The sequence below is a fragment of the Lissotriton vulgaris genome, chromosome 7, assembly GCF_964263255.1.
Source record: "Lissotriton vulgaris chromosome 7, aLisVul1.2, whole genome shotgun sequence".
In the NCBI taxonomy this organism is placed as follows: Eukaryota; Metazoa; Chordata; class Amphibia; order Caudata; family Salamandridae; genus Lissotriton; species Lissotriton vulgaris.
The window spans coordinates 886107939-886252117 of record NC_141695.1 but is presented as its reverse complement, the minus strand read 5'-3'; the positions used below and the strand labels follow the sequence as shown (position 1 = coordinate 886252117).

Here is a 144179-nt window from a genome sequence, read left to right as displayed (position 1 = left end):
AGAGAAAGCCCTGCCCCTAGTCCCTGGAGGTTTTACAAGCTCATTTCAAAGAGCTCGGTCGCCCCCCCCCCTCCCCTACCCAGGGAGTGGGGGTGGCCGAGCACTTTTCCAGGGAGGAAATGAGCTTGTAAAACCTCCAGGGAATAGGGGCAGGGCTTTCTTTTTGGCAAAAATATTTCCCCGTAGAAGAATACAATAATTAAATAAGAGTGCTGTTGCACAAATGTGATGGCATTTCCCTATCCTCAGCTGTACCATTTGAATGATAGTGCATGCAGATATTGAAGTGCAAGTGGGTACTCCTCAAGGTTTCAAGGCGTGCACCAGAAAACCTGTGACTATCGCAGATTTTCAGTTGTAACCTTGGAAAGATTGATGAATTCTAGATTCTGGTTCAGCACAGAAGTGTGAAACAGAAGAAATACTACACTGGAGAGCGTTACTGAAGAAGCTTGGTTTGTGTATATCTCCCTACGTATAGGAACAGAGGGCCTCACTCACAAACTCATCTGTGCGCGCATTCTTTCTGAGTGAACAAATGGCCTGATTTGTAAGTACACATTAGTGTTTGGCATTCTCAAAACATGGATTTGAACTTGTAAAGATTTACTCATGCATCCTTTTCTGTGTCAGTAAATCCTCTCCAAGAGGTGGTGAATTGATGCTTCAGTGCATGAATGCACTAATAAGTTTGCGAAGACCCCAAACAAATTCTCAGACGCTTGTGGGCATTCACAAACATTTCCATAAACCATGCTTGGATATTTACCCCTGCCAAAGGAAGGGGCACATCCTGCTGGGTTTTGAAGTGGGTAGGAACACTCCTAAATTAGAGTAAGGAAAGATACTTTTCCATGGGGGGTAAATATTTTTTGCGTGAAACAAAAAAAGATACATTTTGCTTGAAACAAAAAAAAGAACACTTTTACACATGTATAAATGCTTCTGCATAATTGTACATTTCAGTACATAAAATTGTCGCAGCCTCTTATGGATGGTCCTAGACCAGTTTGAAAATTACTAAAAGTTGTTTACTTACTTCAATCACACGAGGAGACCTATGGGGGTAGTATATTCTAGCGAGGCTGGATTTGAGGTGGGTATGTAGACTAGGTACGCAGCAGTATCTCTGGTTACTATGGCATCCAGTCCATTCGTTTCAAACTGTTGTCATGTGTGACATTTTCTGTCAGGGTACTAGTTACCACTAGTGCAGGAGGTGCAGTACCACTGAGTAAAAGAGGTGTGAACGATCCCTGGCACCTCAGTTACGGCTGTCATTTACTGGGTGGGAGAGCCATCTCCCTTCCTTGCTTGCAGCCCTTGGTTTGAGGGTTATGCCACTGACTTATGTAAATGTGTTTCAGTTGAAAGGATGCTGTGTCCACTGAAAACAACCCAGACTCTTATGTCTTTGCGCCAGGCACACATCCTAGACCTCTGAGCGGATGACTTGTCCTCAGGATACACGTGCGATGCCCCTTCACCCACCGCCGCTCCATCCTAGATAAGCATTTACTGTTGACGTGTCTCTGTCGTGCCCTTTTTCCTGCAGGGCAAACACGTCCTTTCCCACAGCCCTGGGAACCTCAGAGTCACAAAAACAAGTCCTTATCTGACATCCTATTTTGGGATTTGGTGTTTATGCGATCAAGCAATCCTGCATCAAGTGCTGGCATCTGCACAACTCTGGCTTCCTTCCTAGCCAGCCAGTGATGGCCAGGCAGGGTATCGCCTCACTATGCCGCATGACAACAATACGCATCCACTACGTCGACCTTAGAGCTGTAGCGTATGGTAAGTTAGGAGCAGTAAATATATACTATATGGTGATGTAGTGACAAGCAATGTAGTGGATGCATTTTTTGGTAGGCCGATTTATTGAACTCGATCTTGTGACTTACAAATAAGCAGCGCAAGTAGGATCTGCTGAGGGATTACTTGGTAAACATCCCTTATAATGAATGCGTTCCAACACAGGCCATTACCCAACATGTTTTACTCCGCAAAATCTTTTACAACGCAGGGCTTTACACTGGAAACCATTACAACGCATTCCCCCCTAAGCAACGCCCCGGTGGAGTTAGAATAGTAAATTGCGTTGTAATGGGGAATGCATTGTAATGGATTGCGTTGTAAAACCCTGCGTTGTAAAAGATTTTGCGGAGTAAAAAATGCGTGGCAATGGCACGTGCTGTAAATGCGTGTGGAGTAAAGTGTCCAATTTGGATCACTGAAGCAGGACCACCAATCTCGTCCGATGCATCATGCCTGGCGTCTCAGATCGCATTGTATTGCACTGGTTCTTTTATAGCATGTTATCGTCATTCATTTGGCTTTATATTGCTTTGCATTCCTTGTCTCAGTTAGGTAGAGGCAGCACAAGTCTTCGTAAATGATTATGATGTCTAGTATGGTTGAAGGTAGGCGTGCCTGCCACAAAGCCACATCTGATTTGGTGCAAGTAGGACTTGCATGCTTAACACCTTGGCTGCTAGAGGTTTTCCCCTCCTGTGCTGCATATGCATGATCCCCATTGTTCATGACGACCTCAGCTAGTCATAAGCACACGACCAGTGTACTGCATGGCGAGCTGAGCTCGTCATGAGCAGCGAAGGGGTTCATTTACTTGTTGAGTTGGCTCAAGCACTTTAGTGCAACCCAGAACTTGTGTGCATGATTAGTAGAGTGAATGAAGCTACTCCGACGAATGGACAGACTCAGACAGAACGCCAGAACTACCGTGGAGGCAGAGTGCTCCTTTCCGGGAGCCCCGTGAGCCGCAAGTCGGACTCCTTAACGCGGCAGGACCCCTCAAAGAGCCGCGAGTAACTTTAAGGCGGTAAAACATCCGCCAGGCACTTGAGACGCGGCGGAGAACCGCGAGCTGCCCCACAGTGCGGCGGTGAGCCGCAAAGTACCCTACAGAGCGGCGGGAGCCGCGAGTGGCACACAGAGAAAGGCAAGCACTTGTCTGCATCCTGGCCACTGCTAGTGACGGAATTGCTGCAGAGATAGGAGGAGCCCATTCTTCATGCCCGAGCAAGCCGAGTAAGTGGAGCCAAGCCTCTGTCTCAGTCCCCAGCCCCGCCTTGCCTCACAACGTGCTACGGACAGTTTGTGGGGCGTCCGCTTTGGCTGGCTGATTCAAGCAGCAGGACTCTTTGCACCATTGCACCGTGCTCAATTGTGTGACCCGTGACACTTGATTAAGCCGGCTTTGAGTCTGGTCGGAGTAAAGAGTCCAGGGGGCCGGAGCAAGGGGGTGAGTTGGAGTGAGGTGTACCTTTGGTGCGGTGCCTTGTCTGTCTGTCTGTCTGACTCGTGTCTGCAAAACCTTGCTGCTTCCTCGCCCCCCTTCCACACTGCCGCAACCCTGATCACGACCTCAACAGCGGACTCCCTTTGCCGCCTAAGATGTCAACAGCTCTTAATTGATGCGGAGGACAACATTTCCCACTTTTGTAGAAAGGAGCTTCTAAGTAATGATCTGTCGTGGGCTGCAAGTGTTAGAAGGCTTTTAATGAACTTTTATACTTTGCTTTCTTTACACTTTCCTACAACAAGTGGGGACTGGGTGTGGGTGTTAAGTGGGGTGGAGCAGGCGGAGTGGAGCAAGTGCCTCCTCCGGCCCCTAGCACCTCGAACACCGCAGGCAGTGTTTGAGCCCACGCTTCCCCCATAGAGACTTAGGAACAAGGGGGGCACTTGGGCATCAGGACAGCCCCACCCCCGGAGAAGGACGCATAGGACACTAAAGGATACTTGAGCAAGTGGAGTGGAGTAGAGCATAAGAGCAGAAGAGCAGAGAGCAGTGAGCAGAGTGCTCAGAGGAACTTGAGAGGCATCGGGGTCGGGGGCCACATCCCTCCAACCCTTCCCCCGCCGCCTCTACTTACACCACTCCTCTCCCGCTTTCTGACAACTGCTTCTCTAGCAATCTGACATCTGTCTTTTACTCCTTTACACTCCCCCACGTTGGTCAGGGATCGCAGACACTGTAATCTTTATCTCCAACTTAGACTTTGCATCTTCGGGCCTATCAACCAAGTTCAAAGACCAGGCACTCACCACACAGAACAACCATACAGACAAGGAATGCGGGACGGATCCAACCCCATCCCAACTACTGCCCTCATAAGTCTGCAAGACGCCAAAAAGCCAAGATGTTATATCTCCTTGGTAAAGACAGTACAAGACACGATCCAACCTTACAGGACAGGACCTCACAGGATGGGAAACAATTGGGAGAGGAACAAATAAACTCTCCCCTAGCTTCCAGGACAGCTTCCAGGACGGATACCAGGACCACAAATACAAATACAAATACAAATGTGAATTCAAGTATAACTCAAAACCTGAGTGAACATGTCAAAATCGACAATAGTAACAGAAACAGAAACAGTAATAGCATCAGCAGTTGCAGCAGTAACAGTCCTAAACGCAACAACAATATCAGAAATTATTTTCAACAATTGTCTAAACATGGCAATTCCACCACTTGTGGAAAAACAGTTGATACATTTTCCTACGCATCTAGGACGGACACCAATGGAACTACTGCCAACACACCACCATGTGCTGCTAAATACGAAATTTTGAATCAAAACCCTTTACTGACTGTTGCTATCTCTCCAAAAGTTTTCATTGTGAAGGACAGAGCACAAGCTGAAGAATACTCAACCGATCACAGCCTGTTTAGATTCAACTATTCAGGAATTAGCACATCGGTGCCCACAAACTTGGATAATGGTCTCATGGAAGCTCCACTCACCTCAGCTCCAGAGGAAAGTGGGACAAATAAGGAACTCCATTCTTTAATACGATTTACCACGGACATTAAGGATAATTGTTTACTTCTAAAATCTCAGTCAGACTCCCTGGCTTTCCCGCTTACGCCCATTAAACCGGGTGACGATGACGAGGGCCTTTCATCAAAAGAAAATCCTGACTCAGACTTGGAGCAAAGTTCAATAAACACAAACGAACCACGGCTGTTCGACTTGCATAAAACCAAAACAGAACCTAGTCTGGCACCACAAAGAATAGAAAACCATCTTGCATTGATTATTGAGGCTTTGATTTCAATGGGAAATGCAGCTATAATGCATGCGGATAAACTAGACATCCAAATAAACATACTGCAATCAGTAGCTAGCCTGATTTCCGGAGTGGATTTAAAATTGGAACATTTAAACTCCCTAATACGTAGAGCACAGGCGGACACAGAGGTAAAGGTAAAACCAAACAATTGCGGGTGCTCCCCAATACTGCAGTCCTTGGGAAAACTCCCAGAAATAATGAGCACACTAGTTATAGACCTTAAGTGTGAGGCGAATAGATGGTTGAGCAATACAACTCGCTCCTGTCCCCACTACTCAACTCAGAGTCTAAGTGCAAAGACCATATATAAAGAAAAAAATACTATAAAAGCTAGACATGCACCACTAAGGCTAATGGGAGATCAAACTATAAAATAATTATAAGCGATACTCAGTCCACTTCGGACCCACATCAATGGTTACAGGACAACCAGGATAGCCCAGAGAAAATACAGGAATCTTTTAGCAACGATCTCAAATGCCCATCGAGTACAAATACTTTGGCTTCAAATTCAAATTCACAGTCAAAACCACAACCTCGCCAAATAATCAATGACAGTCCTGGAAAACCTGATGACTCAAAACCACCTCCCTTAGTACTACAATCTTTATCAAGGAAAAACAAGAAAAAACTGAAAAAGTTAAATAAAACAAAAAAATGATAAAAGTAATTTAAAATGGACCATTAAGCATTGGTTTGCGCCAGTAAACCAGGACAGCAAAGATAATAGCAGTGAGAACCAGAAGGGTTGTGATCGTATACAAAAGCGAGTCACTGCAGATCAAAATAGAGACACACAAATAAATGGTATAGCCACCATCGAAATATTTCCTCAGAGCCTCTTATGCACCTCAAGCGTGAATTCGACTAAAATCACGACTGAAAGATCTCCTGCGCCCAGTAACCACTTGAGCAATCCACAGGGCCCTCAGATCAATGAGCCTCGCCAAGACATCACTAACAAACTTGACGCCACACAGACAATTGCCTATAATGACCCCCAAATTGAAAACACATTTAACGCCCAATGCGAGAGAAACATCGTCCAAGTAAGTCTCAAAGGCTGCCAACTTGCCCCGGACCGCACTATCACCTCTAGGACAGACTCGCATATTCGCATCGCAAACCCAAATTGGACCGGGGTGGGGATCGGTTCTTAGCAATAATTCCACACGGAACTTAGGTGAGCCTTTGGGAACTACTAAGGCACCTTCCCAACTCACTTAACCCCTGCCAGACCCTTGCCATAGACAGTGAAAACCCGAAAGTCTTGTTATATCCCGAATACACGTCGCAGGGGAGCTGGGACATCCTCAACAGAGGGAACCTTCTGGAGCTCTGCGAAAGCATTCTAGGTCTGGAGAATATCAAATCAACAGATATTGAGAGGGTGGCTTTTTCCGACCCAGGGCCGAGTGAACTAAACAAAACAACTGAGATAACCTTTTCCAACCAGATCATGGTGAATGCTTTGAAAGGATACAAAACACATCTGGACAACTGGGGTGTACCAATTAAGCCTCCTCTTACCATCAAATATCCAGAGATTTTTAAAAATAAAGGGCCAAACGACCAACAGGGAGATTAAGACCTGAAGGGACAGAAAAGCACAAACAGCAAACACCTAACTTCACCTGCCACCAGATCGATCTTAAACGGCTCTACAGGTGGCACACAAGCAATACAACGGAGCAGCAGCTCAATCCAAATCATCAAACATATAGATGGAGGTAACGGCTCCTGCTTAATTATGGAACATAGCAGAAAAGACTGGACCTGGCTCCCTCAGGCCTTAAATTCTAGCTCCTAATATTAATATAGGCTATTTGCCAGGTAATCCTCTGGTACCAACAAAGATCACCACCGGTCACATCCAGCACAACAGCTCCACTGCGAGTAATGGAACCATCAATATTATGTCTTGGAATGTTGCTGGGATACAAAAAGTTTTGCAAAGTCCAGGAGCAATCACATTCCTAGCAGGAGCAGATATAATCTGTGCACCGGAAACATGGGCTACTTCTTGAAAACCAATAGGGGACTATGCTGAATATTTCAAACCCCCAATAAAGGCCAATATGTTCGGGACACCGCCAGGGGGCATCTCAACATACGTCACGCATGCACTGAAAGTAAACTTTTCAGAAATACAGAATACATCAGACATGTTTTTGGCTGGTATTTTGAAAGGCCTGATTACGGCAGACGGCCCAAAATCAATACTCCTAATCAATGTCTATTACAACCGCCACGGGCCGGCCTCAAACGACAAACTCAACCAGCTATTAAATGAGATTGAAACACTATTACTACGGTATGCAGGCATGGACTCCATTATTCTGGGCGATCTTAACATGCATGACATAGGGCAAATGATTCCTGAAAATCACCATAATTGAAGCACCAGAAGATTCAATGCCCTAATGCGGGTTTATAAGCTGGCAACGACACACTGCTCAACTCCAAAAGATAACCCAACAGCATTGATACCACCCACTTACAACAACCAGACAACAATAGATTACATTCTACTAAGTGAGAGCCTACAAAAACACATGTCAAATTATGAAGTTCACCCCCGGATCGAAAGTGACCATGCTACTCTTGCCTTAGAGTTGTCCATTAGTGTGAAAACACAGTATACTCTTCGCTGTATTGGAGCCACAAAGGGAGAAGAGTTATATAGATTCCTTAGAAGAATCAAATGGGGACCGTTTCTGAGCCATAAGTTTGCCTCATGGAAACTAACATGGAAAGGCTGGCAGACTGGCCATAATGACAAGGGCAGAATAGGAGAATGGGGCTCACTCACATATGACTTATCCCAAAAAACTTCGAGGGAACGATAATCAAAGAACCCATGTCAACTCTGCTTATAAATTGGGATACCAACCAGCAATCAAGAAATGCTCAAGAGAACTCAACTCTAAAAGTAGAGCCTATCGAGCAACCAGATCAGTGACTGCAAAAAAAGATTTAAAACAAGCGTCAAAGAGTCATGCAACAGTGGTCTGGCAAGTAAAACGTGAACTTACAGAGGAAAAATGGCTGAAGATTTTTGAGTTGCTTGCCCCTAGTAAATCCCAAAAGATTTGGCAATATATAAATAAGGTAATCCATGGAACTTCCAACAGAGAGAACTCACTTGATGCAAGTACTTGGTCAGCCCACATAAAAACTCTCTACACAAACAATTCAAAGAAAAACCCAATTGAAATAACAACTTTTGGGGAACATCTAAATAAAACATCGATTGAATCCACGGACCCCCCAGCCGATGCTAAACTTCCTGAAACACAGGCAATATGAACAATTTTGAAACAAATACGCCACAATGGAGCCCCTGGACCAAATGGCCTGCCTGGCTCCCTTTTCAGAGAGGATATCAACTTTTGGACTGAGAATTTGGGACAGTTGTATGCGGAGTGTAGGCTCTTGGAGGACATCCCAGATTCCTGGAGGGGATCTCTACTACATCCAATCTATAAAAAAGGGCCAAGCACGGACCCCAAGAACTACCGCATGATTGCCTTATTGGACGTGGAGAGCAAGGCCTATGCACGCACTCTCCTGATGGAACTAGTGGATTGGGTCAGTAAGGAGAATCTGCTTCCTTTCTATCAGACCTGGTTTCGTCCGGGAGGCTCCACCATAGATAATATCATTGCCCTATAATATTTAGTACAACAAACAACGGCTCGGGACAATCAGCCGCTTTTTGCCTGCTTTATTGATTACACAGCAGCATTTGACGGGGTAGACCGAAACATCCTATGGAAGAAATTGGCCTTTTGGAATATCTGCCCAAAACTACTACAAGCCATCAGATCGCTGTATACGCAAACTTGGGTAAGAGTCATACTCTCGTGCGAAACAGCCAAAGAAAAAATCAGCACATAACACGGGTTAAAGCAGGGCTGTGTTCTTGCCCCGTTGATTTTTAATCTATACACAGCAGATCTGGGCAATGCACTGCACGGAGCAACTCTGGCGACTCCTAGGATTGGGGGAACCAGAATCCAGTTGATACAGTATGCAGGCGACTTGGTCCTCTTGGACCATGCCAAAGTTGGCCTTCAAAAAGGCCTAACAGCACTAGCAGAGTATAATGCCACAAAGAAGCTGGTAGCAAACCCAACGAAATCTGAGATAGTGATCTTTGACCGTCATCCGAAAAAGAAGTTAATGAAATGGAGTCTGGAACCATTAGCATTGTCCAGCATAAAATCATACAATTATCTCGGAGTATGGCTCAGCGAAACAGGCAGGCCACAGGCTCATCGACATAAGCTCCAGCAGAAAGGCAAGAAGGATACTTACGCCATCTGTAAACTTAGCGCCACCTTGGAAAGTCCAACGACCACGGATATCCAACGAGTCCTGAGGGCAAAATTACTACCTTCCCTCAACTACGCGATACAGGCGTTCCCAGGCAAATTGGTGCAAGACCTTGAAAAGATCAATTGTGCAGCCTACAAAAAACTATTTTGTCTTCTGTCGTGCACAAAGAACACTCTAATTCACTTGGAATGTAACCTTAACCGACAATCTTTGGAAGAACTCACAAGTCTGGCAAAATACTTTTACTTAACCACTGTGTCCCCAGAGAGCTCAAGGAAGTTTGTTATAAAGAAAATATTTAAAAATCAGGGCAACCCGCGGTCAACCGGTCTTGCCTCAGCCAAATACCTCTTGAACCTAGCTACAGAGAACTGGGACCCCAATATAATTTAGTATACAACTATTAAAACATCAATAAAAAAGCAAGTGAGATCATGCTCTCGAAAACTGGATATTGAAGCTTTGACAGCTAGAGGCTTCCACGAGACCCAAAGCTCTCTTCTCACACACCATATGGCCCCAAACCACACCTCACACAGCCGGTGTGGAGGCAAGTCCTACACAGGATTCTTGCAGCTAGACTGCACGTGCTTTCTTTAAAACACCTGTATCCTTCAGTGAAAGTAAGACCAGCGATTGCCATTACAAGCGTGAAACACTGGCCCACGTCTTACTATGCTGTCCCGCCCTCTTGTCAATCCGCCTAATCCCTCTTAGGCCCATTCTCCTCCAACTGGGCACACAGACTGCAAAGTAGGCAGTCCTTCAGCTATATTTGCTGGACACGGTGAAGCACAAGGCTAATTTTGCTAAGTTCATCTATCATGGCCGACAAGCTCTAATGGGTAGGTCAATCATGGCACAGCATGGAATTCATTCGGAGGAAGGCCCTATGCAGTCTGGCTCCCACTAAAAACTTGTCCGGTGCAGCCAAAGGAACAAAATTTACTGCATCTTAGAAAACAAAACACCAAATGATAGTTTTAGGATTAAGTCGTATATATACATTATCATTTTACTCAATTTTAATTATCCTTTTTATATTGATCGTTCCGTTTTTGTATTGGTTTTTATTAATCACACAAATAAAGTGCCATTGTCATTGTAGAGTGAATGATTGTACTATGGTCGATGTGAGCAGCATTGGTGTTGTGTTTGAAGACCAGACAATTGCTCTGAACTTGTCACTGCAACATGACACTGCTTATATGTAGGCTTGTTTCATGAGTGGTTGTGAGTAGAATATGGCAGCTTGTTTTTGGTTGAATGCCTACCATCTATTTCTTCTGTCCTGGCTTGTCCAAATTCCATGCATTTTAGCACTTGTCTAAACTGAAGCCAGCATGGTTGCTATATCCATTTTCCTGTCAGCTGAAGCATAAGTGCATGGCTTGCTTGTCTAAATACTGGAGTTTGTGTGGATGGTTAACTCATCTGCTTTGACGCCAGTCTAGTTCAAGTAGATTGCATTTTCCTGCCCCATACGAGTGAATGGAACCAAAACAACAGGTTAATGGAGTCCATGAATTAGAATGATAATTAATTAACATAGGATGCTGAGGGCCCGATGTAGGTACCAAATACCGGTCGGAAACGGCCGATTTCGGCCGTTTCCGACCGGTATTTGGCCTACTGAGATGTAGGGGACCTTTTTTTGTCCGATTCGGTATTTTACCGATTCGGTAAAATTACCGAATCGCAAAAATACCGAATCGGTAATTTTACCGATTTTTAAATTTGGGATGTAGGTGGGACTACTTTCTGTCCCACAGGCCCTTCAGATTCGGTATTTTAACACCCAATCCAATTGGGTGTTAAAATACCGAATCCAGGTGTGCATGCACATGTGTGCATGCACACCTATGCCATGTGACAGACAGACATGCCCTTAGGGCATGTCTGTGTGCCACATGGCTCACATGCCTGTTTTGGGGGTGCTAGAGGGTGTCAAAGTGACACCCCCTGCACCCTTGCACAAATCGGTAATTACCGAATCGGTAATTACCGATTCGGTAATACCCATTGATTCCTATGGGCTTCAAGGCCCATAGGAAGCAATGGGGGATACCGAATCGGTATTTACAGAATCGGTAAATACCGAATCTTACAGATTCAGTATTTACCGAATCTGAAATACCTACATCTCCCCCCCTCTAATTTACCACTTCATAAATACCGATTCGGTATGATTCGGTATTTATGAAGTGGTAAATGTAGATTTACCTACATCGGGCCCTAAATGTGCCATAAAAAGTGTAAAACATAACATTAAACTGACATGCATTTAAAATGTGCCAGTTCACAGTAGGCAGTCATTATTATTCATGTAGACCACAGAAAGGCCATGAAACAAGTTTTTCCAGCTGAAAGGGAACTTGATATTGTTGAAATGCACACAACATAATTTAGAAGCTTGACCCTTGAATGGCATGCTTAAAGATGTTGCGTTGTCATAACTGAAAAATCTTCTGGTTTAACAAAATGCATTATTTTATTAAGCAACATTTTTAATCTTGAATGTCTCGAACTTTCTACTTTCTTATGTTTAATGCAAAGCTTGAATAGAAAAAATGTGCTTTTAAACCATAAGGATTGATTCATAGAGAAAAATAATGCATTACCTAACAGTGATTTTGCCTTTTAATTAGTAGTTCATTGTTCTTGCAGTGAAACAAAGGTATATGTTTTTAAAGCCTATGGAAACTATGCCTGATGTTTCCAGAATCTCATCAAGCAAGACTGTCTGTAGCTAACCATATGATAAAAAGTTTAATCCACGTGTATTTCCGTTGGAACAGAAGAGCTGAAACAGCTTGCCGAAAAACTCTGTCTCATGATTGGCTAGTGGTGAAGAAAGCCTACTACAATGATTGCAATATGTTTTCTTGATTTCTATATTAGTGCATGTCCCTCGGTAGTTTCAGGAGAAATGCTTTTTCCTTGTCCCCTGGTCCTACTTATGATGGTTGTGGCTACTACTGCTGCTGTCCCCCTAGACTCTCTTTGTTACTTGATGTGATATTTTGCTATGGCACCCGTATGCTGACCTATTCAGATTTATCATGACTCAACGGAATCTTGTGAACTACTCTTTATGGGGAGTTCTGCTACTCAAATTTGACTTTGAAACTTTATGCTTCTTTGATTTCACTCTTTTCCATTGAATTAAAATTCTTCATGGGTTCTTACAATCTAAAACTCTGAACTTGATTTATAGAATAGGAAACTGAGGGCCAGATGTATGACCGTTATTAGCGGCCAGAAAACAGCCTGTGTGCGACCGTTAAAAAGGATTGTAGCATGTACCAAATCTATTTTGCAAGTCAGTAACCTGTTACCGACTCACAAAATAAATCTTGCGAGTCACTTTTAGGAAGGGGAATGCTACAGGCATCCATTCCTAATAGAGAGTTGCAGTGGAATGTAATATTGTTTTGAGACTGCTAATGCAGTCGTAAAACAATTGCATTTACCACCAATTTCAAATTGGTAGTAAGGCAGTTGCAAACAGGAAAGGGTCCCCAGGGGACACTTTCCCCTTTGTGATTGGCAGTAAAAATGTTTTTTAAGAGCAGGCAGTAGTTTCACAGACCACTGCCTGCTTTTAAAAAATAAAACTGAAATGTTTAATTTTTATTTTTTAATGCATCTCATTTTTAAAAAAAAACTACGTTATTCAAAAGCAGTCACCAACATGGTGGTCTGCTGACTCCAGCAGGCCGCCATTTCTGTGAATGCTGACCATTCCCAATGGTTTTCGACCTGCTTCATAAATATTAATGTGGCAGGTCCTTTGCAACCCATTTGGAAATCCCAAACAGTGTCGCAAAAAAATGCAAATTGCGAGTTGCAAACACTTAGGGGGTCATTAGGATTGCGGTTTTTCCGCATCCTCGGGGCCGGCGGAAGCCACAGCCGGCCCCGAGGATGCGGAAAAACTGCAGCGGACTGACCAAGGACCCACCGCCACATTAGGATGGCTGGTGGGTCCTGGTTTCCGTCCGCAGCTTATCTGCCGCGGCTGGCTTACAACCGCGGCGGAAAAGCTCTGATATGGTGACGGTGTCTCTCAGACACCGTCCGCCATATCAGGATGGGATTTTAAAAGTGCTTTTCCGCGGCGGGTTTTCCGCCGTGGAAAAGCATACGGATCTTCACCTAGGGGGCCCGTTGCGGGCCCCCTTGGTGAAGGGGGGGTGGGGGGTGCACATGGGGGGTACCTATGGTACCCCCCTGCATTTGCATGCAGAAAGCGGCAGGCACCGCGCGGTGCCTGCCTCTTTCTGCATGCAAATGCAATGCGTGCATTTTTAACATTGCCGCGGGTGCAGCTTGAAGCTGCACCCGCGGCAATGTTAAAAATAGAGGATGTGACCGCCAGGGTGGCGGTCACATCCTAATCGCACAGGAGGGGACTCCGCAGCCCATGCGGACGTCCCCTCCTCCTCAATGATCGCGGACGGACGCAAGTCCGTCCGCGATCATAATCGGCCCCTAAGTGTTGTATATCTTATTCCTTTTGGGAACACGCTCAGTGCAATCTTATTATTGGATGCTTTGTTCTAACCATTTATATTGAGTCTGTAAACTTACTAAATAAAGACTATAAATAAATATAGAACTTTACTAATCTTTCAATGAGAAATAACGTTTTGAAAATGACAATACTGCTGTCATCATTGACTGAACTTAAACTGTTAATGAATTTTATGCTGGAGATGTCTAACTTGCTCCTTGACTCCTAATACATATTTCCTAGGTCTATTACTGAGAAGGATTTAGCGTGCAATAGAGGACTTCAACTCTAAAGGATGACAGCATTTTGGGCCCAGTCCGCACTATCGGGGGTCTGGCAACAGAGTAGTGGTTTAAATGTTTGGAGCAAGGAGCTATAAATAATTTCTTAGTTAGAATAAAATACCTGACTCCTGGAATCCAATGCCTGGAGCTTGAGGAGCTGACAAGGTGCGTTTTTTGAAGGCTGTTGCTGTTTTGGATGCTTGAGTATTAATAGGGTGATATGACGTCTATTGTAATTTTGATTGTGTTATTTTTCAATGTGTTATTTGATTGAGAGTAGATGGTTTGATAAAAATAGATGATTAATGATTTATGTTTTATGTGAAGAAATTGAAGAATTCAGACTCGGGGTAGTCAAAGATCCTAGGATAATAAAAGATTGAGACAAATGTAGAAGACACTTGAATAATGTCTTGTTTGAAGAGATTTTGTGGTGTAGAGTGTGAGGTAACATCATCTACACAATTGAGAAAGAAATACTAATAATCTGTTGTGGTAGTCTAACATTGATAGAAGTTGACAGACCACTTGCAGCTTCCTCCGCCTCGCCTCACTGCCAGGAGCAGCAAAGAAAGGAAAAAATAAAATTCTGCGTTCTTAAGAAAATCATTATGCCTGTACACCCATAAAAAAAGACCACTGCGTTCCTCCTCAAAACGACTCCTAACTGTCTTACGGACAAAGAAATCACCATGGGGAGACAGATGTTTCTCAGTTGCCATGGCCAAATTGTGGAACACCTTGCCCCCTTACATCAAGGCCAGCCCCTCCTTTCTTACTTTTAGGAAGCTAGTAAAAACATGGCTCTTCAACCGGTAATTAATTACTCCATCAGCTTTGCTTTCTGTCTTTCAGCGCCGAGACACCTTCGGTATTTGCGCGCTATATAAATTGCACAAATAAATAAATAAATTAGTATTAACGGAATGTTATTATCATTTTATTTTGCCCTCCTGCTGTGAAAGTGCATGAGGGGGTGGAGCTACAGGGGAGGAGTGGTAGAACATTCCTGTGCACAATGACTGCTTGGTTGGCCCTCTCAGGCTGCCCAAACCAGTCATGCTCACTTCCCTGTTCTCCATTCAGGCTGCATTACAGCCTACATGGAGAACATGCCCACTCCTCCAGCCCCTGGATGAGCGCTGTGTCACGGCGCTCAGACCAATCACAAAGCTCCATTGGAGAACTGTGATTGGCTTTGGGGTGGGAGCCTGGCTGCTTGGCTCCTGTTTCAACCTGGAGTCGGACACAGGCGAGCAGGAGAGAAGATGCGGTACCTGGCGGCTGCAGCAAGGTATGTTTTATTTATTTATTTTTTAAAGCAGCTCGCGCCCCCCCCCCCCCCCCCCCCTGTGCACCTGCCCCCCCACCCGCAAGCCATGCCGGCTGCCCCTCCTGGACAGAACCTAATTGCGCAAACAGGGAAAGCTGCATTGATTAGGGTGATTTCATGCTGGTCAAGATCTCACTTGCAAATTAGGATTTTCTGTTTGAAAGGACTTACGAGTTTTGTGAGAGGATGTTACAGTTATGATATGAAAAGGTGAAGAGGCACCTCCTGACGGTAAGCCTGCACATTTTATGATGAGTGAGTTGGGATTAAACACCTGCTTATTGCTGTGTCAATGGTCTAAGATTACTGAGAAAGAGGGTCTATTGAGGTTTCCAAAATAATATGGAAATTTTTAAATAAGGATAATTGGCAAATTAAGGGAAAAATTATGTGAGATGAACTACCACCTAGACCTGTACAATTGATGCTTTAAACATGTGGGAAAAAGCAGCTAGAGAGAAAGAGAGAGACAAAGAGAGAAAACATGATCCACCGAGAACACACAGCCACCAAGTACATAATCCCTCTCTCACAAGAACTCTGTGACGCTCTGGTGAATCACTTACACAACAATATATCCACCATCTACAGGATCTCCAAGCTCCAACCCACTGACCTGCTCAGCCTCCTCACTCCAATGGAAGCCCTCCCAGACCATCATCTCACCACATGGGAACAGCTCACCACACCAGACACCACAGCCATTCATGAATCCATCCACTCTGGAGTACCCACCGTCCCCTGCCCCACCACCTATTCAACCTAGGAAGAAACAAGATCAACCACCAATTCCCCACTATCCTTAAAGCATCCATCGCCACAGCCACCTTCCCCGACACATGGAAACATGCAGAGGTCAAACCTCTCCTCCAGAAACCCTCCGTAGACCCGAGCAATCTACAGAGCTACCATCCCATCTAACTGCTCCCGTTCCCCGCCAAAGTCCTGAAGAAGGCCATCAACCGCCAGCTCACTGAACACCTGGAGAGAAACAATTTGCTAGATGCCACCCAATCTGGTTTCGGAGCCAACCACAGCAACAAGACTGCCCTGATTGCCACCACGATTGACATCTGTACCCTACTCAACAGAGCTGTCTTAATCCTTCTCGACCTCTGCGTACCCTTAAACACCGTTTCCCACTACACACTCATCAAGAGACTGCAGCAGATTGGAATCATGGCCGATGCACTCAAGTGGATTACTTCATTCCCCATGGGACACACAGAGACTCCGCCTCTCCCCTTCACCTCGGAACCCACGGGCACCATCTGTAACGTCCCTCAAGGCTCAAACCTAAGCCACACCCTCTTCAACACCTACATGACCACTCTAGGGGGCATCATCGGAACCCACTATATCAACATCATATCCTATGTCGAAGATACCCAGCTCATCCTCTCACTCTCAGCAGACCCCACCACCTAGACCAACTTCCACAACTTCATAAAGCATATTGCAGCCTGAATGAAGGACAGTTGTCTGAAGCTCAACATGGACAAGACCGAAGTGCTAATCGTTGGCAACCATTCCTCCCTCTGGAATGACACCTGGTGGCCCACTGTACTCAGACCCACACCAAAAGGCCACACATGCAACCTCAGCAAAATCCTGGTCAGCAAACTCACCATGAAATGACAGATCACTACAATCTCCTCTCCCTGCTTTCACACTCTCCGCATTCTCCGAACAATCTTCAAATGGCTCCCTACAAGCACAAGGAAACTAGTCACGCCATCTGGACTATGGCAACACACTGTACGCAGGAACTACCACCAGACTCTTGATAATACACCAGACAGTACAGAATGCAGTGGCCAGATTGATCCTCAACATGCCCAAATGGACCCACATCACCCAACACCTGAGGAACCTCCACTGGAAGTAATGCCACAATAAGCAGTTCAGTAGCAACTTCTCCTATGGGAACGAGAGCAGTATAATTTGAGAGACCACTTCAAGTGTAGCAGATTGCCCCACCTTAAGTTATTCAAAGGCAGATTGTTCCACCACCTATGGTAAATCCATTTCTTATACCTGTACAGATATAAGCACCACAAGTAGCAACTACACAGACAGTGCCTAGACTGGTTGCAAATGCTCTAGTGAATATTAATTTGACTCCAGAGACACAAGGAGTTGTAGGAGGGTTACCTGCAAGAGGATTTATCCCAACTTCTCAAAATGCACAGATTGTTGTGTGGAAACCACCTCTGACAGTTTAAGCACTAAGTGATTGGGGAAGAAGCGTCTTTAAACACCAATAACCCAAGGGGAAACAAACCTGTTTGAAGATGAAATTTTCCACCAAGGTTTGAGGAAGCTGTGGGAATTAAAAAGACCAAAGGCTCAATGCAAATGACTAGACCCTACCAGTGAAAGAGAGGTTAAATATCACAAGAGTAAAAATTCAGCTAGAGGAAATTATTAGAGAATGTTTGGAATTAGAATATTTGAGTAAATATCAAGAAAAATAAGTGATTTACTGTTGTAAAGAAATTACTAGATAAGCTGCAACTACACATGAGAAACCATCAGTATTAGCTCAGAAATATGATGTGGAAATTCCAAAGGCTCTTCTTACCAGAAGAGTTATAGGGTACATTTGGATGATGTTGTAATTGAAAACATGCATCCAGCAGGTATGCGGATGCACATTATCAAATTAATAAAATGCATTAATCACTGAAGTGATTGCGAAAAGTTAGAAAACAAATGGGCAAAGAAATATGAAAAATAAAGAAAGTCAGGATTAGGAAAGGACCATGAAGAGCCAGAAGAAGAGGTAGTTTCAGCTTATCCGCTTTAGGAAGTAGCAGGAGGAGTGTATGTATATGTGCCTGGGAGCAGAGGTGATCTTACAACATTTACAAATAGTTTTCCAAAATTGATAGGCAAACCTGTGCAATGGTACACATAAATTGAATGATTTGTGAAAATTCACAAGTGTTTTGGACTAACTTGGGTACATTATTAGAGATTCTGGTGCCACATCATTTGTGAGCTGAGTGTAAGAGTACAGTATAATGGGCACAAGTTGAGCCCATCAAGAGATAACTGCACCAGCTCCCATAGTTATGCAAAAATGTGAAACAGTGATTAGTTTCCTGAAAGGCAGAGTGCTTCCAACAGAATTCGAATGGTTGAAAATTAATTGAACCACACAGGAAACATTTCATGGGTATTATAAATGCTTGTTGCAGGTGTTTCAGCAGCACAGTGGATGAGAATCAATCAATCAATCAATCAAATCATTTGTATAGCGCGCTACTCACCCGGAGGGTCTCAAGGCGCTTGGGGCAGGGGGGTCCTCTACTGCTCGAACAGCCAGGTCTTGAGTTGCTTCCTGAAGGCGAGGTGGTCTTGGGTCAGGCGGCGGTGGATGGGGAGGGAGTTCCACGTCTTGGCAGCCAGGTAGGAGAAGGACCTTCCTCCCGTTGTGGCTCTTCGGATGCGGGGGACGGCGGCGAGGGCGTGGTTGGTCGATCGAAGCTGGCGGGAGGGAGTGTAGAAGGTCAGGCGGTCGTTGAGGTATCTTGGGCCTTGGTTGTGGAGGGCTTTGTGTGAATACCCTGAAGAGAAGGATATGGTAATTTTTATGTCACAGTTTGTGCCAGGATTGAGACCAGAGAATAGTACCCATATAACACAAAGTGTAATCTGTTGGCAGAAAAAGTCACTTCATGAGATCCTTCAGTATGCACAATATTGCAGCAACGTATTAGAAATTAAGTAGATAAAGATTAAAGAGAAATGTATGTTGGCACAGATGAAATTGGCTCAGAAAGGTTTCCAAAATTCTTCTTTTGTAGAAAATCCAGGAGGTATGCAGGGTGTTGTTCCACAGACTGGTTTTCAGCAAAACTCTAGAGGATTTGGTTTTACACAAAGTAGAGGTAGAGGAGTACCTATTGATCCAAGTTCTGGAATTGAGTTTTCAGCATTGAAGAAGATGACTCCTAGTCACATCTGTCACAAGATTGGACATTGAAAGCTGGAATGTAGATTTAATTCTGATAATGTAAATGGAAACGTGACAAAGCAGAGTGGAGTTCATATGCAAAATATGCCAGTACAACAAATGCAGGTACCAATGGAGAAACAAGTTCAAATGATACAGGTTCCAAAGGCTCAGATGATCCCCAAAGTATGGGAAATCCAATGTTTAATGTAAATGAGATGCCTGAGGCAAACCCACATTTTGAGTATGAATCAAAATGCATTTCAACAATTCCTAAATACAGGTCAGAATGCTTTCCAGCAATGTCCTGTTTTCGGGAGTGATAGCTCAGTTTCAGACACTTCTCTATGATGGGCCCAGAGAGGGGAGGAAGACATCATACTTGGTGCAGTCTTAGATGTAGACCAGAGTGGACCATTTGTAGATGGTGAGGTAAATGGCCACCGTATCTTTTCTTCTAGATAATGGTACTACCAGATCCACTGTTAGAAATGTGGAAGTCCCAGACCTACCCCTCTCCGGAAAGAAGATCCAGGTCAAAGGAGTTTCAAATAGACAGATCACAAATCCAATTTTAGAAAAGGTCCCTGTAAAAATAGGTACATTTGAAGAAAATCATCAATTTGTAGTTTGGGACAAGAGTCCTGTAAATTTGTTAGGAATACATTTACTGTGCAAGTTAAATTGTGCAATGTATTGCACACCGGATGGTTTTGAAGTACTAATAAATGATGATTTGACACCTGGTATCTGTAGGGTTGTTCCCTCTAATGAGTGTTTGAAAATTACCTGCTGATTTGAGAGAAACTGTGAATCCAGAAGTATAGTATCTCACATGAAAAAACATTGAGTTAATTAAAGGAATAGAACCCATTCAGGTTACTGTAAAGCCAAATGCGGTGCTTCAAAGAACCCCACTGTATCACTTGTTCCCAGTAACAATTGCAGGAATTACACCTGTAATAGAAGATATGATATGGAAAGGAATTTTGAGGGAACTAACTGGAAGTCCATGTAAATCTCGGAACATGGGTTTATAGAAACCAAATGGGAAATATCGGATTGTGCAGGACCTAAGGTAAATTAATGAGATAGTTGTCCCTTGGTATCAAATCTAGCCACAACATTGTTTCAGATCCCTTGCACTGCAGAATGCTTTACGGTCATTGATCTTTGCCATGCATTTTTCATGGTGCCACTGAATGAAAATAGTCAGTTCCTCTTTTCATTCCTATTTCAGCAGAGGATTTTAGGTATGGTGCTGAGTCCCACAAGGGTAAACAGAGAGTCCATTTATTTTCAACTAGATCTTAAAGAAGAATCTGGAATCATTACAGATACCCTATAGATCATTAGTAGTTCAATATATCAATGACTTGCTTTTGGTGTCAGAGACCCAATAAACTTGTAAACAAGATTCCATTGCATTGTTAAATCACCTTTTTGAAAATTGATATAAAGTGTTCCCAGGAAAGCTGCAGTACTGTCAGACAGAAGTGCAATATCCTGGACACATAATTGAAAAAGGAGCTAAAAGGTGCCACCAGAGAGAGTGGAAGCAATTCTTCGCAAAAATCCACCTCAAACACAGAAAAGTCTGAATGTTTCCAGGAATGGATGGCTACTGTAGACAGTGAATATCCAACTTTTCCTTAGTGGCTAAGTCTTTACTGAGTCCGACACACAGGGATGTGTCTGATCCACTTCCATGGGACAATGAATGCTTGAATGCCTTCCTAGAGCTAAAAGAAAGTCTTTGTCATGACCTAGCACTTGGCATGCCGGATTACAGGTAAAAAGCAAGTTCTATTTTACAGTGAGAGGGAGGGCTGTGCTCTTTCAGTGCGGACACAGAGACATGAAAATGCTTAGAAATCTGGAGAGCAAAAAAGCAATTGATTTAGGCCTAAATCTCTATACTGAGGATGAATGTTTGAAAATATTCAGCATTCTGTCCATCATCTTTTTGTGTTGTTATAGTCATACCAAGTGGGAGGGGCATGCCCAGATACGGGTCTCATGCTCACTATGCCATTGGATTCAACTTAGCCTGGCTGATGAGGGGTGATACCCCAAAACTGGTCCCAAGATGGATGTTTCTGGTTTAAGGACGACCTGGCCTGGAAGTTAAAGGCTGGACTGTTACCATGGGGAGCAGGGCGAAGACTGATTTGCATATGGCTAGGACCAAACTGAAATGACACGGTCAGCAAAAAGAATATGGATTTCGGCCCAGATTTCGGCACTGGGGCTGAATGTTTGACAATGTTCAGATTCCAACCATAATTTTTGTTGTTGTTATGCTCAGAAATCTGTGGCATATTTTCCAACGACCCTTGACCCTATCACTGTAGGTATGCTCAGCTGTCTTAAAGCCGTTGCTGCACTGAGCACTAGTCTGGAAAAGAATAAAAACATACTTATGGGAGATCCAGTAACTGTAAAGGTCCTTTTCTCTGGGGAGCTTCTATTGCCAAGACCAAAAGCACATCAAATGACACAAAACAGGCTGGCAAAGTATGAGCAGAGGATGTTATCCTCTTACAATATCGTCATAAACAGATGCCAAATTTTGAACCCTGCAACGCTGATGCCAATAAATGATGATGTTTGTGATGACATTGAACATGATTGTGTAGATGTCATGAATTTATGCACAAAGTCTAGATCTGATTAAAGGATGAACCCCAGATTGAGCCAGATTATGGCCTTTTTGTAGATGGCTCATGTCTAAGGAACAACGAAGGCACCCTGAGAGCAGCTTATGCTGTATGTAAAATAAATGATGTTGTTGAGTCTTCATGGCTTCTAGGGGATACCTCGCCAGAAGTTACAGAATTGATTGCCCTTTCCACTACATGCAGTTTAACTACTCAAATGAGAGTTTCTATATTTACAGATAGCCAGTATGGCTGTGTAGTTGTCCATGATTATGGGCAATTATGGTCACAGAAAGGTTTCATGGCCTCCTCAGGGACCCCCATCAGAAGTGGGGTGCAGGTGAGGGATTTATTCGATGCTCTCCAATTGCCGGCTTAAATTGCAGTTGGTAAATGTGCAGCTCAGCAGAGTGGAAATGGCTATATAACTATGGGGATTCAGAAGCATGGGATTGTGCATTGTTGGTCTGCGCATTTAATGGAACTTTCACATGTGAGTCTGAAGAAAACACAAATTTTTTGATGTTGATGAAAGTAACAGATACCTGGGAAGAGTACAAGAAATTTTTTCAGAATCAGAGCAGCGGTGTTGGATTAGAGCAGGATGTGCGAAAAATGCAAATTACATTTGGATGTCTGCTGATGAAAGGACCGTGTTACCTGACAGTTTGTTGTTTCCAATGACTCGATATTTGCATGGATATACACAATTACATAAGTATGCAATGTCTCGACTGTTCCATCAGAGTTGGTTTCATCTCAGATTCAGGATGTTAGCAGAAGAAGTGTGTCACAGATGCGCCACATTTCAACAAATGAAAGCAGGAAAAAAAACACATGTCATACGGAGTCATATAGGGAGATCAGGTTTGATTAGCTTTGATTAGGATGCAGATGGACGTTAACAAAATGCCTGTTTCTAATGGTCTGAGATATGTCCTAGTCATATTATGTGTCTGCTTGAGATGGGTTGAGGCCTACCCAACCAGAAGAAATAACAGTCTCACAAGGGGACACTAGAGGGCGCACGAGCAGAATGGCTGCCTTGTGGTGAGGCTCCTGCTACCTGGAATGCTTGTCCGTAATTTATCCTGATTAACTGGACCGAAAGTTACTGCCACGAAACCTGCGTGCACCTGAGCCTAATCCCCGTCCTCTGTGAAATTTTGGTAGCGATCCGAGATTATGCGGCTGAGAACCAAGTTGCTGACCTTCCCCCCGAGGACTAAGGTGGAATGTGCGGGTCACTGTGAGCGTTTGCTGGCAGCAGGCAAGACCGGGGATTGCCACGCAGGAAGTAGGCCGCGGTGGAAGGAGGCGGACTTCAGAGGGGGTGCGCACAACAGCTCTATCCGGTGAGAGTGCCTAGGCTCCTTGCATGAAGAGAGGAGGTCGGGCGCTTGCCTGACAAAATGCCGGCGTACTGGTGCTAACTCGTGCCCAACCTTCTGCCTGAATTAAAAGCTCCAATGGTCTGACGGTCGCCATGGGAGCCTGAGGTGCGGAGCGGAGATCGAACAACTGCCCATTTCCTTAGTGGTGGGACTCGGCCCTGGACTTCCCCCACCTCAAAGCGGTGAATTGCGGCACTTGAACATAGCGCTGGGAGGCGTGGTGGGAAACTAGGCGTACTATTTGCTACCGCAGAGACTGTGATCGGCGCAATCGGTGGAAACGTGGCCTGACTGAGTACAGATTCTTGCATTATTTCGGCACTTCGTAACACAGAGGGCTGCTGTTAGTGGAAAGGTATGTCGCAGTGAACTGTCGGGTGACGCACAGAGCAGCTCACGCCAGTGACAGGGGGACGCTATTTACAAGGCCCCATATCAGCAGTGTATAAACCCAAAAGGGTGGAAAGGCGCGCATACAAATTCCGCTACAAGCTGGCCTGCACAAAGGGAGGTGCTGCAGATAAGACATCGCAGTGCGAAGTGGCCCACGGAAAGTACACAACACACATATATTCTATTTGAAGCGGGTTCTGTCGTACTCGCCGCACTTTCACGACAGTGGAGGCAGTCGGTGAGATACCTACGAGGAGCTGGGCCTGTGTGACGTCAACTAGCTCACGGAGTTCTAGTGCTAACGGCAATATGGGGAAACCGGACACCCGTCAGCCAAAATTGAATTTCGAGGCTGCAAAAAAAGGGCCTAAGCCGAACTCAGCGGATGCCGCCTTGGACAATACAGATGTACCGGGCGGCAGCGCTGTATCTCCAGACCTGGAAATGTGGCAGATTTTACAGGAAATGCGACAGAGGTTCGCCACGGTCGTTGACAAAGTTAACCGCATGTCCTCCAGAATGGATGCCATTGTACATAAGGTGGACCAACATGAGGAACGGATTAAGGAGGCCGAGAGGCAAATATCGGACAATGACGATACCACCGCTAGTCATGCGGCGCAATTGGTGAAAATGGACAGGCTCTTGCGTGTCATTGCCGCGAAGAATGAGGATTTGGAGGCCCGTTGTAGACGCAACAACATCCGCGTGACGGGCGTTCCGAAATCCATGGACACTGGGTGAATGGAAGACTACATTGTAAAGCTGCTTCTGACCTCCATTGGCTCTGAAGCATTTTCCATGCAATTCATCGTGGAACGAGCACATCGTTCTCTCGGGCCTAGGCTGAAGCCTGGCAGTCCTCGGAGGCCTATTATTGTGCACCTATTAAATTACTGTGACCGTGATGTGGCCCTACGGGCAGCATGCACCAAACAAACTCTGGTATACAACGGGGTGTCATTCTCGATTTTCCCGGACTTCACTCCAATGGTGCAGGAAGAAAGGCGCAAGTTTATAGAGGTCAAAAGAAAATTGCCTACAGCACAGATTGATTATGCCCTGCTGTAACCCGCGCGCCTCCGCGTGACGCACCAAGGGAAGCAGCGCTTTTTCATGAACCCGCAGCAAGTGGAGGATTACCTATGATCACTGAAGCGGACACACTGAGGAGGGAATGGTCGAGATGCAGGGCAACGAGGACATGAGCAAGGCACAGATGACGAAGCTTGAACTGTGGCATCAGCCGATGAACATCACTCACTGGACAATTCTGATGGTATCAATAGGTCCTGATGGTGAACTGTGCCTAAGATCGCTACATGGATGCGGGACCGAAGAAGTTTGCAGAGGTTCTAGTGGTAACGTATTCCAGGTCCCGCTGTCCTCCCTCACATAGAGCCCAGAGGTCGTACAGGTCCTGAGGCTGGAGGAGGGGAGAGCAGCTGTGATGCTCTCTAGAATGCCCCCCTCCGGGTATTCCCCTAAGTTGGACTGTGTTATTTGGGGAGAGACTATGTTGCTGTTGGGGACAATGGGGGATGGGTGGGCAGACTATTCTGGCAAGTTGGGGCTGCTTCAGTGGGAGGGGGGTATGTTGGGGGATGGGCGGGGGTGGTGGGGCAGATGTTAGTTATGGTTAAGACAGCACGGATGCACGTGATGAAGCTGCAGAGGATTATGGTGAATGTGGAGTGGCGAAAGCGCCACAGACTTTGTTGATTTGCTTCCCATATACTTTTCCTACTCAAGACTGGCGAACCGCCTAACGAGTCGCTAACGGTAATATCCTGGAATGTCAGAGGCCTTAACTATGCAGGAAAATGTAGACAGGTCCTATCTTATCTGGACCAGCACCAGGCACACATGATATTATTACAGGAAACACACATTCCCCCACAGAATAATCCCTCCTTTGCAAACAGGTGGGCTGGCGGCAGGTACTTCTCTTCATATTCCTCCTACGCCAGGGGTGTTGCTATACTAATTAAGCGGTCTGTCCCATTCATGTTCCTTGGTCAAGTGGTTGACAATGCCTGGCGATATGTGATCGTATGGGGGAGGTTGGGAGATGAAACGCTTACAGTTGTAAATTTCTATGCCCCCAACACTGATACACCGGAATTTTTCACACTGTTATGGGGCAAGATACTGGATGTAGATTCTAAACATGTGATTTGGGGAGGTGATTTTAATGTGGCATTGAGGCCTGCAATGGACAGGGCGGATGGCTTGGCACACTATCATACTAAAGCAAGAGAGGCCATGCAGGGTATAGTAGAGGAGGGGCTGTTGATTGACGACTGGAGACATATACATCCCATGACACTGGAGGGCACGCACTTCACTTTGTATACAGGCACATGGGTGTGTTTGGATTACTGTTTCCTGTCACGGGGTCTGGCTGGTAGTATAACTGCTGCGAAACACCTGTCCCGCACATATTCTGACCATTGTCCTGAGCTGGTTACACTGAAGGTGCCTCGGTTTGAATGCCCTAGACCTAGCTGGCGGCTACAACCCACTGCTTTACTGGATATGGTATTTAGAGAAGAATTGCGGGGAGACATACTAGATTTCTTCCTGCGCAATAAGGGTACTGTTGACAGCGTTGAAATTGTATGGGAGGCCTTTAAGGTCACAGTTCGAGGTTGGTGTATAGCCAAAGGATTTGGAGTACTACGTGACATTCAGCGCACAATACGTAAGCTGGAGGGTGACTTGAAAGACTTACAGCGGAGAATGCAAAGGGGGGACAGGGCCACTATGCAAGAAGAATTCAGAACTTAGCTGTCAGAATATGAAGGGGAGGTGGATCGAGAGTCGAAATTCCGCAGCAAATATTGGATTGCTAGGAAATACGGGGAGGGAGAGAGGCCAGGAAAATCTCTATCTGCGATCATACGGAATGGCCGAGTCTCTAATACTATCCTTGAACTTACTGATAAAATTGTGGAAGCGATAAGGATACTGCCCATATCATGGATGTCCTCACCAAACATTATGAGCGCCTATACACCACGCAGGTCTCAGGTACTATGGATTTTGACGGCTTTCTAGGGGCAGTGGCTTTGTGTTGGCTGAGCGATGTTCACAGGAAATTTTTAAGTGCCCCTCTGGAATGGGATGAAATTAAGAAAGCGATCATGTCCCTGAAAAATGGGAAGGCGCCGGGATTAGATGGTATACCGGTAGAGATATAATGGCACCGGTATTACGCGAAGTGTTCGAAGATTCCTTGGAGGTGGGTATTTTACCACAATCCATGCGCAAAGTAGTGATCACATCTCTCCTGAGGCCTGGCAAGGACTCCACGGCATGCGATTCCTACCGTCCCTTGTCACTCATTAATTGCGACGCGAAGATCTTGGCCAAAGTACTGGCCACACGGCTGTCTCTACTCATGACTCAAATAGTGCTCCCAGATCAGTCGGGTTTTGTCCCGTCCAGAGCGACAAGTCATTTCCTCCGTACTCTTTTCTCCCTTATACAAATGGTGGCACCGGAATTCCCGCTTGCTGCTGAGTTTTTGGATGCCTCAAAGGCATTCGACTCAATAGAATGGTGCTACCTTTTTACGGAATTGCAAAGGATGGGCTTCCCACCTATTTATTTGATATTTATTGGAATTTGTATAGCGCGACTATCGCTCCGGAAGGAGCATCTTGGCGCTGAGCAAACAGAGAACCAGCAATAGAAAGCGAGAATCAGATGGCTGCGAGGACCGATGAGTCAGACTGAGGGAAAATCCAGGTCTTCAGAAGCTTCCTAAAAATGCTTTCTGAGGGGGCATGTCTAAGGTTGGGGGGGAGACAATTCCATGCCTTGGAAGCCAGAAATGAGAAGGTCTTTCCACCTTTTGTTTTTAGTTTTATTCGAGGTACAGTAACTAAATTGGCTCCTGACGACCTCAGGCAACGAGATGGAATGTAACGCAGGAAGCGCTTAGCCAGGTAAGAAGGGCCAGTGTTCCTGGTGGATTTGAAGACCGTGACGAGAAGCTTGAAGAGAATTCTTTTGTGGAGGGGCAGCCAATGAAGAGTGTTAAGGGCTGCAGAGGCCGAGGACCTTCGGGGGAGTTTAAGAACGAGCCTGGCCGCTGCGTGTTGGACACTTTGCAGTTTCTTGAGGGAGGATTTCTTTATGCCTGCCAGGAGGCCATTACAATAATATAGCCGGGAAAGGATGAGAGCCACCGCGACTGATTTCCTGGCTGAGATGGGAAGGAAGTCAAAGAATTTCCTTAGCTGTCTAATCAGACTAAAACAGCACCCTGCGGTAATGCGCACATGCTCGTCAAAGCTGAGGGACGAGTCCAATTGAACCCCAAGATTGCGGGCCGAGGAGACCGCACTCGGAGGGGCTTCAGAGTTTTGGGGCCACCAGTCTTTAGGGGAGAAGAGGATGCCTTTGCCTAAGGGTATTATTTCGGTTTTGGCGCTGTTGCATTTAAGGTGGTTCAGGTTGAGCCAGGAAAAGACTTGAGAAAGGCAATTTTGAAATCTCAGGGCAGCGTCAGGGTGTATTTTGTCTATGCTGACGACAAGCTGAGTGTCGTCAGCATAGGAAGTCACGAGTATCCCGTGAGATTCGATCAGCGTGAGGAGAGGGGCCATATATATATTAAAAAAGAGAGGACTCAGTATGGACCCCTGGGGCACACCTGATATGGTGGATCTTTCGCCAGAAAGAAAGGGGCCTAAGGAAACCGTTTGTGATCGATCGGATAGGAATGATGTTATCCAGGCCAAAGCAGTACCCGACACACCAATCGCACGCATTCTGTTGATGAGAATGGCATGTGAGATGGTGTCGAAGGCTGCGGTTAAGTCGAGCAGGATGAGAACAGCCTGTCTTCCCTCATCCTGCAAGAACTTAATGGTATCCGATAGTTCGATCAGTGCGGTTTCTGTGGAATGGCCCGGGCGGAAGCCAGATTGCTGTGGGTGCAAGATGCGATTATTTTCCACAAAAGTTTTTAGTTCCTCGTGAACTAACTGCTCGGTGATTTTACCTAGTGCTGGGAGTAGGGAGATTGGGCGCATGTTGGATAGATCAGTTGGGGATTTATTTTGTTTTTTCATGAGAGGCTTAACTATGGCCTTCTTCCATTCAGCGGGGACAATGCCTGAGTTGAGGGATTCGTTAACAATGGCATTGATTGACGGGTTGACGACCTCAATAAGGTGGTGTAGAATAATCGGGGGGCAGGAATCAGTGGGGGCTCCCGATCTACAGGTCATAATAGCCTTTTGTGTTTGTGACAGGGAAACTGTTGTAAAGTTACTCAGAAAAGGTATAGTATTGTCGGTATCTTGTATATGAATTGGTAGGGGGGGGAAATCCTTATGAATGTTGTTGATTTTTTCGATGAAGAAATCTGCTATTTGGTCGCAGAGGGTTTGTGAAGGGGGGATTTCAAGTGCCAGTGCCTTTGGGTGGGTGAAGGACTTTACTATTTTAAAAATAGTATGTTGTTTCTGTTTGGCTTCCTCTATAGCTGAGGTGAAGAATACCTTTTTGGCTATTTTTATGTTGGAGAGGTATTGTTTCCTCTGCAGGATGTATATGGATCTAGAAGTGGGGTCGTAAGTTTTCCTCCACTCTCTTTCAAGGACCCTGCACTTTAGGTGACAATCGGTGAGGGCCTGGGTGTACCAGGGGGCATTCGGCTTCCTTTTGCATTGATTTGATTTTTGATTGGTGGAGTTGGAGTTGGCAGAGACCACTCTGTCAATCCACAAGTGAAAATTTTTAGAGTCTTGTGATGCCTCTCCGACGATAGGAGGGTGGGGGAACAGGGAGCTGGGGGTTCAGCTTGATGCGCTCGGCCACTTTCTTCCAGTTGGTAGGGAAGGGGGTGGGAGGGCATTTGGTGTGCGGTAACAATAGGGGTTTGGCCTTGATGGAAAAAGGAATAAAACAGTGATCTGTCCATATTTGCGGTAGCGGGGGAGAGACATCTAGAGAAGCCAAGTTTGTGCAGATGCCGTCCAACGTGTGCCCGGCCCGGTGGGTAGGGTGGGAGACCCGTTGAGAAAGGCCGAAAATCTCAAGTGAGTGTAGGAAATTAGAGGTGTGGGAGTCTGTGCAGGATTCCAAATGGAGATTAAGATCACCGAGGAAGGTGAAAGTGGGATAGTGGGTCATGAGTGATCCCAGAGTCTTGTCCAGGGAGTCCAAGAATGGTGTGGCGTTCCCAGGGGGGCGGTAGACGAGTCCTCCTGAAAGGGAGGAGGAGGAGTTAATTTGGATCACGAAGCCAATGCTCTCACAGTCCTTGAGAGAGGCCAGATCGAATGTGTGGCACCTGAAAGATTTCTTAACGATGATAGCCAACCCACCTCCCCGACCGCCGGGTCTATCACGCCTGAAGATGGTGAAATCAGGGGGGAGGGCGGTTGCCAGGTCAGGGTTAGAAGCATCGTTTAGCCAGGATTCAGTGATGAAAAAGGCGTCAAGATCGTGGGACAAAATTAGGTCATGGATGTCTTGTCCATGACATGCTAGAGATCTGGCATTAATAAGTCCACAATTAAAGGTGCCCAGCTTATGAGGGGGTGGGGGAGGGAGAGAAGGAGTTGAGCACGTGTGTCCCGGGGATGACCATCTACAGGAACGGCAGGAAAATTGGCCCCAGAGGCGATCGGTGGGAAGGTGAACTTTACAATTGTGGCTTGCTGTTGTCGGGCGCATTGAAAGCAGCGCATTGGAGTCATACCTGAGAGCTGGAAGGTTTAGGGCAGCATGGCCCGCGCCCGGCGCGATCCTGGCGCGGACAGGCGCAGACAGGCTTGGCTTAGGCGCGGCTTCGGCGCGCAACCGGCGCGCCCGCTGCACCAGCCCGCTGCGCCGTCTGGATGGATAGCACATTTTATGGGAAGGAGGGAGGGTGGGAGGACGGCGCGACTAGAGCGCTAACCTCACCTTCCTCACTCAAGATGGCGCCCACCGCCGAGTAATGTTGATAAAAAGCGGCTGGGCTGAAAGGAGAGGAAGAGAAAGTGTAAAGAGTGTTAGAGTGCCTGCATTCTCAATTCCCCTTAATCTAACAGCCCCCAAAGGTAAAATACGGCGGTTTTAAAATGAGTATAAAAACGCTCCAAATATAGTGCAGGAAAAGCTAAAATCAAGTTGCCTCAAATCGCAATTGTCCAAGCTCTTCAGCAGCTCGCAGCCCCAGTTCCCCTCACCAGGGAGAGCATCTGTAAGGCAAGGAGCGCTGGGAAGGGCTCACCTAAATACAATGGGAGGGCGGGAGGACGGCGCGACTAGAGCGCTGACCTCACCTTCCTCACTCAAGATGGCGCCCACCGCCGAGTAATGTTGATAAAAAGCGGCTGGGCTGAAAGGAGAGGAAGAGAAAGTGTAAAGAGTGTCAGAGTGCCTGCATTCTCAATTCCCCTTAATCTAACAGCCCCCAAAGGTAAAATACGGCGGTTTTAAAATGAGTATAAAAACGCTCCAAATATAGTGCAGGAAAAGCTAAAATCAAGTTGCCTCAAATCGCAATTGTCCAAGCTCTTCAGCAGCTCGCAGCCCCAGTTCCCCTCACCAGGGAGAGCATCTGTAAGGCAAGGAGCGCTGGGAAGGGCTCACCTAAATACAATGGGAGGGCGGGAGGACAGCGCGACTAGAGCGCTGACCTCACCTTCCTCACTCAAGATGGCGCCCACCGCCGAGTAATGTTGATAACAAGCGGCTGGGCTGAAAGGAGAGGAAGAGAAAGTGTAAAGAGTGTCAGAGTGCCTGCATTCTCAGTTCCCCTTAATCTAACAGCCCCCAAAGGTAAAATACGGCGGTTTTAAAATGAGTATAAAAACGCTCCAAATATAGTGCAGGAAAAGCTAAAATCAAGTTGCCTCAAATCGCAATTGTCCAAGCTCTTCAGCAGCTCGCAGCCCCAGTTCCCCTCACCAGGGAGAGCATCTGTAAGGCAAGGAGCGCTGGGAAGGGCTCACCTAAATACAATGGGAGGGCGGGAGGACGGCGCGACTAGAGCGCTGACCTCACCTTCCTCACTCAAGATGGCGCCCACCGCCGAGTAATGTTGATAAAAAGCGGCTGGGCTGAAAGGAGAGGAAGAGAAAGTGTAAAGAGTGTCAGAGTGCCTGCATTCTCAGTTCCCCTTAATCTAACAGCCCCCAAAGGTAAAATACGGCGGTTTTAAAATGAGTATAAAAACGCTCCAAATATAGTGCAGGAAAAGCTAAAATCAAGTTGCCTCAAATCGCAATTGTCCAAGCTCTTCAGCAGCTCGCAGCCCCAGTTCCCCTCACCAGGGAGAGCATCTGTAAGGCTCTCCCTGGTGTCTTTCCAGCGTGGGTGCAACTACTGTACAATAAGCCCACCGCGAAGCTACTTGTGAATGGTCGTCTCTCGCCTGCTATATCCATAACCAGGTGGTACAAAAGGGGATGGTGATGGACGGAGCATCTGAATCAATCAAACACTCACACCCAGTCAAAAGATCTGGGTTTAATCCATCACCGTTCCTTAGCCCACTCTGCCACCCCAGTTCAGACATGGCTATATGCAAATCAGTCTGACCCTATGCCTCATGGGAACAGTCCAGCCCGAACCGCCAAGCCATGTCTTCCCCGGACCGGAAACAAGCTTCCGAGGACCAGTTTCTGGCATTCCAGCCGTCTTCAGCCTGGCTTGCTTGAATTCAGTGGCAAAGTGAGCAAGGGACTCACGTCTGAGCATACCCTGCCACACTTATGGCGGCCAAAAGTGGTACAAAAGGGACAGGGATGCCCATTGTCTCCCTTCCTTTTTGCCATTGCAATAGAACCACTGGCATGCCGGCTACGGCAGCTACATCAAGACAGTGCGTTCCGTTGCCTCCAATGACAGATATCTGTGTCGCTCTACGCGGACGATGTGACGCTGAACGTCACGGACCCTCAGAACAGACTTAACACCCTGCTACGTGAATTTTTGATTTTTGGCAGACTATCAGGCGTAGCTATCAACTGGAGCAAGTCTCGGTTGTTCCCACTAACGCCTGTGGTATCCGAATTTTCCCTGGATTATCCTGTTGAATGGTGCCATTCCGACCTGAAGTACCTGGGGGTTCAGGTCTCGAGAGACGGGGAGGAAACATTGCGGATGAATTATGGTACGGCATTGATGAAACTAAAGGATACTATCACACCCTGGATCACCTTGCCCTTGTCGATGGCGGGTAGGGCCTCGCTTATTAAAATGATCATATTACCACGTTTCCTATACTTTTTCCTTAATATACCTTACCATCCGGGAGCCTTTTTTTTAAAAACCTTGAAATCAGAACTGACTAGGCTGGTATGGGGAGGGCGGCAGCTGGGGCTTCAGTGGAGTGTTATGGCACAGCCCTATAACAAAGGGGGCTTTGACATTCCAGATTCTGAGGCATACTATCTCAGTGCCCAGGCGCACTATCTATACCACTGGATTAAACCCACACGATACATGTCGCAGATAGCTGTGGAGGACTGGATCGCACAACCTCTGCCCCTGAGTGGTATTGTCCATGGACAATCTAATGTCCTGGAGACACCGCCGACAACGGTGTCTTGCACTATTGTAGCATGGCATAGGATACTGCGCAGGTTGCGGATTCCTCTGCTCTATGCACCGCGTATGCCCCTGACCTATCACCCAAAACTGACTGTGCTACATGAAACTGGTTTTCAAAATATGTGCAAGCGCCTTCACATGACAATGTGGGGGGATCTGTTTCTTAACGGAGAGTTCCGTACTAAGGAGCAATTTTTTGGCAAAGCTATCCCTAATCCCCTTGAGATTTTCTATTACATACGACTACAGGAGGGAATGAAAAGTCTCATCACTGAATACCTGTGAGAACCGAACGCTGTCCCTCCCCTGAATGTTCTGCTGAGCAGCACTGATGGTACACACTTGGTATCAGGCATATACAGTAGCATTTGAGCACACACCCCAGAGGTGGTGGGAACAGCCAGGAGGCACTGGAACACTGACTTAGGGAGAGAGATCACTGATGGGCAATGAGAATACTGTTGTGACGTGACGGGGCGTATCACCTCAAGTTGTCGATTTAAGATTATCCATTATAAATTCCTGCATAGAGTTTATTATACGCCTGCCAGAAAATATAGATTTAAATTAGCTGATACTGACTGCTGTGAAAGATGTAGGCAACCGGAGGCTGGCTTCTTCCATCTGGCTTGGACATGCCCACAGGTATGGTTATATTGGGAACAGATCCAAGACGCGTTGGAGCATATGCTGACTTTAAGTTTTTTTTTTTTTTTTTTTTTTTTGTGGAAAACCTTTATTGTGCATTTGCAGAAGTACATATACGGGCCTACAACCCACGGGCCGGCCACGAAAGAGACTGTAGCAGCACTGTCGCAAACAATACAAGGACACGGTAGCACGTAATGAACACAGGCTGACACCAAGAAGTTACACCATTAATTAACGTGATACCGCGCCACAGGAGCTGTGAGGTTAATTTTCAAAGGTTTTTTTTTGTCCGCAGCAATTAAAGTCCAACATTACTGTTTCAATGTAAAACACAAGATAAAATAAGGACATAATAAGGCAGGGCCCGTGCAGGAGTAAAACACAACGGTGGCGACACGTCCACCGGACTGATAGTGACATAGAAATCAAGGTTCCGCAGGCAGCACAGGGGTCAAGTACGGCCAACAGGGGTATCAGGATCAGTAAACCATCTGGTGTGCACCCCCGGCCACCCACCCCCAGTCCCGACACAGGCCCAAGGCAGGAAGAAAGAGAGAAATCATAAAAAGGAAAAACAAGGCACCATAGAAACCGAAAATAAGAAAACCCATCCCCCAACCCACCACCCTACACGCATGCAGAGGCTACGGCCTACCCCCCCCCCAGCAGTGTGTCTGTCGCCCAATAAACCCGAAATTTAGATTAAGAAAGAAAAAGGGGAGAAAAAGGAAACACGATAGTGACTGAAGTATGAGAGTAAGAGAAGAAAATCCAATCCCACTCCCATAGTACAGGAGCCCGGAGGAGGGCCAAAAACATCATTACCCGGGCTCCCAGCCCACACCTAATCTCCCACCCGACAACCACGACCCGCCAGAGACCATATCTGACGCAACACAAAATAAGCAACCCAGTAACCTCCCATTACATCAAAGAATGACACGATCCAAAATGCAACCAATCAAGTGAAGAAAACCACAGCAGGGATCCCCCTTTCTGCACCTACACCAGGCCCGCCCGCACGCCGAACCCCATCCTTCAAGCAGAAAGCATCAGCTGTGCCCACCAAGTACAACCCCATGCCGGTCAGAACAAAGCGCCGTCAAAAGTTCCAAAATAGAACGAGGGTCCCGATATCTGGTAGCCAGGCAAACAAAGTCAGTACAAAGATACATCACCCCTGGCCTGAGCGTTGCAGTCCCTCCGAAAATGGCCACCGCGGGAACCATGCCGAAGGCAGAACAAAGGGACAAGATGGCCGTCCCCGACGAGGAGAAAACCTGGAAGAAAGAAGTGCAGGATCCCGGTCTACAAGGGGATGACTGATAAGAAGGGGGGGCTTCTCAACACATTCGGGAAGGAGTACCACCGACTGGGGAAAGGATGAAGTTCCAGTTGCAGGAGCGACAAGGAAGTCCATCAGCCGGGACGACAAAAGACCAGGTGGAAACAGTAATGGCGGAGGCTGAGCATCAGAATGCAGGGCGGAGAGAAACAAAGTATCTCCCTTCGCGGCGATAGGCAAGGCAGCAACACTGTCTCCAAGAACCATCAGCTCCGTGGCGGGCAACTGCTGACACAAAGTAACCGGACCAGGGATAGTTTCAGACAGCTGGCGTCCCGGTACAGATATCGCCTCCTCAAACTTGCGGCTCAACTCACAGGTTACCCGCCGACATGCGGAGCCAAGAGCCTCGAGAGCCACCAGAACATCCATACGCGTCGGGGCCCGCTGCGGAGCCACACAATATGGCATTTGGGTCGGTGTCCCCGGTGGACAGGAACAGGGTAGTGCAGGCAAGGCAGGACAACCCGGGGATAAAGAAGCGATCGTCTCTCCTGCTCTCGGGACCGCCATCTTCACTGCCGCAGTCCAGAAGCATGGGGTGGGGGGAAAGAACGATCAAAATTTTTAAATGCAGCAGGCGAGGGCGCCGGCATGGGAGCAGATCACAGGGCAGAGAGGCAAACCGCAGGCGACCCCTCGCCGCTAGTCGGAAGGCGGCCCCCGGCGCAGGCGGCGCCGCCAGCCGGAGCCGAGTCAGCCCTCCAGCCGAGTCACTCCAGAGAACGAAGGGGGTAGGGGTCCCGTCTCGCCAGCGCCCACCGCATCCAAGTCTGGAGAGCCCCCGAGTAAGTAGCAATGACCTCGTCAATCCACGCCACCAGCAGCAATTCCGGCGGGAGTTGCAGTGTCTCCCGTGTCAGTCCACCGGGGCACCGTCGTCTCGCTGTGGCCAGCAAAGCGGAGCCCAGGAGGATACCAATGGCGGGCGGCTCTCGCTACCGTATCTTCGTCCACACGGCCAGTAGAGACCTCGGAGGAACGCGGTCGAGATCTGCGCGCTCATGCGGTCGTGGCGCCGCGGCAGTCTTCAGGATTGGTGGCAGGATACCGGCGTGGGAAGAAGAGGCTCGCGGAGCTGGGAGCCTACACGTCCGTCCTGTCGGCCATCTTGGCTCCTCCCCCCCTGACTTTAAGTTTTGATATGGATTCCGTGACTTTCATTCTTGGGCACACGGCACACATACCTAGAGGTAGCAGAAAGTTCATAGATACTGCTCTATTGCTGGCTAAACTGAGACTTGCATGTCGATGGGGGAGGGGAGGGGGAGAGCCCCGAAGTTTAAGGAATGGTTGCAGGATATGATACACTGTCAAGACCAGAGTGGTATATATGCCGATACGCAGCCCATGGCATCTATGCCCAAGGAAATTTGGGGGCCATTACAGGCCTATGTGCTGCAACAGGGAACATCTGATGTGGAGGATGAGGGGCAGCCAGGTGTTGGGGCGGGAGAGGTTGGGGAAGCATTCAATTGTTCCTGAAAATACCAAACTAAATAACTGATTTTAGATGGGAAGTTCGGATGAAGATGCCGTTAGTTGTAGTACTTATGAAGATTTGAGCGCTATGTAGTCGCTGTATGCTTCATATGTCATCACTGTGCCCTATTTTTGTTTATCATGTACATATTTGTATTCGTATGATGCCTTTCTATGACTTTCATTCATGTGTGGGGAAACACACCTCTATTCACTGTACGAAGGCCAAGATTGCTTGCTTGTGAATATGTCATTTTCATGCTATTTGTGCTGTCTTTTTGAACTGTACTTGAAAATATCAAAAATAAAAGTAAAAAAAATAATTAAATAACAGTCTCACAGTAGCAAAACTGTTATTACGAGAATTGATACCCAGGTATGGTATGCAGTCTTTTTTTAATCAGATAGGGGACCCACTTCAACAATGAAGCCCTGAAGATGTTTTGCACAGCATTACAATTTGAGCAAAGACTACACTGCAGTTATCAACCTCTGGTATAGTTAAACAGATGAACAGGACTACCAAGTCTTCTTTAGCAAATGTTTGTGCTACAACCTCACTGAAATGGCCAATGCTTTACCATTGGTGCTTATGAGCATTCAAAGTATTCCTGATAGGAGGACTGTTTTTTTCACCCAATGAACTGTTGATGGGATTACCTGCTGTACCTGCAAATGCACTATTGAACATCACAGATGATATGATACTTGACTACTACAAAGGATTGACTGATGTGGTGTGTTCTATTTCTTACCAGGTTGCAGCTGCCACTAACGATCCACACCAAGAACAGTGCCTTGACCTCAATCCTGGTGAAAGAGTCATGATCAAGAAGAATGATTTGGAGCCAATTTGGAAAGGCCTCTTCTAGGTCATTCTAGTGACCAAGACTGTTGTGAAATGTGGGGGAATTCCAAACTCAGTGCATGTGTCACAAACCAAGAAGTTAATAAATCCCAAAGAGAACATTTTTGCTCTTTTACCCAGAACCAAGAGCATATGCACCACCACAAACTGTAAGATCATGTGGAACAGTGGTACCGGGAGCAGCAAGGAGAAGAAAGGGGTGAAGAACTGCAACAAATCACACCAACTCAAGAACCTGTTTTGCACCCAGTGGCACTGAAGTCTCTAACAAAGTAGAAGCAGAGACTGATCCTCAATTTCGAAATATGGCTCAAACAACACCAGTACAACAAGAAGATGTGGGTGAAGGCACAAGCACTGGACAGAGGAGAGTCACCTGTGAAGTGGAATTACCACAAACTCGTAATCAAGGTAGACTGAAACAGAATTTGTCAGTTGATCGAATTCCAGTCACAATACCTGAGGAAACAGAGACAAGTGACAAAGGTAAATCGGGAGAAAATCAACAAAAGCTGAGAAGATCAAAAAGACCTTTCAGCGGTATTCAGCACCTGAGTGGACTTACTATCTAAATTAAGTACTAAGGGGCAGATGTATCAAAATACCTATTTGCGATTCTCATATAACGATTTTTTGAAAATCGCTATTTGAGAATTGCAAAATGGTATGTATATAAATAAATCATGTGCAAGGAAAGTAAAAGTTAACTATGTCCTGAACATTGATTGGCAATCTCAGACAAAGATCGATCAGGGAAATTGGCTTTGCGAGGTCAGTTTCAGGTGAAGAGGTCAGTTTCTTACAGTTCATTTCAGAGTCAAAAAGAAACCTAGTAAATGTATACATGAACTAAGAAGGCCAGGCCACTTTGTTCGCAAGGCTACCTTCACAGGCCTACGTGAGGGCAACACAAAATGGTGGCACAGAACAAAATAGAGTCAGACTCGAGAATTACAAAACCTCAAAGGGCATGTATGTGCACCATATGGCACCTTAACAAATGCCAAAAAGTGCATTTGTGAAAGAAATCGCAAATTACCACCAACTTGAACTTGGTGGCAATTTGCGATTTCTTAAGGAGAAATCGGAATAATTTAATGCTTGATGCATAGCATTTAAGGAATTGCAATTTGCGATTCCTTAAATGCTTACGCAAAATTAAGGAATCGCAAATTTTGCGATACCTTAATTTTGTTATGCAATTTCCTTCATACATACCGTTCAGCGAATTTTTAGTCGCAAACGCTGCTTTTTTGCGAATTGTAGCATTTGCGACTAAAAATTGCTTTGATACATCTGCCCCTTATTGCCTTAATTGATGATCTGTTTGATGTGAGATTTGGATATTTGAATGCCCGTAATATCACCCAAAATAAGCATTGCTGAAAAAGAAAGTTTTCAAAAAGTAACTGTGCATTTACACAGACAAAAGTACACGAAAAATAAAAAGACTGACCCTATTTTTTATTTTATCTTTCCATTTTGTAGAAGATCAACCTAGGCCTGAGTGTGCAGTAGAATAGTAGGGAAAACATTATTATAAGAACATGGAGTAGGGTTAAGGAAGCTATTGAAGGGAAAAAAAACTTGCATCTTGAATTCTAACTGCATACCTTAGTCTGCTTCCAGAGAGAACGTGTGTTGCCTTAGAAATATGTATAGATATGAAGATGTGTTAAATTTTAGTAATAACAGTAAATATTATTACTGTAGTGATAGTAGGTTTTTATTTGACAACTGAGTAAATGTAAATGTAAAATTGATACTTGTAAATTGAGTAAGACTTAAAGAACAAAAACACCCATATATCTGTATGAGGAAGAGCAACTGAGAACCACTTTGCCACCTACAATAGGGAGGATTATTCAACAAAAGTTTAATCTAGGTCAGTACAGGAATACACACAAGCCATAGGAGCTAAGGCCTGTTATGACTGTGCTCATTTACCATCATCAGCATCAGAAGAAGTCACCTATTACCACATGCTGTTATCTTATGAAATCTCATGTAGTTTATTACTTACACTTATACATAGTTGAGAACAGTTTGAATAGTTCTATTCTAACCATGACATAGGCCCTCATTAGGATGTCAGTCGGAAAGCCTCTGACCACAGGTCAGAGCTTTCCGACTGACATCCCTGTTTTGAATTCTGACCGCCATATTATGATGGAGCCCATTGGCCAGTCGGAAACTCCCATAATCCTGTGTGGACGGCGTTTCCGCCATCGAGATTATGCCAATTTGGAGTAATGTGTTATTTTCCCTCGTAATTGACTTATTGGCTGTGCAGCACACTCAGTGTAGTATGATCCCGAGCGGCCCAACAGCTGATTGCCTCACGCCGGCAACGGTAGGCACCAGCTCATCGTAGGCATAATCAGCTCAACAGCCTGTGCTGGAATCCGGCACAACAAGACGTTTGATGGCAGGGCGGCCTTGTCATTATGCTTGACATTGATGATGTCATCGAGCATGACGTGTGGCTGCCATATTAATTGGGGTAATATGCATTTCAAGTTGTAGAGGTTACGATTTTCGCTGTGCATCAGCAGCGTGAAACAGGAAATTAGCACCTGCACAGCTGGTTTGTGTGAGCAACGGGGCATGGTATTGTACTAGAGCTACAACATACAGCACCTGGTAAACTTTAAGATAAACATTTCTTAAACTGTTTTTCAGCTGTTACCGTTACGCTAACGGAGCATGCAAAGTTTCTACTAATTCAAACTTCACAAATTGCACGTAGTACAGTCCCAAGCGTAGCAGCTAAATCAACAACATCCTCAGATGCTTTGAAAAAGCAATTTTACATGCTTAAAAGCATATAAGCAATTCACAAAAGTGAACTTTTACAATGAAAACATTAGGCAATGAGAGAGCTGATGATTTTGGGGTCCCCCCCTAACCTAGGGGGTGGACCAAGCAGATGCCTTGAACACAAAGAGCATAAACTAAAAGCACATTTTGTTAAACTTCAGTGGTGGTCCCATCCTCTTAGGATCACCCCAAGCACAGTTATTGGCAAAAAAACACTCCCAACCAAAGGCCCTGCAAAACATTATGGGACGAGATTAGCAGTGGGCAGTGACTATTATAGTGTCCAATATCAAAATAATTCTACAAAGAGCTGCAGCTCACTGAGTCAAATGCAAAGCATTGAAATTATTCTTACATCAAGCTGCAGTTCCACTAGTCATTACTAGTTGTCCCTCACGAGTCAAATGCAAAACCATAACCACCAGTTGAACTGCAGCTCTTTGTAGAATTATTTTGATATTGGATACTATAAAATATTCACTGCCCACTGCCCACTGCTAAATATAAAAATATTGCACTATTATAAATGTAATCAGTATATATCATCAGCTAACACTTGTTGTTTTTTGTCCATTTGATGTATGAACTACTTACTAAGGATCGGGAGCTTTACAATTAATTTTCCTTTTTAGCTCCTCTATTTGACTACATAATACAGTGAAGGATTAATGATTAATATCTTTTGTAGACCAGGGTTAGTCTCAAACATATAGGCATCAGGGATTGAGCCAAACTTGACTCAGCTCATTTCTATCCCTTCGTGAGCAAGTAGTGACTCTGGGAAATTTTAACTCTCTCCCTTTTGCACTTCCCTGCAGGGTCCCTCAGGGGTCCTCACTGAGTACTACCCTTTTTGATGTATACATCACCCCCCTCATTGAGTTTATTAGATCATTTGGCTTCTCAGTTCTCTCATACGCAGATCACGCTCAGATAGTCATGTTGATCTTCTGAAACCCAGATATAGTTGCCAGGAGGTATCTGCATGAGAAATATTGTGGAATAGATGCTGATAAATTGCCTGAAAATGTATTCGGAAAAAACAGAGGTAATGCTTTTGGAAATTGCACCTCCTTTTGGAGTACAGCATGGTGGCCCTTCAATTTAGGTTCTCAAAAAGTGAGGAATCTAGAGGTCATTTTTTACACCCAGCTGGTGTTTCCTGCCTATGTAAATTAACCTTTGCCTGCTACTTTTCCCTGAAGGTATTAAGAAAATCCTTCCCTTTCTTCCCCTTGAGTGGAAAAACCCTGTAATATCAGCTCTGGTAATTTCGAGACTTGATTATTGCAATGCCTTGTACGTGGGTGCTCAGCAGTGCATATTCTGTAAGGTGCAATGCTCCAAAATGCTGCAACCCGAGTACTGCTGAATCTCTCCAAATTCAGTTCTATCTTTCAGAACATCCATGATTTTCACTGGCTGCCCATTACGGAGAGGATTACATTCAATGCTCTGTGCTGGGCCCATAAGGCCCTTAAGAAGGTTGGCCACCTCCCCCTCCAAAAGACTTTTAAGTGATATACACCCACCCGTAATCTTCGATCTTCTACTGCCAACAAGGTAGTGGTTCCTTGGATCAAGAAAGCCCATTGGGGAGAAAGAAGTCTCTCAAACATCCCCTGCAAGTAGTAGCAGCCGGCATGGATCGTGGGTGGTAGGGAAATGCAGTAGCAGCCGGCATGGATCGGGGGTGGTGGGGCAAGGGGATTATAAAAGAAAAGAAAATAACTTACCTTACCGACGCGCCTCTCCTTCGTTTCTCCTCAGGAATGACACCGGAAGCAGGCAGACAGGTTCCCCTGACCAATCACAATGCTGCGAAGCAGCGTTGCAATTGGTAAGCACCCAGGCTCCCCTGACCAATCACAACGCTGCAATGCAGTGTTGTGATTGGTCTGAGAGCCCTAATTCGGTGCTCAGCCAGGGACTGGGAGCCTGGACATGTTCTCCACGCAGGCTGTAATGCAGCCTGCTTGGAGAACATGCAAAGTGTGCAAGACTGTTTGGTCAGTCCAAGAGGGCCGGCCAAACATTCATTGCACACTTAAGAGGGTGCTACCACTCCTACCCTGCTGTGAGCAGAGCAGCCGAGCCCCGTCACGTAAAGCTTCCGCAGCAGGAAACAATAAAATGTTATTAACATTACGTTATTATCTCTTTATTTTTCCTTTCTTTCACTTCTTCAAAGCAGTTAGACGACGCTCCTCCACCTTAGCGGAGGAGGGACCACTGCCTGCAAGAGGTGGAATGCAATGCCTGACCACCTTAGAGCACGCGCCAATCTGCTTTTAAGCAATTATAGATCTGCCTGTTCTACTCAAACACTAACTAGGGCCTTTCTCTTTTTCTGTTTTTTCCTTCAGATATCATTTCAGACATTTTTTGCTGTACGCACACTCTACAAATTCATTAACATTAACATGTATTGAGAGACAAGCCTCAGCTATAGTTTGATCAGTGAGACATTTTAGGTTCTATTTATGGAGCATCCCCTTTTTAGTGAGGACAGATCATCGTCTTCTATTTCAAATATTTTCCTGCAGCCACAGTGAGAGGTTAACCCCCGAGACTCAGATTGCTTGTCACTGTTGCCAGCTGAAAGGAAGAATGAGATGGTCACTAATGATTTGAATTGTTTGAGCTGGGCCAAAGAGCCTGTTATTACAAAGGAGAAATGGGAAAAGAGTGAAGAGTGAAGAACATGATATGTCATAAAAGGCTGGATGGAATATAAGGGGTTTGATTCAGACTTTAACCCATTCTGGTCTGTAAGGAATAAACTCACATTGTATCAAGGTGTGTTTGATGTAATGCCCTAAGTAGCCGAGAGTATGCCCAGATGAGTTTCCCTTGCTCACTGTGGTAATGAAACCAAGCTACAACTGACTGATGAGCCCCAGTCAGGGCAATCAGGGCAAAACCAGTCTTGGGTTGCTTGTGTTCTGGTTCAGAGAGGGCATGGCTTGGCAGTTTGGGCTGGACTATTCCTATTGGAGCAGGGTCAACTCTGATTTGCATATAGCTGTTTCTAACCTTAGAGAAAAAGAACAATGGGTTGGATTGCTACCCCAACCGGTTGCCAGTGGTTAGACCTAGTGTAAGCATTCTCCCATCACTTTTTTGTGTGATTGATCTGTGAATAGAGCACCAGTGGCTCTGTGTGTAAGTTGAAAATGGCATGCGAGAACATGACATCCTGGTGGACTCAGAGGTGAAAGGATCTTTTTTCATACAACTTATAGGTATCCTACCTACAGTTCCAGATATAGCATGCTGGCAAATGCCAGTCCTCACTAAGATACCACGTTTCTAAATGCAGGAAAGGAAAGACTTCTCTGGTAGTGTCATGCTTCATCATCAAGTGAACCCAGACTGCTAAAGGTCAGGGTGGGCTCAACGATCTTCCAGGGAGCTATTAAAAGCAAAACACCAGGGGGCTTAACTATAGATTAAAATTCCCTTGAATACTCCAAGGTATTCCTTTATTGGTGGAGTAGTCAGGGATATTAACCCCTCCCATGCTCGTGACGGAACCGTTCCGTCACAAGCCTCGGGTGGGCTGTGCTGGTGATGGAACGGTTCCGTCACGGCCCGCTCGCCACGCATGCGCGGCGCGAATTCCGCGCCTGCGCTGGGTGTTCTAAAGAGTGGGTGGGGCCGTGACTGAACTGTTCCGTCACAATCACAGCTCACCCGAGGCTCGTGACGGAGCGGTTCCGTCACGAGCACGGTAGCGCCCTGCGGCCCCGCCTCCCACTTAGCGTTGCGGCGGAATAGCCGCCGCAGCGAAGGGGTTAAAGATAAAAATAACAAGGGGTGTTTAAGATGCAAGGGTCCTGTGACCCTTTCTAACATGTTTCAGCCCTACTTTTAGGGCCTGGGTTCTCTAGCTCATTACGCTATTTTATATAGATATATTTATATATGATGCATGCAAGCTAGTGCATGCTTGAGCAGTGGATATACTTGTCCTTTTCTTCTTTCGGAATCCAACCCAATTTTTCTGGGTTCCTTGTTTCTCAGGAGCTGGGGAAAAATGGTTGCCCTGTAGTCAAACTTTTGTTATGGGTCCTACCCCTCCTTGTCACCTATTCGGTCCTGCTTCTGGGAAAAGCAGGGCTGAAACATGTTGGAAAATGGGCAATAGGACCATTGCATCCTAAACACCAATTGTTATTTTTAGTTGTATTATCCTAGACTACTCCACCAATTAAGGGATACCTTGGAGTATTCAATCGGAATTGCAATCTATAGTTACGCCCACTATTAGAGTGTGTGAGGGTTATTTAAAGAAAAGGTAGTCCTTCCTTTTCCGCATTTAGAAACGTCGGGGCCTATTATCAAGGGGGTTTATCTCCGCTTTTTTGGCTTTAAAAGCCAAGAAAGCGGAGATAAAATTATCTCCCAATTACCTAGCTGTCGCTAACACCAGTTAGCGACAGCTAGTAGGAGATAGCGACCATCTTGGGCCCCACTTTGCATGTCAGTGATATTTATCACTAATGACATGCAAAGTGGGCATGCCAAGATGTTAGCGACTGGAAACAGTCGCTAACATCGCTATCTCCTATTACCAACTTGTGGAGATATTCGCGCTAAGCGCGAATATCTCCAAAAGCTAACACCTGCCCTGAGCAGTTCTTAGCTATGTTATCCAATGGGAGGTGGATAACATGGCTAAGAGCATTAGCTCGGTAATGCATGAATATCGCTGACTTTTCAGCGATATTCATGCATTGCGGGCGATTTTTATCGCATTTGCGATAAACCTTGGTAATACCAAGGTTTATTTGCGATAAAAATCGCCGCAGCTCTGCGGTAAATTTTTGTCTCTAACCAAGCAATAGCGATAATTATCGCTATTGCTTGGTAATATGCCCCGTCGTGTCTTAGTGAGGGCTAGAATTCCCCAGCACGCTTTATCTGGAACTGTAGGTGGGATACCTGTAAGTTGTATGTATTTATAGCTAGGGAGGACGTATCCCCCCTTTTCCTTTCCAATAGTGAAAGGACCTCTCTACCCTCCAGATCTGAGTTGGGGCCATCACCCCTCCCAGATCTTAGTGGGTAACAGGGATCTTTTGTCACCTGGACATGCCCATGTCAACATACTGGTGTCATTTGGAAAGGAAGGAGGAGAACTAGTTAAGGACATGGCTGGTGAATCGAAATTTGCCTAGCTTACGTAACGGTAAGTTTCAATTCTATTAAGGACACGGAGGCGAGGATTATGCTATATCTTCCTTCGCTTTATTAACATAAAGAAACCACAGCAGCTTAGGAAAAGATATAATACGAACAAAAAAATGCTTTAAACATAAAGCATTGACGTAATGTTCAACAAAAAATCAACAACAACTCCCAAGAGTCTCTTTGCGTATAATCATAGTCCCTAGTCCTTTGTCTCTGTCCATCGACACTATATAACCGGACTTCCCATCATCTTCCTCCTCTTTCTTCGCGCAGATCACGCTTAAGCCTCATTGGTCCTGTTTAGCACCGTCGTTGCCTGTCAAAAAAGGAACAGCATCAGCGAGGTGGCCCAGGAAAATGCGACAACAAGGCGAGGAGCATTTAGTGAACAACACAGTACTGACAACGTAAAGGAAAACGCTTTACTTACTGCCATACGGGTGGGTAAAGACACCACTGTAGTCCGGGTGGGATAATCCTCGCCTCCGTGTCCTTAATAGAATTGAAACTTACCGTTACGTAAGCTAGGCAAATTTCGATTCTATGTCAGGACCGGAGGCTTCAGATTATGCTAGTTTAAAGCTTACTTACCACCAACTGAGCTAAATCCACCACCGGCTTAAAATAAAACCTCTTGAAGGTGGAATCCGAGGACCAGTCCGCCGCTCGCATAAGGTCCTCCAAACGAGCACCCACCGAGAATGCCTTAGAGGCCATGGCCCCCCTGGCGGAGTGTGCTCCAAAGAGAGAAGTATTGATGCCCGCTTCGTGCATGACCCATCGCACCCACCGAGCAATAGTGGGGGAGGAGACAGCTTTGTGTGGCTTCCGCAGGGCAATCAACAGCTGACGCTCGCCCGGAAGGCGCAGATCCAAGGTCAGGTCCTCGTATGCTTTGAGGCATTGCACGACACACAACTTAGGAGTGTCAGTAAAAGCTGGATAAGAAATGGAACGCGACGACGTCTTAGTGCGTCGGCCCACTGTAAAAGTAACCCCATCCGGGGAAAAAATGCGTGCAGAGACATCCAGCGCGCGCACGTCCGAGACGCGCCTACAAGAGACCAGACATAACAACATGGCTAATTTCGCCGAGAGCTCCTTAAGAGACAGATAAGAATTCGCTGGCCACGACAGGAACAGATTCAGAACCAAATTGACGTCCCAAAGGACGGAGTACCTGGGTTCTGGCGGCAGAGCGAGGCGAACCGCTCGCAGAAGCCGGCACACAAAAGGGTGTTCCCCTACCGGATGGCCATCGATGTTATCATGGCCCGCAGATATCGCCGACCGGATAGCATTGATCGTCCTATACGCTAAACCCTTGTCGGCCAAATGAGCCAGGAAATTCAGCACGGGAACAAGGCCGGCGACCATGGGATCCAAATCCCTTCGTAAACACCAACGCATCCACTTAAGCCAAGCGGATCTGTAACGCTTCGTCGTACTATCGGCCCATGCTTTGGAGAGCAAGTGCGCAGCTGACCCCGAAAGGCCCGGGAGCGTCCAGCGTCTCCTGAGAGCCTCCACGCCACGAGGCGGAGAGTGTTCTGCATAACGAGAGGGTGAGGTTCCTGATCCGGGCTCGTCAGGAGCAGAGGAAACAGGGGGAGTAGGATTGGAAAATCCCAAGAAAGTTCCAGAAGAACCGGAAACCATACTTGAGACCTCCACAGCGGTGTAATCAACACCAGTTCCGCACCCTGGCGGCGTATTTGAGCCGCCGTTCGCATGATCATGGAGAACGGGGGAAACGCAAACGGCTGCTCCCGACTCCAATCCTGCAAGAACGCGTCCGTGGCCTCCGCCAGAGGGTCCGGCCTCCAGCTGTAGAACCGCGGCAGCTGGTGGTCGAGACGGGACGCGAAGAGGTCCACCGAGAAGGGGCCCCAAAGGGAGTGTAGCCACCGGAAGACTCCCGGATCCAGTTTCCACTGGCTGGCATCCCTGAGATGCCGAGAGTGCCAATCCGCTACTTGATTGGACCGGCCTGGCAGATACTCCGCCGTCACCGCAATGTGACGAGACAGGCAATAATCCCAGAAGTCTTTCGCTAAGTCCGCCAAAGCGCGGGACCGAGGACCTCCCAGGTGGTTCACATATCGGACCGCCGACACATTGTCCATCCGTAGCAGGACACAAGCCTTGACCGAATCTTTGGTCCAACAGCGCACCGCGAAGGAGCCCGCAAGGAGCTCCAAACAATTGATATGCAATTGTTGTTCTTCTGACGACCAGGCGCCGCCGGTGGAAAAATCCCCGCACCGGGCGCCCCAGCCCGACTTGCTGGCGTCAGATTCTATGATCAAGTCTGGAGCCGACCCGAAGATCGCTCGCCCATTCCATGCCTCCATGTGAGACAGCCACCATGACATCTCCTCCTTCACTTCGTCCGTGAGGGGGACCCACTGATCGTAACACATCCCACGGCGCAAGTGCTGCGCCTTCAGGCGCTGAAGAGCCCTGTAGTGCAGCGGGCCTGGGAAAATCGCCTGGATGGAGGACGATAGAAGACCCACCACCTTGGCGACATGGCGCAGTGACGTACGATCCCTCGCGATCGTCTGCCGAAGCAGGTGTCGAATCTTTGCGACCTTCCGACCCGGTAGGCTCAAGACCGCCTGTACCGAGTCCACCACGAAACCTAAAAAGGTGATCTGCTGAGTGGGAACCAAGACCGACTTGGAGCCGTTGATGACGAACCCCAGTCTCTGAAGCAGGCCGACAGCCTGACGCGCTGTCCTGCCAGTACCTCTGGGCACTGCCCCATGAGGAGGATGTCGTCTAAGTATACTATCATACGGACCCCTTGACTTCTGAGAAACTCCACTACCGGGTGGAGGACCTTCGTGAAGCACCACGGGGCCGAAGAAAGGCCGAACGGCAGGGCGGTGAATTCGAACACCTTGCCGTCCCACAGGAATTGTAGGAAACGACGATGAGGGGGGTGGATGGGAACGACCAAGTAGGCATCCTTGAGATCCAGTCGCACCATCCAATCCCGAGGGAGGAGCACGTCCCGAAGGAGATGGATCCCCTCCATCTTGAAGTGACGGTAGACCAACCACCCATTGAATTCCTTGAGATTGATCACAGGCCTCTTGCCCCCATCCGTCTTGTCTACCAGGAAGACGTTGCTTAGGAACCCATGCGGGTGGCACGTTGATAGACGGATGGCTCCCTTGCGCAGCAAGTCTGAGACCTCCCCGTCTATCAAACGCGCGTCGGAGTCTGAGAAAACCATCGGGCGCGGGGGCCTCACCTGGGTTGGTTGGTCGTGAAACTCTATATGGAAACCTCTCACAGTTTGCAAAACCCAAGCATCGGCGGTGAGCAATTCCCACTCCCCGTAAAAGCTTGCCAGCCGCCCCCCAATCGGAACGTGATCCAAGCAAAGTACACTCACCGGGGGCATTTCCTTGTCCGGAGTTCTTCTTGAATCCTCTGCCACCATAGCGCTGTCCCCTCGTGGGGTAGAAATTGGTGTAGTTGGCCGAGGTCTGGTACTGACCTCTTCCGGAGCCTTGTCCACGGTTGTTGGTCTGCTGACCACGGCCAATCGCGCGGCCCCTGCCGCGACCGGCCCCTCCAGAAAAACGCTGGTGGAACACCCTCTTGATGCTGGACTGGGCCTTGTCCAGCGACGTGAACGTGTTCACGAACTTTCCAAGTTCGCGGATGAAAGGCTCACCGAAAAGGCCACCCTGGGCCACGGCACCCGCCTCCGACGAGGCCAGGTCCCCTAGCTTCGGGTCCAGCTTGATAAGGAGTGACCGCCGCCGCTCCGTGGACAGGGCACAGTTGGCGTTGCCCAAGAACACTATCACCCTCTGGGCCCAGTTGGAGAGCACCTCCGGTGAAATGGCGGTGCCATTCGCTCGAGCCTCCTCCGCCATATCGAGGATCTTCGTGGCGGGCCCGACCGCATCCAACAGCATGTCCTGGCAGGCCCGCCAGGACCGGTCGATCCCCTTCCTGGGGTCCTTCATGAATTTCGCCAGGAAGGTGGCCATCTTGGGGTCCAATTCTGGTGTCATGGCCACTTTCCCCTCCAAAGTAGGCCGAGGGCATTCCCCGCGCAGGCAACCCCTCGCCTCCTTCTCCAGAGGCTTGCGCAACCTGCCCGCGACAAACTTCGCCACCGTCTCCCCCGGGGCCCAGGCCGCGGAACGGGGGTGGACGATCTCGTCCGGGTCCAGCATGCCCGACTCATCTCGGGGCATCTCCTTCCCTGAAGACGCCAGGAGCCAAGAACGGGTCGACTCCCCGTCGTCATCCGTGTCCGGAGAGTCGTAGATCGGGGGAGGCGGGCGCCGTCGACAGGCCGCCCGAAGTGCCAGGCTCCACCAAGGGCGTCGGAGGCACCGCCGTCGCCTTGGCCAGGAAGGCGTCACGAAGACGCTCGAAAGCGCCCTTATCCACGCCTTGGGCCTCCGATGAAGGCCCTTCACCTCGGGGTCTCTTCGGAGCGGGCGGCAGCCCGCCGGATGTCCCCGGGAGTTCGGGGGACGGCGGCACCTGCGCCGCTGCCAGCTTTGCACACTCCTCCACGATGCGGGCCGAAAGGCGGTCCTCCATGGGCCCTACCACCTCCGTCACACAACGATAGATGGAGTTGTCCACTGCTTGGTAAAACTCATCATCCTGCAGATAGGGGCAGGCCTCCTCCTCGTACTCCCCTTCCATCTCGGAACCAAGGGGCAAATGCGGGGCACCCAAGAGGGCGGCAACCGAGAAAGTTCTCGAATGTGGGCAGGCCCAGCGGCTGCGATCACGTTTTGGGCCAGCTGACGTGGCAGGTGGGCTGCACCAACCCCCAAGCGCGCAGACCCTCCTCGCCGGGACCGGGTCTACGTACCCCTCAAGCGCGCTAGGCCACACACTGTTAACTAGGTGCACAGATCTCGCCCGAAGGCGATTCACGCGGTCAAAACCGCTATACAGACCCCAGAGGGCGTCAAAATTGTGAAAGTACAGACCCGGATCACCAGGTGTCAGAGGGGTACGCGAGGGTCGGCCCCTGCGCAAGCAGACCCCACGGCGCGGCTCCTCGTAGTGCGGAGGCGCGCCGGAGGGTCGGCGAGGCGACAGGCCGCCCCCTTGCGGTCTATGTACACACCGCACGAGCGGGAATAAAGTCGCGTAGGAACGGCAGAACGTTCCCGCAACCAGGGACTCTGAAAGGGAATAACCATGCAAGGAGTCCCCAAAGACCGCAAGACACTCAATCACAATAAAAGAAGACAAAATAGAAAAGCACTTATCTGGCTGCGGGAGCAGCGAAGAAAGAGGAGGAAGATGATGGGAAGTCCGGTTATATAGTGTCGATGGACAGAGACAAAGGACTAGGGACTATGATTATACGCAAAGAGACTCTTGGGAGTTGTTGTTGATTTTTTGTTGAACATTACGTCAATGCTTTATGTTTAAAGCATTTTTTTGTTCGTATTATATCTTTTCCTAAGCTGTTGTGGTTTCTTTATGTTAATAAAGCGAAGGAAGATATAGCATAATCTGAAGCCTCCGGTCCTGACATAGAATCTCATTTGAGACTCCAGGTTGCCTATGAGGTTTGTATTTTGAAAAAAGTGTTGTTAAATTGGGCGTGGGTAAATTGAGGTTGAGCTTCGATGACCTGGCTGGTAGAGTAGCAATTGTAGTGATATGTAGTATGAGGAATTGTGCTGAAAAATACATGTTAACCTCATGCAGTATAGTTCAGTCGAGTATAGTGGAACAAGACTTGTATTCTTTTTTTTAGCGAGGATGCCCAATGTTAAATCTTTTGTTAGGGTTCTAAAATTCCTGGCATAAAAGCTGCCAACAACATTTAAGTCACTTGTCTGCAGTTTTAGGCCAGATGAGATTGAATTGGGCCAGCATACTACATCTGTATTGCGATCATTTCGAGGTTATTTGACTGTAGTGATATCCAGACCGAGCCGTTTCTAGGGTGACAACTAAAAATAACTATACATTTCTCCTAGGCAATGCCAAAAGTAAATTACTACTCAGCAAATGAGTGAGCCTTGGATTGTTCTCTGCGCTATGTAACAATTGTGTCAAGTTTCTCTGTAGGAAAAATATGTCACCGTGCACAAGAACCCACAGCCTGTCTTGTTAGCAGGGTCCCTTGTCAAGCCCCTGCTAATGATTCCCACATCAAGCTCTCAGAAGCCAGAGCGGCAGACAGACTTCCTTTCGTCTCTCCTAGTTGTCTCTTCCCTTATCCTCCCTTTCTCACCTCCCCTGCCCCCTCCAATTCTTTTCTCTCTCCTTTATCTCCTCTCCTAATGTATTGCCTATTTTTTTATGTAATGTGCACATTGTTTATTCTCATGTAAAGCGCTCTGATACCTTCGGGTTTAGCCAGCGCGATATAAAACTCTTTAAATAAATAAATAAATATAGCGACACGTTACCCAGTGCCTGAAATAACATAACACATAACATGTGTATTTGTAAAGCGCACGTTCACCCCAGCAATGGGGCATCTTGGCGCTGAAATAACAGATGTATATTGTTACCTAACTTCATGGTACTCATTTAATCGCCCTCAAATGGATGAAAGGCTGAGTGGACCTGCCGGAATTTGAACCTGTGACCATGAGGTCGAACACAGGCGCTTGCATTGGTTAAAAGGTATTCTATTGTCTTGATTAATGGTGAGGATGGTACCTGGGAGAGAAAGTGGTAAAAACGTATTATGTTTTGGTAAAAACATACATTCCTCAGTGAAAGCTTCCACTGCTATAGACGTGGCAAGCCATGAAGATATATTTTACCCTTCTACATTGCTACCATTCCACCAGCTTTAGGATAAGGGGTGCATGATCTAACTTTGTTCATATATGAAGTACTTATAAAACATAAAAAGAGACAATCAGAGACAACAGCAGTTAAATATCACTAGCTGTGAACCACCTCTGGGGAGCGCTGTGGCGCAATAGCAAGAGCAGCTGACTCCAGAGCGTGGTTCTCATAGTTCAATGCCCAGGGCCAATGGCAGATCAGCATCATGTGACTCTGGGCAATAGCTCACTTAATCTCCTCAATGCCCCCCGCGACTAGATACTCTTAGGGGTGATACATTTGTGCTTTACAAATGTAGAATTAATATTTACTTACCCACTCTTCACAGATTCCTTCACCACTGAAGATGTAAGATCTCTTTCTCTCTCTCTCTCTCTCTCTCTCTCTCTCTCTCTCTCTCTCTCTCTCCCCCTCCTGCTCCCCCATCTCTCCCCCACATCTCTAATTTTTTCCCGGCTTTCTGAATGGCCTCTGGACAAGGAATCAGAAATAGTTCCAATAGAACACAATACATATGTGTAGTCTGCAGAGTGAAATGGATAAGAGGATTGGAAGAGACACCTGTCACCACTGAGACTTAGCGCACACTTTCAGGCCCACTGCCATTTTATCAGGGTTACAGGGAACATTAAAATAATTACCGTTATAATAATAATAACAATAATAATAATAATGAAATGTCATAGGGTTACCAAATAACCAATGACAAATTATAATAATCATGACTCCTGGAACTATGTAGCACAATCCCAACTGCTATAGCAGGAGTGGAACAAATATGCAGCACACTGTTGGCATAAAAGAAAGCAAGTTAATCAGTAGGTGAAGGTTTATCTATTTATTTATGAGAAAGCGTGTTTGTTGTATGCTTTGATGCTTGGCATCACTCAGTGTTACCCTTCAAATACCATCGCAACATTGCACTGATCTTACTCCTCTCAGTCAGTAGTTCAAATGAGTAAAATATTCGCGAGTAGTAAATTGTTGTTGTTTTCTCTTACTAGTTGAATGTCATTATCTGCAGTCGGGAAAACGCCCTCAATGTTAGCAGTCTGTCAATTACCATTGGCCCACTCCCCATCTCTAAATTTCTATGATCACCCTATTACCCATTTGTATAGATTTTACTTCTCTTTATTTAATGATAGCTTCCTCTCTGTCACAAATGTCAATAAATGTTACCTTTGGTTTTCTACAGCTGAATACAAAGTTGAGCTTGTGAACTGGACGAAAGTAAATAACCAGCGCCATTTAGTACATGGTATGGGGCATATTCTAGAAAATGTTGGAGCATAGAGCTGCGCCAAATTTGGCAGTGCCGCAGTCAAACATTATCAAAATGGTGGGATGCGCTATATTTACTACAATACGGTGCATCCCTGTGTTTTCCCTAGCACTGGCGCTAAAATTAGCTGCCTAGCGCCACTGCAGGCACCCTTGCACCATAGTGTAAGGGTGCCCTGTGTTGCAGTGAATGATTGTGTATGTGCAGGAAGGTGTCCGTTCCTGCACATAAACAGTCCATAATGGCTACTTTGTACTTCTATGTGTTATGCATTCTGCAGCACAAATAGAAGTAGCAAATTGTCATTATTTAATGAATGTTTATGTGCACACATAGTAAAAGCAAAAACAAAGAGAAATAAAATAAATTCTCCTCGTGCCCCATTCCAACACCTGCTCTTGCATTGCATTCAGTTTTGGCACTGCCGGAGATGTACACCTCCTTGTGAATCTGAGGCAGCGTCAAAAAGCAATGGGTGTTGCGGTGGAAGGCCCACAGGATCACCCATAGCACGCCCCTTGGTCGCAGAGGACAGCTGCGGAAAGGGGCATATTTACAAGGTGGGGTTAAGCTGCGCTAAGTGGCTTACCACTTTGTACATATTGAAAATGGTGCTACGCCACCAGAGCATTAAAAAAGAGACACTCCGGTGGTGATAGGGCTTGACAATATGCCCCTATGTTTGTTCACTTGTATTTAACTTTTGATACAGCAGAGCTAGAAGCTCTTTATTGCTAAAATAATATATGGTAGATCATATATGCTGTGTGGAATTTATAGTGTCCACAGAGGCACATAATCTCAACAACTCTGATTTTAAATCAGAATGAGGAAGGAACCTCTATACATTGCATGGTTAGTTAGCTCCTATTGATTGAGTGATGTTGTAAACAGAGTGCAAAATGCAGGACACTCCAAATGGGCTGGGCTGGACACCACCAAAACTGACGTAACATTCTATAGAAATGAAGTGGTGCACCGATAAAGCAATGGTTAAGTCTGTATTTTATGTCCCATGTTTCATCTGGCTATAGCCAGAACTTTCACCTGCTGTTTTGTACTTAACCTGTGAGTCCTGCCACAGATCATGTGTTATCCTTTTCATTTAACCATTGATCCTCTCACACAATGAGCACATGCATAAACATTGCTTTGTCGCACACTCTGACTGTCCACCGTTGTATAATCCTGTTGAGAAATTCTCTGGACTGTGATAGAGCAAATCTGTTACACTATCACATGCCACACAGCGTGGAAAAAGTCTGCAGCTGCAAGTAGGAAGCAGAGAGCAATTTGATCACTTATTGCAACAGCCAAGCTGTTCATTATGTGGCAAGCGAGTTCAAAAAGTAAAAAATGGACTTTGCATCTATTTACTCTCCAAGATCAGCAGCAGATCAGACCCACAGTCCATCAGCATGTCTGTGTCTTTACAATCTTAGTAGGATACTTTAGAGTGTAATTGTTGCGCCCAAACATGTAGACGTCCATGAGATACACCTTCCCAGATTTCAGGCCTTTGATCTTTTCCTCTGTCAGTGCTCCCTGGAGTTCTGGTCCCTGTAGTTGACGACAGGTCACCACTTCAGTCTTGGGCCTTGAGTCTGGACCCAAGCAGCTATTCTGGTGCTTTTTGATCAATCGCAAGTCAAGGCTCCCCTCCATAGATCTGAGGTAGATGCAGTACTTGGTGGCCCCCCATGAGCCTATCCACCCGACCGTAACTGCAGAGCATGCTTCTGGGTGATCAGAGACTCTCAAGCGCGTGTCAGAGGGAAGAGAAGTGAATGGGAGGTTCTGGGGCTTGCTCGTCAGTAAGAGTTTGACTAAGCTTGGACCTTTGTGATTGGCTTTCAGTAGAATGGTGTAGACAGCTTCTTGGTCTACAATGAGGTCAAACAGATGGGCTCCCTCAATGCTTCGGGAAACCATAGTTTCCTGACCGAGAGTGATTTGCAGACGAGCTTTATGGAGACAAGAATGAATGAAAAGGTGTATTCGTCCGTTCAGACTTTTGGCTGGAAATCTCAACGCCTTAATCGCTTTACTCATGAGAAAAATGTCTGTCATCTCTTCGGCTCTCAGCTCGGAGACGCGAGGCTTTATTTTGGCTTGAGTTTCAGCAAAGGTCCCGGTGTAAGCCATGCTAGCCCCTGTCTCAGGATGCAGAGCAAACACATCAAAGTAATAATGTCTTCCAGGTCTGAGGCTGGAGACTGTGGCGTTGGTCTGGTTACCCACACAGAGTCTCCTAATGTCTGGCTTACTTCTGGGAGCCCACACTACTCTTTTGTTTTCATCATGGGAGCTCCTTGGAATGCTGATTGAGGGGTTGGATTCATTAAACACGTCGTTGTCGTGCTTCAAGGAAGTCATCTCCATGCCAGCGTCAGTTAAACCTAAGCTTGATGCCCATCTATGGCCCGGCTCCCCGGTTCCTATCTTGGAGCTGGCCTCGACTGCGCACAGTGTTTTATAGTTATGGAGCCTGTTCACAAAGACACAATACTCAATGCCGCTGCCAGAGCCCGCTGGGCTCGGATTCCAGGCCAGCGTCACGTCTCTCAGCCCAACAGATGTCACAATCACCCTGGGATCCAGGGGCAGCTGTAGGGGATGCGCCTGGGTCTCTGCACTCGTGGATGTGAACAGCTGATATTTTGTGTCCTTTTCCATTGAGATGATGTCCAGTCTGTAAAGACCAATCGAGCTACTAGCCGTATAATAGGACTCCTCTCCATTGCCTTGATATGAAAATAATTCTTCGGGTGTCCAAATTGCTTGGCTTTTAGGATGTCTCATGGAATTCAGATGTCTGGCATCCTCTGCAACAAGAAAATAAAAGTATTAAGCAAGGCAAAGATCTGTTCAACAAAGTGGTCATTTTTTCAGGTCATACTCTAAGCAAAACTATACATAAACATAGCCAACCTAAGCTATCATGCACCTATGGGTAACTAGGAGAGAACATTTGCTTTGAACCCATTGGCAACAGTCTATCATAACATATATCTGATCACCCTGCAGGATGCGAGACAGTACCTCAAACCCTTCTTAGACTACGTTAAATTGGCATACATTTGTGCACCCTACACAGAGTTGCAGTGCTGCCAAGGCCCAGCCTATACCCTTTTTCACTGCATATCTTTCAGTTGAGTGTCAGTGTGATACCAATCTATTTTATAATTGACTAGATTTCAATTCCACATGGGAGATGTGGTTATGCTGCAAGGCACTTTGCGGTATTTTATACTTTTGGCTGCCATTCCCCTTCCAGGGAAGACAAAGGAGGTTTACCTGGCTGCCACCATAATTGCACTCTAGTCAGATCATAAGGCGTGTGCTCCGGGTTTTTTGGTTGCACATGAGAAGGGGTTGAACAGTCCTTTTTCTGAAATATAAATACATTGCCTTCTTCAATGAAGTATGGTTTGTGGGTATTCTACATATTCTGGATACACCTCAGAAAGGGAATTTCCATCAGGAAGCAAGGCCGGATGCTCAGATTTGTGTGGCCCATACCCATGGAGGTAGTACTCTAAAGTGGCTTGTGGCAGGGCGCCTTTCAACAAAGGAAAGTCTGACAGCCGTCAACGAGTGATGGCACTGTTTGGATTTAATTTAATTAACAGTTTCAGTGCTAAAGGTATTTTCCTCCTGTGCTGCATTCCCTGATTTACCATTGTTCATGACGAGCTCAGTTCGTCATGAGCACAGCTCAACCGTGCCTCATGACGAGCTGAGCTAGTCATGAGCATCGAAGGGGTAAGCTAATCTCTCGCATATCCCAGAGAGATAGCAACCATCCTGGATTATCAGATATAACCGTCCTCATGATACATGTCGCTGTTTGCTAGGTAATCGTGCTATAGAATAGTAAGACTTCACTATATAGATTCTGAATTTTCTTGCAAGAACTCGTTGGTCTTCAAAGGATTGTTTTGAATGGACTTTTTGATTGCAGAAAAGTATCCTAAAGTGGATGGAAATGAAGTTTCTAACTATTCTCTTGAACATTTGTTGAACTATTTAGACAAGGGATTATTTTCTAGGTTACCCTGTGAAGGAACAGGGGGTAATCATGAATGGGATTATCACATTTGTAAAAATGTCATTCATAAGGTATCCTTTCCAAGACTAGGAAACAAAAACCCTTTGCTAGGATTTTGTATAGAAAATGAACTGTGCTTGGGACAACAGGACGTCTGAATGTAGTCTCTCTACTACATCAGTATGCCCAAATCCGACTAGCTCACAGTGCCTCACCTGAACTCCTAACCTTCCGGAGTAACAGTAGATTTTGGCAAACCTATACCATGAACCTCTAGTCCCCAAAGGGAACAGTGGATACAAATTCCCTTGAGAAACCTTTCGTTATCACTTGTGCATGCCATTAGTATACAAAAAAGACATGAAGAAAGTTTACAATATATTTATTGAAACTATCGTAGTCAATTTTGAAGTTGATGTGCTGCGATTAGTAGACAAATACCACTGAGCAACATAATCAACTTTACTAGAAGACTGTATACAAAGGAAAGCCCAACCATGGTAACTAATATAGCTATCTAGGGCTACCCTCATTATGTGAGTACAGAGATATATTAGTGATCTCTGGGATTAGCACCGGACTCCACATCTCGTGTGTAGTTAGGTGGTCCGCATCGTACGTGTAAACACTTTACGCAAGGCTGCTGCTGCCATTCCAAGACTGGTTTCTCTGCTGGAATTCTTCCCTCTGCTCTCCAAGGGTCTGAGACACAGTTTAAAAGAGAAGAACTATTTCGTTCGAAAACTGTAGCCATGCTACTGTGCTATGTCTAAAAATGTCAGGAGATGTTGCTGACCGGGCAAGGAAAGAGTATACCATGTTGTTCGATCTTGTTCTAAATCCCAAGAAGAGTCACTAAATAACAAATAACATGTACAGTGTATTTCTAATATAATATGTCACAAAAACAAATGTATTATGTGTGATTGTGCGAAGCAATGGTAGCCGAAAGCTGCTATTACGTGTAACCAAAGGAGAACCAAAGTGGGCCCAGAAGGGAAATTACTGCAAAAGTTATTAACGGTATTGGCTATTTTGCAGTTTTAAAAAAGTCAAGTAAACCAATAACTCGTTCTTCTCTACAGAGTGTGTAGTGATGAAGTTTGAGGTAATTATCTTAAACTCAGGGAGAAGCACTAATGGCCATGTAGGCTTGAGTTACTTAGTTTTGTGTGTTTTGTTTTCAGGAATTACCCATCATAGTGCTCAGGTATGTGCATTCACAACCACAGTTATGCTTAGTTGTCTGAATGTCAAGACACTTAAGATATCTTTTTGACTCTTGTAGCGTTTTACTACATACTACAAGTTATAAGGGAGCAGTGGTGGAATTCTGTGTCTGTTTTCCCTCTTCTGCCTCATTCCACCCTCCCTGCCTCTACCACTGGATATCTTATTCTTCTGTATATTTGGTCCTTGATGAAGAAAGTTAGAGACAGAAAAGTACATTGCTCTTGTTGAATCCTGCACATAAGCTTAGTGTAACCTGGCAATTATATATAACATGACAAATACATAGACTTCTTCAATCATTTGTGGTTTGTGACTATCCTACCTTTTGGGGATGCAATCAAGTCAGGTAATTATACACAAAACGTCTCATTTGTTGGAAATAATAATTGAGGCACATCTCTCTGTTTTGGGGTTTCTATTGTACAATTTTTTAAATTTGAAATCTAATGTCCATTTCAAACACTTCTGTTGTACACCTATGTCACTTTTAATGAATATATTGTTTCATCTGACATGGTATGTAACATGGTATCACTCTTAAGACTGCCTAAACAAGAGTTACACTGCCTTCCTACTGCACTTAAAATATGTTTTTTAATGATGAAGGTTGTTTTACAGAGGCAAGGTTCTAATTGAGGGGAAAATACAGGGTCGCAGAAAATAAAGTGCTTTGCTAAATCCGGAGCTGCTGGGATTATGAGATTCTAAAGCCTTGTTTTTCGCATAATTACGGATTCATCTGCTGCATAATCTGCAGTTGTTAACAATTTATTTTTTTAATAGCTGTGACATATCTCGCTGCCAGTGGAAGGCTCTACACAAAGGTTGACTAGTTGTCTTTCAGTTGCTTACTATATTGTATTTGTATGTTAATATTTTACTAATGAAGTGAAACCTTTGCCCAGACAGTGTTAACATGTGAAAACTGACACAACTATCCCTTAATAGTACGATAAAATATGCTGCTTTACGCCACATACTTGACCTTTTCTTACTGCATAATTTAGTAAACTCAGACACATAATTTGGTCCTTCCCTGCTACATAATTCCAGTGCCTCTGGTTATATCAAATATGAACTGAACTTGTAAACCCTGACGCAAAATATAGTCCCTCCCATCCACATTATTCCAGTGGCCCTGGTTATTTCAGGTATGAAATGAACTCGTAACATGTTCAACACTGTCCAACTGCCCATAAGGCGACAGCAATTGGATAATTGATAAAAACAGGTCTCCAGTTTCTGTCCAGTAGTCCTTTACAGTGTAATAGGTAGGTGTACGCTTTGATCTTACAAAACAAAAAGACACACTTCAAAAGATGTGTCATGTCACATAAACATAAATGACCAAAGTCTTGAGCAAAGTTTCTTTTATAGTAATGGCATTATTGAGTGGGTACCTGTGCCACCTCGGAAGGCGTCTGAGGGCATCTGCAGGAAGCTCAATCTCCAGGAGAGGGGTGATTCACATGGGGTGACGCGCACCGTTACAGGTGTGAGGCTCTTTGTCACAAGAAAGAAGTACCTATGATAAGGGAAAAATAGATATTTTTCAGTGCTTGCATATTTTCAATATGAATGCCAGCATATTCAAGAAACGTCAGTGAACCACAGGGAATTATCAAACTTTCCAATCATGACTTTGACTGGGAATTACAGCAGCATACTTTGTGGGTTGATGATGTCAGCCATACATTAAAATTCAAGTGCATTATTTTTAGTTAGCGCACATAAAATGTTGAATGTTAATAGACCTATCATAGATGTTACTACTTAAAATGTGAGAGAACTGTAAAAGGAACAGTGTTTTTTGATCGTTCACTCTGCGGAGTTAATACCTGAGGGAGCACGTGCTTGCCGATGGGGATTAGAAAGTCCCAGAAGGGGCTGTTCATAATGCACCCACACCTGTAGGCCTCTGTGTGCCTCTCAAAAGGTCTGCATTACTCTGTTCTGGAAGCAGGAAGCAGCACATTAAGCCAAGCAGGAGTTTAGGAACAGGACTATGTGAGTGTCTCATTATTCCTCTGGTATGAATGACATGGATCAGGGCTCCCACTGTGCCAGACCAATAGTCTGAACAACATGCATTACTCGCTCTAGACCAAAATAAAGCATGTCTGTTAATCTTGCTTGATTTATTATCTGTGTTTCACACAGTTAATCATTAAATGTTGCTTGAACATCTGGAGAACAGCATGGGTTTTTCCAAGAATGTTCTTGAATGGTTCAAGTCCTACTTGAGGAATAGATTACAAATATTTCTACTGAATAAGAACCTGTCAACATCATCCCCCATTCAGATAGGGGTTCCACAAGGATCAACCATCTCCCCGTCACTATTCAACTTATATGTGGAACCACTAACGGACATACTCCACTGTGCCAACATCCTGTTCCACATGTATGCCGATGACACTCAGATTTACAATAAGATCTCCTCCTGAGAGGAGATCAGAACAATGAACAGAGCTCTATGGCGGACAATGCAATGGCTAACAAGCAATCAGCTTAAACTAACCGCAAAAAACCAGAATTCCTCCTACTTTCCCCCACCAATAGCCTGCCCACTATAAACACTGCACTCAATTGCACCCCGATCATCATAGATTCAACCAAATCTCTAGGAATAACGCTAGACCAAAGCCTGAACATGCAGTCACATATTAACACGCTGCCTAAAAATGCAAGATTTCACCTGAGCTACATTAAGAAATTGAAACCTTTCATCCAAACGTCGGACCCCAAAATGGCAGTTCAAGCATTAGTAATCTCGAGGGTCGAATACGGATGCACAACACTTTCGGGGGTCCCCAAAATTGCAACAGCACCTCTAAAAGCCTGCCTCAATGCAGCAACAAAGCTCATAACAGGGTCAAAAAAATTCGACCACATCTCTCCTCACCTGTAAGCACTGAACTGGCTACCTTATAAAGCCAGAATTCAGCTCAAACTGGCGTGCATAACACACAAAGCTCTACACTTCAAGTCACCAAGATACCTAGCGCAGAAATTGGTGATATCTGGCGGAAACAGACAATTAAGGACCGCCAGAGACCTAGTGCTGAAACCACTGATTTTCCGCAACAACAAAAAAGTACAACAGAGCATTCTCAGGTGCTGCACCAAGAATATGGAACTCGCTACCTCCAGACATCAGAAGGCTAGCCAACCATGCAAGATTCAAGAAAGAAACCTAGATCTTCCTAATGAGTAAATTCCTACCGTAAATACTACAGAGCATCCACACATGGCTCACCCAAATACTCTCGCTAAAGGACACAAGCAATTTTTACCAAGAGCTAATGTCATTTATCCTTACAGGGTCTTGCTTCCCTTGAGGACATGGCCCCTCTAGTCTTACAGCCTGCGAATGTACTAAAGCAGTTATCAAAAGACGTAGCTGTGACAACTTTGAACTGGACTAGAATATTTTAAATGCTATACAGAACTCTGTCCAGCAAAAGTTACCACATTCTAAACTGTGAAGCGCTCTGATACCCTACGGGGTCAAGTTTGCGCTATACAAAACACTATAAAAAAAAATAACCTCAGCCTGAGATCCTCTCTAGACACAGAACTCTAGTCAAGACCAAGGGCTAGATGTAGGTAATTCTGATTTACCTACTCTTAAAAACCGAATTTTACCGATTCGGTATTTAAGAGTAGGTAAATAGCAAGAAGGCAGATATAGGTCATTTTTATTTTTCACAATTACCGAATCTGTAAGATTCGGTATTTACCGATTCGGTAAATACCGAATTGGTATTTCCCATTGATTCCTATGGGCCTTGAAGCCCATAGGAATCAATGGGAAATACCGATTCGGTATTTACCGAATCAGTAAATACAGAATCCTGCAAGGGGGAACGGGTTGTCACTTTGACACCCTGTAGCACTCCAATTTCAGGCTTGTATGCCATGTGGCACATATACATGCCCTAAGGGCATGTCTGTGTGTCACATGGCACAGGTGTACATGCACAGATGTGCATGTACACCTGAATTCGTTATTTACCATGCAATAGTATTACATGGTAAATACCGAATTCTAAAGGGCCTGTGGCACACTCAAAAGTGCCACCTACATCTGCATTTATAGATTCTGTATTTTTACCGAGTATGTTTTTATCCGATTCGGTAATTTTACAGATTCGGTAAATACAGAATCGGTAAAAATACTGATTCTGTGAATGCATGCCCCCTACATACGAAAAGGCATTTACCGGTCGGTAACGGGCAAATTCGGCCGTTACCGACCGGTAAATGCCTACCTACATCGGGCCCCAAGTGTTTTTTCCACCAAACTTTATTTCAATCTTGTTGAATAGCAAAACAACTTACCGGCATACCAACCTAGTATACCATCAAGAAAAAATAAGACATAATTGTGTGTAAGCATGAAGAATTGAGGAAAGGAAGGTACCTAATGAGGAGTGTCAGTGGGAGCGGGTGTAGGGCCAAGGCACAAAAAGCAGTGCCCTATTATAACGGATATCAGGCTTACAAGACCTGTAGTGTTTCCCAAAGTCCACTGGCCCTCTGGATCAATTGGTGTCAGATGCGTTGTCCAAGTCCGGGGTCTCCTGCACAGAGGAGCCTGGCATTCTATGATGGTGATTTTTTCTCACCATGTCGGGGACACGTAATACCATTTGGCAACCACCTACTTGAGTTTTGATATATGCCTTAAAAGGATGTCATATTCTTTCAAATGTAAGCATTTAGTCAACTACCAATGGAGTCAATGTTTCCATGGCATAGATACACCGGATCTTTGTCCCCCATAAACCTACCAGTGGAGGGGTCGTCTGCTTCCAACAGAGGGCCAGGGTACATTTTTAAGCCAAGGAGAGGAGACATCCAATAGGCAAGTGCATTGGATATTTCCTATCTTCTATCAGATGGCCCACCAAAACCACTGTTGAGTTTAGTGGAAGGGTAATTCCCATAGTTCCTTTGATGAGATTTACCCAAGGCGCCCAAAACTTTTGTACCTATGGGCAAGACCACCAGATATGTGTCATCGTATCCCTTGTCTGGCAACCCCCTCCGGAATACATCAGCTGTCACGAACACGGTACAAAACCTAACAGGGGTCAGAACATTAAGAGCATGTTCCTAGTATTTGGAACAGATGGAGATCTTTGAAACCCTGTGTCATATGGCGTCTCAAATTCCTTCCTCTATCTCTTGATCCAGTTCTTTCTCCAACTTGGACATGTAATTGTGATGCATGGTATCAGGTCCATCATCTAATGGTGTTTTAGATGAGAGATTAATATTTATTTTGTGGCCTCTACAGGCCCGGACTGGCCGTTGAGGGCACCGGGCAATCCCCCGGTGGGCCGCATGGTTGGGGGCCGGTTTTGGGCCCCTGGGGCCGTTTTTGTTACAGGGCCGTTATGCTGCAAAAACGGCCCTGTAACAAAAACGGCCGGAAACCGGCGCTGTCACAGCGCGGTCGCACCTCTCCCCCCTCCCCTCTCCTCCTGGAGGGGGAGAGGGGGGCCGGCCGAGCACTTTGCCAGGGCCGGTTCTGGTTCCCAGTCCGGCCCTGGGCCTCCAGGACACACCTCTCAGCCATCCCCGCCCAGTAGAGAACATGTGGCTTTCTAAATCTATCACTTCTGTGGGGAGGGGCTAACTTTAATGATCAACAGGTCACCAATATTGAGGAAGTAATAAAGTCTATGTGGTTCACTGCCATCAAACTGTAAAAGCAGTGGGTCTTGGCTCTCTGGCAGAAAATCTGGGTCATGCCTCAATAGTGTCAGGGGACACAGAAATGTTGTGGCCCGCTCCATGTTGATCAGGCACTCTCAATGTTCAAGCGTTGTATGAACAATGTAGAAAAATGTTGCCCTACCTGGTTTATGACAAGGAGGCAACCAAAGTAAGTTTTGCAATGGATCGGCGCCTCAACCATCATCCATCGTCTTTCCATCAGACTCCGCTATGCAAAATTGAGCTGCTTCTATGTAGTAGGATACATCCGTGAGATTTAAAGCCTGATTAAGAGTTTAGTTGGTCTGACCGCCTGAATGCTTCGTCCGCGGCTGCCAATATACCGCACTGGTGTTCTTCAGACTGCGGTATTACGAGTTTACCACGGTGCCAGCAGTGTGGTGAATATCTTGCCGCTGTGGTGATTAGTATTCCATATGTATCAATGCCTGTCTTTCAACTACATATGTGATGAATGCAGACATATGCATGATACATGTGGAAAAATACCATCTATCCATTGCCGGAGTCTGGCCCATATGTGGGCAATGGGTATATGACACAAAAAGGACTCACCTCTATATCGCCGCAAACAGGGTTCGTAGTCCTCGGGGTGAAGATGCTGCTGTGAAGGGGGGACCTGAAGAAAGTGATCAACGGCGAACTCTGATGGAAGAACAGGAAAGGGGTGAGTACATACCCCAAATGCTTTGTTTCCGCCAACTTGAAGATGCTGGTCCCACCTGCGTGGCCGGCTCATCAGGCAGCCATCTCGTAATACAGACGGCAGTTAAACTCCTTTGTACAGCCCTATGGCAGCTGACTTTCCCTGACCATGACCCCTGCAGTCTGTGGCATTCTGGCAGTATCGGCAGTTCAGCTGTGGTCTTTGCAAAAGCAATCCACCCATCTTGTAATACGACGGTCAGACCGACGAGCTCATAGCAGTCGAACTGTGGGTACGGTGGTTCACGGACAGCCAAAGTCGTAAAAAGGTCATTAGTCCCATCTTCGGGTTATAGTTTTACCCCCACTACCCTTGGAGATTTACCCTCCTAAATGAAGGGCATGAGACATGAATGAATCTCTTTTAGGGTCCAAAGGTGAGCTTCCAGGGGAAGTGTCAGTGCTACATAAAGCAAGTGAGGGAGGAAATTCATTTGTATGCTGTTAATCCTGTGGATCTGGAAAATTTTAGGGATGGATGGAATTGCCTTTGACTGTTATTACGTGTATCAATTGATTACCTGTAATTTTCTAAACCAGAGACTCCATAGAAGAAGAGAGATGCGCTGTTGCCAGGCATGATTCATCCTAATACCCAGAATCTTCATGAAGATTTTTAATATCATAATTGGACAGCTTTTAGTGGACATGATCCACAGCTCAAGAGATCCATCCCTGGGTTCGGAACACCATTATTACAGCATTCAGCATTGCGGGGGGTGACCCTCTGAGAGTTTCCTATGTAGTTGAATAATTTGGCCAAGGCATCTGCCAGGATAGTATGAAATGCATTCTAGAATGGTGTAGGGAAGTCATCCAGACCTAGCGTTTTATTCCAAGGCCATCCCTTGAGAAGCAACAGCCACCTTCTGAGGGATGACAAGCATCTCTTTTTCCTGGGGGTTCCCTGAGTAAAGCTTGGGGGGCTCCTAGTGTACTAGAGAAACTCACCATATGTTTCTAGGACTGTTGCTAATCCAATTATTTAACCCCCTCTGCGAGAGCATCCTGCTCAGATGCTTGATCTGACTCGAAGGTTCTGACTTGGGCAAGTCTCATCTCACCACATTTCAGGTTCCAGTCTAGGTCAGATATGGATTTTGCAAAGTTCTGTGAAAGGGTGTACAATTGAACTTTAAATTCTTTGCAGGGGCCTGAGCCTAGAGTCTAAAGTGTCTACGTCTGTCTCTGGCAACTTGACATCATGGACAATTCATATCTGTTCGCTCTTTCCTTCTGATGCATGAGGTCTTTCATGGACTGCGTCTAGGATGCCTCCTGTTTAGAGATCGCCATACTAGTTAGGGACAAACATGGGGCGGAAGGAGCCAATCTGGACTGTATTCTTGCATTTCAGATTGTGACTTCTTCAAACTACACTTGCTGCCGGACCAGAATCAGTCCTCATCATCGCTAGACGGAGAGCATGCACTCCTCATCTCGGACATAGTTGGGTGACCTCCCTTCTAGTTGTTGCAGACAGACCGCTTTAAAAATCTCAATGGCTCCAAGATTCCTCACCTAGAAAGACTCAAGGAACTAGGCAAGAAGAGCCACAAATAAGTAATGCTTGAAATACCACTCCACGTTGGTCACAGGCAACCGAAGGGACACTCTCAATTATGCTCATCCAGCCTGTCGTCGTTCTCCCATCTGTATCTCGCGTGTAGTTCTGCCTATCTTATCGTTGGTCACTTAATGCAGAGGGAGCCACAGTCAACAGACTCCACAAGTGTAGTGTTGTCCTGACCAGGCCACTATCCAGGGCCCGCAATCCAATGCCTAGAGGTGGCTTCTCGTTCAAGGTAAACTGAGGCTACTTCCAACCGCCTGATACTTTCGGTGCCAAGGTTATAGAGAAAGGAGTGGGGAGCGCTATTCTATGACCTCCCACCAGCGTCCGAAAATTCAATTAGTGAGTCCCAGAGGGGTGCCATTTTATTCTTTCATGGCGGGCACCATCTTGTTTTCTTGGCCCATTATGATCGTGGCACTGCCACTGCCTTAATTCTTCCTTGTTGCAGTTGTCATGCCGTCGCCTGACACAGGGACATAGCATGCCTTACATGCAGCCTCCAGCTCACCGTAGTCTGGGCTCCAGCGCGTCTCACCAGGCCCCGGCTGAGAGCCCAGCACTGAGCTCAGCAACGGCGCATGTTACCGATACCCCACCCTGGCCATTCCCACCACGCCCCGTTTCAAGAGGTAGATTATCCAGATGGGCCCATGCTCCTTGACTCGGATTACTTTGCATAAGTTTTACATGATTGGTTTCTGCTAACAGTGACCGGTTAAGCCAGCTCAATATTTTCACTATTGTTTTCTTAAACTTTCCTCCAGATTTCCATTGCAAAGAAAACTCAAAATTTTAATCAATTACTCTTCTGAACTGTAACTATCTGTCTTCACCTGGGTGTCCTAAAAGGGCATGTTGGTATGGATTTCTTATATACGAAACTAGGGCTTTAACCTAGAATACAAGCACTAAATATAGAAAATTGTGGCTTGTGTGAATGAACAACCTATCCGACACAATAGGAAGCTTTTGGAAGACATGTCAGGCACTCACTGTTGTAATCGACTTTCAAACCCTCTCCAAATTACAACGGTGCCATCAATATAGAATCCACAAAATGCAGCAGAATATTTGTTTTTTCCCAATAGGTCATAAGATCTCTCGTACCCCTTATAACTAGACTCTAATAAGAGGACTCGGACTTGGTTCTAGTAGTAGTGCCCTGTTTTTGGCAATGATGTTCATTGTTTGTTTGTTTCTACTATAGTTTACATACACCTGGTCATATGCCAGTCGTAATAAACATTTTACTTTTCGTTCTCCCCTATAAAAAAGTAATGTTTTTTAATGCACTTGGCAAATGATTGAATACTATACACTTTGGAAAAGATTCAAAAACTCTAGCAATTCCTAAGTGAAAAGTAACTGAAAGAACAGTTCATGAAATTGGGTAGCAGTAGTCTGTGTTCCAGGTCTACTGTGTCGTATTCTGGAAGAAAAACCAGCTGAGGAGGCCACTGAGACGAGCAGAAGCAAAGCACAGAGTTAAGGTTGGATATGGGAAAAGAGACAAAGGTCGGGAAAAGAAGTTGGGTTGGGGATATGGGATTAAAATGTGGAAAGATCAAAATAAGAATGAAGTTGAGGGGCTGGGGGAAGAGCCCACGAATGTGTAAACTTTAGGGGACCAAATATAAAGGAGGGTGGGGATGAAATAAAGTGAAGGAGCTCGACATTGTGTGTAGGGGGCTGCCACAGTAAGGCAGATAACGGGATGAGGGATACAGAGAAATGAAAAAGAAAGAAAAAGAAAAAAATATGTGAAAAAACTGTAATTATGTACAGCGGCGGACGGCACAAGTAAGCGCGGAGGAGCGTGGCAGGATGTGGCGGGGGAAGCTGACAGACGACGGAATAGGTGTTATTTATTTATTTAATTATACCTATTACGTCATCTGTCGACTTCCCCCACTCCCACCCAGCTCCACCCCTGCCCTGCCCACCACATTTACCTGTGCCGGCGTGGCTGATTATGTAAAAAAAATAATTTGTCATGAAGAACCTAATGCATCCGATCTGACAATTTTCACCTGTGCCAAGTGTCCCGTTTTAAAGTGTGAAGCCATCATCCACTCCTGGCTTTTAAATTGAATGTGGCGATATTTCTAAGCCCCTACTAACAAGGTTGAATGTGAAATTACAAGCCCTACGCTGCAAGGTACTTTTTCCAAAAGAGCTAGGGATGGCGTAAGGTCTCAAATCAAAGTCAACACATCAAAGTCAACAGCATAAACATAGTTTTTACTGGCGTTTATCATTCTTACATGGATCTTTGTTCAACTGATGTACCTGCACTTTTGCTATGTCAGCAGGTTTACCTCCAGACAGACTTGGGGCATAAGTATGAGAAAATGTCAGAGCACGGAGCTGCACCAAATTTGGCAGCGCTGAGATTTTCAAAACGCAAGGATGTACCCTTGTGTTTTTCCTAACGTTGGTGCTAAATGTAACTGCCTAGCACCAACGCAGGCATGCCTGCACTAACCCAGGGCGGAGCTAAGCGAAGTGCAAAAAAAATTCTGTCGCACTACGCGGAGCTCCGCAAGCGGCAGTGTTCCATAGAAAAATGTTGTTCATGGTGATTGCACAGTGCGGATGCTTGTCCGCACTGTGCAATCATTTAAAACTGCACCTTGCAGAGCGCAAGCTGTCCCTTCTTTTCTCTATTCTGCCGCTAGAGTAGAATTTTACTCGAGCTGCAGCTTTCTCAATGCGAACAAGCAGTTTCTCATCGCGAGTGGTCGCAAGCATACACGACCACTTGCAATAGGAAACCTGACCACCCCGCATTGAGAAATCTCACTGGGATGTTTATTTTCCATGCTCGCCAACTTGATGTTGACGATCGCGAACGAGGAAAAATCTCCCTGGGAGGTTGATTTTCCTCGTTCGCGCTTGCCAACTTGATGTTGGTGAACGCGAGCGAGGAAAAAACTCTGCTCCGCTGCAAGAAGCAGAGTTTTTCGTAACTCCGCGAGCTCCGCGTAGCGCGAAGTGTGGGAAACTCCACAAGAGGAGTGGAGTTCACCGCCCAGGCTTAGCTTGAACCATAGTGCAAGGGTGCCTACGTTGCAGAGAATGATTGTTTATGTGCAGGAAGATGTCCTTTCCTGCCCATAAACAATCACTAATGGTGAATTGTTACTTCTATGTGTGCTTCAGAATGCAGCACACCTAGAAGTAGTAAATCGTCATTATGTAATGATTGTTTATACCTTCCTGCACATAAACAATCATTAATGGCATTTTGCTCTTTCTATGCACCATACATAGAAAAAGCAAAAACGAGAAGACATAAAAGTATTTCTCCTCGTTTTGCCATTATAACGCCTGCTCTTGCACAGCATTAGTTTTTCAAATTGCTTCAGATTTATACCTCCTTGTAAATCTGGGGCAGCTTCAAAAACAATAGGTGTTGCGGTGAAACGCCCACAGATAAACCCATTGCACGCCCCTTTCACGCTCATTAATGTGTGTAAAGGGGCCTTACTACCAAGAGGAGGCATCAAGCCTCAAAAAGTCACTTTGTGAATATGGAGAAGGGCACATTGCAACCAGTACGTCGATAAAAGGGACGTTCTGGTGGCGATATCCACTTGTAAATAGGCCCCTTGGTGTTTTAAATAATAGCAAATTGAATTTTGGGTCTTGTACGTTCTTTCTTTTCTCATTAAACATCCATACTCTTCATGGCGTACCGCTGCCTATCATGTAGTCTTGCTTTGCTCATTATTAGCGTTGGCCCCCAAATTCCAGAGTACTAAAAAGACAACACTGTCTGAAGATGCCAAACAGGCCATGAGCCTCCTGTGACGTTTAAGAATATTACTCTCCTGTCTGCCAACACTTCTCCGGGTATAGTTGCCAAGTGGTCCCATATCATCTGTGATGCCTTCAGGCAGTTTTCCCTTTTCAGCCAACATCATTCTGGGGCTACCAGTTTTCTTTAGAAACTCATATTTATGGCTTAAACGTCACAGCATTCAATGGGGCTTATTTATGAGCCCTTGCGTCACTTTTTGTGACGCACCAGCAGCGTAAAACATGCACCATGTTACGTCATATTTACAAAGTGACGCATTAGGTAGATGCGTCATTTTGTAAACCCCTGCGCCACATTATACCTGCGTCAGGTATAATGTATGCAGGGTGGGCGTTCTGACACAAGTAAACCTTGTTGAAGTGACGCAGTGAAGTCTATGAGAGTTCACTGTGTCACTTCTAGGACTCAAATTTGTCAATATCTTACGCCTGCCTCACAGCAGGCGTAGGACTGGTGCAGGCCCTTTCACATGGGGCTTGCCCCTGTGAAATAACCCATTGATGGAGTTGCGTCACTTTTGCGGCACACTCCAGCAATGCGTCATTTTTGCACCTACAGATACTCTAATAAAAGAGAGAGGGACCCCTCAACCAAAGGGATAGGGTACCACAATAGACACAAGTCAAAAAAGTAAATTCCCTTTGGGCAAGTGAACATTAATACAAAGGTACTTACAAACAATAAACTCACTAGTACATAGGCATAACATAGAAGCAATGAAAAAATGGAAATCCAAAAACGTGAAAACACTGTAATAAGATCAAAGCATTAATACAATTTATTGACATACATTCTGTTCATTAAAAATTAAAAATTGGGAAACAAACACAGGACGTAACAATAATAAATTAAAAACATTCCAATAAAAAAGGAGTTACAGGAAAAAGGACTAAATTCAAACACCAAAATTATTTCAAATTTTCCTTAGTTTTGTAATCCACATTCACTCCTTGAGCATCGACGCGTTTCGGCGGTATGAACAAAGTGTGACCGCCTTCATCAGGGTATATGTATATCTGTTTCCCAACAATTCAAAATTATTTCGAATTTTCCTTAGTTTTGTAATCCACATTCACTCCTTGAGCATCGACGCGTTTCGGCGGTATGAACAAAGTGTGACCGCCTTCATCAGGGTATATGTATATCTGTTTCCCAACAATTCTCAGGGATATAATGTTTCAGTCAGTGTATATTTTAAGGGGTATATGTCCTCCTTATCCTTTTCTTGGGATATTCGACCTGCGAATTATCCTAAAATTCACCTCGAGTGTTCAAATGCCTGCCTCCTCTATGTGTTTGAAAACGAGAGGAGGCAGGCATTTGAACACTCTAGGTGAATTTTAGGATAATTCGCAGGTCGAATATCCCAAGAAAAGGATAAGGAGGACATATACCCCTTAAAATATACACTGACTGAAACATTATATCCCTGAGAATTGTTGGGAAACAGATATACATATACCCTGATGAAGGCGGTCACACTTTGTTCATACCGCCGAAACGCGTCGATGCTCAAGGAGTGAATGTGGATCACAAAACTAAGGAAAATTCGAAATAATTTTGAATTGTTGGGAAACAGATATACATATACCCTGATGAAGGCGGTCACACTTTGTTCATACCGCCGAAACGCGTCGATGCTCAAGGAGTGAATGTGGATTACAAAACTAAGGAAAATTCGAAATAATCTTGGTGTTTGAATTTAGTCCTTTTTCCTGTAACTCCTTTTTTATTGGAATGTTTTTAATTTATTATTGTTATGTCCTGTGTTTGTTTCCCAATTTTGAATTTTTAATGAACAGAATGTATGTCAATAAATTGTATTAATGCTTTGATCTTATTACAGTGTTTTCACGTTTTTGGATTTCCATTTTTTCATTGCTTCTATGTTATGCCTATGTACTAGTGAGTTTATTGTTTGTAAGTACCTTTGTATTAATGTTCACTTGCCCAAAGGGAATTTACTTTTTTGACTTGCACCTACAGATACGCCAGAAATACTGACGTATCTGTAACTCCTTGCGACATGATGCATCACACTGTAAATATGACGCATCCAGCATGTCGCAAGGAGGGCACAATGAAAAGTGACGCATTGCTGTTTTCACACAGCGATGCGTCACTTTTCATAAATGAGGCCCAATGTTTTTAACTACAAAGTCAGGACCTACTTAAGGTTTCAAGGGACCAGTTGACAGCCATGTACCGATGAGCCTGAGTCTTTGCTCTGACGTGTCACGTTCATGTGGCCATAGAGCCGGGAACCCGTTTCTAAAATAGATGTATTAAAGTGGTATAATCTCAGGTATTAGTTAATTTGACATGTTTTCACACGAAGTTGTTGCACAATATATAAATAAGGCAAACATGTCATTTGTGCATCAATCATGTCGTCTTTAGTGATTAACGTGGAATTTCACAGTGGGATGGGTGAGTAAATATGTTGGTTCTGCTCTTCCTCCTTTGGCGTGATGCCCTGATTCTCGATCAAAGGTTTTCAAAAAACATTTCTCAGAGTGAGTCGAGTAGGTGTTAACGTAACAGCTGGCAGCGTTCACAAGAGCCCGCCCTCTGAAAGTCTCTTTGGAATACTTGTGCTAGGGTTATCGAAACATTGCGCCTCATACATCTAACATGGCTCAAGTCGGTCCACGGCAATGTGCATTGTTGACATATTTCTGTGCATTCTGGTACATGTAATTTTGAGATTCTCAATATAAATGCAGGATTATATGTACAAGCCTCCTGGGCAGTACCAATCGTTTTGAAAGGTTGCAGTGCAGGGTCCCAGCGATAAGCAGCAGCAAACGCAAGAGGAGACGCAGGAGAGAACAAAAGGTCAGCCCCCTATAGCTATTGGTTGCTTTAAGTGACATTCACGTTTTGATCAATCAGCTACTAGTTGAATGTAAGTGCCAATCAATGGCCTATGGATAGGGTGGCCAACTGGCATGGGTGCCAATTCAGGACGGTAAGGTTAAAAATTCAGGACAGAGGGTCAAAATTCAGGACAAAAATTCAGGGCAGAAGGTCAAAATTCAGGACAAAACGTTGTGAATAAATGTACTTTTTTCAGACACATCAGAGGAAGTTGCGGAATAGTTTATAAGTAAGTAAATAGACAACCACTTAAGTACAAGTCAAAATAAGTTTATATTAGGTTAAGACAATAGTGCACTTCATGTTTATTATGCGTGCAGCTTTGAGCAACTGTGCAGGTCTTTTTGTGATATTTCATAGGATAATTTACATTCGTCATCCATTACTTCTTTCATCCATCATTCAATCTTTCACCATTCATTCTGTCCTTCCATCTCTGTGCCCATCCATCTCTGTGCCCATCCATATCCAAACCTTTTCAATCATTTGCAAACCTATCCATCATCTATCCTTCCATCCATCATTTCACTCATCCATCCCTCCATCCATCATTTCACTCATCCATCCCTTCAACCACCCAGTCACTCATCCATCCACCATCCAGCCACCCTTTCACCCAATCCATCCTTTCACTCATCCATCCATACACTCATCCAGCCACCCTTTCACCCAATCCATCCTTTCACTCATCCATCCATACACTCATCCAGCCAGCCATTTACCCTTTCACCGACGCCTTCCTTTCACTCATCCATTCACGCTTCCACCCATCCATCCATTCACTTATCTATCTAACCATGTACCCTTTCACCCATCCAGCAATCCTTTCACTTACTCATTCATCCACCCAGTCCCTCATCTATCTAACCATGTACCCTTTCACTCATCTCCTTTTCCAGCTCTCCACCCTCCCTTTCACTCATGATGCATTCTTTCACTCATCCATCTTTACATTCTTCTTTTCACTCATCCACGCACCCATTCGCCCATCCATTCTGCCAATCATTCATCCATGCTTTCACTCATCCATCCATCCTCCCTTTCTCTCTCCATTCCCATTTCTCTTAGCCACCCATCCTTCCAGCCACACTTTACCCATCCACCCATGCACCCACCCATCCAGTTGCAGACAGAAGAGGCCCATCAAGAACTTCACCCTCGCTGTAGTTCCTAAAGCAAGGGGTGGGGTGGGGAGGGTTCAATATGCTCCTGCACATAGGCAATTTGAAAACTTGGAAGTCATGAGTCATGCATGAAGCACAGTGCCAGGACGTGAGGTGACTGTGGCATGGTGTTGTTTCAAGGGCTTTACGTGGGATGAAACAATGGGGGGGTCTCTCCAACGGGTGTGTCTGATGTAATTAAGGGCTTGGCTTAGAACACCTAAGCTAAAAATATGTGCTGTGAATAGTGTGCCACCCGACTGGTATTTTGCTCTTTCTATCATTGCATCCAGTAACATTAGATCAACTACAAGCCATGACTATTGGCTTTGTCAATGGATGTTAGTTGCATAAAATAAATAAAAAAGCAGAAACTATGGCTTTGTTGTATATCATTTTAACAATGCTTCAGCTCTGAAATGATGAGACTGTGAAAGAACTATAAGGTCTTTTTAACTTTTTTACACTGTAATCACGGTGCTTCTCTTCTATATATTCTTTTTGTTAGCCTGCTTGGTGTATCTTTTGCGTCTGTGGCAATAGTGTTTTGGAACAATACCTGGTGCAGAAAAGGGTCTGGGTCATGGTAAGTAATGGGAATCCTACAGTTTGTGTGCTCTGGTTCCTTTAAGTGCACGAGGGACCCATTTGAAACAAGAGCTAATCCCAATTTGTCCGCCAACTCCCACCTGCAGCAGATTTGGGTATTTGAGTAAGGCATCGATTGTGCACCCCACAGGTATTTAATTGCCTGCCTGGTTTTCGCCAGGCAAATCCTGGCTCAAATCAAACACAGAAATCTGCGAAAGAAATCTGAGTTTCTGCAACTTGGAGTCGGAAAAAACATGCACAAGTAAACCGTTATTCCTCATTCTGGGGGTCAAAACGTCAACACTGAATGAAGTGGAACATGACACCCGAAAAAAGGCTGTACCCCGTGTCAATGGGGTTTACTAAATGCTAAGCTCACACCTAGATTTGCGTGAGAATCAAAATGGGATTCCAAGTCATGAAATTTCAAGTCCGCTTTATATTGCTGTAGGCTATATAGACTAGTGTTACGTGTCACGCTCCACACCACTGAGAGAGCGCAATTTAAGTAAAATGTAGAAGTGCACCATATTTACAAGCACGTTGCACGAGTTTAGTTAAAGGAACATATAAGAGTGTCGAATTTATAGAGTGCATACTTATAAGAGTGTTTAATTAATACAGAATGCATATATCAGTGTGAAAAGCTATTGTAGTAATGTTTAGAGATGTTAGAATGATATTAGATTCCATGTTATGTGACTGTTGCAGAGGAGAATGTAATGCTGCCAAACGTAGAAACGTGTAGGCCTCATGGCAGTTCATTGAGAAAGAAAACGTGCCTTTACATTTTCACATAAAATGGATTACTGTTGTTATAATTCAAGGTATTATTGATCATAGTCTGAAAATATATGTTTTATAGAAGTGTTTCCTATAACCAGTGTGTGTAATAAGTTAGAATACTGTTTAGGCTGAGAAATAAAGGTTCATAGAGTGCACAGGCCTGTTTCATGTAATTCTAGTAGGCCTGGAGAGATAAGTCGTTTCTTTTGATCTGCATGTGCTAGTTAAAATCAGGTCGTGTTAAGCATAAATTGTGGACCATGCTCGAAGGTTTACGACTTGTGAGATAAGCTGGAGGCCGGAATTTGGGGCCCACTTCATGGGTGTCTGTTTGCAGGTGCGAGGGGGTTCCAATCAAGAGAGTGATGAATAGAGCTCTGTTCTGGGAGACAGGCACAGGCCTGGAGGAGGCTTCAGGAATTTCCTGGGGGGTACCGTCTTGCCGGAGAAAAGCCTGAGGAGCAAGGTCTACGCTAACAAGGAGCCCAGAGGAGTATCAGCATGGAAAAAGCCAGAACCGACACCACGTGAGGGGTGTACGTGAGGGGCGTCTCTGAGGGGCGTTTCAACTGTAATTGTGATTTTGTATTAGGGACAGCACCCTTGGGTGGAGTTAGAGCAGATGGCCTGAGGAACCTTAGAGAGCGGATGGGTAGGCAGAGAGGGCATAACTGCGATGCACAGATTTACAACAAAGACTTAGGGAAAGTGAGTGATCTTCTTTGGAAGTCACCACGGCTGACACCTTTTTAGGTTAAGATCCTGCTAAGTAGGGATGTCACTTAGTCTAGTGTAGGGACAGTCTAATCTGGATTTTTCTTCCTTTTGTAAATGACGCTCAAGTTACAACTTGTGTCTATTCTTGCAAACTTGCTGATCTTTGAATTAGTCTTGGTGATATTCTTCTGTCGCCTAAGAGCATTTAGAGAATTCATGTTTGTATTGATGCCAGTGTATCTTTTGAACCTTATATTGAGATGTTTGTATCTCCAGTTATCTTTGGCTTTATAATAAAACTTTAAAACTTATTCGTGGTAAGTGGTTCTTCAGAGTTGCGTAAAGTCTTGAGCTGATTAACCTTGTAGTGGATTGCTTTTTACTCTATGACAGGTAACAAAGGTTCAGTCGACCTGAGTTGGGATCTAGATCTATAGTGATCAGATAAGAGATCAAAAATCCCGCCGTAACAGTTGGTAGCAGAGTAGGATGGTTACCTTCTAGAGGAAGGTGATCTAGACTAGGTTAAGATTACCCCGAGGCCCCTAGAGATCGAGAGATGAGCAACAGAAGAATCGTCTGCCGAAGAAGGTGCTGACGGTGCGAGAGAAAAGCAGCAGAGTCGGACGAGAGTGAGTATAATAAGGGTCATGCGTTGTCAGATTGCGGTGTTTTGTGTTGTATCTGTGTTGTAATGTCATGCGGAGTTGAATGCCTGTAGTGTGATTGAGGCAGGGTTGTGAGCGCGCGCAACCTGGTGAAAATCTTAAGTTCAGAGAAGAGCTTAAGTGGTTCGGGTGTATCGGACATCCAGAGTAATTGTCGACCATTGTAAAGGGGGTCATGAGGTACCATTGATCGCCCGCAGGACCATGATAGGGGGAACGCAAGAGTGAGTGTATGGGTCATGGACGATGGTCGGAAGTTACTGTGTGTAAGTAACCTATCAGTTAAGGCGACTGTCTGGACGTTCACGGAAAGACATTTCGTCAGTTAAGGTGACAATTACAGTTAGACTGTGGGCGTACAGTCAAGAAAAGTGATCGCTTGGTCGGAAGTAATCATTTTTCAGGGTATGAATGGGACGCGTGCATGACCGGGAGACGAGCTGAGAGAGGAGGGGAACTGCTGCGAAGGGGAGACGAGTGACGTCAGAGAGAGCCGTGCTGTGATAGGCTGGTTGGTGTGAAGCCGCGCTGTGATAGGCCGGTTGACGCGAACCGCGCTGTGATAGGCCGGTTGGTGTGAAACCGCGCTGGGATAGGCCGGTTGGCAAGAACCGCGCTGCGATTGGTGGATTGTCATCAGGAAGTAAACGAATGCAGGGAAATAGGAAAATCTTGTAGATTTCGAACATGAAGTGTTTTAAATGTTTGAGAGCGATCTTTAAGAGAAAAAGGAGAAAATCGTATTACGGGGAAGAGGCCCCGCCAGAGGGTACACCAGCTCATTATATGGCTACGAATGTTGGGTTGCATACTATACTGTGGCTTAGCACTTGGAGTAAGATTACCGAAGGGAACGAGGAACTGACTTTTCCGAAATACGGAACGTTTAGATTAGAAGTGTTGCACCAGCTAAAAGCAGTTATGTCTTCATTGAGACCTTTGCCTAGACCAACACAGTTTGAAGCCCTTAATGCGTGGATTAGGGCGGCGCATGACATGAACCAGAACAGATGTCAAGAAAGAGTGAGACGATCGGTAAGAGCAGTACAAGATGCCAAATGGGATGCGGAAAGCAAGAAATGGAGAGTGCAGACTATTGAAGTGGATAAGTTGTACCCAGTGATAGAGGTTACAGGAGAAAAGAGAACGCCAGAGGAGGATGACAAGAGCGAGACAGAGGATAGCCTAATAAATAGGTTGTTGATAGATAGACCGCCTCCGTACAATAGGGAGATGGAAGGTATTGAGCTCCCAAGGGAAGGTAGGGTTGGCATAGGGGAGAATAGATCACTCCCTATAACGGATTGGGAACCTACCAAAGGTGAGGAAACACCTCAACCTAGCCCAGTACAGAGAGTAGTCGGAAGGTTTGTGGTGCAGAAGGTGCCAGCAACGGAGTGTGTTGAGTCTTCTGGATTGCCAGATGCTCTTCAAGTACCCGTTACCATAGGTCCTATAGTATCGATTTATAACCCAGAGAAAGTGCGAGAGGAGGAACAGGTACGGCTAGACAGAGAAAGAGCAGAAATGGAAAGAAGGAACAACATAACAAATGCCCGTAGGCAATTGCCAGGACCGAGAGAATGGAGCACCCCATCGGATTCAGCAGTGGATCCCATAACAGATCAGGGGGGTCAGAGAGGACCGATGGATCTGAGAGGACCACGGCCGAAATCCTTTAAGGAGTTGAGGGCTGACTTGAGAGAATGGGATGCTGCCACAGGAACACAGAGTAACAGGTCAAGAGCGGAAGCTGAATGGGGAAGCCGAGGCGATGGGACATTGTCTCACGGTGGGGCTAGCGAAAGCGGTCAGGAGTGGGACGGTAAGAGTCAGGAGAGTAGAGGAGTTACCCGTCATATCCACAGTGGAAGTAGGCAGGAGCAAGAAGGTAGAAGTACAGAGTGTGGAGGGGTGTCTCGTCTCATTCACAGTGAGGGAGACCGAAGGACGCAAGAGTACAGGGATAGCTTTAAGTGCACTCACCATGCACCTGGCGATATCAGACAGCATTGGAATCGCGGGAACATGGGGAGCCACGAGGTGTCTCACCATGCGTCAAGCGATCATGGGCAGGAGCGGGATCGTGGGAACATGGGGAGCCGTGAAGGGCCTTGCCCTGCGTCGAGCGATCATGGACAGCAGGGGAGTTGCGAAAGCATGGGGAATAATGGAGTCTCTTATCATGCACCTAGAGACACCAGGCAGAATGGGATTATGGGGAATCGAGCAGTGTTTCACCATACACCAAGAGGGGATGGAACTGCATGGGACCTGGAGAGATGGGAGCATGGGAGAACTCCCCATAACACGCCTGAGCCCAGACGTAGGACTCAGAGCTGTGATGGGAGAGACGTAGATGGGCTCTCTAGAGACAACACACTGAAAGCCGTGATAAAGGCAAAGAGGCTCGATGTGACCAGTTTAAAATCTGACCTGGAGGAGATAATAGATGGTACGTTGCCTTTAGAAAGGATTGACATGTACGAGCAAGATGAGGTGCTGTTTATAGCAAAGGATATTACTCGGAAGGCGAGAGCAATTCACGAGAAATTATCTGAACTGGCAGACAAGTATATGGTAGACTTGTCGAGAACAAAGGCATTACAGGGTAACAATAGGTTGCATTATTCAGATCAGGACCTTGATGAGAGGAGGACAATTGGATTAAAAACACACATAAGGGAACTGATCACAGGAATAAGGGCATGGAGAGATCTGGATAAATGGGAAGAAAAGTGGTCCAAGAAAGGGACTGTCAGGCGGAGCACGATTGTGATGTCCCCGGAGGGAGGGCCACTGCGTATGGAGGCATACCCTTTGCGAGAAATAGCGAATGGGAGTTATGTACATGTGCCCTGGAGTAGGGGAGATTTGGCTGCGTTTACCAATTCATTTCCAAAGTTAAGAGAGAATCCTGTAGAGTGGTACAAACAGGTCGAGAGGTTTGTGAAAATCTCTAAAGTACTGTGGATTGACTTAAACACCTTATTTGATATTGTGGTCCCAGGAGACTTGTGGACAGCATGCAAGGTTAGTGTCGAATGGCCCACAGCAGAACCAGTAAGAGATGCTCATACTAATGGACCGTCAGAAAGAGTAATGGAAAAATATGAAAGGGTGATGACATGGCTGAAAGAGAAGGTGCCACCGCAGGATATAGATTAGGTGAATATAGACCGAACTAGACAGGAACCCAAGGAGACAGTCCATGAATTTTATGAGCGATTGCTGAAAACGTTCAAACAATACAGTGGATTAGATGTAATGGATCACAAAGACATAGGACAGTTTGTATCGAAATTCGTTTGGGGATTGAGACCTGATATTTGTTTGATGATTCAGCAACATTTAATTTGCTGGCAAAACAAACCATTGGATGAAATTTTGAGATACGCAAGGTATTGCAGTGATGAAATAGATTCTAAAGTAAAGAAACTTAAGGAGAAGTTGATGATGGTTAAGATGCAGTCAGGTGTAAAGGGTGTACAGCAGCAACAGGGAACAGGGACGATGGAAAGGAGATCAAATAATCAGAATAGGGACAACAAGGAAAATCCGAGACCTAGAGTAGACCTTGCTACCTTGAAAAGGACGACAAAGTGTCACCAGTGTCACCAGGTGGGACATTGGAAATGCCAGTGTCCCTATAACCCTGAAAACGGAGAACTGGAAGTAGAGGAGGAAGAAGTTCAGACTATTCCAGTACAAGGGGTGACAGTACCTAAGGGTAAGGTGGTCAAAAGGGGGACATTGGCTCCTCGAGCCCAGTTCCCTCAACCACCAAAGATTGCGACAGGGGGAAAGATCTATAGACAAATGCCTCTTTTAGTAGGAGGAGAAGAGTGTTACTACGTTGATCCACTAACTGGACGGCGAGTGAGTAGAGAGGAGGACTGTACCCTCGGGGCAGTTCTAGAGGTGGACCAAAGGGGACCGTTTGTTGAGGCTGAGGTGGCGGGGTGCCCTACGACATTTTTGGTAGATACCGGAGCTACTCGATCAACTTTGAGATCAGCAGTGGTTCCAGATCTGCCAATGTCGGGGGAAACCATTCAAGTGGTAGGAGTCGCAAATAGGAGAATGACTAACCCTTTGACGGAACCAGTGCTAGTGAGAATAGGAAAATACAGCGATGAACATCAGTTTGTAGTATGTGATTCTAGCCCTGTGTGTCTGTTAGGAAGAGACTTATTGTGCAAACTAAATTGCACAATATACTGTACGCCTCAGGGAGTAGAGGTACAGACTAACGATGATGATACCACCTTTAAGGTTGCAAATTCAAAGGTATGCGTAGAACCGTATCCTACCCTAACGGTGGAAGAGCTCCCTTGGGACTTAAGGGATACTGTGTCATCTGAAGTTTGGGATTTCACTGGAGAAGAGATAGGATTGATTAAAGGAGTAGAACCAGTGAAAATCATGATAAAACCAAATGTTGAATATCCAAGAACGCCTCAATACAAATTGACCCCGGAGACGATTGCAGGAATAAAACCCGTGATCGACTCCATGATTAAGCAGGGAATACTGAAGGAAATCGTGGGTAGTCCATGCAACTCCCCGATTATGGGTTTGCAGAAACCTAGCGGGAAATTCAGAATAGTACAGGATCTCCGAAAGGTTAACAACATAGTTGTTTCATGTTGTCCAGTGGTACCGAATCCATCAGTGATATTGTTTCAGATACCATTCCAAGCCGAGTGGTTCACAGTGATAGACCTTTGCCAGGCTTTCTTTTTTATTTCATTAGATGAGGAGAGCCCGTTTCTTTTCGCATTTAAGCTGGGAAATCGCGTCTTAACATGGTGTCGAATCCCACAGGGGTATACAGAAATCCCATCGATTTTCAACCAGCTGCTGAAGAAAAATCTTGAAAGTCTAGTACTACCACAGAACTCGGTTCTAGTTCAGTACATAGACAACCTACTTGTTGCGTCAGAAACAGAGGAAGCTTGTAAGGTAGACACCATCACCTTGCTGAACCATCTAGCTGAAAATGGACATAAGGTGTCTCCGAGCAAATTACAGTACTGTCTGACAGAAGTACAGTACTTGGGTCACCGAATTGAGAAAGGAAAACAGAAGGTGTCACCAGACAGGATAGAGGCGATCATGAAGATGAATTCGCCTACGACACAAAGAGAGGTTAGGATGTTCCTAGGAATGGTTGGTTATTGCCGACAGTGGATAGCTAACTTTTCCCTGAAAGCAAAACCTTTACAAAAACTGACGCACAAGGAGGTGAGTGATCCGGTACCATGGGACAAGGATTGTTTGATGTCGTTCCTACAGCTGAGAGAGGACTTATGTCATGCCCCAGCTTTGGGAATGCCAGATTACGAAAAACCATTTTTACTTTACTGTTGCGAAAGGGAAGGTTGTGCTTTGTCAGTCCTAGCACAAATTCATGGAAATGCCTGTAGACCAGTTGCATATTTTTCGGCTACTTTAGACCCTGTAGCCGCAGCGTTGCCCGGATGTATCAAATCCGTTGCTGCAACGGGTGTCAGCATTGAGAGGTGTGAAAGTATTGTAATGGGACATCAATTAGTGGTGTATGTACCTCATTCTGTGGAACTGTTAATGACCAGGACCAAGACACAGCACTTGACCAATAATAGGCTCACGCGCTATGAGCAAGTTATTCTTGCTGCGGAGAACGTGACCCTTAAGAGGTGCTCTGTTTTGAATCCTGCCACTTTGATGCCACTCCCTAATGATATAGAAGACGAGGAATGTGAAGATCACGATTGCCTTGCTGTGACTGAACTATGCACCAAGCCAAGACCAGATATTGTGGATGAGCCATTGACCGACCCTGATGAAATTTTCTTTGTTGATGGCTCATGTGTAAGGGACAATACTGGTCAGTTGAGAGCAGCTTATGCTGTTTGCACCATTACTGGAGTTGTAGAAGCCGCTTGCCTGGAAGGAGTACACTCCGCTCAGGTAGCTGAAATCATTGCATTGACACGTGCCTGTTTAGCAGGTAGCAAAATTCGAGTCACCATTTACACAGATAGCCAATATGGTTTCGGTATAGTTCACAACTTCGGGCAATTGTGGTCTCAGAGAGGTTACATGACCTCCTCAGGTTCACCTATTCGAAATGGGGAGTTTGTGCGACTATTGTTAGAAGCGTTACAAGGTCCGGCAGCAATTGCCGTTGTCAAATGCGTAGCCCATACCAAAGGTACAAATTTTGTGTCCCAAGGAAACAGGTACGCCGATGAGGTTGCTCGCTACTGCGCAGAGCAAGGATACTCTTTTATGGAAGTGGAAGTGGGTGGGACACAGGAAAAGACAGAGTTAAACATGATGCTAGAAACAGTTGATACTTGGGATGATTTAAAAGGCATGCAAGAGAATGCATCAGATTTTGAGAAAAAAACATGGGAAACTGCAGGTTGTGTAAAAAGTGAAATGGATTTGTGGATTTGAGCAGATGGAAGGGCAATATTACTAAATTAATTAGTGAGTCCAATGGCACGTCAGATACACGGTCCAGTACATTTAGGAAGAGATGCCATGTTGCGGGTATTTAGGCAGACTTGGTATAACCCCAAGTTTAGAGTAGCCACAGACACTTAGTCTAGTGTAGGGACAGTCTAGTCTGGATTTTTCTTCCTTTTGTAAATGACGCTCAAGTTACAACTTGTGTCTATTCTTGCAAACTTGCTGATCTTTGAATTAGTCTTGGTGATATTCTTCTGTCGCCTAAGAGCATTTAGAGAATTCATGTTTGTATTGATGCCAGTGTATCTTTTGAACCTTATATTGAGATGTTTGTATCTCCAGTTATCTTTGGCTTTATAATAAAACTTTAAAACGTATTCGTGGTAAGTGGTTCTTCAGAGTTGCGTAAAGTCTTGAGCTGATTAACCTAGTAGTGGATTGCTTTTTACTCTATGACAGGTAACAAAGGTTCAGTCGACCTGAGTTGAGATCTAGATCTATAGTGATCAGATAAGAGATCAAAAATCCCGCCGTAACACCACCACATACAGAGGAGTCTTACATTTAAATGTCGTCCATCTAACCCTAACAGAATGCCCTGCCCAAGACTGTTGGAGGCCACCAGATGCTTTCACAGCCCAGACTGGCTGTCCCATTGTCATTCTGGCAATCAGCCGGCACACAGAATGACAATGGGCGGGTGGGGCTGCTCCGGCCCCATCAGGGAGCTGAGGCCCTCACAGGGAACGGGTCTCTGTTCTCTGCAAGACCCGAAATTACGGACAAAAGGTGTCCGTAAAAGGGATACTCACGGACAACGGACGTGAGGTCCAATTTACGGACTGTCCGTGAAATTTACGGACGGTTGGTCACCCTACCTATGGATGTTTCCTTGGAACAAAAGTGATATGTGGAAGGAAGTCCTCTTTTCCCCATCACACTTGTGGAATCATGAAGAAAGAGCTTGTTATGTCCCAACAGGGGTCGAAGCCTGGCATACTTCAGTAACCCATAAGTGCTGCTGTAATCCAGCACCACCTGCAGCATCTATGTGGCACGAGAGACAGTCACCTCTGCCGAAGCAGACTATGCCACAGCTCCCACAGGGAGACAGAGGGATAGGCTAGCCAGATTTTTAAAATAAAAAACTGGGATTGATGGTCACAGACATAGCATGGGACTATATGATAGCAGCTCCCACAAACACATGAGAATATTAATAGCAGCCCCTACTGCTGTATTAAACTGACTACAACACAGTGGGCAGACGGAGAAGAAAGGTGAATTGCAACACTCAGGGAGCAACAAGGAAGTCATTTTATCCTCATCTACTAGAACAAAGGCTAATCTCTGCTGATGTATATACTGCTCTAAGGTCTGTTCATTGTTGCATTAACTGGGTGTGCTCTAGTGTCACACCTGTTAGTTGCAATGTAATCCCCAAAGGTCTTCTCTAAAGCACCCTAATACTCTCTTTGACTCAAACATTCTATGTAAAGCTGCTAAATAAATAGACAGAATAAATATAACAAAGTCAAGTTGCTCACTTTGGTTTGTAGCTTTCTTTTTTCCAGCCTTTCTCACAAGTACTGATCTTCCAAGTTGCCACAGACTGTGCAGTATGTAAAGACCAAACAGCAATAGTAATACCGGGCAGGGCAAGAGAAGGTCCTGCAGTCCTAGAATTTACTTCCTATTCGGATACTTGTAGTTTAGTTTTTTTTCAAATATAAATGCGGGATTAAAACTATCAGAATACAAAGGGACCGCCTTACTTACCAGATGACCTACTCCAAGCCTACATCAAACCTCTCAAGGCAAATACAATAACTCATTGATGTTAATTTAGATGAAGAGCAGAAGTTTTCTTAGAATATTAACAACATTTCCGTCTGAGAAGAGGTTATGGTAGGGAGAGGCTTCATGTGCCTCTGTGTCCAAAAGGACAAGATAGCCAGCCCCGGCGTTTATCCTACAGTCCTTCCCACCCTGGAAGTTGTACCCACCTGCTTGTGGCGCTGAAAGCTGACATGATGTGCCCCACGAGATGTGGAGCCACATGACATCTATGCGCTTTCATTTGTGATGGGTTTTATTTGCACTGCCCACATTAAGAAAGAATAAGGAAAGCATCAAGTGCCGCCAGCGGCTTCACACCTGAGGTAGTAGAACATGCGATTTTTTTAACCACCATGCCCTCAAACATCTGTTTTCTACATATTTTAATACAACCTGAATTTGTACTAATGAGTATGCAGAGCCACAACACAGAACAAGATGCAAGAAAGGCTTGATCACTGCACGCCTCTCTCTTTCTCCACTTTTTACTGAGACTTTGATTTAGACATTTTATGGTAGAGGATATTTGAGGGAGCCAGTTAGGCATTTTTGGCCATGGTTGGTATAAGCACCTGTGGGAACTGACTGTCAGAGGCTTAGGGCACAACATGGTTACTGGGCTTCAATATTGTTAATTGTACCAATTAGATCTAAATGCTCAGAACCTCTGAAATATTGGACCCAAAACAGAACTCCACCTAGGATAGCTTTGAAGAGCGGTCCAAGGCTTACAGGAGGAGGCTGTGTGAGCGACACTCAGTGTGCATAACAGTGCTCAATAGCCCAACGCTCAGATACTTTAATTCTAAAGGCAGTAACACTGTCACACATACAATTTAGCATCAGACCATACACCGAGCTAGGTCCTCATCGGTTCCATTATAGTTCAGAGAAGCCTATTTGTGATGTATGCATCTCAGTGAGTAATCTCTCCGGGGGTGAGGCAAACTCCTTCGGACAAATGCAACTCTGCTTCTTCACATGCCACCTACACCTCAGTTTGTTCGGGCGGTCAGGGCTCTTCCAGGTGCAGCCTCACCCTCTTGCACATGAGTAATCAAAGGCCACCTGCACTTCGAGCTGGGTCAGTGCACGGCCAGATGAAAGGAGTAAGAGCATCCTGGCTGGAGAATGTTACACAGGGGGACTACCACAAATGCTGAAGCCCCTAGGTCCTCTGAGCTCCCCTTGGGAGTCTCTCTGGCCCAAGTAACCTCCCACCCAAAATGGGACCAAAGAGATCAACCATGCAACAGTGGTGGACCTTGGGAAAAGAGAGGGAGGTGTTGAGACACAGTGATGGATACGGATGTGAATCTCAAGGTGCAACCAAGCATCTGTTACAAGGATCTTCTATATAAGGGGTATGTCACCCTTCAGCTTTCAACAGGGACCCTGTCCTATTCCCAACTAAAATCAGGTTTTAGTTGGGAATAGGACAGGGACCGTGTTGAAATCGGATGGGTGACATCCCTCTTTATATGAGTAGCTTACCTTGTGGAGGATGGGCTGCCAGTTCAATATTCTTCCTCCCTCCCGCCCTCCATTATATATATATAATGTTTATAAGGATCCTCGGGCACCAGAGGAGATGAGCACTGGGAGAGCTCAGTGTGTACTTATTATTAGGTCTGGGCATAACTCATGTAACATGTCTGGGCATAACTCATGTAACATGTCAGCAATTGAACATAGGGAAAAGGACACCAGTTACATTGAGTCACATTGGGAGGTCTGGTGGGCCTTTCAACCGAATGCAATTAGACTTTATTGAGATGCCAAAATGCAACCGTCTTAGGTATGTTCTGGTGGTTGTATGTATATTTTCCAGATGAGTCGAGGCATACCCTACACGCAGGTGCGACACCCTCACAGTAGCGAAACTGTTGCTTAGAGAGTTAATACCACGCTTCGGGGTGCCGGCCTCTTTGGAATCAGATAGAGGAACACATTTCAACAGTGAAGTTGTGAAGATGCTTTGCTCTGCATTAAATATTGATCAGAAGTTGCACTGTAGCTATCGACCAGAGGCTTCGCGAATCGTGGAGCAGATTAATGGGACGATAAAATCCCGAATGGCGAAAGTGTGTTCATCGACATCCTTAAGCTGGCCTGATGCCCTGCCATTGGTACTCATGAGTATACGTAGCACACCAGACAGGAGAACAGGTCTCTCCCCACACAAGGTTCTAATGAGGAGGGCAATGAGACTTCCATCTGTCCCAACTGCAGCTTTGTTGAATATCACAGATGATCTGATCCTGGATTATTGCAAGGGACTTTCTGATGTCATTCATTCTGTGTCTCTTCAGGTGCAGGCTGCTGAGATTCCATCTTCCAGAGACCTATGTCACGACCTGTGCCCTGGTGACTGGGTGGTAGTGAAAAAGCACATCCGGAAGAACTGCCTAGATGTGCGCTGGAGAGGACCCTACCAGATAATCCTGACAACGAATACTGCTGTCAAGTGTAGAGGGCTGCCAAATTGGATACACGCCTCCCACACTCGAAGAGTTCCAGCACCCCTGGAAGAAACAGCTCCTCTCACAGATGAAAATCCAGCTGTGGACGATGAATCACTAGAGGGGATCAGTAAAGCTGTGGGGGTGTCGGAGGAAGCTGGGAGCGCATCAGATCAAGCGGAAGAAGGACAGGACGACAGTGAAACTGACGTTGCCACAGAAGGAGAAAGTTGCTGTGAATACGGCTCAGACACTGATCAAGCCACAAGTGATCGAGAATCGAGTTTGAGGACAAGAAATAGGAGAACAAGGCATGGAGAAGCTAGTTGGCCTGAAAGGAAGAAGAGGCCGAGCTTGAAGCCAACTCCAGGAAGAACCCTTGCTCCTATATCCGAAGACTCAGATCTGGACGAAGGTGCACAGAATCAAGAACAGGAGGGTCCAAGAAGATCAAGGAGGGTGCGCGTGCCCTGCAGAAGATACGCCACTCCTGAGTGGACCTACCTAGCAGCAGATGTTTAGTGCACGGAGATCCGGGAGGGTGAGGGAAGTGACAGTGACCAGTACCGACCCAATCATAACATTGGAAGTGGTGTTGTTGGTACCTGGACTTGAGATCGAAGGGTTGCTGACTCTCACTGTCCCCAATCCTCCTTATCTGAGCAGAATAAGAGAACTGGTTTTAAACAGAGTAGAATTTCCAACTTTTGGTCCAACGATACCAGCACTCGAGGAGATCATTCTTCGCTTAGAAATTTTAGAATACGTGGTTAGAGCTGCTGGAACACGTATGATTACAGACTGCTAAAGACTTTGTAAATAAACAAGATTGAGAAGATAACCTTGCGCCAAGTGGAAGAAGAAGAAATTTAGGGACTCTTCCATTAGTGGATGGAGAAGGGCTAGGGTTGTCTGTTGCTATAATTCAAAAGACTGATCTTGCAAGAGGGATTGTCAGCTTCCAGGTGTGGTTCGAAAAGACCGAATAAGGAAAGAAGACTGTTGAAGGAGCAAAGAAAAGAGACTTTGTGTCGTGGCAGAAAATTAGAACTACACTGTCTTGAGATCATGGAGGCCGGCAACCCGAACCGCAAAGCAAAATGCATAGTAGGCACACTTTTAGGGGGAGTAATTTTTCTTATAATTTTAGTAGTTACTGTATCGTATATAGTGGGACATGAAAATGAAGAGAAGGCAACAAAAGAAGCAAAAGTTGTAGTAACATTGAGACCTACTACTGCTGGTAAAAAGGGGGACAATACCGAGAGAGATAAAGCTTTACTAGCAGCAGAAGCTCGTAGGTTGCACGTAGATGAATCACAGGGAAATTTCAAATCAAATGCATATGCTAAATTACTGCATGAATATATCGATGCTATGGATGCAAAGGACTGTTACGTCTGTATGCAATTGCCAGCCTCTGTAGACGAAGGTATTAGGTATCATCATCTTCCACTGACTTATGGAATCACATGTAGCTTGTTGCTTAGTATATTTTATGAACGTGATAGCTTTGAATATTATTTTTCAAACTTTGACGTTGTTTTACCAGAGGTCCCGGCCTACAAGCATATGAATAAATGGGACTATTACAAGAGTGAGGATCGATTAAGGAAATTTTTCATTCCTTGGAGAACGCTAGATACTTCATATGCCCGAAGAAATAATTTGACCTGTAAAGTGTCAGAAATTGAGAAAAAGTTTATAGGGCAGGTGGATGATCGATATAGGAGGCAGAAGATCCTAAAAGCTTCTGGCCAATGGAAAACAGATTGGACCGAGGAGGAAAAGTCACACAAGAGGGAGGGTGGTAACGGTCCAATAGCTTTAGATCGAGTGCAAAGAGGGAAACTATGTATATACAGGGGTAAAACCTACTATGAGAATGTGTTTGTGGGAGAAGTAAGTTGTGAACATGCTTTCCAAATAGAATACTATACAAAGGATTTCTTGAAAGGAATGAAGGGGGTCCCGAATGTATATTTTGTCTGTGGAAGAAATGCATACGTGAAACTACCGGATAATTGGTACGGATCATGTTATCTAGCAATTGCCTTCCCCAAAATATATCATGCGAAGGATCTAGAAATCATAGAGGGAAGAACTCAAGCCAGAAGGAGAAGGGATGTAAGCAATGATGAGGTAGTTGGAGACGTATTTGGTGCTATGTTCCCTCTTTTAGGGTTAATACTGAATGATGTCAAGATTAGGAGATTGGCAACAGTTGTAGATAGATTATCTGCCAGTACTGCTAGATCATTAATGCTGGTGGAGGGAGAGATGCAATCGATAAGGGCAATGGTTCTCCAGAACCGACTTGCTTTAGACGTTCTGTTAGCCAAAGAAGGCGGAGTCTGTAAGGCTTTGAAGGTCCAGGAATGTTGCATTTACATTCCAGACAATTTAAAACCTCTTGAGAAGTATATACAGAATATCACTGAAATTCATCATGAGATTGAGGATCTGACAAAGGTGAATGTGTGGGAAAAAGTGGGTCATGGAATGGGTAAAGTTGGAGGTTGGTTTGCCAATCTAGGGAAGAGTTTCATTTGATACATACTGAAACCTATCATCATAATAGTGATTTGTGTAATCACATTGTGGGGATTGGTGAGGCTGTATCAATGGTATAGGTCAAATAGGTTGCAAAGATCCATGAGAGAGCAGGAGCAGAGGTTAGCTGCGATGCAGGATAACCAGTACAGGAGTCTGAGGGCTCTAGAGATGATGAAGCAAGGGAGCATTGCAACGAGTTCTGTTTGATTCAATTCATTACCTCAGGGATGGTGTTGTGATGGTGATGACCTCTAAAGGTCATCAAAGGGGGGAACTGAGAGAGCGCAATTTAAGTAAAATGTAGAAGTGCACTATATTTACAAGCATGTTGCACGAGTTTAGTTAAAGGAACATATAAGAGTGTCGAATTTATAGAGTGCATACATATGAGTGTTTATTTAATACAGAATGCATATATCAGTGTGAAAAGCTAATGTAGTAATGTTTAGAGATGTTAGAATGATATTAGATTCCATGTTATGTGACTGTTGCAGAGGAGAATGTGATGCTGCCAAACGTAGAAACGTGTAGGCCTCATGGCAGTTCATTGAGAAAGAAAACGTGCCTTTACATTTTCACATAAGATGGATTACTGTTGTTATAATTCAAGGTATTATTGATCATAGTCTGAAAATATATGTTTTATAGAAGTGTTTCCTATAACCAGTGTGTGTAATAAGTTAGAATACTGTTTAGGCTGAGAAAAAAAGGTTCATAGAGTGCACAGGCCTGTTTCATGTAATTCTAGTAGGCCTGGAGAGATAAGTCGTTTCTTTTGATCTGCATGTGCTAGTTAAAATCAGGTCGTGTTAAGCATAAATTGTGGACCATGCTAGAAGGTTTACGACTTGTGAGATAAGCTGGAGGCCGGAATTTGGGGCCCACTTCATGGGTGTCTGTTTGCAGGTGCGAGGGGGTTCCAATCAAGAGAGTGATGAATAGAGCTCTGTTCTGGGAGACAGGCACAGGCCTGGAGGAGGCTTCAGGAATTTCCTGGGGGTACCGTCTTGCCGGAGAAAAGCCTGAGAAGCAAGGTCAACGCTAACAAGGAGCCCAGAGGAGTATCAGCATGGAAAAAGCCAGAACCGACACCACGTGAGGGGTGTACGTGAGGGGCGTCTCTGAGGGGCGTTTCAACTGTAATTGTGATTTTGCATTAGGGACAGCACCCTTGGGTGGAGTTAGAGCAGATGGCCTGAGGAACCTTAGAGAGCGGATGGGTAGGCAGAGAGGGCATAACTGCGATGCACAGATTTACAACAAAGACTAAGGGAAAGTGAGTGATCTTCTTTGGAAGTCACCACGGCTGACACCTTTTTAGGTTAAGATCCTGCTAAGTAGGGATGTCACTTAGTCTAGTGTAGGGACAGTCTAATCTGGATTTTTCTTCCTTTTGTAAATGACGCTCAAGTTACAACTTGTGTCTATTCTTGCAAACTTGCTGATCTTTGAATTAGTCTTGGTGATATTCTTCTGTCGCCTAAGAGCATTTAGAGAATTCATGTTTGTATTGATGCCAGTGTATCTTTTGAACCTTATATTGAGATGTTTGTATCTCCAGTTATCTTTGGCTTTATAATAAAACTTTAAAACGTATTCGTGGTAAGTGGTTCTTCAGAGTTGCGTAAAGTCTTGAGCTGATTAACCTAGTAGTGGATTGCTTTTTACTCTATGACAGGTGACAAAGGTTCAGTCGACCTGAGTTGGGATCTAGATCTATAGTGATCAGATAAGAGATCAAAAATCCCGCCGTAACACCACCACATACAGAGGAGTCTTACATTTAAATGTCGTCCATCTAACCCTAACAGAATGCCCTGCCCAAGACTGTTGGAGGCCACCACATGCTTTCACAGCCCAGACTGGCTGTCCCATTGTCATTCTGGCAATCAGCCGGCACACAGAATGACAATGGGCGGGTGGGGCTGCTCCGGCCCCATCAGGGAGCTGAGGCCCTCACAGGGAACGGGTCTCTGTTCTCTGCAAGACCCGAAATTATGGACAAAAGGCGTCCGTAAGAGGGATACTCACGGACAACGGACGTGAGGTCCAATTTACGGACTGTCTGTGAAATTTACGGACGGTTGGTCACCCTACCTATGGATGTTTCCTAGGAACAAAAGTGATATGTGGAAGGAAGTCCTCTTTTCCCCATCACACTTGTGGAATCATGAAGAAAGAGCTTGTTATGTCCCAACAGGGGTCGAAGCCTGGCATACTTCAGTAACCCATAAGTGCTGCTGTAATCCAGCACCACCTGCAGCATCTATGTGGCACGAGAGACAGTCACCTCTGCCGAAGCAGACTATGCCACAGCTCCCACAGGGAGACAGAGGGATAGGCTAGCCAGATTTTTAAAATAAAAAACTGGGATTGATGGTCACAGACATAGCATGGGACTATATGATAGCAGCTCCCACAAACACATGAGAATATTAATAGCAGCCCCTACTGCTGTATTAAACTGACTACAACACAGTGGGCAGACGGAGAAGAAAGGTGAATTGCAACACTCAGGGAGCAACAAGGAAGGCATTTTATCCTCATCTACTAGAACAAAGGTTAATCTCTGCTGATGTATATACTGCTCTAAGGTCTGTTCATTGTTGCATTAACTGGGTGTGCTCTAGTGTCACACCTGTTAGTTGCAATGTAATCCCCAAAGGTCTTCTCTAAAGCACCCTAATACTCTCTTTGACTCAAACATTCTATGTAAAGCTGCTAAATAAATAGACAGAATAAATATAACAAAGTCAAGTTGCTCACTTTGGTTTGTAGCTTTCTTTTTTCCAGCCTTTCTCACAAGTACTGATCTTCCAAGTTGCCACAGACTGTGCAGTATGTAAAGACCAAACAGCAATAGTAATACCGGGTAGGGCAAGAGAAGGTCCTGCAGTCCTAGAATTTACTTCCTATTCGGATACTTGTAGTTTAGTTTTTTTTTCAAATATAAATGCGGGATTAAAACTATCAGAATACAAAGGGACCGCCTTACTTACCAGATGACCTACTCCAAGCCTACATCAAACCTCTCAAGGCAAATACAATAACTCATTGATGTTAATTTAGATGAAGAGCAGAAGTTTTCTTAGAATATTAACAACATTTCCGTCTGAGAAGAGGTTATGGTAGGGAGAGGCTTCATGTGCCTCTGTGTCCAAAAGGACAAGATAGCCAGCCCCGGCGTTTATCCTACAGTCCTTCCCACCCTGGAAGTTGTACCCACCTGCTTGTTGCGCTGAAAGCTGACATGATGTGCCCCACGAGATATGGAGCCACATGACATCTATGCGCTTTCATTTGTGATGGGTTTTATTTGCACTGCCCACATTAAGAATAAGGAAAGCATCAAGTGCCGCCAGCGGCTTCACACCTGATGTAGTAGAACATGTGATTTTTTTAACCACCATGCCCTCAAACATCCGTTTTCTGCATATTTTAATACAACCTGAATTTGTACTAATGAGTATGCAGAGCCACAACACAGAACAAGATGCAAGAAAGGCTTGATCACTGCACGCCTCTCTCTCGCTCCACTTTTTACTGAGACTTTGATTTAGACATTTTATGGTAGAGAAAATTTGAGGGAGCAAGTTAGGCATTTTTGGCCTTGGTTGGTATAAGCACCTGTGGAACTGACTGTCAGAGGCTTAGGGCACAAAATGGTTACTGGGCTTCAATATTGTTAATTGTACCAATTAGATCTAGATGCTCAGAACCTCTGAAATATTGGACCCAAAACAGAACTCCACCGAGGATAGCTTTGAAGAGCGGTCCAAGGCTGACAGGAGGAGGCTGTGTGAGCGACACTCAGTGTGCATAACAGTGCTCAATAGCCCAACGCTCAGATACTTTAATTCTAAAGGCAGTAACACTGTCACACATACAAATTAGCATCAGACCACACAGAGAGCTAGGTCATCATCAGTTCCATTAAAGTCCAGAGAAGCCTATTTGTGATGTATGCATCTCAGTGAGTAATCTCTCCGGGGGTGAGGCAAACTCCTTCGGACAAATGCAACTCTGCTTCTTCACATGCCACCTACACCTCAGTTTGTTCGGGGCGGTCAGGGCTCTTCCAGGTGCAGCCTCACCCTCATGCTAATGAGTGTTCAAAGGCCACCTGCACTTCGAGCTGGGTCAGTGCACGGCCAGATGAAAGGAGTAAGAGCTTCCTGGCTGGAGAATGTTACACAGGGGGACTACCACAAATGCTGGAGCCCCTAGGTCCTCTGAGCTCCCCTTAGGATTCTCTCTGGCCCAAGTAACCTCCCACCCAAAACGGGACCAAAGAGATCAATCATGCAACAGTGGTGGACCTTGGGAAAAGAGAGGGAGGTGTTGAGACACAGTGTTGGGAACGGATGTGAAACTCAAGGTGCAACCAAGCATCTGTTACAAGGATCTTCTATATAAAGGGGTATGTCACCCTTCAGCTTTCAACAGGGACCCTGTATTATTCCCAACTAAAATCAGGTTTTAGTTGGGAATAGGACAGGGACCGTGTTGAAATCGGATGGGTGACATCCCTCTTCATATAAGTAGCTTACCTTGGGGAGGATGGGCTGCCAGTTCAATATTCTTCCTCCCTCCCGCCCTCCATTATATATATATATATATATATATATATATATATATATATATATATATATATATATATATATATATTACCTACTGGCGGTCGCCAGTAGGTATATATAGTTAGGATTTTTTCTCTATGGGATTTTTGAAAATTCTATGTCTAATAACTTTGGCGTTTGTGGACGGAATTGGCTGAAATTTTCAGGAAAATGGAACATTTTGGTTCTGAGCAGCCCCTGACAATTTGGGGGGGTTTCATCAAGGGGGGGCCGAGAAAAAAGGGGGGTCCCAAAACGCATTTTTCCCATGTTAATTTCCATAGGGCGGTTGGCCTCACTTTTAGCTCGAACGGCTGAATGGATTTGCACGAAACTTGGCAAAATTGTAGGGACTGTTAGCCTGATGTGCCTTTGCTAGGTCTCAATATATGTGCTCCAGTGGATTTTGAGTAATTTAGGTTCAAAAAAATATATATATCTGGGCGGAGCCTAACCACACATCTGATCTGATTGGCTGTCAGCACTTCATCCAAGAAGTGTTGGCAGCCATCTTGGGACCAATATACATGATAGCACCTCATTAAAAAGCATTGTAGTTAATAGAGGGTTTTAGGACTTTAGTTACATTATAAATCATTTGTTGATGGTACCATACTCGTTTTAGGAATTGTGGTGGGTTCTAAGGTGATTTTACCATGTGAAAAAACCTTCTGCTGTGATATCATGAATATTGTTTGAAAGAAAACTAATATCTCATGATTTTCCCACAGTGGTTTGGAAGGGGATCTATAAGCTAAACTGAAAGCATATTTTCTGTAAATTCACATTATCTTTCTCAGTCATGTGAAAATGAAGTCTGACATTCTCAGTAAAACATGTACATCCAACAAGGACAGAGACTGTCAGTTGATTCCTTTGTGTTCTACTGCAGCCTCCTAGAGTGTTCTAAAGAACAACTAGAGCGCTAACAGTCCTACTTATTACAAAGGTATGGCACACCTGAAGCCATCTTGATTGGAATAAAGTGGTAACTCTTAAAACATTTAATTTAAAAAGAAACAACATGAAGGGGTATATTTTGCCATAGAAAGTATGATTAGTGCTGCAGAATGAAAAATTAGGGCACATTTTGAGTGACTTCTCAAATCCTTTTCTATTTCATTAAAACATTCTGACATGCAGTCTCCCAAAATGGCCACCAGAGACAAAACAGCCCAAATGTAGCCCAAATATCACCCAGATGTAGCCCAAGTATAGCCCAATGACAGAATGTCCCAGAGTGTTCTAAAGAACAACTAGAGCGCTAACAGTCCTACTTATTACAAAGGTATGGCACACCTGAAGCCATCTTGATTGGAATAAAGTGGTAACTCTTAAAACATTTAATTTAAAAAGAAACAACATGAGGGGGTATATTTTGCCATAGAAAATATGATTAGTGCTGCAGAATGAAAAATTAGGGCACATTTTGAGTGACTTCTCAAATCCTTTTCTATTTCATTAAAACATTCTGACATGCAGTCTCCCAAAATGGCCACCAGAGACAAAAGAGCCCAAATGTAGCCCAAATATCACCCAGATGTAGCCCAAGTATAGCCCAATGACAGAATGTCCCAGAGTGTTCTAAAGAACAACTAGAGCGCTAACAGTCCTACTTATTACAAAGGTATAGCATACCTGGAGCCATCGTGATGGGAATAAAGTGGTAACTCTTAAGACATTTAATTTAAAAAGGAACAAAATGAGGGGGTATATTATGCAATAGAAGGTATTATTAGTGCTGTAGAAAGAAAAATTAGGGCACATTTTGAGTGACTTTTCAAATCCTCTTCTATTTCATTAAAAAATTCTGACATGCAGTCTCCCAAAATGGCCACCAGAGACAAAAGAGCCCAAATGTAGCCCAAATATCACCCAGATGTAGCCCAAGTATAGCCCAATGACAGAATGTCCCAGAGTGTTCTAAAGAACAACTAGAGCGCTAACAGTCCTACTTATTACAAAGGTATGGCACACCTGAAGCCATCTTGATTGGAATAAAGTGGTAACTCTTAAAACATTTAATTTAAAAAGGAACAAAATGAGGGGGTATATTTTGCCATATGAATTATGATTAGTGCTGCAGAAAGAAAAATTAGGGCACATTTTGAGTGACTTCTCAAACCCTCTTCAATTTCATTAAAAAATTCTGACATAGTCTCGCAAGATGGCCACCAGAGACAAAAGAGCCTAAATGTAGCCCAAATATCACCCAGATGTACCCCAAGTATAGCCCAATGACAGAATGTCCCAGAGTGTTCTAAAGAACAACTAGAGCGCTAACAGTCTTACTTATGACAAAAGTATGGCACACCAGAAGCCATCTTGATTGGAATGAAGTGGTAAGTCTGAAAACACTCAATTTAAAAAGGAACAACATGAGGGGGTTAATTTTGCCATAGAAAGTATGATTAGTGCTTCAGAAAGAAAAATTAGGGATCATTTTGAGTGACTTCTCAAATCCTCTTCTATTTCATTAAAAAAATTCTGACATGCAGACTGAAACATGCACTTTGAATACCAAGCAGCAGACGTCCCTGGTGAGCAGTAGCTTTACTACAGTGATCTAATGTGCAACTAGAGTGCTAACATTCAGAATTTATGGCAAATGTGTGACACATCTGAATGCCTTCTTGATGGAACCAAAGTAAACAAGCATTGAAAATGCAATAGATCTCGCACTCATTTAAGTTAAAGCCATTCTGTTTGTAATGAGGTGGCTTTTTAGCTTTGCTTTTATTAGTGTTTTTTCAACTTTCATGTAAATAACGCACCGTTTTCACCAAATCGACTTTGCCCAAGCACACCCTTCCCTTCGGCCAACAAATCCCAAAAATTCGGCACACCTGCCGATCCACTCTCCCTACAGCTCACCCAAGCCCGGTCCCTCTAGCGCAACTGGAACACCCCAAATTCACCTTCTCCATGCGCACCAAAAACTCCCATTGAATAACATGACAATTCGCTACTCCGCACAAAAATTGCTCTTTAAAGCACTTCCACTGCTCCGATCCGCTTCAAACTTGGCTGGACACTAGTTCCAGCGATTCCCTAACATCTCACCAAAAATCAGCCCAATCCATCCACTGGAACGGGGACGAATTTCAACCCGAATACGCGCCCCCCGCAAACACAAAAAAAAGCCATAAAACGGCCAAATCTCGACCAAAAACCGCCAAAATCCCTCAAAACCTTGCCAACACCAATACGCACGAAACTGAACCGGCCCCTCAGCCCTAGACTCCGGGAACCCTACTTAATTGACCCAAAAGCCCTAAAAAAGCAACATAATACACACGAAAACGCCCTAACAACCCTAAAATGCATATAAGTATATGTATGCATGCATTTATGTTTGTATTTATATGTAGATATACAGATGATATATGTTTATATATGTATGTATATATATATATTCACTGAAAAAACCATAGGCTATAGACCATATATAGTTAGGAATTAGCATTTACAAAACCTTGAAAATTCACTGAAAAAACCGTAGGTTATAGACCATATATAGTTAGGAATTAGCATTTACAAAACCTTGAAAATTCACTGAAAAAACCATAGGTTATAGACCATATATAGTTAGGAATTCGCATTTACAAAACCTTATTTTACTCACACAAAACCATTGAAATTCCATATATAGTTAGTTGCACTAACTATATATCGCGCACCCGCAATCCACTGCTGATGATGTCACATATTACATCATTCATGACATGGTCAGTGACATCACTGATGACATCACTGATGACATCTCAAATGACATCACTGATGACATCACTGATGACAACATCCAGTGACTGTATGTTTCTGTAAAGTTAAAATATGTCTTACATATTGAAGAATGAGTGGATGTATAAGTGTCTGGATGAAGGATTTAGTAGGTGCATGACTGACTGTATGAGTGAGTGATTAAATGTGTCTCACTGAGTGCATGGGTTAGTGACTAAACTGTCTTAATTTGTGCATCATTATGTCTGTTGTTCTGTAAACTGTTGCATGTGTTGATAAGTAGCTATATGAGTAACTATATGGGTTATTGATTGGTTGCCCAAGTATTTGTATGGGATACTGAGTGTGTGTGTGGGTGGCTGGGAGGTGTATGACTCTGTGCATAGATGTGTGAGCAGTTGATTCACTAGATGTATGGTTTCAAAAGTGCATGTGGAAACAGCTGTATGGGCGGTTGACTGTGTGCATGAGTGTATTAGTGAGTGAATGGATAACTCAGTGCTACATGTCAAAGTAAGTACATATGTAAAACACAGTACATGTGAGAGTTGACATATATAAATAACTGTGCATAAGAGCCAGTGAATGTGTGAGTGGCTGTATGGATCATTGTGAACTTGTATCAGGGATTGTATAAGAGAGTTAATATGTGTTAGTATATGTTTGAATAAGTAAAGTTTGTATAACTGTATAGTTGAGGAAATGGAGGTGTGATTGATTCTTTGATTGACTGACTAGGTGTGGGAGTAACTCCATGGATGAGTGTCTGTGAGTGTCTGTTTACACTGATTGTATCTAAGGTTATATTAGAGTCTGAAGAGGTTCATCGTATTATCACATGAATGATATCATCAGTGATGTGATCAGTAATGTCAAATGAGATGTCATCAGTGATGTCATCAGTGATGTCATTTGAGATGTCATCAGTGATGTCATTTGAGATGTCATCAGTGATGTCATCAGTGATGTCACTGACCATGTCATGAATGATGTAATATGTGACATCATCAGCAGTGGATTGCGGGTGCGCGATATATAGTTAGTGCAACTAACTATATATGGAATTTCAATGGTTTTGTGTGAGTAAAATAAGGTTTTGTAAATGCGAATTCCTAACTATATATGGTCTATAACCTATGGTTTTTTCAGTGAATATATATATATATATATATATATATGAGCATGTTTGAAGTCCTAGTGGGGGCATCCAGGGGCACGTGGGGAATCAGGGATAAAAGAAACTCACCAAAGATCTTGAAAGGTTGAACCTCCCATGGCTGTTATGGGATTCTAATCCCTTCTGTACAGTTAGACCTCTCTGGGGTGCTGGGCTGTGGTTATCTATTCTTCGCAACATTCTCTTGTAGGGCTATATCCAGTACCCCTCTCTGATTTAAGTGAGCAGGTTCCTTCCTCAGATCTCTTCCAAGCAGTACATCCAGCAGCATGTAGGACTGCAGGTATGTGACCAAACTGGAAGAAGAGTTGGTTGTCAAGGATACCAAGCCGGGAACTCAGTCAAATTTCCTCATCTGCACTGCTTTGCAGAGCCTGGACACTTGGGGTTTTGACTAAGCTGGGGTGAAAGTTGCATTATTCCAGTGTTAATTGTGTAGTTTCACGTGACTCTTGTTATGTGAAATCCCCGAATTTACACCATTAGGCCACTTTCTGTAATTGCGTTCTATTTGCGGTAAAAAAATGTAAATGGATGACACAGGAGCAGCAGAGCACGGGTGCCTTTTAGTTGCAACGCTTTTATTTAAATGTATCCTTGAGACAAAATTGAGTCAACTATGCATTTTGTGATAAAGAATTATGCAGAGCGATGGATTTGCATTTCACATATAATGTAATATAATATGTGTCATTTTGCTTAATTTGGCGAATTTCTTGTAATTATGCAAAAGCGATCTACCTGCAGACATTCATTCATACATGGATATATATATATATATATATATATATATATATATATATATATATATATATATATATATATATATATATATATATATACATATATATATACATATATATATACATATATATATATATATATATATACTACTATTATAAAGAGAGAACACAAACCTTTGAGCTAGGTAAACTACAAAAGTAATGCACCAATCACTACAGCCAATACACCATTTGAAAGGGGAGATGTGGCAGAAGGACATAGGCTATAGATATGTACACCATATACATTAAAAAAGCAAAAACACCAAAAGTGGTAAAGTAGTCCCTTGGGGGCGTGGCCGTGGGCGTCTCAAACAACAATACCCTATCTCTCATCCTCATATAGGATGAGAGATAGGGTATTGCATTAGAAGGAGTAGTAGAAAGAAATTTGAGAGGAGTCAGAAGGTTGGGGTAGAAGATATATTGAGTGAGGTATAGGCTGAGAAATAGGCTAGTGCATTGGAAATGCTAAAATTAGAAGAAAGAGATAAGTATATAGATCCATAAGTACATTAAAAGTATATAGATACATAAAAAAGTAAGTATATTTAGATTAAATATATTAATAGAGGCACAGGATGAAAGATAGGGTAGTGCATTGGATATGCTTTTTCAGGAGAAAAGTAACAGACACACTGATCCACGTACATGGAAGGTACATAGATGTACAATGGCAGTATGTACATGTAGACCAAAAATGATTTTTATTTATTGATGATGATTATTATTATTATTTTTTTCTTCTATTAACAACATAATTGTTTTACATGTTTTATAAAGTAATACACAAAGATAGGTACATATCTATAGTGAAAACAAATGCTTATATACAGAGGGATATGCTGTAAATTTCTATTTCCGTATGGTGCTTATGTGGGGAAGAGCCAGATCTTGAGTAGTTTTCTGAAGACAAGGTGGTTGTCAGTGGATCTTATGTTGGGGGGTAAAGAGTTCCATAATTTGGCTGCTTGAACAGAGAAGGATGTGCCACCCATTGTTTTTTCTTGTATGGTGGGATTTTGAGGCGAGATGCTCCTTTAGAGCGCAGGTTCCTTTGTTGAATGTGTTTGGTGATTTTATTCCTGATGAAGAGTGGTCCTATTCCATGTATTGCTTTGTGGGTAATACAAAGCAGCTTGAACGTGGATCTTCTGGCAACCGGTAACCAATACAGGGCTTTCAAGGCAGGGGAGATGTGGTCTCGTGGTTTGATATGCAAGAGTAGTCTGGCAGCCGAGTTCTGAATCCGTTGTAGTCTTTCATGGTCGCTAAAGGTGATCCGTGGTAGAGGCTATTGGCGTAATCGAGTTTGGATAGAACAAGGGAAATGGTAGCTTGGACCTTGTGTGGAAATCCCAAATGAGGGAAAATTCGTCTCAGCGTTTTTATAGTAGCAAAGCTTGATCTTGCTAGTTTATTTACTTGGACATTCATCGACAGCTTGGAGTCCATGGTCATTCCGAGGTTTCTTACTTCCTTCGATACTTTAGGCAGTGATCTGAAGATCTTGTTGTGCTGGTGTGTGTGATATGTTTTGCTTTTGAGGTTTGGTGAAAAGGGGTGCTGATGTATATGTTTCATGCACCTGATTTGGTCGTGTAGTATTGTTTGTGAGAGGAGGGTGTGACGTAGAGGGGGGGGTGATGTGTTTATTTGTAAAGTGTATGTTGTGTGTAGGAGGGAATGAAGTAGAGGTGAGAGTGTTTATCTTAGACTGGTTTGTTTCAAGAGTTACAAAGTGTGGTGGTGTGCAGTGTGTGTGTTAGTATTATTATGGTATAAAGGAGAGGAGGGTGTTTGTTGGACAACTGATGGAAGAATCATTATATATTTGTTAGTGATAAAAGGTGGACTGTTAGGTGTAATTACAGCAGGGAGAGTGTGTCTATTTTTCTTCACACTAGCTGCCCCTTCATTACACATTCTGGCCATAACAGAGGACTGAGCATGTTTGAAGTCCTAGTGGGGGCATCCAGGGGCACGTGGGGAATCAGGGATAAAAGAAACTCACCAAAGATCTTGGAAGGTTGAACCTCCCATGGCTGTTATGGGATTCTAATCCCTTCTGTACAGTTAGACCTCTCTGGGGTGCTGGGCTGTGGTTATCTATTCTTCGCAACATTCTCTTGTAGGGCTATATCCAGTACCCCTCTCTGATTTAAGTGAGCAGGTTCCTTCCTCAGATCTCTTCCAAGCAGTACATCCAGCAGCATGTAGGACTGCAGGTATGTGACCAAACTGGAAGAAGAGTTGGTTGTCAAGGATACCAAGCCGGGAACTCAGTCAAATTTCCTCATCTGCACTGCTTTGCAGAGCCTGGACACTTGGGGTTTTGACTAAGCTGGGGTGAAAGTTGCATTATTCCAGTGTTAATTGTGTAGTTTCATGTGACTCTTGTTATGTGAAATCCCCGAATTTACACCATTAGGCCACTTTCTGTAATTGCGTTCTATTTGCGGTAAAAAAATGTAAATGGATGACACAGGAGCAGCAGAGCACGGGTGCCTTTTAGTTGCAACGCTTTTATTTAAATGTATCCTTGAGACAAAATTGAGTCAACTATGCATTTTGTGATAAAGAATTATGCAGAGCGATGGATTTGCATTTCACGTATAATGTAATATAATATGTGTCATTTTGCTTAATTTGGCGAATTTCTTGTAATTATGCAAAAGCGATCTACCTGCAGACATTCATTCATACATGGATCCACAGAAAACTACGGAAACACCAATACCCACTTACAACCAACAAAGCACTCACAGATCAACAAACATACAGTCATCTTCTTTACATAAATGACACTCAAAGAGAGGCAAATACAGACTATGTACATGGAGGTACACATACAAATCAGACTACATGAATACAGGCATGCATGCAAGCACAGGTGGAGGAGCATTGCCCCACTAATTAAAATGCCCCTGATGAAAAATAAAATGGTAATAAACATTATTACCATTCCATTTTTCATTAGCTCAGCAAGCAAGCGTCCCAAGCCGTATGTCAGGATGGGGCGGGGCCACGGCCGAGTGGCAGCAGCAGAGAGGAGTGACGTGCAGGGCACTTTAAGTTTAAAGCGCGCATGTCTCTTTGGCCGTCTGTTTTGCGATGGCCAGCCACACATGCGTACTTAAAACCTTTCAACCCAGCTGTCTTGAAGGGTTGCGAGCAAGCGTGCTCCATCCAATCTTGATCCTTCTCTCATGCTAGTTAAGACCATGATAGCAGCACAAGGATTCCTTAGGAGAGTTAGCTAGTCCCACTCTGGAAGATAGAAGAACACCTGGACTGGAGCGAGGTACTGCAGCAAGGAAGGTGACTTTCATTTCCTTTTTTATTTATGTAATATATGTGTATGGATGCCCTAAATCTCCTACATGCATCACATTACATTTTTAAAGTTAAATATTTAACCTTAAAAACGATAATGTATTGCATGTCGGCATGAATTTAGTTAATGTAGTTTTGCCCGTATGAACCCACTGCCATTTGCCTGCCCACCACTCTACATAGCTGGCAGCCACCACTGGATGCCCACCACAGGAGCAAAGCCTTCCCTTCTTCTGGAAACGCCACATGATGGAAGAAATGTAAGATCTTTGATGTGGGAAGCAAACATTCTCAACTCATATCTTATATGACCTAAGGATCCTAGGTTTGGATTAAGGCAGGGCCAATTCAGCCTTCCGTCCATCTGAGGAAATGATATTGCTTACCGATATATATATAAAACAAGTTATTATTAGATAATCATGCAGACATGGAGGTCTTTATATAATGGTTCCAGGCACTCTTTGTCCCTCCCTGTAGAACTGACCTGCAGGTTTAGGACCTTCTAAGATTCATCTTTTCAGTAGGTTTACCTCATGGGGGGAAATATCTCTGTTTTGTAGCCAATGGGAACATTGTAGCCTCTCTCATTCCCAATTACCAGATACCCCACCCTTCATTCCCTGCTTCCCCGCTTGTAGTGGGGCGAGGAAGGCTGTCTGTGTTTGTGATGATGGAGGCGTCCTGTTTGAAGGCTCTGGCATTTCTTTATATCAGAATTCAAGCACGTCTGCTGCCTTCCAGACTTCTGACTACTTGAGTACCAAACATGCACTGGATCCCAACTGGCTGTGGGTGCGTGTGGCAAGCGGTGATGTTGATGTCAATGCTACATTTGAAGCAGCAGGGTCAGTGGACGTGTGGCAAAATAGTTTTTTGCAACAGGGTTTGGCTTGTCAGTCAGTGACACCTAAATATGTTTCCCACCCACTTGAGGTGGGTGGGAAACATGTTGCCTTCAAACAGAACTCCTCCATCACCACAAACACAGACAGCCTTCCTCACCCAACCCCAGCACAGACGTAACTTGACATAGTGTTATCGACTTTGTGTCCATGTTACTCATTGTTATTCTTCATAGACTATCCGAACCAGATGCATTACCCACTGTGTAAGTCACTTTACTCCTGGGAAGCTATTCAATGTAAGGTACAGTGATCATGTGATAACAGTGTCCCAATAACTTTTAGTTTAAGTTAACTGACTGAGGAGACAGCTACAAAGTAAAGTGACAGTCATCCTAAGTCCATACTGAAGAGTCTGGAGCAAAGGAACCAATAGGAGACGGAGCTGATCAGAAATGGAAGAGATGAAATGAGAAATGGGGACGATGGGCGCTCACCTTGCTGGTTTCTCTGTAGTCAGGAATCTGGTCACTTGAGCATCGGTTGGAAGGATTGAGACACCTTTCAGGAAATTAGGTCTCGGAAGGGCTTCCCAATTGTTGCCATGTTGGCTCTGCTGCACCTGAAAAGACAGCTGCAGCTGAAGCATCAAGGGGAAGAAAATGCTTCTTCCCAAGTCTAGATTCATGGTCGATGAAGAGAAAGGACACAGCTCTTTCTGCACCTGGAATAGATTGAAAACAAGCCAATTATTCCTCACAATGCAAACTTCTCTACGGCTCCTACCTTACAATATACATCCGTTCGTGGGTCTCACGTTAGAGCGTTAAAATGTTATAGTGGCCTGAATCATAGGCAGGAAGGATTACGGGCGAGTGAGACTCCACTGATGTGTACGACGTCAGACGTTGGCCACCCAGCTGTCAAGGCGATGTAATGAGCACATGGGTGCAGTGTCGGCAATAGAATCCCTAGGATTCTCCTTTTGTGAGACTGAGAGGCTGATTGCGCATCCCAGTAAGGTAATCCTTAGTATTACTGGCACCCGAGAGTCAATGGAATTTAACCTCTTAAGTGCTGCGCCTATACCAGCGGCCGACGGCACCACTACCTCGGGAGTGCTGCCGTCGGCCGTTGGACGTTCCAGCTGCACCTGCGCAATGGAACGTTCAGCACTGGAGCTGGACGTTCCAAAGCAGTTAAGGTGTTAAGAATCACTGGGGATTTCCTTGTCCCTAATGCCCATTAGTGTGGGTCTGGCAACAGATTACTTCAAGGCAATCCAATATACTCTGTTCCTGATACTTCACTACATGATTGGATGACTTAGTTAAAAAACCTCTCAGACCATGAATGATTGCTAACTCGATCGGCCTGTCTCTGTAATATCACATCACCTGAAAATCCTGGAGAAAGCTGCAATCTTCCTTTACATATACTGGACGATCTTCAGCCAGGCTTTGGGTACCACAGGCATGTGGAAACAGCAGTGCTAGATGTCCAATCTGCTGTTTAGGAATCCATTGATAATGGAGAAACAATCTTGCTATTACTTCCAGCGCCATTTATAGCAATTGTCACACACTGTCACCAACTCTCTACTACTGTTTACATCAAAGCCGATCAGACAGCTCAGCTGGCTGGTTTTCTAAAGACTTCTTATGAACATTCTGAAAGCTTCCCTGGAAATGGATTTTGCCCATTGCTTACCATTGGCTTTGTGTTTTGTAACTCACAGTTGCACGCTTTTTATTTGCTGGCTTTATTTGTTTAAGGCTGTCCAGCTTGAGTTAATCCCTCCAGTGGGGCAAAGCTTATTTGCTGTATTCTGCCACAACTGCTTACTTTCTGTAAAGATGCCTTTAACTTTTCTTCTTATTCTTATCTTCTTTTGTTCTTATTTGCTGTGCATTCAAAGACAGCGGACACATGTCAGGATTTGTCTTCTGAGGGAGCTTGATGTTTACTTTTCTTTCCCTGACTTCAAAGTGAGAGGATTTATATGGCAATCTTGTTGTGAACGTAAAGGCTACCACACCATTTCATGCTCCAAAAGATGCGACTCCAATATACCCCACTCCACTCTATAAAATTCTACTCCATGCTATGCCCCTCCTCTCTTTGCCACTCTACTCCATACTACGACACTCAACTCTATGAGATAATACTGCACTCTATGATATGCCACTCTACTCTATGACATTCCACTGCTCTCTACTCTACAACACGCATCTTCACACTACAACACTCCAATCGACGTCACTCCAGTCTATGCCACACCACTCTATGTCACTCTACGACACTCAACTCTACTTTACGGTCCTCCCCGCTACTCTACCCCATCCACTCGACCTTTCTTTGCTCCTCCACTGTACAACAACACACTCTATGCCAAAACACTCTACGACACTCCACTCTGTGACACTCTATTCCACTCTATAGCAATTTACAACACGCTACTCTACGTCAATCCACTCTATGCCACTCCACTCCAGTTCACTCCACTCTATGCCACTCCACTCTTCGACAACATACTCCACTCTATGCGACTCTATTCTACGACACTCTACTCCACTCTGTGCCACTTTACCACACTCTGCTCTGGAAATTAGGCCTCAAAATGAAACTTTGCCCTAGGTTTTCATAACTTTTGTAATGCAAACCAGGCAGAATGTGTTTTTAAATCCACCCTATCAATGTAGCACAATGATTGGGGTATCAAACTAATAAAATTGTATTATTAGTAAGGCTCCCGGTTTTCCATTTTTACAGATTTTTACAGATAAATACTGACAGTAAGCAATGTGTTTTCTGTCTGCATTTATTTTTAAAAGTGGATCAATACAGAAAACTGGGCTTCTTTTAAATGACACTCCGTGCTGTCTTTCAGGAATTATAGCCCAACAGCTGAGTAGATGGACAGCATGGGAATTTAAAAAACAGGATGACATTTTTTAAATAATGGTATACGTCAACATATATTTGTGGTATAATGCTAATATTTACCTGTGGGTGTATTGTTATGTAATATTTGGCAGATTAAATAGCTAAAACACTACAGACATCAAAGTATGACTGCGTGTCTGAGTTAAATAAATATGGAAATATACAGTTTACAACCTCATTTTTCTGCAAAACACTAAATAAATATGGATAAATACAGAAAAAATGCCCAGAAAATAAATATGGATAAATACAGACGGAAATGTTACAAAAATAAATACCATAAAACTGGAAGCCCTAATTATTAGCCTAAGGAACCCTTTTTAGCACTTTCATAACAATGGAAGGTTGAGCTGAAAAACAATACAGTTCTAAGCCTATGTCTTTCAATTTGCTTGAAGCAATTTTATACCATTTCATAGCTCAATGTGCTACATCATGAACTCCAAGTAATAGAAATATCTCTGTGACAAAAGCAATAACCCACCAATCGGTCTAAATAAAATACTAATCTGCATGTTACATGTTCTGCTTTGCCGCAGGAGCATTAACCCTCTATGCAACTATATCCTGAGTCAAATGTTCGACAAGAATCCTTTTTAAAACACAGGTTAGGACTCCTTACTGTTATTCCTCACCTTCCACCGTGGTTGAGAAAGAACTGCGGGAAATAAAGCAGGCTTTGCGGAGAAGGAAACAAAGACATCAAACATTTAATATGCTCCAGCACTAATCTAAAAGAGGAAAGGGCAGACCTCAAAAAAAGCCACTTTAACGAACGCGGCATACGGACCCGAGACAAGCAGTGCTTGCTTGCGTCAACCCAAGTGACTCGCAGCTAAATGGGAAGTTAGTCAAGTTCTTGAAACTAGTGGCATCTAAGCGGTGTAATCCTGTGTGAAACTAAAAACAACAAAAAAATAAACCTTCCTGCAATGCAATCTGTACACAGACTCTGACGACCTAGAGGAAAACTGCCACTCCGGGAACTCTGCCCTACTCGAACATTCCAGGACTATTTAAAACAGATAATTTTACAAGAGTATTGATTGAAAAGTGTAATCAATCAAAAATGTTTTTTAAGAGTGTATTTTTGTAATGATTTTAATTAATAATAAACAATAAAAAAAATGTTTTACATTTTGACTAGACAAATGGCAAATCTCTCCCTCAGGCGCATTAATCAGGAAAGTTATCATGTCCCCATACTTAACCCCTGAAAAAAAAGTGCAATGAAAGATCTCTTCAGACTGTCCCTATCTCAGCTCAGTCTGTCATGCAGAAGTATCTCCCCATGAGCTTGGCACCAGGTGTGGGGGCATCTGCCCTACTGCCCTAAAGCCGGCACTGGGACGACCTTACCTCGCATATTAAGTGTAAATGTTTCAAGGGTTTTTAGAGTCCTCCTTTTAAAGTAATAATTTGTCTTTGTAGAGCTCATGTTGACATACAGACCTCACTGTGCTGTAATTTATCACTCACCCCGCAAGTATAAGTAGAACCACAAAGGCGTTAAATTCAAAACAAATCTATAAGTCCAAATGTACATTCCATTTCATTTTATTAAAACAATTAAAATGTTCTCTTCTGAGTTTGTCAGTTGAACAATTTTTTACTTTTGATAACGACTCCCCGTATTACAATATATTAGCACATTTATTTGTATATATACAATGCATAGTGCCAATATATAACCACACATGAAAAACAATTCATGTGTGGTTATATATTTGCACAGTGGGGTCGAAAACTAACTGGGAGACATTGATGTGTGGAGTGCAAATGATTTGGTTGAATAACAGACTGTGAGAACAGATAAATATTAAATAGCCAAGGGAATACTTTTGTTTTAATATTGTAATTCACCCAGTTCCCTTTTGGTACAAGGGTCACTCTCTATCTCTTATACCTGACATACAGACCTCTACACATTATCTGTCTAAGCCCGCTGATGTAGCTCACTAGGCTTGGAACCTGTAGTTAATAGGTTTCTAAGTCTCTGCAGTAGGTACATTAATCCATCTGTACTCGGTGCAGTACTTTCAGGTGACCCGTGATTCACGTTTTAGTCTGTAGCACAGAGTGTTTATTTATTAATCTTCTGTTTTCTATGCACCTTTATTCTAGTCATCTATAGGCATCTATATCTGCATGAGTGCCTTGCTGCTTATTTTTCTCTTCTTTCATTCTTCTTTTGTTTATATTATTTTATTTTCTAAATCTGTAGTTTCTGTCATTATCTTGCTCCTCATGTTGCTTTTCCATTTGGGTCATTAGTTGACCTTTTGTTTTAGAAATATAATTGCTTACTCTACTTTTACTGGCCTGCTATCCAATCATTCACAATTTCCTTCGGTCCTTTTCAGCATTTGGCATAGAGCTATCAGCCAGCCCATGTCAGACCCTGGCTAACTTCACTGTGAGTGAAAGCATTCAGCTCTTTCAGATGGAGCACATCCACAGGCATAGTCAGGAGCACAACTAGACCTGAACTTTGGGGTGGGGGGGGGGGACACTTGAAAAGTTTGGGGCAGAACTAACGCTTCAAGCAGTGAGAACAGTAATCCACAGAGCCAGTATGGTGGTAAGAAACTGTGTTTTAAACATTGGACAGACCTAATATGATTCGGTCAACCTGGGTTTGGTGGATTAGATATTTTGTAGGCTACTGAAAGTGATCTGTGGAGAAAGGATAGAATGCAGTCACACCTAAAATGCAGCTCCAGCAGATTTCAATAAGCACATTAGAACCGGTTTTTGCGAAAATATTTCAAGGAGGCAACCGTTTTGCCAATTGATTCAAAGTCCGTCCGTGGTAGGACAATGTGCTCATGAAATGTTTATCATTGCAGATCCAAAAAGTCTCTCCTGCCCCATTGCTGACTAAAGGTATGTTTCCAGTCTGCCCACCGGGACATTGCAACATATGCATGTTGGAGCATGTTTCCGTACACTGAGTTTAGTATGATAACGCACCTGATGTTGTGCTGTAATTAATCAATAAATGGAAAGAACGCCTTCTTTGATACATTTTTATGTGCAGAACCTGCAAGAGTAATGCCACTATTTTTCATGAAAAGCATAATGATGTAGAAGAAAGCTTTTCCTCCCAACTTTACATTTGTGTGGCATACATAGTGAGACAGTAATATTTTCATAGTTTCCAGACAATGCTGTAGCTGCTATATGCCATCAAAGGCGAAATGGACTATAATTAGCTATTCTTCAATGTTATACTGATATGGGTAAATAATAAAATAATGCCAGCATAGATCACAATCCTTGGAAAACCTGTGCAGTTTTGATTGGCCAGACTAAACATTTCTGCTGTTAATATTCAGGGAACTGTGTTTGTGAAGTGTATGCAATCTGTCACTTTGTGAGATGATGATTTCTTATTCCTGATTAACGTCAAAGTGTATCCTTCAGAAACACTCACTCATTCTTTGACTGCCACATTGTAAGGTGTGGTTATTTGCTTACAGAAAGAAATTATCAGCAGCCCCACTGTGTGTAAATATAACACACCCAACTCTGGCATTATGGGCCAGATTTGAGAGTGTAGCTGGAATTGACAAAATAAAACAGGTCTACCTTTTATCCTGAGATGTTATGCATGTTAGTAGCATTTGCATAGTGCATTTTCATCATTCATATGGTTCTGTAGTGCTTTAAAGTCTGACGTGCGTGTATGTACACGTTTGTTCTTTTCTGGATGCAGCCTTATACAGGCTGTACATTGCAAGGGGATTCAGCCCTGTTTCTCTAGTGCGGACGTCAGCATAATAACCCTAAACTAGCTCCAGCCTAGCCTACTCTCTGAAGAACTCTTATTTTCAGTTTATTAGATAATTTGCTGTTTTCTTTAGCACTATATAGACCACACAATGGCTGCTTCACAGTATCAGAAGCAAATTCAGAGGTGAAAAAATAAGTAGAATCTACAAGGTTGTAGGAGGCCGGTAAATTGACAAATCAGTCAAGTCTTGTCAACCTTGTGCACCATTAGTATCTATTTATGTCTGATTATTGCATTTTGATATTTGGGTTTATCTTAAGAGTAAGGAGGAGGACTCGCCATCACACATAAGAGCTCCCTCTGAATCTCCACCTCCAGCACGAGAGACCCCCCCTCTCCAACACTGAACACCTCCACTTCCAGATCCAGACCAGCCCCAGAACCACACTTTGCGACACCCTCGGTTACAGACCCCCTGGACCTTGCGCTTCTTTCACCACCACCATTGCCGACCTCATGGCTCACCACGCCATCGCCTCCATGGACTACAAACTGAACTTCGACCTAAACAATCGCAGCGACCTTGACTCCACCACCCTCCTGGACAACCTAGGCAACCTTGAATTGAAGCAGCTTGTCACCACCTCTACCCACAAGGCCGGACACATCCACGACCCCATCTTTGCAGGAGGGACTAACATCCACTTCAGCCACACCTCGCAGCTCCTCTGGACAGACCACTACTGCGAACACTTCTCTTTCAACACCACCACCGTACACAGGCCCACCCCACGCTCACCATGAAGGAATTGGAGCAAGATCACAGACGAGCACCTCAACTCCACCCTCACCTACGACACCCCCTCCGCCATGACCGACGCCAGCTCAGGAATTACACCGCTGGATCACCAGCTGCACAGACAAGCTTGCATCCCTCCGCCAGCCCGACAGACAACCCCCCTTGAGGGCCGCCTGGTTCACCACTAACCTCCAAGAAGCCAGACGCTCCTGTAGACGCCTTGAAAAACATTGGAGAAACAGCATAACCACCAAAGATCATACCACCTACAAGAGCACCATGACAGAATTCCCAACACATAAGAGCCACCAAGAGGACCTTCATCCGGAACAAAATCCTCACCAAGGCCAGCAACTCAAAGGAACTTTTCAACATCATTCAGCAGTTCACCAAACCTCCCAGTGAAGCCATGGATGTCATGCCATCCCAGGATCTCTGCAACAAGCTCAGCTCGTACTTCCACCTGAAAATCAAGGCCCTCTACGACAACTTCAGCTAACTGACACCGGAAACCACTCTCTCCTCCAGGAATGACAGCCAGCCCACCATCAACCCGTGGATACCAGTCACCACTGAAGATACCACCACAACCATGAAGAGCACCCACTCAGGGGCCCCCGCGGACCCCAGCCCGCCGAACATATTCCACAGAGCCACCGTCGCCATAGCTCCTGAACTACGCCACACCATCAATGCCTCCTTCGAATCTGGAATTTTCCCCGATGACTAGAAGCGGGCAGAGGTCAAGCCCCTCCTCAAGAAACCCTTGGCTGACCCAAAGGACCTGAAAAACTACCAGACTATCTCTCTCCTTCCCTTTGCAGCCAAAGTCACTGAGACATTTGTCATTGCCCAGCTGACCACCTTCATCGATGAAAATGCCATCCTTGACCCTGCGAAGTCTGGGTTCCACAGCAACCACAGCACCGAGACCGCCATCCTTGCCGCCACCAAAGACATCCGGATCTACTCGACCAGGGCCACACCGTGACCTTCATCCTGCTAGACCGCTCCGCAGCTTTCAACACTGTCTCCAACCAGACTCCATGACGTGGGCAGACGTGGGACCGCCCTCAACTGATTCCCACCCTTCCTCTCCGAACCCACACAGCTCAACTGAGGAGTACCCCAAGGATCATCACTCAGCCCCACACTCTTCAACATCTGCATGGCCCCCCACGCCGCCATCATCAAACATCATGGGCTCAGCATAGTATCCTACTCCGACGACACCCAGCTCATCCTCTCCCGCACAAAGTACCCCAAAGACACCAGACTCAGATTCCAGGAAGGAATGAAAGACGTCGCAGCCTGGATGAGCAACAGCTGCCAAAAGCTCAACTCGGAGAAGACAGAGGTCCTTGTCCTCGGGCCCTCCCCCACCGCTTGGGGCAACACCTGGCGGCCCTCCCCCTTAGTAAACCCACCCACCCCGACTGCCCACGCCCAGAACCTCTGCATCATTCTAGACTCCTCCCTCATCTTGACTCGCCAAATCAACGCTGTTGCCTCCACCTGCTTCAACACCCTCTGTAAGATCTTCAAGTGGATCCCCCCAAAAGCCAGAAAGACCGTCACCCATGCACTCTTAACCAGCAGACTGGACTACGGTAACACCCTCTAAGCTGGAATCAACAGATCCTTGCTACAAAAACTCCAGACCATCTAGAACACCACAGCCAGACTCATCCTCTGCACCCCACGACAGAAGCACATGACTCAACACCTGCAAGACCTCCACTGGCTCCCTTTTGAGAAGAGAGTAACCTTCAAGCTACTCACCCACACCTACAAATCTCTCCACAACATTGGACCCAAATACCTCAATGAAGGAGTCTCCTTCCACATACCCAAAAGAAACCTCCGCTCCATTGACCTAGCTCTAGCAGAAACCCTGCGCATCCGCAGAACGTGTCTAGAGATACACAGCACTGACTGCACCCACAAGGGTGAAAAACTAAAGCCTGACACCGAAGAAAGTGTTATCATGCACTGCATTTACTATGATGCATCGGGGCAAACTGAGTGCTTGAGTGTGAGGCAGTGTGCGCCCACCCCCTCCCGCATCTGCAGAACCAGAACAGGTAGAAGAGCCTTCTCCTACGTCATGGCCAAGGCCGGGAATGAGCTCCCAGTCAACATCAGACGCTCCCTCACCCTGCACACCTTCAGGAAGAGCCTCACGACCTGGCTTTTCAGCTGACCCAGAGCTGCACCTTCCCCTCGCCCCCACCCCCATGCCTTGAGACCCTCACGGGTGAGTAGCGCGCACTATAAGCCCCTGATTGATTGATTTTTATGGTGCTGTGCTACCATTAGTATGGCCTCATAGTGCTGCCAGGTACAGGTGTATTGCATTGTACTGTAGTTTCATTTATATAGATCTTCATACCTGTTGCAATGCACCAAAGCATATTTGCGGACAGGTAGGATGGTTCTATATGGGAGTGTTATGGATGGAAGAGAATGTGTTTTTCATGTGGCTAATATGGGTAGTGATTGGAGGCTATGGATAGGTACAGGTGTATGAGCATAAGGTGGCCCTTGTGGACAGGGTTTTAATATTGTGTACATTTGGCAGAGATTAGCTACATCATGTCATGCTCAATTGTATAGCTGTACCCACACAAATGGATGTAGTAGAAATACCTACCAACTTCAACTAGTAGTGGTCTGCATTTACAGTTCAAACCACAAATAACATGGGTCTCGGAAAGGTCCCATGTATTAAAGTTGTTCCCCTTGAGAGGTAAAAAGCACTTCAACTTTAATGTGTATCCAGGCATGGCAAAGTGTAGTAATTTTACAACCAGCTATGCTAGATTCCTTGAAATACACTTAGTAACATCATAGATCAATGATCTGTGATGTGTGCTCACAGGAGTCAGATTCAACTTAGACACACTACTCGGAGCATGCAGAATGTGTGTCAAGGAGGCAGGGAACTAACCACAGGAATTAGTATTGCACAAGGACCAGACTAAATGGGCAATAAAGTCCACCAGGTGTGAAGAGCTATATAAAACTACAGTATAATACAATATAACTCCTATCCTTTTATCCACAACTCTTTGTCCATGACCCTGTACCCTTAACCCTGTCAATTAACCTTATGTTCTTAAACATGTACCCATAAACATGAACCCTTAAGCCTGTAGCCATACCCGTTCACCATGTTTCCATAGCCCTGTATCCATAATTATGCTCCCCTAAGCCTGCACACTGTTAGTATACCATTATACCTAAAACCCCCACCCATAAACCAACATTTTCTATCTTGTATTGCTTTCCTGAAGCCATAACCATCAACCTTATATATTTAGCCTTGTACCCTTATTCCTGTACCTATAACAAATAGACCTGTACTCTTAAACATTTATCTTTTGCCCTGTAGCCAGAAATATGGTACACACAGCCATAACCATGTATCATTACCCCTGTATCTTGTACTTGTATGCCTATATACTTTACACACAACCCTGCACCCATAACCCTATACCTTATCCATGTATCTTCTAGCCTGCATTATTATCCCTGTAAACATAACACTTTATCCTGTACTAGCTTACCCGTTGCGCGTTGCTGCGATCTCAGAAGAAAGGAAATTTAAGGAAACTTGTTATGATAACATTCAATTTACATTGTGCCATTTTTATTGAAACTTATTCATTTTAATATGGAAAACATTTTAAAGTGTTGTTTTAATTCTGTTTATTTATTAGAGTGCTTGTGGATACACTGTATTTTTTGTTTTTCCGTCTGGAACGTACACGAATAAATCAGAAGTTTTTCCAACGCGTGAGCTGGCCACATACAGTTGTCCATGTGAGAAGCACAGATTCTCCAAATCTAGTCCACACACTTGCAGCGATTGTCCTTGTGCTTTGTTGATGGTCATTGCAAAAGCGAGTTGCACCGGAAACTGTAAACGTTCAGTATTGGAAAGATTATGAGGGCCCTAGGGGGCCGATATTTATCAAATTTTATTTTTTATTTTTGCCAGAAACCTTTGCGGAAGTGTACTCAACAACTTCCCAAAGTTTCATGCCGATCGGATGAATGGTGTAGTAATACATAAAGGACAAACAGACAGACATACATTTGTTTTCATATATATTCTAGCAGCCCGTCCCGACGTTGTCCGGGAGCAATCATGGCTCAGGGCCCCGCCCGCCCTGACATTGTGTAACCTGCCCACGTCACTGCTCACATCACTTTTTCCTGCTGTAATGCCCCGTTTGGTACCTGCCCACATCACTGGCCACGTCACTTTTTTGTCCTGTAATGGCCCGTTTGCTACCCGCTCCACTTTGTACGCTTTTGTCACCTGCACACGTTTCTTTTTCCTCCGGTTAACCTGCCCACGTCACTGCCCACGTCACTTTTTCCTCCCTGTAATGCCCCGTTTCACTTTTTCATCCTGTAATGGCCCCTTTGCTCCCCGCTCCACTTTGTACGCTTTTGTCACCTGCATACGTTTCTTTTTCCTCCTGTTACCTGCCCACGTCACTGCCCACGTCACTTTTTCCTCCCTGTAATGCCCCGTTTCACTTTTTCATCCTGTAATGGCCCGTTTGCTCCCCGCTCCACTTTGTACGCTTTTGTCACCTGCACACGTTTATTTCACATATTGTTTACTTGTCAATACGTTCCTTTGAAATTACCTTAAATGGAGTGGCAGTACTGGCCGTTATTTTGTTTTGAGAGGTAAGTAAGAGGGGCACGGACTGACCCGAGCCTCGTTGTACTGATCGTGGGGTGCTCTAGGTTAACTTGGCCATGCCTGGTCTGCGTTTAACATCCCCCCTTATTCCTTCCGACCGAACACCTTTTAAGAAGCTCTTATCCTGCCCTCCTTCCCTAATGTCATCCACCTTTTCTGCAATTCGTCGCCCACGCCTCTGCAGTGTCTTCCCCAAATCCAGCGTTTGGAAAGAGAATGTAAACGCACGGATGGTTGACGCTATAAAAACCGAACAAAATAGCATGCAGAAAGCCGGCGGCTCGCCGGCAGGAAGTCCTTCCAGGTGAGAGCCATCAAGTGTGTGGTGCGGGGGTACCGTAGCCCAGAGGTGTGGGGTCCCACCCCCTGCCTAGCCAGAGAAGGGGAGCTTGAGTGCCTTGGTGCCCAATATTGCAGACTTAAGAAGGAGCACGTGGCCCTATGGACAGAGCTGGGGGGTCAGAGCCTCTTACCTGCTGCAGCTGGAGAAACCCGTGAGGTTTGTTGCGGACCCGGGGCGGAGAGCGTATGCTTGTCTCCGCTTATGTGCGGTCTGTATACTGCAGGGAAGGAAAGCACCTCGCACAGATGAAAGTGAAAGCGTTGCTTCTGCCAGAGGGCGTTTATTGCTGGCGATAATATCTTGAACACAACCCGCGCTGTTCTACGCCGCTCCTGATGTCAGCACGCACATCGCAGCCAGCGCTACTTTGAAGGGACTACTTTTTTTTGTAACTTATATTTTTTAATAACTTATTTATTTTTCATTTATATAGCCTATGTCCATCTGCAAACCCTGAGGATTACAACGATGTATCGGGTGTGTGGATTGGCGCGGTGGTTCCCGAGTTTACCTTGCCAAAAGGTTTCTGTTCTCTCTTTATAATAGTAGTATAGATAGACAATGGGCCCAATACCATTAACCCCGTACTCTTACCCCCTCTCCCTGTAGCCATAGCCCCATTTCCATAACCTTTACCCTTAACCTGTATCCATAACCATGACCCTTTAGCCTCGTAGCCCTAGCCATGCATGCTTTGACCTTCGTCCTGTACCCATAACCCTGCACCCCACAGAAGTAGCTTTGCATCCTACGCCCTGCATCCAGAACCCTGTATGTCGAGACCTATACCCATAACCTTGTACCTTTAGCCCTGTATACATAACATTTACCTTTATCCTTGTCTCCTGCATTATTGTCCTTGTACCTATAACTTTTTTAACTTAGCCCTATACACTGTACCATTAGAACTGTGTGCCTATCTCAGACATCTTCTCCTCCATCACAGTGCTAGGCACTATACTCTTAGGCAAGATAAGTGCACCTCTCTAATCGTGTACAATACCAAAACACTTCCCACAAAGGATCATAACAAATACAACACACTGCCAAGCCTACATCCCCCACAGTGTAGCATGGTACCTGTCTGAAAGTGCACTTCAGCAGTCCACATCGGGGTATGAAGCTCTATGTAAATGCTACAATACAATGATTAATGTAGAAACAGGGAGAATCACTTAAAGGTTGTAAAGCAGACAGCTACAAGGTCTGAGAGTGTTTCCAATTGTTCCAAAAGAGCATTTGTGGTGGGAAACAACAACTACATGGCACAGTATGACAAGGTCTACAGCAACCACAAATCACCTACCTTGAGCCCGCAATTTTCTGTGATGAGGGAAGTGAACAGGCTGGGAGGAGCCCTCAGTTAAACTTGATGTCAAGTCTATATTTCCTACGTCCAGTTTCAGTTTCAGTAGTATCTTCTGTTGTGATTGACTTCAAATAGCTAAGATAACATCAAACCAATGTTAACTGATAGTATATTGTGTTCTCTCTCCCTCTTGTTGTAGAACAGTGATACTCAAAGTACGGCCCGGGGGTCGCATTCGGCCCTCCTGACCCTTAAATGTGGCCAACCGATCAATAGTGGCAATAGGCGACTGTTTACTCGACTCAACACCAATGTAAAACATATGCAAAATAAACGTACATGTATTAATTTACAATTTAGTTGAAGAAAAAAAAGTAAGCATCAAAGGTGTCCTGCGGCACTTAACTTTAGGAATACTGTCATGTTTAAAGATATCTTGCAATAAATGTGTAAAATAACCGGATAAATTCTGTTCAAATTCAAAATGTGTATTTCATTAACATGCAGAACCGCTGTACTTTTAGCACATCACATTTATATCAGTGCATTGAGGTGTATTTAAAAAAAGCTTCCAATCATGGATTTAGAAGTATTCATGCTGTCGCCACCCTGACAACAATGCCAATAGGGAACTAAGAGGCAAGTCAGTGGTTATGTGCACCCTTCGGGTGGCCAGGGTTGCTTTTATATGTGGACAACATTATAGTTCATTAAATCAAACACAGGAGAAGGTTTTGTACAGTGCACATCTTGAAGTCATATATTTTAAGGTCCTTTTATATGTGATAATGAAGTAAAAAGAGGGAAAGTGAAATAAAACAATTGCCCAGGATTACACTTTATGATCAAGTGGAAAAGTCGGGATTGATTCCGGGTTTTCTGGTTTCACATTTTTCAGTTGAGGCAATGTATGTACATTCTTTGTTTCCCCTACACCCATCTTAACCCCTACTCCCTGACTGCCACCCTGCTGGCATCAATGCCGCCCTCGGTCACACCACAGACAAAACCTTTTGGCCCCTGGGAAAATTGCGAGTACTCATGTTGTAGAATGTTCTACTTTTCATACAGTTTTATATAGTAAAGAGAAACACTTTTACATATTGAAGAAATATACTTTTCTGAATTTGAAGACATTTTATCATATTTGTTGCATGTGTGTGAAATATTTTCAGAACTTGGTATGGGCTTATAAAGCTAGCCAGACCTTTTGGTTCTGCTTTCCATGTTAATTTGTTGACTCAATGTTGCAGTGTGTTCCACCCATATATTGTGCCAGAGTGTTTTGCTTTTGATCCTATTTAATGGTCAAGTCAGATTTTAATTTACTATTTTGTAAGTTACGCTTTTAGAAAGTTGTAATTTTCTTGTCTAAAACTAAAAGGCCTTTCTGCCAGCGTTCAGTTTCACATGACTGCTGGTCGCTCCCGTGTAGTGAAATGTGAATTGCTCCCAGAGAGTGGACAAAGGGCCCGGGGTGTGGGCCGAAAGCTTCCTTTCTTAACAGAATGGTCTTAGGGATGTGCCCAGAAACTTTATTTAACTTCAAAGGGGTATTAAGTAGATGTAGCTTACATCTGGCCTGCCCTCTCTATTACCCTGCTAGTCAGCTTGGCTCCAAACCTGTGGAAGGCAAAAGCTGCCCAAGAGTTTGTTTTGAGAGACCACAGAGGAGCATCTGCTCATTTCCATGGCTACACTTCTGAGTGGGCACAGGAGCTAAGCATATGGCTAGATGGTTCTCTCCGGGGACAGGGGCCTCCTTATGCCCCCTTAGGACCAGATGGAGGGGGGGGGGAATATTTGGACTCTGCTGTCACCTCAAGTGCCCTGCAAGATAGCTAGTTTTCTCTGGAACTTGGGAGTGTGGGCAGGAGGGTGGCTGGCTGGTAGCATAGGGTCTGCACAAGAAGCCCCCACAAGCATGAGAAAAGCACCAGGAGACAGGAGAGGAGAACATTGACACAGCTCCCTGACTACAAGACCATGCAACTACCTCGGGGATGGGGGGATGGGGATCTCTGGACTTCCAGAATCAGCCTTCCCTTTCCAGTAGTGAGCAATTTTCCTCAGTTGTATGTCCTAAACACACCCTTTATTACAGGGGTCTCTGTGAGGGTCCTTTCTCTGGAACTCATGGCATTGTTCTGACTTGGTTCCCAAACATTTCTGCTTTATAACGTTTTCAAATGACCTCTGACCTTTCCATCCCTGCAGCCTTCAGAATGGCAAACAGTCAGTTGTGCAGTTGTTGACTAAGTCCTTTTGTTACTAATCTGTAAACAACTGTGAAAAGTCTGTGCTCTGTCTTTCTTTGAAGTCTGTTTTTATTCTGTTGCTGCCTGCTTAGTTGGTGAAAGTAGGTGTTCTGTGCACTGGGGCAGATGAATCACTGGCGGGCCATCAGCCAACACATTCACCTCACGGAGTATAAATACTTATGTTTATAACACTCCAGCTGCTGTTTGTGTGAACACATGGGAGGAGGGGCATTATTGACTGACCTACATCATAAACGTTTGTGACAGAGTAAAGTACCATTTACACACATGCCAACTCACACAGTGCCACCGTGTGTCACACAATATGGGCTCATTTCACACGGTCATCCGGTGAAGAGTCAATATCACATGGTGAACACCTGGTGAGCTGGAAACCCTTTCAAAGAGTGTGTTTTCAGGCTGTGTGTGGTGGTTTTGAAGTACTTAAACCACTGGATTTCACCAGCGGCGGCTGCTCCATTAGGGCAGAGGAGCGCTACCCCCCACCACCATCAGGAAATAAAATGATGATAAATTGTTTTATTTTAATCCCCTAGACCCGCCCCAGGACTCTGACGAGTCTTGGGGTGGGTCCAGGGGATGATACTGCTGGTGGGGGAGTGGTGCGCACTTTCTTCACTGCGCATGATTTGAAAGGCGGCCGTCTCAAGCCGGCCAAACACCTCATGCGCAGTGAAGCTGGGGCTGGAAAGAGCAGGCACAGACTCCCAGTCTGCCTGGGACCGCATGTTGCAGGTGCTCAAGCCAATCCTGAAGCTGTTCTCATGCAAGAGCAGCTTCAGGATTGGCCGCAGGGCCGGCAAGGAGCCTGTGCCCAGAGCCAGAGCAGAAAGAGCTGATGCGGGAGACAGAAGTGTTAATGTAAGTGTTTTTTTTTAATTATTATTATTACAATTTTTCTTTTGTCCCCGAACCTTTCCACCTCCCTCGTCCCCACCTCACTCACCCGGCCCGCCCCCTCACTGTGCGGGGGCGCGCTGCTACTGTATTTCACAATGTTCCCTTAAACACGCGTAGTGGTAGCTTCAGTTCAGAAGCATTTTGTTTTGGCTCAAGTAGGGGGAGACACCCCGCCAGACCCCTCCCATATTTCTCCAAAGCAGCTCAACCTGCAAAACTTTTGAGCTCTGCCCCATCCCCAGGCCATGCCCGCACCAGTGTCCATCCAGCTAATACGGGGTGATGGGGTGAGAGCCCTGCTCTATTCCTCAGTCCCGCCTCCTCTAAGGCGCCACATCTAAACTCAAAGGTTGAAAAAGTTTCCCATTTTGGCAGGTCTGCACTAAGGCTGCTCACTGCCTTCCAAAGGAATCTATTGCCTGGTAGTGCAAAGTGCCGTGATTACCGGCTAGGCCCTTTCAAAAAGCACAGCTTTATTTCCAACGCTTGACACCAACAATCCTAGGTGTTTTTTCTTTATTAGTAGTATTAGGAAGCAAGTGTTTCATGCATTTTGTAAGGGATAAGGATAAAAACGTATTTTAGGTCTCTTTACTGCGTCTCTGAAGAACTGTTGTCCTGTGTGTGTGTCTTCCATTGTCCAGCAAATGACTGAAGGTTTCTAGGCGCTTATAGAGATATCCTGTCATTTCTACAGAAAGAAATAGAGAGCGAAGTAATCAAGAGATACCAGTACCTTCTGTTGCTCTCATTTACAGAAGTCCATCATGCCAAAGAGCAGCATGGATTAATAAGTCAAGAACACACAAGTCTGTAAATTGATTTTGCATATAAAGTTTACATTGCTTTAAGATAACTTATAGCATCTCATTCAACAATATAACTAGGAAGGATGTTGCCACCTTACAGTGCCACGCTGCTGTACAACAAGGCTAAAAACACATTGTAAAGTCAATTGATCTCGAACAGGCAATAAGTATTGGCTTTGCCAATGCTTTTTTTCGGAGGGCGCCTATATTTTGAAGTTACTGTGCACACAACAAAACATTTCGCTAGAATAGAACACAACATCTAGCAGAACCATTATACAAAACACCAATCACACCCAGCAGATTTCTGCTATTCCATACAGTTATATATCAATTTCACTGAGCCCAGTACAGCATTCCTCATAACAACACATTATAACAACTTCCAACAAAAAGCATGAAACAGAATAATGTAAAAACATTCAGCATACTCAAAGGCACACTATACGTTGGATCTCATTGAGTTCACAACAACACTCTATTAACAGAAAATAGGCTAAATCAGCACTTAACCAGTACTCCACAGTTATGGAAGAAGGACTACTGCAGAAACCTACCAAGTCACCATACACCCAGTTACCTAGGATACCTACTTCAAGCCTAACAGGGCACATACCAAGAGTGTCACATGGCACATGGCACATACTCAAATTGTCAAAGATCCCCAGCAACACACACACATCAAACACCACTAACCGCTTTCAATATACACTGAACCAAATACGTACACATTGACATATTATCCCCACACACTGCTGATGATCCAGCTAAAAAACACAGAAATACAACTGTGGTCTGAGAAGTAATGCAGGAGGCTAGGGCTGGAGGTGCACTCGGAGAGCACTGTGAGACCGTACTAATGCCAGGACACGTGCTTTGCAAATCACTCTAACCTAACATTTAAAGGATTGTGTCTCGTTCTGAAGGAAACACCCAGAACGTGGTGTCATATTGTGGAGTCCACATCTGGAGCATTGCATCAACTGGGTACCACATAATGAGCAATGTGTCACTTGTTGAGGCCAAATGTTTGGAATGGTGTTTAGTTTAAGAGGTGCCATTTTTAGGATTATTTTCAGCTTTGGGAGTGACACCGGGAGCGTTGTGTCCAGTTTCAGAGAAAACATATTGAGTACTGTGTCCAGTTCTCGAAGCCACGTCTGCTGAATCGGGTACATTGTTGTAGGTAACACCAGGAGAATGTTGGACTTGTACTCTCAATTCCCCTCATTAATGTAGGCTTGCAAGCCCAACATTCTTAGAACTTCAGATGGCCAAAACATGAACTATAGAAAGGTACATTCGTGGCATGTGTCCTGTTGACCTCTGAGAGTGGATCATTTTATGAAACGAGTTCTACATGAGCAAATAAACTCATCTACGTGTGTGCAGTAGACCAGCAATGAAAAATTTAGATTAAGACTACAAATATGTGTTGGGCGGAAAGGGTTCCGGTCTAGGAATCCGCCCTGTCCTAATATAACAGGCCTGGTGTTCCTCCACCTCGATAGTTTTCAGGTGCCTGAACACCAGACCCTTGAGGCTCGGGCTGTAAGTTCAGCCGGCCTCTAACCCTGGCGCCCATTCGACTCTGCCATGGTATGGGGCAGCAAGGAGCATCCGCCCTGATAGCCCACAGCCCCTGCTGTGCCCGTACGCTCTGCCCGCCCTTGGCCCCTGCTTTCATTTGCATCCTCAGAGGTGATAAATGAAAGCATGTTTGTCCATTGAATAGGGATAGACCATGGGGATTTTGACCCGCTAAAAAAAGATCCACGTGTTATTCTCCATTCTGGGGACAACTATTCATGGTAGCCGCATATAAATACGAACACTTTGAGTTTGGGCCATAGATTGGCAATTAGAACTGAATAAGGAAATACCAGATGGGGATAGGGCGTGTCCTTTAGCGGGATCTAGTAAGGTGAAATCAGGGATTGTTGAAGGCGCAATCAAATGCACTGGATAAAGAGATCATCGTCTTTTCCACTGCTTGGCCCCTTTAAGAAATGGAAATTGAGAAAGGCTCTCCACTGAAGAATGGATTTCTCATATTAAGGCCTTATCCACTTTGGAAAAGCCACTGTTCAGCATCTTTAACTGTGGAGATGAAATCAAAGCGACATGGGGCTGTCTTGTGGACTGTGTGACTGGGAGTTTCATATCCGTACTAATATACAGGGACGTAGCTTCCATTGGTGCAGCAGGTGCAGGGGCACTGGGGCCCAGACGCCTGAACGCTGATTATTGCCTATTTCATGCCTTGCACTAGAGCCCATGACACACTTGCTAGTTACTGTTGATATAGTGGTAATATGCGTGCCTCTTCCCTACTGCTTTCTTTTCATGTTTGTAGCTCCTTTCTTGTTCATTTCTTCACTGTATTTTCTTGCAAATCGACCTTTGGGTTCATGTATCCATGGGTGTGATCTTATCTGCGTTACTAACTGGCTTAAGGAGATTGTGCTTGTAAATGCTGTATCTATCATTTAATGTATTCCTCTTTATGTTGGATTGTGACTCGCTGTTCTCGTAAACTACCTCTTACTCTGGAAAGGTGTGTGTACGATTCATTGATTTGTAAAACGATCTATCTGGTCTCTTCGTTTGTGTCATCATTTCAACTTTTCACAGTATTGCAAAATGTTGTGAAAAGAGAAATTCACCCGGTTAACTACAAATGCCAATTATAGCTACAAGCTCTAGCGAAACGGTACTAATTTCATTTGGAACCAGTACCAACATGCAACTGAAATATCGTGCATAGCGACAAAGTGCAGAAATGCTTTCTCACCTGCTATGGAAATTCTTGGCAGGCTGTGAGTGTCTTCCTCCCCAGGTGTGCTCGAGCGCTGTGCTGTGTCTATGGCGGGCCCTGCCATGCAAAGGGAGCAGGGTTCCCTGGCCCCTGCACCGAGCCTCTTGTCCGCAGTCCGGACCCGTGCCTAGGAACCAGCTTCTAATAGCCCAGGTGGCACCAGTACCAGGGGCGGGGCCCGTGCACCGTGACACTCTGCAGTACAGAGCCGCACCCAGGCGCGCGCGCACAACAGACACACCTGCAGCCTCGCACGAGAGCAGGGAAAGTTGCCTCCTGACCATGTTTGCGTGAGATAAAAACAAAAAACATGCTCTCTCTGCAGAGATTCCGCCTCTCCGGCAGAATTGTTTGCTGACCATTCAGTGTGGCGCACCGCCAGGCCTCTCTCTCTCTCTCTCTCGGGCACCAGGACTCTCCACTACAGGGACATTGGGAGGTTTTTCACGGCCTGAGAGGACCGTGGGGCTGGCAGAGAGTCAGTAACACGTCAGACCAGGGCTGGCATTTGGCTCACCCATCCCCAGCCAGCCCTGCCTTTCGATGGGTCAGATTAGAAAACTTCTCAATTTCCCTGAGGCTCGCTCATCCTTCCGCAATGTCCCTGCTGCACTCCCCCCGCCCCCCTTCCCCACCCACAAAGGATATACATACCTGCCAACTTGAATAACAATCTCACCAAAGCAGCGGGGTCTCGTGCCGTGAAGTACCTAGTGGGCACTTTTGAACCCTGCCCCCAAGCCCCATCCCAAAAAAAAAAAAATGTTTGCCGAGGTTGATGCCATATCCTGGGGGGTTTTCACGCCCTTTAATGGACGTCGGCAGTTCAAAACCTCAGAAAACGAGCGCAAAAATAACTATTTATAGTGATTTTCAGCTGGTTTTCCTCACCACCGTGTTATATCTGCTCCTCACCGGCGAGACCGTGTGATGGCATTGGGAGCCGATATCCTGTGCCACATGTTGGCACCGTGTGAATTGGCAGGTATGGATTTACCGGTGATGCATAGCCAGGCCACATAGTTGCTTGTGCCGCCAGCTGCCAGATGCCACCCACGCCCTAAGGGCAATGTTTAGTATTTCCAGGCTGTTCAACCAAATGCCCTAAGTAGCAAGGAAATTGTAGTTTCACTTTCCCCATTATAAGTATGGGCCTATAAGCCTCAAGATGCTTATTGGTAAAAAGGGACTCCTCATCACCTGATGGGCCTTAATAGATTCATCTCAGTTGCAGGCATCCTGATGACAATGATGTGTACAGGCTGACACTTACCTTCATTTGAACATGCAATTAGGAGTATGAAAAAGACCCTCTTAACCACAACAATAACACTTGTGCAAAATGGGTGCTAAGAGCTCTCATGTCCAGTGTGATACTTTGGACCAATCCTTTCATTTTCGGAAATTATCTTTGTACGGGAAGTGTAGCTTTTATTACCATTGCAGGTATGGGCTTAAAAATAACAATATATAAATAAACTTCATAAAATGCTAAGACTTGCATGACACATTGCAGCGGGCCACTTGATGGCTATAAATAGTGCAGCAATGACGCTGGAGAAGGCTCCACCTGGGGTGTCTCATAGGCTAATTAAATTTGCTGCACTCTTACAAAGGTCAATTTAGCTGCTAAGAAGGCTTCCATTACTTACCGGTAATTACATTACTGCGAGCCCTTCCCTAACGTTAATTAATTACAATGTGAGGCAGTCATATCTCCACAGACATCACCAATCAGCACACACTTTTGCCCAAAAGTTATGCCCCTCACCACATCCTGTTTGTGTCAAGCCAAAGATCAATCAGTTGGCATTGAGATAAAAGGAAATTAAATAATGAATTAAAGTGAGGGAAGGACTCAGATTAATGCAATTACTGGTGGTAATTAAAGCACTACCTCTTCATCCCTGGAATTTATTACAATGTGAGATCTACTCAAGATTAACCAGGAGAACTGTAATTGAATGCTCAGATCTTTAATATGCATCAAGCCATCCTCATATTCATTCCCAACATCAAACAACATTTGAACCAAAAACATAATTGAAATCCATTTTTCAGGGCCACCCGTTTTATGGTATTTATTTTTTTAACATTTCCGTCTGTATTTATCCATACTTAGTGTTTGGCCAACTCATTGGTGTTTATCCATATGTATCTTGTGCTTTGAGAATAAAGAGCTGTACAATGGGGTTGTGGCCAGGAGTGTCAAGATGGTGGTCACACTTTAAAAGTGCTCCGGACCACTCCATCATCCGCTCCCTAATCCGCCACCATCGATGAGAACTCATCCTACAATCCTGCTGCCAGGCTGCCCAGAGCTCCCGATCCATACCTGGGAGTGGTGCTGAAGACCTCTTGGCGCCGCAGGCGGACCCTGTCTCAGAGCTCCGACCTGGCATGGGCCTAAGATGGCGGCCCTCACCGGATCCAGCACCAGCGCCAGAGCTGCGTGGTGGCTGGATCTGCTGAGAGCCCTGGACCGTCAGCGTTCTGTGTGATCCTGGTTCCTGCATCTCCTCTGGCCGTCTGAAGCAGTGGGAGGAAGACCCGCAACTGCTGACCTGGCCGTCTCCTCTCCTCCTGCCTTGGGGTAAGCCTTGGCTGCTGGCCCAAACGCCCTCCACTTCCTCCTCATCCAAGCTAGACGTTTCCGATGTCCCGGCTTCACCTGCTGAGCGGCGATCATGGGGAGAGACAGGGCATTGAAGACCCCACCACATAAACTAAAATGGACCAATATACGATAACAGAGCTCGGGGGGACAGGAGGCACAGCGGGGAATGATGCTCCTACCGCTACAGACCTGATCAATATCCTTCATTCCATCCGCACCTCCCAATCCTCGGTATAGGGCAAGATTGAAGAAGTCCGGGTTGGCATGACTCTTATCCGTCAAGACCTCCGCAATGCTATGGCCCAGATCAAAGAAACCAAATCCTGCATCTCCACGGAGGAGGACGATGTCCAACAACTTAAAACCCAAGTCTCCCGCCTTCAGACCCATACCCAGGAGCTACATAGATGGGCCGAAGATGCAGAGAACAGGTCAAGGCAGAATAACCTCCGCCTGGTGGGGTTTCTGAAGGGTTCGGAGCAGGGCAGAACGTCTGACTTCATCGAACGCTGGCTGATCTCATGGATGCTCGAAGACTCCATCTCCCCCTGGTTTGCCATCGAATTAGCCCACCCATCTCTTGCCCTCAGACCACCACCGGGTGCGCTCCACAGGCCTATATTAGTGCAGATCCTCAACTTCATGGATCTGGACTCCGTCCTGCCAGAAGCACGTAAGAAGCAGCACCTCAAATATCAAAGCCAGACAATCATGATTTTTCCTGACTATAACCGGGAGGTCCAGGGCTAACAACGCTCTTTCGGAGAAGTCAAATAAAACTGCATGCCCACAACATCCAATACAGGCTTCTTTTTCCGGCCTGTATCCGGGTGGTATTCCAAAGCAACACCCTTTACTTCAAATCCCCTGAGGAGGCCTGGACGTGGCTGACGGAAGAGCGCCCTTTGTGGCTCAGCGCCCAAAGCCCATCCCCCGGGGACCAAACCGGGGGTGTATGACAGGGCCTTCCTGGGCCGCGCCTGCAGCGCACCAGCTCACGCAGGAGACGAGGCCTGAGATGGGCCAGATCGGACTCACAGCTGGGTCCCTCCCGACTTCCAAAATCTGGAGCACCCCAGACTGATCTTCTCACCCTACATCATTCTGGCTCTTCCAACCTCTCAGACCCAGGGGGCACTTCACCCCGACCGTCACTGCCAGACCTAGCCGACACAGATCTATCCCGAAGCCCGACCCTTCTCACAGGTCCACCTTGAACCCACACTAGCCTGCCGATTGCAACAAGCCCCACTGCTCATGGTAGTGTATTTAAGTTCGGCATCATTTATCCCTCTCGATGTACTCTATCACAGAACATCCTGCAATGAGGAGGGGTTCGCCACGATTCACCGTTCCCAAGCTTTTTAGTTTGGTGTCTTTGCTAGTTCTCTTCTTTTAGTGTCGACAGATGCTTCCGTTCCCGAAGTATAGGGAGGGGAAGGCTTGGAGAAAGGGGCTGTTGTCCCTGTTTTTTGTTTGCACACTTTGTTCACTACACCAGCATTCCTCTCTAACAACATGGCGAGCTCCTACACGACCAACACTATAGAGATACACCCACTAACTCACACAAACGGAACACTTCACCCGCACCTGACACCCGCTCTAGGTGTCTCATCCTACGCTCATACCCCATTGACTGACAACCGTGACGGGAGGGCGTCGCTCCATATAATGTCCTGGAATGTTAATGGACTGTTAGACAGGGTCAAGCGCACAGCAGTCCTGCGATATGCACAACGTCACGCAGTTGACATATTGCTGCTCCAAGAAACCCACCTTGTAGGCAATAACTGCCCCTTCCTGGCGAGATATGGCTATGGCGGAGTTTGGCACTCCGGCTTTAATCGGGGGTCGAGAGGTGTGGTGGTCCTGGTGCACCACGCCTTCCCATACATCTTACGCAAGGTTACTCATGACCCTCAGGATAGCTTTGTCGCCTTGGAAGGGACCATAGGAGACCGGACCCTGAACCTGCTAGTCGTATACTCCCCACGTTTGCTGATGGCCCTCACACTTAAGCAAGTTGCCGCACTGGTTGCCGCTCTGCCCCCAGGTATGGCCATCATTGGTGGGGGACTTCAACGCAGTTATGAAGCCTGACCTTGACACCGCCAAGGCCCCCTCAACCTCTAGAATCACTTATTCTAATCTCTTATTGAATTGGGCTTCCGCCCTGGGGGTCTGTGATGGCTGGAGACTTTGGCACCCGACGGCCCAACGCTCTACCCACACCTCGGCATCCCACCACACACATGCACACCTTGACCACGTTTTCATGCCGGCCCTGGATTGTCGGGAAATTCAGGGTATCACCATCCTCCCCAGAGGTATATCTGACCACTCCCCTGTGGCGATGCGAGTGGGTGACCTCCCAGAGTCTTCGCGTCCGATCTGGAGGCTAAACACCTGGTTTCTCCAGGATGAAGAATGTAGAGACTCAGTGGGCGGTGAGCTCTGCCACTACTTTATCACTAACCAGTGCTCTGTCCCCTCCCCTGGCACCCTGTGGGAGGCTGGTAAGGCTGCCATTCATGGCTTCGCCAAGAGCTACCTCAAACTCAAACGAACTGCACAAGATTCCCGGCTTACACTCATAGAAGCTCAAGCGGTCCTCATTGAAAGCCAATTCCCAGGAGGAGAGAACCGAAGCCCAGGATAGGAGACTGGCATTTCTGAGGGATGAGATTATGCAGACCTCTCTGGAGACCGCCAAGCTGCTGTGAAGATCCTCTGTAGCATGAGTCTATGGGTGGGGAGACAAAAATGGGAAGCATCCTTCACTGGCCAGCCACCTACCCAATGGCCAACCGCATAATTCCTGAGGTAATAGCCCCAGATGGAGCGGTCCAACGATCCACGGTGGCAGTGGCCCAATGCTTCACCGCATACTATGCTACCCTCTACTCTGCACAGCCTCCCACTCTCCCACTCACGGAGCGACTTCATCGAGAACGGATCCCTCTTCCACAGCTCAGTGAGCCTAAGGCAGAGGCGCTGGACCTACCGATCACTCATGAGGAGGTCAACAAAGCCATATCTCGTATGGCTTCTAGTAAGACCCCGGGCCGGACGGACTCCAGCAGGAGTTTTATGTGATCTACCATGACACGCTGGTTCCCCACCTTCTGGAGTTGTATCATGAGGCAACTGACAAGGGCTCGTTCCGCTCTGAAACTGATATGACCACCATTGTGGAGATCCCTAAATCTCAGCCTCCCCGAAGCGCTGCTCCGACAATCACCCCATCTCCCTCATCAACTCGGAGCTCAAGGTGTTTGCCTCCATCTTAGCCAACCACGTACGACTGTATCTGGCCAAACTGGTTCACCCTGACCAGTGCTGCTTTATGAACTCTCGGGGAACCAGACACTGCCTCAGATGTCGCCCCCTTGCCCTAGCGAACCGCCAACAACTGACCCCATTCCTGTCCTTTCTTCTCATTGATTTTGAGAAAGCTTTTGATTCAGTGGACTGGCAGTACCTGGAAGTGGTGCTGATGGAAATGGGATTTGGGGCCTCCTTCTGCAAACTGGTAAAGACGCTATATTGTAAGCCGCGGCCCGAGTACTTGTTAATGGAGCTCTGTCGCAGCCCTTTCCCATCAGGAGGGGAACAAGGCAGGGATGCCCCCTCTCCCCGCTCCTCTCTGCTTTGGCGATGGAGCCCTTTGCCTGCCTTATCCGGTCGGATGAGCAAAATATGCGGTGGAAATGGCCCGGCCTGGAGGAGGACAAAATCGCTCTTTACGTGGTCCCAATTGCAGAGCCAGCGCAATTGGGACCCCTGTGTCTCCGGGCGTTGAGTCTCTTCGAGCAAACCTCCGGCCTCCGCCTGAACTCTGCTAAGTCTGTCCTGGTCCCCCTTCATCTCTCTTCGAGAGTGCTTTGATTGGCAGTCCACAATGCCCTTTGACGGCAGTCCTTGAAATACATTGGGATCTGGATCGCCCTCCTCCCAGACCTTGCCTGGTCGCTCAATGTAACCCCGCTAGTGAAAAAGGCCCGAGCTGATCTCCTCAAATGGCAGGCGCTGCAGTTGAATCCTATGGGCAGAATAGCCTTATTTAAAATGATGATTCTGCCCAGGTTCTTAACCAAGCCAAGAACCGCCCCAAAAAACTATTTGATCTTATCAAAGCCCAGACCAAGAGCCTACCAAATCTCCCTAATGCCTTACCACTCTCTCTACCCCATTGTGAAGACTTTGCCTCCTTCTTCGCCTCTGAGACGGAGTCCATTAAATCAGATCTACTCAAAGACCTTCAATCCGTCTATCATGAATTAGACAACGCCCTAAAAATCCTAGACCGAAACGAAGCCTGTCTACTAATCCTTCTCGACTTGTCTTCAGCCTTTGACACTGTCAAACACGGCAACCTGCTCGATCTCTTGAAGCACAGAATGGGAATGTCTGGAACAGTATTTAAATGGTTCGCCTCTTTGCTTTATAATAGATCGCAAAGTTTCAAGGTCAACCAATTCCTGTCCAAAGCCATGCCAGTCACTTTAGGAGTTCCGCAAGGCTCCTCCTTCTCTACCAACCTTTTCAACCTTGTTAGGGAATCACTTACCGATCTTCTCAGCCTCGCCAAGATTCACTTCCACATGTATGCAGACGATACCCAAATCTACATCAAGATCCATTCACTTGATGACATCAAATCGCTCAACTTCACCCTACAAAAAACCCAAACATGATTGGTCAAAACGGATTTGAAATTAAACTCCCTCAAAATGGAATTCCTCTTAATCGCTCCCCCTAACAAAACCCCCACTATCCTGGAGTGGATGAAACACTTAACAGCCCTCAATGGTTAACCTCTCGTTGTGGACTCAGCAAAATCCCTAGGGGTAATGCTTGAAAGTGACCTAACCATGCAGAAACATATCAGCGCCTCAACCAAAGAGGCTAACTTCCACCTGAAGACCCTACAAAAACTGAAACCCTTTCTGCCCGCACACGATTTCAAACAAGAAGTTCAAGCCCTTGTAATCTCTCGGGTGGAATATGGGGCGGTAACCTTATGCGGCCTCCCAAGGACATTGACAGCACCGCTAAGAGCCACAATCAACTCAGCTGCAAGACTCGTTACGGGCTCCAAGAAAAACTCCCACATATCCCCAGACTTGAGAGCCCTCAACTGGCTACCATTTGAAGCCATAATCCTTCTCAAAATAGCTTGTATGACGCACAAGGCCCCTTACCACAACGCCCCACTCTATCTAGCTCAGAAAACAGTGCTCTTTGCGGGCAACAGAGCCTCAAGGAGCCAAGACTCTTCTGCTAAAACCCTAACGATTTGCCAAGAAAACAACCTATTACCAATTCTTCTCTGCTATGGCTCCTAGGATCTAGAATGCTTTGCCTATTGAAACAAGAATGAACCCTTCCTCTGCCGCATTCAAAATAGAAGTGAAAGCGATCCTAATGGCTAAATTCACGTGAACTCTATAACTGTTTTTCTGTCTTGTATTCATATCCTGTTTTCTATGCTCCATAGTTTGACCTTCGTCAGCTTAATCTATGCTACTATTTGCTTTGTATTACTGTTTTCTCTTAGATCGTGTGATGTTATTTTGTTCTTTTCACATATGACCTGTGAAGCGCTCTGTTACTCGCAAGAGTCTTGTTCGCGCTATATAAAACCTTCAAAATATATAAAATAAGACGTCCCTATCCTTCTCATGGTCGTGGCTCAGGGAAATGGACAGCTTGGCCATTAAGCTCCTGTGGGGGGATCGGAGGCAACCATTTGGCCCTCACCCAATGCTGGAACCCGCCCTTTATTATTTAGCTACTCGGCTCCTTACATTGCATGACTGGTTCAACCGTGGCTGGTCAGATCTGGCATACTGACTGGAACTGCACGCCCTAGGTTTGCACAACATCCAGGGGATGCTGTATGGAAACACCATTCCCAGAACCCTACCCGAGGTCACACATGGAGTGCTTTTGGCCTGGAGGGCTTCTCTGCGGCACACCCACTGGTCGGGCAAACTGACCCAATATACCCCACTTTGTCGGGGCACTTGGCTCCGGGAGGTTGCCAACCAATCTGGCTATAGAGCATGGGATCTCATTGGGATTTCACAGCTGGGGGACGTCTGGGGAGGGGACCACTTATGCACTTTTCAGGACTTGCAACACTGGTACTCCCTCCACAATTCACAGTTTTATCACTATCTGCAGCTGCGCCACACTCTTCACTCTCACATCTCGGAGGGCACCTCCTTACCCAAATATAGCCCGTCCGAAGCCCAGATCATGAGTGGCAAACTTTGGAAGGGAGGGATCCGCTGTATCTATCACTTCCTTACGAACAACACCTCCAACACGCTACTCCGGCTCAGAGACAGATGGGAAGGATGGCTTGGGTCCTTGGAGGATGACGATTGGAGGGACGCGCTGATGGCCCCAAAACAATCACTTTATTGGGGAGGCTCCGCTTGGTTCAAATATACTACCTCCACACCACCTACCTCACACAGCTGTGCCTCCACTGCGCTAGGCTCAGACCCGATGACTCCTGTCCCCGCTGCAAACACCCACAAGCTGATTTTTATCACATGGTATGACTTTGCTCCGTAGTTGTGCGCTACTGGGAATCTCTGATAGGGGAGCTTACTGAGGTCCTGGACTGGGAAGTTCCTTTCAATCCAATGAATGTGAGCTGACAAACTCTTCCTGAACACGCCATGATGGTGGCCAAGAGGGACATTGCAGCAAACTGGCTGAACTCGACTGCTCCTACCATGACACGTTGGCGCGGTGGGTGGATTGGTGCGCTGCGCAAGACCGGCCCTTGTATGAGGCAAGAGGATGCCCGAAGAAGTTTCACAAACTGTGGGGAAATGGGTGGGGGTGATAGAAGATTTATGCTTTCATTGGTTAACTGTGAGCTGTGGTGGGTGCTACCCTGCCTTTCTCTTGCATATCAAGGGTATGTACAATGTTGTAACAACACCATGTTTCTGCTATGCACCTATACCTGTACAAACTTCTGGTCTTTTGTTTTCTTTCGTTGGTCTCTCACAAAATCAATAAAGTTGGTTATCAAAAAAAAGAGCTGTACAATGGTATATTTCCATGTTTATTTAACTCATGGACGTGCACTTATACATGGATGCCTGTCATGTTTTAGCAAATTAAGCAGCCACGGATAACAAAAGACTACACTCACAGGTACATATTAGTGTCATACTACAAAATATATGTTAGCATATGCCTGTATTTAAGGAAATATCATCGAGTTTTTGTTTTTTATCTCTCCATGCTATCTGCTCAGCTGTTGTCAGGAATTCATGAAAGACTGCATGGAGAGTCTCTGAAAAGAAGCACCATTTTCCGTATTTTTCCACTCTTAAAAATAAAATACAGACAGGAAACACATTGTATTCTGTATGTATTTATTTGTAAAAATCTGTAAAAAAAGAAAACCTGAAGCCTTATCTATAATGCCCTGCATTTATCTACTATTGGAGCTCCCTGAAATTCTGCTAAGGAGGCTGACATACCTGTAATTGATCTGTTCTGAACTCCTATGGGGACGGAAATCCAGCACCTTATTTGCTAAGGTAATCAAGGGTCCGACCCTTATGCTAAGTCTAAAGGGAGCTAAACCTTTTGCACAAACTCTTAGCAGCTAAGAGTCTGTGCAAAAGGTTTGGCTCCCTTTTTGGTCAGACCAAAGTTTACATAAAGAGAAGAGAAAATCCTAAAATCTGACATTCTGTCTAGATAAATGAGAACTGCCCTTCTCACATCCAAGGTCTGCAATCACATCTCTCCTGAATCAGCAGGTGAAGAATGAATCACACAAAGAACTATATCCTGTTCCTTATCAAAGGTAGAATTACGTATGGAAACAAAATAAACGAGGGAGTTGGACACAGGATGATGTTGTCCTGGTTTTAAAAACTAAAATAACACAGCTGCCTGTCAGACACAGAGCCCAATTCCCTTTGCCTTCCGGTGGAAGCTATGGCAACCAGCTAGAGTCAGAAACCTAATATCCACCAGCTTTAGTGGCTCAAAAGGAGGATTCTTAAGAACCTCCAAGACAATAAGGAGATCACCGGAAGGAAGCAAAGGTTCTACAGAAGTTGTCAGGCTATTAAACTGCCTGAACATCCACTGGACTAAACCTTGCTTGCCCGACAAATGGTCCAAGGAATCTCTGAATGCTCTTACGGCTGCCTACTGGATTTTGAATGTGGAAACATTTAGTCCCAACATAAACCCATCTTGATGAAAATAAAGGATCTGTACTAAATACTCTTCTTGAGGGTTTAAATCCTTTGACAAATATCATTTGCTGAAAGTACCCTAATGCTTTGTGTATTATTTCCATGTAGATCACCTCCTGGAAGAATGAATAGTCAAAGCTAAAAGATCAGAAATGCCCTTTTTCTTAAGCTCAGTGCCTCTCAACCTCTAAGGTGTCAGCCTTGGGTGTTGAGATGAAGAGGGCAAAGGCCAGTGGAGCTGGCATAAATTGGAAGAACCATTGCCTGACAGATTTTTTTGATATCAGGAGAGAATACCAGCAGGAGCAGGGTCAAGGTAGTGCAATAAGAATCACAGAAGACTCCTGATCCTTCACTATGATCAAGAACGTAAGTATCAGAATGCAGGATGGAATAGCATATAGACGATCCCTGATCCAAGGATAAGTAAGTGCAACCATTAAACGCTCTCCTCCATTACCCTTGCACAGTAAAGTCTCAAAAGAGAGTGAGAAATATGGACAAAAATCTTAGGAAGATGGACTGAATTGCTTAACTGCCATCACATCTTTCCCCACCCATTTGAATCTCTGATCTGAAATAATAGAAAAAGAAAATGATTTTGCTTGCGCCGCTAGATGATTTTCCTGTCGTTTTATCCATCCTGATAAGAATTGACATGTCAATTAATAGGGTGGACAAGGTCAAGGGGCCAAATGAAAAGCTTCTAACTCTCTCCATTTGGATGATGGCAGCTTTGGAACTTAAGTCTAAAGGCCCTGAATCTGGCCATTCTGGACTCCCACCAAAGAGCTGGAATGTGGTGATATGATTAACAGCACATGTGGAGATAACAGAGCACTCTTCAATAGATTTTGAGAGTTCAACCACAACTGCAGCTCCTGAACAATCTCTTGAGATATCGGAATCTAGGACTACGGAAAAGGTACTAAAATAATTGTTATGACAGGATCACCCAGCACTTGTGACCAGTCTGCCACAGTAGGAACAACTGATTGACCGAAGCCTTGTTATGTGACTAAATCTTTTGAACTCTCGTGTCTTGGGGGGTCATCAATCCTAAATCTGAGAGGAATATTGTTACAATGAATACTTGATCCTGTGAGGGCCACAGCTAAGTCTTTTTCAGGTTTATTAGAAGCTCATGCTCCCCTGCAACCAACAGTACTCTTTCTGTAAGAGAACCTGTTAGGCCACTCGAAGAATGAACCATCCAGTCATCTAGGTTGAACAAAGATCCTATCCTGATGAAGAAATGCTACCAGAGTGTTGGGATAGAAATGTTTTAGCCGAATTATTTATGCACTGCATGTCTTAAGTTAGCATTCGCTGCACCATTTTGTATTCAGCTGCCATTTTGAGCCATGATCGAAACTAGCTTCTGTCTCACTCTGTCTGCCTCAGCAGAAAGCAGCTGCGATATTTTGTTTGTATGTCTTCAAGGTTAAGCTTCGCTGTGCTAATGAATAGATTGTTTTTGTCATCACATACCTTTCTCACTATATAGGCCTGCTCCCACCCTTAGAGCATCAGGCTCAGGCAGAGTAACCTTGGCGCTGAGATAGCATGTGCCCGGTCCCACGGTTGCAGCCCATCCTTCTGTATCTCCTTTGTTCACCAGCTACCAACTGGAAATTTCCAGTCTGTAAGTGTCTTTACTAATTCTGAAGATGTACATTATATGTTATCATGTAGGCGAGGGTCAGTCCCTCTGCAGCAATCTAAGGAGGGTGGTCAGACCAGACTGCACTCAAGTGTATTTCTAATAAATATCTTTGATTTGTATTCTCTACTGTCTGACCGACTCTTCATTTGTGAAGAAGTACGATAGGTAGTCACGAGTGACCCGGGTGGCACTAATTGGGTCACATCCTTCAGTTGGCACCCAAACAGGAACTCCATCGAGTGACCCATCCTTGCCCCCGGATGGGTGAAGAGGTCAGAGCCATGTCGGGTCGGACGGGCAGACAGGGGATCCCTGCATGAGAGAGTCTTGTACTCGCAGCTGCCCTGTCTGTCTGACCGGGCGCCGCCTCGTCTAGTGATCATCCCTACTGGGGTCCTGAACAGCAAAACCCTTGGATCTGAATGTTTGGTCAGAAGAGTCTGACCAAACTTGTTTGACATGTGTGCACTAGGTAAGTTTGCTTTGGTCCTTTGTGGATATGGCGCCATTTTGATTTGTATTTGACACAGTATGAGGACTGTCTTTGGACAAGCGCTTGAATTTGTTTGAGTTCTTTATGAACATGGTACCATTTTGATTTGTATTTGATAAATATGAGAACTGATTTTGATAAAAGTATTTGCAAATATCTGCTTAGTATGAATAGTGAACTTGTTTTCTTTTGAAAATGCTGTGTTTTAGCCTATTTCTGTGCTCAGGCTGTCGTTGTTGTTCTGCTGACGCTCGATTGGAAGAAAGTCAGCCTGCGCCTCCGTAAGGCACCCCAAATTCCGACATGTATGTGAAACATGGCCTTAGCCTTATTATGTTTAGTACATTATGGCACAAATATATGAGGGACAATGCCGAGTTGCAGTGGCCATTGACAGGCAGTTTGATGTACAGAAAATTAATTTTCTACAGGATAAATTGTTTGCGAAAAGGTGTAGGCAGTCGATGTTTGATTCCCTCAGAACGTGGCAGAAGGAAGCTAAAAAGAGACAAATGAAAGCAGAGAAAGAGGCCCGGAAGGGGAGAATGCAGGCATTGACTCAGTAAGCCATAGCGCATGATAGAGAGAAAATAGAAAAGGGAATAGAGTGTGCTGATAGGAAATTCAGATTGCAATGTGAAAAGTCTTATGTTACCTGAGAAGAGAATTATACTTTTGTGGAGGAATTGTTGAATGCTTGACCCCCGCCTCTCTATGCCCTCCAGAGGGTATAACCCGTACTTCCCCCACAGCCCCAGCTACCCGGTTCTTCTGTCTCTGCTACTGTTGCTCCATCTGCCTTGGCCATGGCACCTCCTGTCCTGTCTTTGTCATCGCCGTCTGTGGCAACTACGACTGTTAACACTTTGGCAGCACCTGTTGCTTCGACATCCCTTTCACCAATTCTTATGCCCATGACCCACCGAGCAATGACGTTATTGCTCGGCACCTCTGTTATCACTCCCACTGTTTTCCCCTATCCCCCGATGTTACAGCATCTTGAGACACCAGTACATGGTCCTGAGGATAGGGACTGGACGAAATTCAAGGACGGGTTAGGATGAATGTTGATACGATCTTATGTGGGGGAAGCTGAGAAAAAGGTGGCTAATCAAGCAGTGGGCTCGTAACCCCATTTATAGTGTGGAAAATGTGTGGAGTGGGATGAAAGATTATGAGCCGTTTGTGCAGCAGCATACCCCCAAGCACATGTCGGCGACTTTGATTGGACTGTGGGAGCAGTGTTTCAATAATGTAGCACCCCAAATATTTATGATATTAAGTATCATGTATATGCTTCTGGTATGGCACCTGGTGAGATTTTTGGTAATGTCACGACACTGGTCGCGTATCAAAATAGACTGCTTGAAAAGAGTCCGAAGACGGTATCCCAGTTTCCGGTGATGGAGGTGCATCCCATATATCACCCTGAAACACCTGAGCTGCGGGATCAACATGATACTGTTACCAGGCCATGGGTGGAAGCCCGGTTCCAAGAACAATGGGTTTATACTCCATGGAAAAGGAGTGAGGTTTTGCCTCTTAATACTCAGCTACCTGACCCTATGAAAAATCCCACTGCATATTCTAAAGAATTGACTGAGGCTGATTCATTGACAGTGATGACGCTCGTGAATATTGAAATGTTCTTTGGTTTACTGGTGCCCGTTGATATCTGGAGGCAGGTACACACACAGGACCATGTTGTGGAATTGGGTGGTACCTGGGATCAGATTAAAGCATGGGACCATGAAAGGAAGCCTGGGTGAGAAGCCAAAGTCCGAGATACTAGCTTTGCCTGGTCGAATTATTACGTATATGCACTCTCTCATTTCACCAAGAAGAGTAGATTGGAACAAGTTAACTGCATGTCGTCAGTCCAATTGTTTTTCAATAGGTTTGTTACAAACTTCCTTCATGAGATTGCGACTAGGTTGCAGGCTTCGGAGAGTACCTGGACTACTTCCTCCCCTACTGTAATATTGAGTGTGGCGCAGTATTATGAGCAGAGGGAGAATGAGGAGAAGGAGAAGGTGGACAAATAGAATGAGGAATTGAAAACAAAGGTGTTGTTGCAGCAGACTTCTAGGTAGAATGGTAGAGGATGAGGTGGTTTGGACTGGCAGCTTCGGGGGACCAGCCGGAAGGCTACTCCTGTAGGGCCAAACCAATGTGCATATTGTTAGGAGGAGGGACGCTGGCATAGCGAGTATCCAGTGTTGTTGCATAAAGTTGCTGCCCCAAGAGAACGAGGCTCTCGTGGACGTGGACGTGGCCATGGAGCTAGTGGACAGGACTGAGCCCAGCCTCGTGCGGCCTCACAGGATCGTCCAAACAGTAACTACTTTGATGGCAACAGGGGTGGTTAGTACTATCACGATGACTATTATATAGATGAGGTGACAGGGATGTCCCACAGTTAGGACAGCCAGGGACGGGGTGAGAGACCAATTCAGACACCTGTAGATCAGTGCGGTCCTTATGTTACAGCAGATTTGAATGAAGAGAAAATAGAAAATGCCCACACCTCATAAAATAAACAATTATTCAAAGAAGCACGTGTAACTGAATGACACATGTGGAGGTACATTTATTTATACCAGCGACTAATGTTTTTTTGAATTTTTTCAACAAAATATTTTTTGAAAAGCAGAAAAAGAGGGGTAAACCCACACAATCAACACAGTGATTATACAAATACATACAATTATTAACAATGATGGACAACAACAATTGATGAAAAACATAGAAACACAGAACAAAAATATTAACACATTTGATGATTCATGGTTACATGTGAATGCCTGTTTTAAAACCACCAAAGCAAAGTGAAAAAGGGGCAAGAGCTTGTACAATGTTCATTAACATAAATACATTTAATGTATAACTACGCTCTTGCACAATGCCGACGCGTTTCAGGTTCGAGCAGAGCGTAATCGAACCCTCATCAGGGCTTTGTGAATTGTCTGTGTAGAAAAGAAAAATGAAAAGAATGTTGAAAGCCAAAGCTCACATGAATCAATTGAATTCATGAGATTATGAAAAAAGGGGGTGGGGGGTACCTGTGGTTATTAGGCTCCTGAGAACTGATCGATGAACAGGGGGCGGTACCTCAAAGGTTTTAATTCTAAAATGAATAGAGCATATGTTGTTTAGGACGTTTCATGTAATTACAACCTCATTTGTACCACAAATGATTGGGGAAATCACAAATGAAAACCTACCTCTATGTGCACCGTCCGGCGCCCCTTAGAGGGAGGAGATCGAGGTAAAAAGTCTTTGTGTCCTGTCAATTAGAAGCAGAGGCTAGTGTTGTAATATCGACCTCACAAGGACAAATTTGACATTATTTGTAAAAAATGGGGCCCCATACCTTGCGTTTAATGTGTAGAAAAAGCGGTTTCCCTCTAAGATGAAATCAACGTGGTGATTCTACCTAAGAAAATAAAAATGAGCGTCACGACGGCTAGACATAGCCAGCATTCGTAGAATGAATCAAATACGGGTGGACAGTGGCCTACCTGGGTTCGCAGCGGCAGTCGTGGCGGCCCAGGGATCAGAAGACGGAGTGTTTCAATTAGCCTCCGTAAACGCGGCGCGCTGCAGAATGGGGACAAAAGCGCAAGCAAATTAGACGGCTGGGAGCCATCGGTTTTGACGTGAATGAGGGCTCCCGTGGGGAGCGGGTTTCTTACCTGTCCTCAGACAGTCAGTATCCAAATGCGAGGCCTCTCAGAGAATGCCCGGCGTTACGTGGGGCCATTTTGGAAATGTTAGATAAAGAGTGATCAGCGTCCCATTGAATTCTGGGATGTGTAGTCCCAATTGGAAAAATACAAAGTCGCGCCGGATAAGGTTCAATTTTACACTCACGGATGGGAGAAATTAATAAAAACCAGAAAAGGCAGGAAAAAGCCATTATGTGGGGGCTCATTATGACTAAAAGAGGGGGTCCACCTTATGAATACAAAACAGGGGGGATGCAAGGCAGAGGGGGGCAAAAAGTAGTTCGCAACCAGGCCATTGTCAGAAAAAACAGCTATATTCTTGATAACTCAGACATGCTGTTAAGCCCTGTAAGGGTACTATTAAACTTGAGAATCAGGTATGCTTCCTTCTGGAGTAATACCTTGTCGACGTCTGCCGGGCGCTGTGTTGTACCAATTGTGAAGAGTACTGACCATTTAAATTCCAGTTCGGAATGAGATTTATCAATAAAATGTTCCACCATGGGGGCCGACAGGACTTTCTTTCTGATCCTGGACCTGTGCTGGCTGATGCGGAAATTGACTTGCTGGTTTGTTTTCCCGATGTAAATCTTGGGACAAGGACACTGGATGACGTATATGACGTTCTTGGTTTTACAGTTGGAGAAACCGGAATGCTTCCATTTAATCCCCTGGTGTTCGAATTCGTTGCCCTCAATCGTACTAGTGCATGCTACACAATTGCCACACCTATGGTGTCCATCAATTGGTTTCAAATTCCAACAAGACAAAATATCATGTTTGGATTTTGGCAATGACACATCAGCTCTGACAATTTGTTGTCCAATGCTTTTATTTTTCTTATAGGCAAAAATAGGCCGGGGAAAGGGGCATTCTAAACCGTCAAGGAGATGCCAGTTTTTTAGAATTGTTTGTCTCACTTTGTGTGTGTCTGGACCGAATGTGGTCACGCATACCAACCGGTCTAATTCTTTCTTTTCTTTTATTTGCAG

At 45.2% G+C, this 144179-nt stretch overlaps 1 protein-coding gene across 1 annotated transcript; it reads right to left on the bottom strand.

The window, feature by feature from the left end:
• Positions 1–53547: 53547 nt before the first annotated feature.
• On the bottom strand, positions 53548–126708 carry LOC147702622 (protein NDNF-like). The gene is made up of 4 exons (XM_086931290.1): positions 126411–126708; positions 106267–106493; positions 60694–60818; positions 53548–56834 (listed from the first exon to the last, which is right to left on the bottom strand). The coding sequence occupies exons 2-4, from the start codon at positions 106455–106457 to the stop codon at positions 55423–55425; spliced, it is 1728 nt and encodes a 575-aa protein (XP_086787416.1). The 5' UTR covers positions 106458–106493; positions 126411–126708; the 3' UTR covers positions 53548–55422.
• Positions 126709–144179: the final 17471 nt, after the last annotated feature.

Bases quoted from the DNA above. Each gene is read 5' to 3' on its own strand.
- LOC147702622 (XM_086931290.1), bottom strand. From the start codon at position 106,457: ATGAATCTAGACTTGGGAAGAAGCATTTTCTTCCCCTTGATGCTTCAG. The intron at 60,819-106,266 runs GTGAGCGCCCAT...CCCTTATCATAG, and splicing joins ACTACAGAGAAACCAGCAAG to GTACTTCTTTCTTGTGACAA. The intron at 56,835-60,693 runs GTACCCACTCAA...TTCTTGTTGCAG, and splicing joins CGCCTTCCGAGGTGGCACAG to AGGATGCCAGACATCTGAAT.